Raw genomic sequence first — 126,606 nt, 5'->3', positions numbered from 1 at the left:
AATATGTATTCTTATATTCTTGGCCCATTTTTTAGGTTATTCTCACTATGCTGTTTCTTCCAAGTAGACTAACCTTTCTTTACTTTGTAAGTATTAGTAAAGTACCAATTTCAAGAACAATTTTCTTTAAAATTGCTATCCTTCTCGAATTAGCTAGATCATGAAAAATGCATCATCTATATCATTAAAACAATATTCTTTTTTCTTTTCTTCAAATCTTACAAAAAGAAAGAAGAAAACGAGAAGGTATGAGAGTCGAACAAGGTGACAGTGGAGAAGGCATGATAGTCAAATTAGAGACCTCACAGTCACTTGATTAATATCCTTATGTTACGAATATGATTTTTTTCTGTCTAGTGATTTTACTTGTAATCATAGCTAGCTACTTCATTTTTAGAGAAAATTAAGAAAAGATTAGAATGGAATTGAATATCATCTCAAGAACAATTCCATAAGGCTGATACCTTCCTTTCCAACTTAAAAATATCTAAATTTTAAAAAAGAAATACTAAATTTTCTCTATGCCTCTCTTATCTCAAGAGAATAGTTATTCTTTGCCCGTATCTTAAGTTATGCTTTTTATGCTTTTCCTTTCAGCTAGACTACTAATCTTTCACTTTTTCATTTAATAAATTTCGGTCATTTTGGACATACTACCAAAGCAAAGTGCCAAATAAAACTCACCCTGTATACCAGAAAAGAAACAAACATTCATATCATTCTTGAATAGCTATTCGTTTGAATTAATATCACTCTAGAATTCACTATATCGTACAAAACCAACCGGTGTGAAAAGAGAAAAACAACGCTCCCATCCAACCATATTTTCCAAAATTTGCAATAGTTCTCAAAATTTTCTTGATAAGAAAACCAACTCTTGAGTAATTCTTGAGCAATATGGCAGAAAGTGTTGTGGGCTTTCTGATTAACCAGCTCACAACCTTACTTTCCCAAGAGGCAACACTTTTGGGGGAGCTTCAACCAGATGTTCAGTTCATCAAAGACGAATTGGGGAGCATGAAGGCTTTCCTCAGGAAAGCTGAAGCAAAGGAAGACAATGATTCTCAACTCCAAGAATGGGTAAAGCAGGTTCGAGAAGTTGCTTATGATACAGAGGATGTTCTCGATGATTTTGCCTTTCGATTTGCTCGTGGTCAAACAGATGGATTCTGTGGCTATGTAGGAAAGATCTATAGCTCCATAAAGAATCTGAAAGTCCGCCATCATATTTCTTTGCAAATAAAAGATATCAAGGCCAGAGTTGAACAGATTTCTGCAAGGCATCAAAGGTACCAGCCCCTCAATGGTACTCAAGAAAGAGGCTCCAGCTCTTCCCACATGGCAAATGCAGATTTTCATATTCGTGATCAAGCACTCCTAATTGAAGAAGCTCAACTTGTTGGCATAAACAAGCCAAAAGAGGAGCTTACTGCCAAAATCCTTGATGACCATTCCCACTTGAAAATAGTTTCAGTGGTGGGAATGGGGGGACTCGGCAAGACCACTCTAGTGAAAAAAGTCTATGATGATTCTGCGGTGAAGAAACAATTTCAGAGCCATGCTTGGATAACTGTTTCTCAGAAATTTCAATTCAATGTCATCATCAAGAACCTAATTCAACAACTATATGATGAAATCCGACAGCCAGTCCCTTCTCAAGTGGAATCCATGGATGGTATTAGACTGAGTGAATTTGTCAAAGACTTCCTCAAAGAAAGAAGGTACATCCTTGTCCTTGATGATGTGTGGAGTCTAGATGCTTGGGAAACTATCAAATACATATTGCCTGACTACCATGTCGCTAGTCGTGTTGTATTAACAACACGAATAGCCGACGTAGCTTCTGGGTCTTGTTTAGCATCCCATGACTTTGTCCATAAGATGAAGCCTCTTTCTGATGAAGAGTCTTGGACTCTTTTTTGCAATAGAACATTTCAGAGTAATGGTTGTCCTCCAAGTCTAGAAGAAGTTTCTAGAAATATATTAAAAAAGTGTGAGGGCCTACCACTTGCTATTGTGGCAATAGGTGGTGTTTTGGCTTTGAAAGACAAGGAGAGGATGGATGAATGGGAGATGATTCTTCATGGCTTTGGTAGCGAGGTAGATGGTAGCGGTAAGCTTGATAGAATTAAAAGGATACTCTTACTTAGCTACAATGATTTGCCTCACCATCTTAAAGGCTGCTTGTTATATCTAAGCATCTATCCTGAAGATTCCCAAATTCAGGTCAATAATATACTTGAAAAATGGATAGCTCTAGGATTTGTAGAAGAGAAAGAAGGAATGGCAACCACTGACATTGCTATGAGATATCTAAAAGAACTCATCAACAGAAGCTTAATCCAAATTAAAGACACATGGGATGATGGCCAATTGAAGGCATGTGGCCTTCATGATTTCCTGCATGAAATCATTATTTCAAAATCTAAAGAGCAGAGCTTCACAACCACAGCCACTGGATATTACACAAGTTGGCCCGTCAAAGTTCGACACCTAGCAATCCATAACTTCACTAATAAGCCACAAGATTTTAGCAGTTTAAAGTGTCTTCGGTCTGTGGAAATATTCAGGTATGAAGATCCTCTCACAACTTCATTTTTATCCAAGTTTTTATGTGGCGGTCCCAAGTTCCTAAAGGTGTTAGGTTTAGAGGGAGCTGAATTGGACAACATCCCAAAGGAAGTTTTCAAACTATTTCACCTCAAGAATCTAAATCTCAGCTGCACCAAAGTAAAAATCATCCCAAAATCTATTGGGCAGCTTCAAAACCTGCAAGTTTTACTTCTGGGTGATACCAATATAATAGAGCTACCTGTGGAAATTCTAAAGCTAAGAAAACTCCGTGTCCTTATAGTAAGCAGAGCAGGTGATTATTCAAATAACTTTACAATCTGGGGCTTTAAATCTCCAAATAGAATTGGAAAGCTTATTTCCTTGGAGAATCTTGGAAGTATTGAAGCAGACAGTGATGAAATAGTAAGGGAGATTGGGAAGCTCATTCGATTGCAGAAATTAACCATCACAAAGCTAAGAAGAGAAGATGGAAAGGAGTTGCTCTCCTCCCTCTTAAGGCTGACCAACCTTCAAGAGCTGTACATCCAGTCTATTAAAGAAGAGGAGACCCTTGATCTCCAACATTCCGTCGCTCCAAGATTTGGATTCCTTACAGTTTTGCATTTGAGAGGCCATTTAGAGAGAGTACCAGAATGGGTAATATCACTTCAATCCTTGAGAGAGTTACGTTTGCATAATAGTGGGTTGAGAGAAGATGAAAATATAATAGGCTCTCTTGGACATTTGCTCAATCTGGTGTGTCTTGTGCTCCATCGTGCTTACGAAGGGGAGACATTGTGCTTCGAGATTGGAGGATTTCAAAAACTCCGGAGATTAGAGCTTCGGCAATTAAGAAGACTGAAATGGGTGAGGGTGGAAGAGGGATCAATGCCTAGTCTACAAGTGTTTACTTTTGCCGGTTGCAAACTCATGGAGGGACTGCCTTTGGGCCTCCAAAACTTGACAGGGCTTGAAGGTCTTGGGTTGTATGATATGTCTAATGAACTAATCCACAAAATACAGAATTTGGATAAACAAAGTGAAGATTATCAGACAATTTCTCATATCCCTGAAGTTTGTATTGGGCACTGGATTGATGGTCGATGGGAAAGAGAATTCCTCTAAGAGGAGTATGTGAGGGACTAGCTCTTGCTTTTATCAACATTTGACTCATAGTCCTTTGTTGTTGATTAGATTTGCAAAAAATGTAGTTGTGACCATTTTACTTTTTCCTACTTCTTTTCTTTTCTTTGTAATAAAATCATGACTCTGGATTGTTATTCGACAAAAATTAGTTCTATATATATATATATGTTTCTATGTGCATGAAGATTTGATTTTTATAGTTATCTTGATTCTTGGTTCATAATGTTTTGGTTCAGCAAAAAGATATAGAGACGAGTAGCATCTAAATATTATTTATTACAACAATTGGAAGTTCAATTTTCCCTTTTCTGTCGTTGAAAATGGAGGATAAATTAGCAACGACAATTTCATTAGGACTGGGGAACCTTATGCATTATTTCCTGGACTTCTACATAAGTTGGGGTGAATGTAAAATTTTTTAAAAATATTCCATGTAAAAGGTTTTCCTTTTTGATTTATTACTAAATGCTATTCTTTTTTTTCCTTTTCTCGTGGCTTTTGTTCTTTTGTTTCAAAACTAGTTTGTTTCCCGTGCTAATGCACGGATCATTTTGTATTGAACAATACCATTTGATATTACAACATAAATCTCAGGTGTTTAATTAAGTGAACAAAAGTATAATAACAATTTATCATTCAATATAAGAGACATCTGAATACCAATTTATCTAAAATCTTATTCAGACCCAAATCAAAATGCGAAAGTAATATTCAGACCAGAAGATGTGCTAGTCATAGATAATAATTAGAAATAAGAAATTTAAAAAAAAAAAAATTAAGTCCAAGTATAAAGAAAAAGTGCAAAATTTAGACTCTATATTGTTCTATTTACTGTCAATGTGAGGCGTTCAAAACTGTGACTGAAACTTCTTTCAATTGTATGATAGTTAATTTTTTTTTCTCTGTCCTTGATTTCCAATGTACATGTACAACACCGGGACAAAGGCAGGAAATCTACAACCCTTTCGTACTTAGCACTGGTTCGCTTTCTTCCAAACGATCACACATGAAAATCCACATTCCTCTCTTATTAATATTTACGCTCTAGGAATCGCTGGATGGTTTGGTTTTCTTTCAGCGATCACCACTTAAGTTTTGTAGCCACTGACATGACAGTACCAATGGAACGGAGATGATGGCGCCCAAAACGAACAGGTTTGGTGGGTATTTGAATTGAATTTTATATCCCGAAGGGCAGCGACTTAATTTCAACCTCCGAAGTTAATTAACCCTTGGTTTTTTTTTTTATATAGTGAAGGAACATTTTATACCGTGAGTGAAGGAACATTTTACCTTCAAGCCTTTCACCAAAACCAACATAAGCTTGTCTTGCATGGTCTCTTGACAAATCACATCAAATCCCATATGCCTCCAAATCCGGACTGTATTAATTTGCTGAGGCCGTTGCCACACATCCCACCAGCTCCACTCGCTTAATTTCTTTAATTCTCCAAATAAATTAATTCCAAAAGGCTACACTTGCAAAGGATCCTTAGCTTGACCATCATGATCGAAGCACCGCACTCCTAATTAATGGATTTGATTTTGTCTGAAATTATTAAGTACATTAGATGCAATTAAAAATATAGCAATAGGAAAAATAACCTAGGTTAATAAAATTTAACGTGCATGGAACTCGTCTAAAAAGGAGGATTTAAGAATTAATGTTTACAATAATGGATTAAAATCTATCCAAAACTAATAGGTAGGGCTCACCCTTGTAGCGACACAATAACAAACACAAGTAATTTTCTATTATATTGCACACTGGCTAATATTTACAGCCTTAAAACACAGTGCAAATCTTAAAGAAGTTAATTAAAATTATTAATTCTTATAATATTAAGTTGCTGATTTAAAAAATTTTAAAATACCTCAAAAAATTTTTAAATCTTAAAAATAATCCATATAATAATGGTTTTTTTTTTCTAATTTACTTGTTCCTATTAAGATTTATACCTAAGAGACATAGAAACTTGAACACCCAACCTATAACTCAAGGGGATTATAAATCCTTTCTTAGTGGCCAACTTACAAAGCTGGTTCGAAACCATTTATAGCAAATACAAGTTAGTTCAAAACCATTTGAAGCAAATATGCACAATTTGGAAGGCAAAAATTCAAGTCCAGGTTCCTACTAGTATTCATTATCATTTATGTTTTGCAAAATATTTCTCCTGGATTGTCGTTTATGTTTCTCTGATATGCACGAGAATCATGACAAAATTAGTCGCGCATGACTTTGAGCCCAAAAGAAAAAGAAAATTTAATAGAGCAAAGTCTTGACAAATTATTTTAATGATTGCCTTCACAGCCCGGAGTCTAGCAGAGAAAATTTTCAGGGTCTATTAAAACCAACGACAAGCATGCAACGGAGTCTCCAGTAAATTTCTCAAGTGACAAAAGCACTTGCCAAAACCAAATGGGTGATAATTAAGGTTCTAGCTAACTTCAGCAATGGTGCAGATCATTTAGGCACCATAGTCAACGTGTCATCAAGGTACGCAATCAGTGCTCTAATTGAGAAATAATCCTAGGTACATGGCATTCTAACCAAGACTAATCTATAGCCAGTTGTCACTATTTTAGAGCAAGGATTTAAATGCCCTAATTGACACAAGGATCCTTAATTACCATATAGCAATCAAGGAATATGCGAATATCAATTCGATCTCACGTCCGTTACTAGAGTCATAAATGAACAGATTGCATTGTACTTCACTGTGACTCCTTGCGCCTTAACTGAAGTACACGCTAAGAGGACTCTAAATTAACTCAAAGAAAAAAATAATATGTCTAAATAGGGCAAAATTAATCACTGGAATGTAGAACGCTTTACTTTCTTCACAGTCTAACAACAATTAGACTTTCGGCAAAAAGAAATCTTAGGCATGAAAGTGATAACAAGCCTTTACTATGGAGAAAATTCCACGTCTTAAGAGTCAAAACAGATTATGAACTGTGATGTTCTTCCCTTGACTGAAGTACACGTGAGACTCTAAATTAACTCCAAATAATATGTCTAAATAGGGTGAAAAATCACTGGAATGTAGAACGCCCATTACTTTCTTCAAGTCTAACAACAATTAGACTTTCGACTATTGATTCCTTTCTGCAATCCAGCATCTCCACATACAGATATATTCTTCTCCCTTTAGATGTACATCTGAAAACTAGGCTCAGCTAGAAGAATAAAAAATAAAGTTCTTAACAAACGTACACAAGTCTAGCAAAGTAAGGATGCTGTATACTGTTATACTGCATGTGAAGGAAACTACGCAAGCTGCTGAATCATGATATGAGATTACAGGCCATTTTAGCCCTCAACTTTTGGTCGCCAATCCTCAATAACGTCCAATGGTTGAGCCCGTGTTTTGATGGAGGACTCCAAAGTAAATATAGCCTGTGCCGTATTTTCAAATAGTTATAAGGAACAAAGTGGCGTGCATGCACATATTACGAACTGCACATGAATTCCACTCTGCACACATTACTCTATGCCGGAGAACACCAGGACAAGGGCAGGAAGTCTACATCCCTCTCCTAGTCGTCAGCAATCAAGCGGATGAAAATCCACTTTCTTACTTACTCTCCACCAATTAGTACTGGTTCGCTTTCTTTCAATCGATCACACACGAAGATCCACTTTCCTATATTATTTACTCTCTAGGAATCGCTGGTTGGTTTGGTTTTCTTTCAGTGATCACCACTTTAGTTTTGTAGCCATGGATGACTTGAGAAGAGCACCCGCTGACAACATCAATGGAACAGATGATGATGGGCGGCCAAAACGAACAGGTTTGGTGGATATTTGAATTGAATTTTATATCCCGAAGGATAGCAACTTAATTTCACCTCCGAAGTTAATTAACCCTTGTTTTTTTATGCTGAAGGAACATTTTATACCGCGAGTGCTCATATTATCACTACCGTAGTTGGTTCAGGGGTGTTGTCATTGCCGTGGGCGATCTCTCAATTAGGTTGGATTGCAGGACCTATGGCTCTGATTAGCTTTTCTCTAATCACATTGTTTGCATCAACTATTCTGGCAGATTTTTATCGATTCCCAGATCCAGTATCGGGCAGAAGAAACTATACTTACATGGATGTTGTCAAAGTAAATCTTGGTAGGTTCTTCTCATATAACCTTTCTAGTAACTAACTGGTCTTTATGAAAAAAAAAAAACCTCATATAGCCTCTTGTCATTAGGGAAAAATAATTTTCAAGTTATGATATGTTATGACACTTGACAAACATCATGAATGGTTGAAAGAATTATTAGGTAGTGTTTGGTACACACCATGGAATCGGATTCGGATTTTGAACCATTCATCCTAGGTTTAGAATGGAGTCAGTCATTCCAATACATCTGTTTGATTTAGTACTAGGAATATATATCATTACTATAGTTGATGTTTGGTTCGTTGACTCTTTCGAAATGGGATATAAGAAATTTTCACTAATTAAATGTATTAGTAAATTTAGTATAACTAATTAATAAGTTCTACTAGTAAACATGTATAATTATTAGTATAATTGATAATATCAATTATATTACATACACTAATATACACTATATAATACATATAACTAATAATATCATTATTATAAGTTTGTAACTAGTTAAATTAAATATTAATTATATAATTAAATATAATTATACAAATATTATATTATAAATATATAATTATGATTATATGATATACAAATATTAATTATACTAATATTATAATAAAATATAGAATTATAATAAAATATTATAATTATAATATATATTATATATATGTATATAATTATATATTAATTTTTTTAACGGGTGGAGGGACAAACCTCGTTTCTAAATGGGAATCAGACTTAGATTTTGTTCAAAACCTTCCAGATTACTAGGGAATTGGGGAATTCCAAATTTTTAGGTATGATTCCAAAGTCTCAATTCCATTAATAGTAATCCAAACAATAATTATAGACTTTATTCCAATTCTTCATTCTGAAACCCTTTTACCAAATGCCATCTTAGCTCCATCCTTACTGCACGATAGGAATGTTATGTGATAGGTGTCGAGACTGTACAATAATAAAACTTACTCAACAAAAATATTTGCTTATAGCAGTGAGTAAGGTCTTCTTCTCAAGGATTAGGAGAAATTTGTTTCTTTTCAAATGAAAATTAATTGGGGGGTTTGGAAAATTGAAACTGAAAATAAATAATTATCGTAAATAAAAATAATTAAACTGAAATAAATTAAATTTAAATCAATAGTAAACAAGTTCTAGCCAAGGATATAACTTCAGAAGTGGTTCATACAATTGCTCATCGATCCAATAATTATTTCATTTATTCGCTAATAAACAAGTTATAGTTGCCAAACACGCGATGACAACCAGTTTTTCTTTAACGTCTCAATATTTAAGGTACGCTCATTAACTACTTTCCTAACCAAGAAACAACCCTAGGTATGTTCGTAGAATTTAATTTCTTGATTATATCAAAAACTAGAAAAGCCTTGTTCCAATCAATAAACACACTATCAGAGTTTATTTAAATTAGATTATATGTTTCTTCAACATGAACCCAATCACGTTAGGTACCACTAATTTAAGATAAATTAAATAATTACGAATTTAACTGTCCTAACTGGCATTAGATTGTTAAGTTGAATTAAATATCGGGGCCCCTTGATATTCAAACAACAAAACAATCATGAGAAATAAAATCAGAGAATATACGAATACCAGTAAATAAAAAAAATAAATATAATTAATTCAATCTCACAATTTTAGATGAACTAAGTCCTCCGTTACTTCTTGACTAGAATGAAAAAATTAGTTTATCTCCATGGAAAAAGCCACGTGCAAAATAGTTGAACTAATTGTCGAGACCGTTCTCCAAAGAATATGAGATAAAGTGTTGAAAGAAAAGAAAAGAAAGACGTTCCTTTCGTTCCTTCGGGGAAAGGAAAAATAATAATCATGCTAATGTTCCTTCCCTCACGATAAAGAATAGATAGATGATAATATATCTTGCTTCGTTTCCTACTCCTATTAAGCTACTCTTACTAGACGAAATCAAATTCCCAACAAGTCAATCTCTTATCCAAAAGAAAAAAATCCTAATAGATAAATAAACTAATATCCTGGTAGGAATAGAAAACTCTCCTTCCAATGGAACATCTATTCTATCAGACATGCATGGTTTAGACTTTGACGCGCTCACGCTGAATAGTATAAAAGTTCAGCGAAAATTACGTCTTTAATCCCCTTTTTGCTCCGAATCCCTACAACCAACACTAATTATAAAAGATGAGTAGAATCTACCAATTAAGGCAATATTTGGTAAAATAAAAGAGAAAAACAATTATAAAATTACTAAAAAAAATGCAACCTATCAATCCCCCACTCCTAAATTATACTTGTCCTCAAGCATATCCAAACTCAGAAACACAATCAAGATAACAAGAATTTTGTAGCAAAAAGCATCCTATCCTCCTAACAATTTCAGTAAAATCTGAACGCACCAAATCCAACCATTCTCACAAGGAGGTTTAACATATGCACTCATCACTCTAAACTATATAGGGCAAAGTACAATTCTCAAATCGACACCATAGAGTGACATTACTATAGACTTGCTTATATATCACATTTCCACCACCAATATTAAATTTAATACAAGAATCCAAGAAACTTTTATAAGGTTGTAATGGGGTTAGGCTAAAGGCAGTATATAAAGGTAAATTGAGGCGTAATATGTCAAGGGAATGCCAAGAATTCATCCTATGAAAATTCCCTCAAACTCAATCTTCCAAGGCTTAGTATCCACGTTCATCAACTCGACAAGTGTAAATATTTCTCAGCAATTTGTTGCTACTACATAATCATTCATGCACAAAATCACTTCTGGGGATGCGTGTCTTTTTTTTGCCAAAATCTTTCTCATTTTTTTTCATGAAAGTTAGTGCTATCCTTAGAGTACCGTGAGCTAAATACATAATCAGTTGAAATTAATTATCATAAAACTACCTCTTTTAATACAAAATGTAAGACCCAAACATGTAAATTATTTGAGATATTTTTACTGTAGCACTTTTTGTGATATGATGTATGTGAGATAAAAAGATAATTGGGAAGATAAAAAGGTGTGTTGGAAATTGTAATGATGATATAATGAAATAAATTTTGACAAATAATCTCCTGTCCAAACACACTCATAATTATTACCGTATTATATTATCATAAACAAATATTACTTTTAAATGACCCTACATTAGCTTCCAACTCCCACCGCTAACTATATTCTCCTTGGTTTGATTTTCGCACCGCATACCATGGATTTGATACTCACAATTTTGATGTTGTTATTTATTTCATTTTAGTTTCCTACTATGAAAATTCAAAACACTTGATTTTTTTTTTGTCAAAAAAAGGACCTGGCCCCACTTCAGACCCCAACCCTTATTCAGGTTGTTGGGTTATTCTCCATTTTTGTGACAAGGCTCGAACACTAGACCTCGGCTGCCTTAGAGTGGCCAAAACACTAGATTGAAGCACCTGAAAATATTGTTATTCCAGTGTTTAATTGTTTTAAACCCGTAAGCATGACTTATAAATAATAAAATAAGACAAAAGTCTTTGGATTCCGAATGAATGTCCTGATGCATATAAAGATAGAGTAATGTTTATAGAACTAGATAGATATTTTCAAAAAGTGCTAGTGTACATTTTTGTGAACTTCTCTAACATGTTTATCGAGCAACCTATTAGAATTGGACAAGAAACTAAGGGATAATTTCAGAAACTTCAAGGAGGTTTCAAACAATTTCACCTAGCACCTATTTAATTTCTAAAACTTACACTGACCTGTCAAAAAAGCCGACCAAGAAAAGTTGAAAGAAAATTCTAATAACAGATATTATTCCCAAGATTCCCCTAGAGCTCCTACATCAAGTTATGCCACGAAATTTTCTTTAAAATATGGAAAAAAAGGAAGAAAATGGAGAAACTAGTCTGATCCTCTTAGTAGGAAAGCAAGACTGGATAAGCCTCCTATCAGTTGACAGTTTGGACAGTATGACTGTAGTCAGTGCAAAGTTCAGGTTAGGTATAAGCTAGAAACGGCTGGTGATGGAACAAAAATGAACATTTCATATGTCTATTGAAATCAGATGTAAACAACTCTTAACTTTAGATGCAAGCAAGTGAAAAAACATAGGGGCTAAGCACAGTCTTTGAAAGCACAGGAGTGGCTTCATCAAGTTAATCGGAGAACCAAATTGGGGTTTGTGGTTATAAAGCAACAGAAAGAATTTTTTTTCCCGAGAGCCAAAATAATCAATACATGTTATCTCTGTGATTTAGCATACAGCGTTTCAAATATTTAAAGATTTGTTGGAAACACTTCAAAAAAAATTTTAATCCGATGGCCTCGTTTGGCAGACAATTTTTTTATCAAGTTTTTCTGCTACAAATTTTTTAAAAACTTTAGTTACAGTAACCTCAAAAAACTTTTCAAAGTTTTTAAATTATACACTTCAAAATATTCAAAAAAAAAAAATACACTTCAAAAAAATTTTTAAAAACTTTTACAGTAAACTACAGTAAAATTTTAAACAAACACCCAAAAAACTCACTTGCCAACTCAAGCAACTCGAACATAGTGTTCCTCAATTTTGCTGTTTCTGAAATCACGTGGTTAAAGGAATTAAGAAATATAATCTGTATATAACTTAGAATAGACACTCCGCACTGCAAGAAAGATCTTGGAAACTTCAGCCATCGACCGCTGCACTTGTATCAAATAAACTTTAGGAACCTCAATATCATATAAATGATGTGATACGTGCCTGATATACTTGATTTCATGTTTTATGGCCATTAGTAACCCCACTCAATATTCATAGATTGACAATATTAGAAAAATCAATAATCTACCGAGGATAATGGTAAGAGATCCTTGGCCATGTTTTGTAGGATAGATCAGATCAATTGTTCATCATTGCCAATTATCCTACTATTTTGTCAAACAAAAATGAAATGTGGATTGCCAATTTGAGCATGAAGGTTTGCATGAGAGAGAAAAAAAAAATCACAGTAAGGAGATTGTTAAGTGGATATCACTTTGTTAAATAACTCTACCTCATCTAAATTTGTTTTTTCTTTTTTTTTTTTGGAGAAAATTTCAAAAATTATCAGTAAACTATTCAGGATTCCTATTTTCAGTTATTTAGCTTTTTATTTAGTCAAAATGGTCATTCAACTAATTAGAAAATGCATTTTGTGACCAAAAAAATGTTTTTATGGGTCGAGTGACTAAATGTGAAAGTTTGTCAGTTGAGTAACAAAAAATCTTGCCCTTTTATAAGTTAAATAGCTGTTTTGGCATAACAAAAAGTTTAGTGACGAAAATGTAGAATTCTAAATAGTTTAGTAACTATTTTTATCATTTACTTTTTTAATTACCTTTAGATCATATTAAAAGAAGTTAGGTTAGAAATTCTTCAAGGACCAATTCGACTTTGGGTTTCTTACGTTTTCATCAAGATCTTTCATGGATATGGCTTATAAAAATTATTCAGCATTCTCACCCTTTACTTTGCTGAAATCCTTATCATTCCTAAAGCTACAGCTTAAGGTTTGGCTTACAAAAGTTTGATAGTTTAACGCACAAGATTAGTCACTACCACTTTCGTACATGCACAGGCGGAAGATATAACAAACTCAGTGGAATTGCTCAGTATGGCAATCTTGTTGGATTTACTATTGGCTACATCATCACATCGGCCAACAGTATGGTGTAAGTACACCAAGAATTTTTTTGCTACAAATTATACTAGTTATACGTTTCTCCTTCAAGCATCATCCTAGCTGTATATGCAGATTAAGATACTTTGTTTTTTTCCTTAGGGCTATCAAAAGATCATATTGCTTTCACAAGCATGGTCATTCTTTTGGTTGTCATACGCCAATTAATCTCTTCATCATCATTTTCGGGGTTATACAAGTATTTTTAAGTCAAATTCCAAATATTCAAGAGTTGTCGATGCTGTCCCTACTCACAACAGTGATGTGTTGTTGCCATGCTTCCATTGGCCTCGGACTCTCAATAGCTAAAGTTGCAGGTCAGTATCTGAATTTGTCTGTGATTGTATATAATATCTACTTGGCAAGCTTGAGCAGACAGACAATTGAATCTATACAAGATTGTTAGGATTAAAATTTTTAGGTGGTATACAAATTTTAAAATGGAGAAACTTGACAAGACGGCCAATAATGTATATAAATTTTAGGTGATATGTATGAGGTTCTCTTGAATTGACAAAGGTTGAATAGACTATGGTCAAGATCTGACTTTATGCATTTTGTAAGGTTTTGGTGCATTTTCTTTTTTTAACAAGTGGAATTTGAAACCAAGATATTCTCCATTTGTGCTTGAACCAAATTCAAACATCAAGCCACTGACAAGCCTTGCTTCTAATATATCAAAATCACTGATTTTCCATATGAAACTTTTGCCTAGTAAGCTATATCCTTTAGCATTTTCCTTAGTGCATACTCTGTTATATTCAATCCGTAATCAGTGTTTGAGTCTCAAAATCAATTCTCAAGTCTAGAACAAAAAGCTCCATTATTATGGTTACTGTTTTTCTAGTTGTTAGCAATGTATATGGTCAACGAAGATAGCATCCTATTACTTTATGAAATTCTAATTTCTGAAGTAAAGCCGTGTTCTTATTACTGTAAACTATACATTTCAAAAATCGTTCATAATCATATTTGCGCAACCTCAGAAATATTATTACATTTTCTTTTGTTTTTTGATTTTGAGAGTAATTTGCAAGTTCATAAAATTGAATTAGCTTCTATCAAGTTTAAACTTAAACATACAAAGAGCGTCACATGCTATCTAGTATCTTACATAATAGAAAAAGAAATTTAGTATGTTATCTACGTTGTGTCTATTTGGCAACTATAGAGGTCATGATCGCATTGAAGGTAAATAAGATTGGAATAAAGAAAATGTGCTAGGATAAAATGTGTAATCTTACCCAAAGATGTATCACGTCTAAATGAAAAGAATTAAAACTTGTTCTCCAAAATTGACTGAAAGGTTTAGTTGGATGTTTGATTTTCAGGTTTAGGAGGTGTTTGATTTTCAGGTAATGGAGTCTGAGATGGGTTTCAACTTTATTCAAGTGCATATTCACTATTTGGATAACTTCTGTTATGATTTGAAGGAATGAAAAGTTAAAATATTTGTCCATCATACTTCACTTGAAATCTAGTTCTACGTTAATCAACTCATTAATAAATGAAACTAACCAATCATATAAATCCATACTGATAGTAGATGTATACGATCACAATTTTACTTTGATTCTTGAATGCAATAAAAAATACTCCTTAAAAGTTTGCAATGTAACATATTTTATATCAATTTCTATCATCTCAAACCATCTACTTATATAATTTTCGGCTTCCATTTCGAAGGACGACCACATGTTAAGACTAGCTTGACCGGAGTGTTCATTGATGGAGATAAGTCAAATACCAACAACTTATGGACCACATTTACAGCCCTTGGGAACTTAGCATTTGCTTATGGTTTTTCAGATGTGCTTATTGAAATTCAGGTACTGTTTTGACTGAACATTTGCATCAATAACCATATCCGTGTAGTATGTTGCAATATGCATCACAGAAAAGTAATTGATTTTTGTTTTATTAAATTTTGTACTTTGATTAATTTGCAGGACACTCTAGGGTCATCCAAACCTGAGAATAGAGTAATGAAACAAGCTTCCCTGGCTGGAATTTCTATATCCACCTTATTTTATATGTCATGTGGGTTGCTGGGATATGCAGCATTTGGTGATAAAGCACCAGGCAATATATTAGCTGGATTTGGTTTCTTTGAGCCATTTTGGCTCATCGACCTCGCTAATATTTTTGTTGTGATTCATCTCACAGGAGCTTACCAGGTAAACAATGAATGCGATTTGTTTGTTTAATTTCTTAACCATGGATATCAGTATTAGTAGGCCTTATTTCTCTAACTATCAGTAGTGGTAAAAGTTCTTGTTATATGCATACATGATGGATTATAGGTTTGAAACTAGAGGTCTCTTTTGTCACTGTTTTTATTGAAAGGTTCAAACTAAAGATGGGGCTTTATTTCATATATTTGTTTAACTCTAAAGCTATGGATAGCAGTTACAGCTAGCTTTATCTTTGATTATGGACATAGGTAAATGTCTCTGTTATATGCATAACTTGATGGACTATGGGATTCAAACTATAGCTTTTCTTTTGGGATAATTTTAGAAACCTCCCCGAGATTTGTCATAATATCACTCAACTCTCCTGAAATTTTTAAAATCTCACTTACCTCCCTTGTCAACTTAACCAGACTAAATATTCCTATCAAAGGTCATAAATTAACAACATTACCCTTGCTCTTAATAACTATTTAACCAACAAGCCAAAACAAAATAAAATTTTAAAACCAAAAAATGTAAATTAACAAAATAAATTGCAAGCTAATAATGGTCAATATTTCTTTATATTGGGGTCATGGTGGGACAGCAAAGGACGTGGATAAAATAAATCTAATCAAGATCAACCACTTAAGAGGATTTTGGTGAGTAATTAACACCTTAAAAAATTTTGTGCACAGTTACAATTAAGGAAGTCAAGATATTTTTTGGGAAAATATGTTTCAATCCATGGTATAGTTTAAGTTGTATTAAAAACTAAAATAATCTCTTCATACTTGTGAAATTTTCAAGGCATAAATTTTGCTTTTGTTCCAGTATGACTAAAATAAATAGTTTACGTCAAGAAATTTACACCTTATTTTATTTTTTATTGTTGTTATAAATTTCATAAGTAGGATAACATAAGGGTAGTATTGGAACAAAAGTTTTATCTGTCTTGTATTTCCTCCAAAGGGGTTAAAATGTTACAAGAAATGTCAATCCAAGGGAAACAAGTGAGATTTTAAAAACCTCAGCGGAGCTAAGTGATATTATGAGAAATCTCAGGGGAGGTTTCTGAAATTATCCCTTTTCTTTTTACAATTGCTGTAAGTTTATTAATAGAGCACATGGTTGTACGTAGAAAAAAAAAACTTATGTAGTGTAAAATTTCTTATATTAAGATACAAATTAGAAGTCCTACTACAATTTTAAGAAAGTGTATCCAATTTTGCTCCTAAATAATTCATTCTCATGCATTAATCTTCTACAGATATGTGGTCAACCAGTCTTTGGTTTTGTGGAAAGTTCTACGAGGCATAGATGGCCGAATAGCGGATTGGTTAACCATGAATATGCCATTAACATGCCTGGTTACGGTGTTTATAGAGTCACCCTCTTCCGGATGATATGGAGAACGACGTATGTCATAATAACCACGGTCATAGCTATGATGTTTCCATTTTTCAATGATATCGTGGGACTAATTGGAGCTCTCTCATTCTGGCCGCTGACAGTATATTTTCCTATCAAGATGCGTATTGAAAGGAAAAAAATACCCATTTTCTCATTCAAGTGGGCGTGGATGCAAACTCTTAGTATGTGCTGTCTACTAACCTCAATAGCAGCAACGATCGGATCTATTCAAGGTATTGTCAAGTCCTTGCAAACTTTCAAGATTTTCAAATCAATAGCCTGACGTGGTCGCTAAAGTGTTAATCTGCTAATCAATTATGGTGTAAAAAAAGAAGTATATATGTCACTGTTGAATTAGTTTCTTGTACTTGTATCTCTTCATAATTTTTGTATGCTTGTATCTTTAGTACGTGTTGTAAGCACTATTAATATATAAATACATGAAATAATTTAGTGATGCACAAATTTCACGTGTACTCTTCCTAGTTCAATAGTTAACGCAATAGATGGATAGATAGTCCACACTAAACGCTAGCACAACACAAAATCAGTTTTGCCTTCTGAACACAAAATCTTAATTTTGCCTATCCTCACAGCTGGTGCGGTAAAATTTTGGCATTCTTTCTTTCATTTCTAGTTCAATCGTAATTAATCTCGAAAAGTAGTACGATTCTCGTAACATTCCAGACCAGGTGGTAGTCTGTAGTTCTGCGTACTAGCACAACACAAAATCAGTTTTGCCTATTCATTGTACTTGGACCTGAGAAATGTTGACATTTTTATTTGAAAAGATAATGGATAAACAGAGACAATGAAAAAAGAAGAACAACTTTTATTGAACAAACCACTATAACAAATGATTGGTACAGCTATATAAGAGAAACAGGAACTTAGTGAGGTAAAAAGGTGCCCCGCGTGAATGGTCCAGCGGCAGCGCCTCTCACCAGTGAACCTTGAGGTCACAAGTTCGAGTCTCCGCTCCGCTGGATTCCTCCGCGCACTTAACGTGTTCGGGCCGGGTTGGGGCACCGGGCCCGGGCCGCAGGGGATTAGTCGAACCCCGTAAGGATTGACCCGGACACCCCTGTGTCGACAAAAAAAAAAAAAAAAAAAAAGTGAGGTAAAAAGGTGATTAATTCACGAAGAGTGTAAAAATTTTATGAAGTAAAAGGGCAATCCAAACATGGCTAGTTTTGGAAATTTTGAGTGATATAGTGAACAAGTAGTCTACACTTTTTTTGAATATGAATTATTTTTAAGAAAACTAACCCACAATCATTTTTATGAAATATAAAATTTGGAGGAAATACTTTTAATTTTAGTCCTAATACAACAGTATACATTTTCTGAAGGGGCAGCAGCTCGGTCCTCCAAATTTTATGAGTTTTTAGTACATGAGTTACAATTTTTTTTTTTTTTTTAAAATCCTTTCCTCTTTACCATTCAACCGAGCCTTCCCCAAGTCAAGTTACAATTAGATGATCTGTGCTGATTTACTTCCAATCTGACCGGAGTTTCCGGGCAAGAACATATAGGAGTATCTGAGCCAAGCTAAACTAAGCTAAACCACCTGTACCTAAGAATATTGTGCTGAGCCTCATTTTAATGTCAGCCAAGCTCTGTCTTGGACCTAAATTGTAGGCCAATATCAGTGTGAGTTAAGCTTGAAATGCACCAACATCAGAAAAAGTAGGTTTAATGTGAGACAAGTTGAGCTTCAGTCTAACTCATTGGCTTGATTGAGCTAAGCTCAGCCGTATACATACAAACATATGCATGTGCATATGTTCAGCACATGTGACATGCATCCAATTTAAGAATATATATATATATATATCTATTATATTAGATTGAATTGATTTTGCTGTACCAACTCTAAGAGCTGCTATGTGGCACAATGAGAGGCATATGGAGCTTTCTTTGTTTCCTTCTTTTGCTTTTGATACTTTTGGGTCAATGCTGATATATAAGATATATTTTCTCCTCCCCTCTTATTATTATGTAGACCAAATAAACCCACCTATTCAAGGATAGGTCCATAATAGCTGATTATTTATTACCTTTTTAGTCAAGAATAGATAATTAATTGAGAAATATTTGATATTAATATATTTAATTCAAAAAATAAATTTATCAATTATTACTTTGAATAAATGTATAAGCATAAAAATTTAAGTTTAAATGCAAGGTTAATATTTAGAATGCAACCTTATTTTTCTATAGATTTTTAAAATTATTTGGATTTTGAGGGAAAATAAAATACCAAAATTGATTTTTTTTTCTAATGAGAGTAGACACATCGTGACAAGGGGTTTAAATGCTAGATTAATTATTTACAAAGCATAAATAAGTGCACTACCTACTTCAATTTATAATTTTATTTAATTTCATAAACACTCTCCTTATTCTTTGGGATTAATGGCAAGAAGAGATACAAAAATTGATAAATTTTCATATTACAAAGAAATTGGGTAAAAGATGATTTAACTGATGGCATAAAAATAAAAACAAATATGCCAGTCATGAGCTTTATTCATTTAGAAAGCAATTTTTTAGGTTTTTATTTGTTTGGGATTTATTGGAAAAAATATGATAAAACATATATTTTTACAGTGTGGGAAAAATATTGAGATATATAAATCATATCTCTAATAAATATTTAAAAAGGAATGTGGAAAAAATGATATTCTTTGTAATAAAACTATAAAGCATTGTGTTAGGGAAGATGTATATAATTTATTTTACATAATTAAAATGAAACAGTCAGTCTAAGCATTAAAATGTATAAATTTAGTCAGTCTAAGAATTATTTTAGCCAAGCCATATTTAATCACAAAGCAAATTTTAAGGTTTTTATTTATTTGAGGTTTTTCACTTTTTTAAAAATAATTTTGATATCTTGCTTAACTTTGGACCATTAGATTTGCAGTGGTTGATTGCTTTCCTTTTGTAATCGTTAGATCATTAATGGTAAGACAACTTATCTATTTTGGTAAAATTCAAAACAGTTGACCGCTCTTTTATACGTATCGTTCCTGGTTTCCATTTTCTTCTTGTACAAATAATTTTTACAAATTATAGGCCACTGTTTTACTTCCTTCAATGACTTGTTACGATTAGATGTTTATCATTTACTTAAGAGTTGGGTGGTTCTTTGTATAAATTTCAACCGCTTAATTAATTGTTCTTTATACTTTCATCATACATTCGCCATTAGATTGGACTATGAATCAATGGAGTGGTTTACTTATCATTGACTAATTTTTAGATGAAAATTTTGACAACAATAAATCAAGGGGCTACATTTGACAAAGTAGATTAAAGTTCAGAAGCTTTTATTCATTTTATTTGTTCTCATAGCTTCCTTCCTAGTAATTTTCATAAAACAGATATCACAAGGTGTGCAGCTTCTCCTTCAATAACTTATCACCAATACGACATAATTAAAACCAAAAACATTCTAAAGTTTATAGAAATCAATATATTTTTCCAACAATACACATTTGTATTTACAAGTTAAACAAAAAGAGACAAATGTGAATTTACTTCTATACAATGCAATTACTAATAAATTCAACAAAACAACTTATTATTTCCTATGAAAAATATAACTACAACTACTACAAAGCTATTGTTTCATCAATTACTACCAATGAATTCATTCCAATGGGCGCTGGCTATGCATAGCACAACTCACCCCTACTAGTTTATAAATAAATTGATGTATGTGTGTGTAAATATATACATACACATATACATACACATCCAGAGTTTTTATTACATGCTTTCTCTCTCTTGTGTGGCACCCACTAATTGATTAATATTTGACCCGTGTAGTTTGTTTACTTTGTGTAAAGCAGTTAAAACTTCTTTTGTTTTTTGGCTACTTTTTTTTTTTTGGTACCATAGTGGAAATTTCAATCATCTCTAATCTTTTTATGCGAAAGTATACAATCTTTTATCATAACATTCTTTTGAAATTCAAAAAAAAAAATTAGAAATCAGTCACGCTGCTTAAAGACTTAACTTGCTTCCTAGGATACAATTACTGAACAACACACAATAAACGTATGACTTAAACTTACACACACAATAAAAGTATGACTTCACTTGCTTCCTCACCAGTTCCAGCTTCACGGGACTAGAGAGTACCTTATTCATCAACTAAAATGTATATACTTCATCAAAGGAGAAAAAAAAAAAACACACACACACACACACACACAGAGAACAGAAGATATTTGTATACAACATTTCCAGGTACTTCTTTTGTCCATTAATACTTACTTTTTTTTCATTTATTAGTAATAATATTCACAATTTTCCATGCAAGAGAGAATGAAATCATAAATTTTGGAGAAGCATGTGCAAACGAGGATACCAATTGCAGTTTGATAAGAGTTTATTTTACGTATTTTTTGTGTGTTTTATTAGTTAATTTTGGTTTGATTATTTAGTTTAATAACTAAAATAACTAAGGTTTTGGTAAAAAAACTACATTTTATGTTAAAATGGCTAAACATTGCATTTTATGGATTTTTATGGTAAAAACTTCATATTTTGTAGGTTTAATGATTCAATCATCAAATGAAGTGCATTGAGAAGATATTTGGATGATTGAAGATGGATTAAAGTGGTGAAAATAAAATATGAAGTGTAAAAAGGAAAAATGCAATTTGAATCAAGAAAAGTCAGGTTTTGACAACTCTGACACGTTTTGGTATTTTGACTATATCTGGAGCTACACAGATCGGATCAAGGTGATCTTGGTACCATTTTGAAGCTAAGAGATATATCTACATTTGGTATGAAGACATCAAAGTCCAGTTCAGCCGTTTTCATAGTCCAAAAGTTGAAATACCGAAATTCAACTCAGCTGTCCAAAGTGGAAAACAGAGCTCTGACCAGTGTTTAGTATTTCGATCATATCTCAGGCTACAAAGCTCAGATTTGGATGATTCTTGAAGCATTGGAAAGCTAACTCAAAGGGCTACAACTTTGGTGTTTTACAAAAAATCCAGTTCAGCCTTTATGATAGAGAAAATCGCAGCTGAAGTAAGGACAAAGTGAATACGCGAGTACACAAAACGTGACTTGTAACCGCGTTTTGTGTAGGCGCGTTTTCTGGCCGCAATTCTGCAATTTGCTCAGTCAATTCTCTTGTGCTCTGACTACTTTCCATCTATAAGTTGCAAGAGAATTCGGTGCACATGCTTTAGAAGACAAAAGGGCAAGAAAGTTGGCATATTTTCAAGTAAAAAACAATGGCTATTGACTATCTTAACAATTTCAGATTTGGAAAACAAATGCAGCAAATTTGGACCAATGGAAAAGGAGCTTTTGGAGCAGTTTATATAGGGAGCAACCAGGACATGCAGAGCATACGGGAGAAGCTTGGAAGTGCAGAAATGTAGTTTTTCCATTCTCTTAGTATTAGATTAGTGTAGTATAGTTTAGCTAGTTAGTTCATCCACTCTTGTATATTATCTAGATTAGGATGAAAATGGAGATGAAGAAGGCAAGGTGATGAGCTCAAGTGACATGGGTTACATTCCTTTCCAACTCTTTATCTTTTGTATTTGATTCCAAGTTTAGCTAATATACAAGTTCTGGATTTTATATTTAATATGTGTTTTTAAAGTTTATACCTTGGGTTTGGTTGAACTTCCTATGATTGTTAGTATTTATTATTTGGCTATTTGATTGCTAGTATTTGAGCAAGTTATTTAGCACTTTGGCTCTTGAAATCATGATTAATCTGGTACCATTAATTCTGATTATCTAAGGTGTTATTTCTGCAATGAAAATTGAGATTTAACATTAGTTCAAGAAGTGCTAAACATAGGGAGTACACTCACGAAAGTAGAGGTGCACCTATGTGGTTTTTAGTGATTCATTTCATGTAATTTCACTGAAGAAATGAACTTGTAGCTAATTTCATAACCATGAGAATAGGTATGGATTAGTTATAAGTATAATTGATTCACTGCGAAAGTAGGATTCAAATGCATAAGGAAATTACACCATAATTAGCCTAGATGTAGTATTCAATGATCCAAATATAATACTTGCATGAGTAGTTAGGGATACCACAACCTAAGGAGCTTTTATTTGTTAATTTCTTGTATAAGTGCAGTAGGTTAAATTTCTTATCATTAATTGATAGTCTAAATAATAGAGAAACTTTAGTAATACCGGTAATTGTTCACTCTTCCTTGTGGGATCGACCCGATATATACCCTAAACTACTAGTTGATCTGTATACTTGCAGTGAACGGGTGTAATTCGGTATTTTTTAGCTTGCACGTATGTAAAATACCCGTCACAGTTAATTAATCATACAAATTAAAGAAAAAAAATTCTCCAAAAATGATAGAAAATTGTTAGTTTTTAAGTTGATTTGTGGTCTCTCCATTGTTTTTAGCGCAATATGTCTTACAATTCGCTTTCTAAAGGTTCGCATTATTTCACCATAAGTATCTATTGTTAGCTTAAAATTGCTGGTGGACTAATATTGTTTATTTATGTTTCCAGTGTAAGTGGATTTTTGAAATGCCGCAGATAAAAGATTTGTTAATATTCAGATGATAAACTGTTCAATAAAATTATACTACGGCATTAGACTTTAAGAGCAATTGCTTATATAATTTACAGCAAGAATATATGTATCTACATTGATTTCAGAAAATAATAAAAGGTTCGTGTACCTTTTATACTGATTTCAAACACTTATATGCAAATAAAGACCAACCGAATTTCAAGTCAAGAAGATGAATATATCCATTCTGGGATGTATATACTCAAATACTGCACCAAGTTTTAGCACATTCATATATTTACCTTTTCTTGCTTACTCAATACATACAATATATAAATGAAGAGTCGTTATAAGCATTTTAGCGTTAATTTTATGATTCCTTTTTTACACTTTCGATTAACTTAACCAATAACTAAGTTTTTTTTTTTTTTTCCAATAGCTCAAACACAGCAGCTGATCATATCATACAACTTCTTCTCTTTCTCTATAACAAATTACTTCACTAGAACCTAATTCTTCAAGTTTATGCACTCAACTGAGCAGCAGATATAAATCCAAAGGATCCTTTTGCATTATTCAACAGAAAATAGAAGCTCCCCTCCCCCTCTCCCTCTCTCTTCCCCTTACCTTCCCTTTCAACTACAAATTAGTTGTGAACCTGTGCATTCTACGGGCATATACTATTTATCGTATTTAGCTCTTACTGATTTTTGGTAATTAATCTTATAGGTATGCTAAAGTAAATATGTTCAATCCTATGCACAAAAATAAAATTGTCCGCATCTTTTTACATTAAAAAATATTAGGTATTCTAGATAACTTAATGTCAAAAGAGAAATATAGTGAAAATAATCATTGAGGTATTAGTCTAAAAAGTAAAATTTGTGATAAGCTACTGAAGTAACAGGGTAAAAATGCAGTCAGCTTAAACAACAGATCTAAATCCATAGGAATCTTTTGCACCAGCAAATGTAAAATAGTAATGGTACGTTTGCTGTTCTTTTTTCCCCTTAACTATAAATGTCATGTGCGGTAGAAAGTATGACGTACTGTTCTATCTTCCACAGAGTTAATTAGAAGACAGGGTGTTACATATTTAATTTGTTCTTCTCAACTGCACTTGCATGGCTAAAAGTAGTCTGTTTCCCTTGAAATAACTTCTACAAATATATTGTTCTCTTAGTTGCACAAGCCATAATTACTACCGTAAGCTAAGTAGAAGGAACCTGTTAGTCTTAACACGTCCTGTCATTTTATGTTATTCAAAATATTGGTCTTGATATTAAACACCCATCAATTAAAGCAGTATTAGTTTATATATACACAATAATAAGATCATTACTTACTCCCGTAAATCGCCTGTCCTTCTTCAATTTGTGTCTTCTTTTTGGTTCTCTCTCTCGCTCTCTTTCTCTCTGTTTTTTTTTTTTTTTTTTATTTGGTTTAAGTTTCCCACACACACACACACACACCACCATAATGTTAAACAATTATGGTATATGTGAAGTTTTATAAATCCCAAAACTTAAGAGGGCAAACTGTGATTCACTCTAACAAGGGTATTGATTATAACTATAGGGTATTTTTGCCCGTTAATTGCTACAAAAAGAGCAATTCAGTCTTGACATGCCAAAAAAAAACATTTTGACTGGTCTTAAGAGGGGAGCAAAGCATATATGCTTTTGGTTGTGGCGGCAAAGTGGCATAAACCCCATAGTTAGGGGAGCAAAGTGTTATTAACCCTTATATTACAATGAACGGCCTGAGTGCTTTTTGGTTTTTTCAACATTATTGGATAAGAACAGGACGGACTTCTTGCAAGAGGATGCATGTTTTTTCCTTGAAGCATTAGTGAATTCTAATTTGTACTATCCCCTTCCCTTTTTGTTTAATTTGCTTACTATGGTAAAAAAAAAAGTTAAAACTTAAAATCAACGGATTCTTGCTTGAGGATGGTAGCTGCATGTGACCATTTTTTTTTTTTTGGGGCTAACTTCAGACTACAATTTACAAGGAATCCCATCCTTTATCCTTCTTAGTTTTGGTTCAGAGGAGGGGTTGCGTTTCTTATTCTCTGTAATCAATCTGTGAGCCATATTTTATGAAGATTGAAGGAGGAACAAAGGGAGACCGAACAACAAAGCATTAGTAAGGGGGGGCTTTTAACTGTCTGGAATTTTCAATCCCTAAACTATTGTTAATGAATATTTTTGAGCGATGTTTTAATTTTCTTGAAGTTTTACTTAGATAATATTTCCTGCAACAGAATACTCAAAGTCTATTCTGTTACCTTTCATCACTGCTGTCCAGCCGTCCGGCCTTTGCTTTGAGACTAGCAGGTATGTCCTCCCTGACTACTGTTCGTTCCTTTTTTTTTTTTTTTGGTTTGAAACTTAACTATTTTCATGAACACGAGATTAGTTATTTTCATGAACACGAGATTAGTTGGATCTAATTAGTTGAGCAATGGCTATATGGCACCCATGATTTATGAGAAATGCTGGTCATAAACCAGTTGTATCAAATCCATTTTCAACCTTCTTTTCCCCTAATTCAAGGAAGTATACGAATTACAAAGTGAGAGTAAATTTATCGTTATACAAATTTGGAAATGCTGAACTTTCTTGAGGAAGCCAAGAACCTTAAATTATCGCTCCGTGTCAATATGTATGTTGATTTGGGTATTGTATCTACCAATTAGAGGTAGGTTAGGGATTTGATCGGAACATTCTTTTTTTTTTTTAAAGAAAAATGAGGAAAATAAGGTTTAATTCATATATATAATTAAAAGTTTACATAGAGTAGTTTCCTTAGCAAAAATACATATCAGACCGCAAGACAGGCAAAAGAATGGAGTAGGAACTTAATTAGAGTTGGAGGCTTGGAGCCACGTTATGGCAGGATGCGTTACATATTTAATTTATTCTTCTAACCTATATTTGCATCAGTAAATGTATTCTGTTTTCATAAAACTAATTTCTCCAAATATACTGTCTTTTTAGTTGCGTAAGCCATAATATACACTAGTGTAAACTCGGTAGCTAGGAGGAACCATTTATTGTTAATTTACACTTCCTGTCATTTTATTTTATTTAGAATATTGGCCTTGATTATCACTTCATTATGTTGATACGGCCAAACTCATCCATTAATAAGTGGATTTGGATATATAATGAACTTTGAATGGGTGTAGATGGTGACTTGCATTACTCATTTATTCCTATTTTAAAATAATTATATATTTAAACTCAATTTTTGATTGATGTTAAGTGGATAAACGTGAATTTCTTATCAATCCAATAACAATAAAATATTAGTATTTCTTGTTAAACAACATGAGAAGAAAAGGTAAAATTTCAAGCGGGACATAAATGGATAATTGGGCATACTAATACCTATTTTTAAACGAGTATAAATGAATGACCCATTTTAACTAATTTATTAAATAGGTATAAATGGATGTTATACCCATTACCTATTTATGACCAACCAAACCTATCTTAACCACATATTTTGACGCCTCTACTTTTGATATTAAACACCCAATAAAACATACACCCATATGAACACCGGGACAAGGGCAGGAAATCCACAGTCCTCTCCTAGTCTTCAGCAATCAATCGCACAAAAATCCACTCCCTCTTACTGACTCTCCACCAATCAGTATTGGTTCACTTTCTTTCAAGCGATCACACACGAAAATCCACTTTCCTTTCTTATTTACTCTCTACCAATCTCTGGTTGGTTTTCTTTCAGCGATCACCACTTAAGTTTTGTAGCCATGCATGAACTGAGAACAGCACCCACTGACAGTACCAATGGAAAGGACGATGTTGAATGCCCAGAACGAATAGGTTTGGTGGATATTTGAATTGAATTTTATATCCCCAAGGATAGCAACTAATTTCACCTCCGAAGCTAATTAACCCTTGTTTTTTTTTTTTGTTTGTGATGATGAAAGAACATTTTATACCACTAGTGTTCATATTATCACTACTGTAGTTGGTTCAAGGGTTTTGTCATTGCCATGGGCAATCTCTCAAATAGGTTGGATTACAGGACCTATGGCTCTGATTAACTTTTCTCTAATCACATTATTCGCATAGACTATTCTGACAGATTTTTATCCATTCTCAGATCCTGCCGAGCAGAAGAAACTATATCTACACGGATGTAGTCAAAGTAAATCTTGGTACTTTGACTACGTCCATGTAGGTATAGTTTCTTCTGCCGATACTGAATCTAGGAATCGATAAAAATCTGCCAGAATAGTCGATGCGAACAATGTGATTAGAGAAAAGCTAATCAGAGCCATGGGTCTTGCAATCCAACCTATCTGAGAGATCACTCGCGGCAATGACAAAACCCCTAAACCAACTACAGTAGTGATAATATGAGCAGTCGCGGTATAAAATGTTCCTTCATCATCATAAGAAAAACAAGGGTTAATTAACTTCGGAGGTGAAATTAAGTTGCTACCCTTCAGGATATAAAATTCAATTCAATATCCACCAAACCTGTTCTTTTTGGGCGCCCATGGTCGTCCTTTCCATTGGCACTGTCAATGGGTGCTCTTCTCAGTTCATCCATGGCTACAAAACTCAAGTGGTGATCGCTGAAAGCGAACCAACCAGCAATTGCTAGAGAGTAAAAGTGGATTTTCGTGTGTGATGGCTTGAAAGAAAGTAAACCGGTACTAATTGGTGGAGAGTTAGTAAGAGAGAGTGTGGATTTTTTTGTGATTGATTGCTAGACTATGAGAGGACTGTAGATCTCTGCACACATTACCATTCAGGATAGAGTAATGTGTGCAGAGTGGAATTCAAGTGCAGTACGTAATATGTGCATGCTCGCGACTTTGTTCCATATAATTAGAAGAAAATTCCGCCCATCGAAAATCGTCTAGCCTAGGCAAGAGTTTGTTTGTTGTTTATATGAAGTTCACTCCCTCTTTTACAGACGCCAAATTGAAACCATCTTGGGTAGCTACGACTACTGTTAGCTAATGCAGGTAACTTGGGCAAAAGCTACGACTGTTTCACCTAGTGGTACGTGTGTGCAAAATTTAACCAAATCAATAGAGAGAGAGAGAGAGAGAACGAAAAAAAGAGAAAAATTGAAGAAGGACAAGGGAATTGTTATGTATACATAAACTAACACTCTATTGAATTCATTGGGTGTTTAATGTCAAAGCTAAAGTGTCAAAATATGTGTTTCGGACAGATTTAAACGAGTTATAAATAGGTAATGAATATAATTAGGTCAATTCACTTGTACCCATTTAATAAGTGGCTCAAATGGGTTAACCTATTTATATTCATTTAATAAATGAGTATGGATATACCCAATTATTTATTTATGACTTGTTTGAAATTCTACTTGTTCTTTATTTCTTCAGGAATTATTTGATAAGAAATAGTGATAATTCAAAATTCAGTGAGAGCTAAACACAATAAGATAGTCGTAGGATTTAACATATTTACTTTTAACATACCAATATTAGCAAAAATAAGTAAGATCTAAACACTATAAATAGTACATGCACGGGTTCACAACTAATTTATAGTTGAAAGGGAGGGTGAGGGAGAGGAGGCGCGGAGCTTCTATTGAATAATGCAAAATGTTCCTTTGGATTTCAATCTGCTGTTCAGTTGACTCCATAAACTTGAAGAATTAGGTTCCAGTGAAGTAGTTTATTTTAGAAAAAGAGAAGCAGCTGTGTTATGAGTTATTATTTTTAAAAAAAAAAACTTAGTTATTGGTTAAGTTAATCGAAAGGGTAAAAAGGGAATCATAAAATTAACACTAAGATGCTTATAACGACTCCTCATTTATATATTGCATGTATTGAATAAGCAAGATAAGGTAACTATATGAATGTGCTAAATCTTGGTGCACTATTTGAGTATATACATTCCAGAATGGATACATTCATGTTCTTGACTTGAAATTCGCTCGGTCTTTATTTGCATAAAAGTGTTTGAAATCAGTATGAAAGGGGCTAATTTGACATCATTTCATACTGAACTAGTTGATATGAAAGGTACACGAACCTTTTATTATTTTTTTTTGAAATCATCAATGTAGATACATATATTCTGGTTGTAAATTATATAAGCAATTGTTCTTAAAGTCTAATGTCGTAGTACAATTTTATTGAACAGTATATCATCTGAATATTAACAAATCTTTTACTTGTGGAATTTCAAAAATCCACTTACATTGGAAACATAAATAAACAGCAATATTAGTCCACCGATAATTTTAAGCTAACAATAGATACTTATGGTGAAATAATGTGAACCTTTAGAAGTGAATTGTAGGACATATTGCGCTAAAAACAATGGAGAGACCACAAATCAACTTAAAAACTACGATTTTCTATCATTTTCGGAGAATTTTTTTCTTTAATTTGTATGATTAATTAACTGCAATTGGTATCCTCGTTTGCACATGCTTCTCCAAAATTTATGATTTCATTCTCTCTTGCATGGAAAAATGCGAATATTATGACTAATAAATGAAAAAAAAATTTAAGTATTAAAGGACAAAAGAAGTGCATTTTTATTTGATAATTTTCCATATAGGCATTCACAGATGAAGCAACTAGATCAGTCACATGGATTCAATATTCTTTTCCCTAAAATTAACATTGAGCAACAAGAATGGTCATTAAGTTAAATCATGATTTGGGTGGAGTCTACAATATAGAAGAGCAAAGGAAAGGCTCATATAAGCCTTTGCTTGTTAACTTTGCTCATCAAAAACTAATATTTCCTCACAGTCCAAGAAAGTGGATTAATGTTCAATATTTACATCGTACAGATCAAAGAACCATAAGCGCAGGAAACGTTGCTGTGGTTTTAAAGTAATTGTTAAAACTGGATACACTCTCATGAGTCATGTCTAGAAAGTAATCTAAAATTGGTGATCTTATAATGCATTACGGAATGCAAGTAAAGATTCAAACAAACACTATAATCATAAATCCAAAGATGATATACATAAATCCAACTAAAGGACAATTTGCTGGAAAAATTGTGAATCCCAGCGTGTAATAGCAAGAAAAAACTACATTCTAAACTCAAAAACAAATAAATTACAGTAAAAAGCTAACATAATTATACAGTATATATACCCATAAAATGATGACATCGCTAAAGGTAAATCAAAATATCAAAAAATTGCTAGTGATAGTCTTTTATGCCACATTTTCATATACCACCATTTGAGAGACGTAAATACCAGTTCAGTTGGCACCTTATTAGTAGAGGTAAATGGATAGCTGAAATGGATCTGACCCAAAATGCGGAGTAGTTTCCTTTGCAATACTATCTGTCAAACCTGCCATTGAGGATCAGTAGAAATGGTAGCAACTCCAAAAAGTATCCAATGGATACTATCCATAGTTGATATAGCACAACTTGGATGTATTCTGAACACTTGGGGACCAGATACAAGTTGTAAGGGCTTACATGAGATAGAAAGCGCATATATGTATTCTGATTTGTTTGTGAGCCTGTTTAACTTCACTCTTAAATGTTTCGGAGATGAATTTTGACAGGGTATAGTTGGCTTTTTTGCATCCTTTTTTTTGCCGGATACCACTAATGTGGTTGCCGGATATATATTGATATGAATCCGGAAACTATTTAAGGATGATGATCGTGTGGAAGTTACATTGAAGATGTTGAGGATGGATCCACCTAATTCGTGGAGAAGATGGTTCGCGGGTTCAATGAAGCACGGATCAAGTTTGCTGTCCAATTTAGTTGTTTCTTAGTTGTTTGTGTTTCTTAGTTATTCCCTAGATTGATGTCTGGCAATGTTTAGTTGTATCGGGTTCGATGATCACCGCCCACGTTTGTGGCTCTGCAAGCTAAATACGAACTAGAATATGACGGGTCATATGATGGGTCTTAAATTGGACGCCAGTCTTGGTTTGACTTAGTTTTATTCACGAATTTCCTTAGTTAAATTGGTTAAATTGGTCTGTTTTTAGTTAATAGGGTTGCTAGTTTCTTAGTCATTTGGACCATTATGTAGGTTTAGTTATTCGGCCCGTTTGATTTTGTTATCCGCTATAAATCATCTATTTTTACTTTGTAACGGGAGATAGTCGTTGATGAATAAAAATTTAAAAGGTTTCTCTATATTGTTCCTTTGTGAACACTCTTATATGAAGTGAATGTGTCTCCTTTGTCTTCAAGTTTGGCTTATCAAGTACTCAAAAAAGTTTGGCTTATCAATCAATAACCACTGTATGTTGTGGCGTCTTTTTACATATGCTGAAGTTCGCATTCTTTTGAAGGTGTCGGATTGAGATAGTATCAATAGACCCTCAATCTTTGAGGGTTTGTCGGATTAAAGTTTTTTCGTCTAATTTGTTTTATAATCTGATTAAAATAGATTCTTTTGCTATCTGTGTGAATCAATTTTTCAAGAGGAGGAGATTGGAGATTCGGATTTGCATCATATATGTGTGTGTGTGTGTGTGGGCAGACACGCGCGGGCATCAATTTGTGTGTGTATATATATATTCTTAAATTTGGATGCATGTCACGTGTGCTGAACATATATGCGCGTGCATATACGTGTGCATGTATGCGGCTGAGTTTACCTCAATTCCAACTGAGTTCACATTGAAATCAGGCCAATGATTTCGATTGAATCACAAGTGGTCTCACATTATATCTATTTTTGCTGATGTTGAAACATTTCAAGCTGAATTCACATTGATATCGGCCTACAATTTAGGTCCAAGACTGAGCTTGGCTCACATTAAAATGAGGCTCAGCGTTATATTCTTAGGTACAGATGGTTGAGCTCGGCCCAAACACTCCCATAGTGCTGAACATTTTTGTTTTTTTTTTTCTGTGGTCCGAAGCCTAGAAACTCCTCTCAGATTGGACGTAAATCAGCAAACATCATCTCATTGTAACTTGAATTGGGAAGGCTGGGTGGAATGATAAGGAAGAAGGGATTTTTTTTTTTCCTTTAAATGTCACTCATGTACTAAAAACTTATAAATTTGGGGGACCGAGCTACTGCCCCTTCAAAAAATGTATACTATTTTATTAGGATTAAAATTAAGAGTATTTCCTCTAAATTTTGTATTTCACAAAAATGATTATGAATTAGTTCTTCATGAATACGTTTCTCAATCACTTTTTTTTTACCTGACTAAGTTCATGTTTCTCTTATAACTGTACCAATCATTTGCTATATTGGTTTGTTCATTAAAAGTTGTTCTTATTTTTTCATTGTCTGTGTTGATCCATTACTTTTTTCAAATAAAAATGTCAATATTTCATAGGTCCAACTACTATGAATAGGCAAAAACCGATTTTGTGTCGTACCAGTGCTCAGAACCACTTACTATTACCTGGTCTGGAATGTTACGAAAATCATACTACTTTTCGAGATTAATTACGATTGAATTAGAAAATTAAAGAATGAATGTCAAAATTTTACTGCACCAGCTATGAGGAATAGGCAAAGTTAAGATTTTGTGTTCAGAAGCACTCGCCAGGGCTATTTTTATGCGTGCAAAGTTACTAGTCTACAAAATATATATGTTTATGCTATTAACGCTCACATCATGCATTCATTAATCCCTATATCACTGACATATGATTAATCAATGCTATATATATCATCAACATCCATCAGCATAAATTTTATTAATTCATGTACTTATATATTAATATATAGTGCTTACAAACACTAAGTATACCAAAATCATGAAGAGATACAAGCACAAGAAACTAATTCAATAGTGACATTTCATAATTGATTAGTATATTAATACTCTAATTCGGATACATCATGATTTTGAACTTGATCACGTCAGTCTATTGATTTGAAAAGCTTGAAAGTTTGCAAGAACTTGACAACACCTCCAACAGATCCGACCGTTGCTGCTATTGAGGTTAGTAAACAACACATACTAAGAGTTTGCATCCACACCCACTTGAATGAGAAAATGGGTATTTTTTCCTTTTCAATACGCATCTTGATAGGAAAATATACCGTCAGGGGCCAGAATGAAAGAGCTCCAATTAGTCCCACAATATCATTGAAAAATGGAAACATCATAGCTATGACTGTGGTTATTATAACATACGTCGTTCTCCATATCATCCGGAAGAGGGTGAATCTATAAACACCATAACCAGGTACGTTAATGGCATATTCATGGTTAACCAATCCGGTATTCGGCCACCTATGCCTCGTAGAACTTTCCATAAAACCAAAGACTGGTTGACCACATATCTGTAGAAGATTAATGCATGAGAACGAATTATTTAGGAAGCAAAATTGTCATACACAGCATGTGATTTCATGCATACAAAAAAAAAAAAAAAACAGAGACTAGCTCTCTTCATAAGACTTCTAATTTCTGTCTTATAAGAAAAAACTTTACATTACTTAAGTTTTTTTTTTTTTTTTTTTTACAACCATGTGCTATATTAATAAAATTACAGCAAAACAATGGTAAAAAAAAAACTATAGTTTGAATCCCATTGTTCATCAAGTTATGCATACAGCGAAGACATTTACATATGTTCGTAATCAAAAGAAATAAAGCCAGTTATAACTGCTACCCATAGCTTTGAAGTTAAACAAATATATGAAATAAAGCCCCATCTTTAGTTTGAACCTTTCAATAAAAACAGTCAATAAAGAGACCTCTAGTTTCAAACCTATAATCCATCATGTTATGCATATAACAAGAACTTTTACCAATACTGATAGTTAGAAGAAATAAGGCCTACTAATACTGATATCCATTGTTAAGAAATTAAACAAACAAATCACATTCATTGTTTACCTGGTAAGCTCCCATGAGATGAATCACAACAAAAATATTAGCGAGGTCAATGAGCCAAAATGGCTCAAAGAAACCAAATCCAGCTAATATATTGCCTGGTGCTTTATCACCAAATGCTGCATATCCTAGCAACCCACATGACATATAAAATAGGGTGGATATAGATATTCCAGCCAAAGAAGCTTGTTTCATTACTCTATTCTCAGGTTTGGATGACCCTAGAGTGTCCTGCAAATTAATCAAAGTACAAAATTTAACAAATCAAAACTCAATTACTTTTCTGTGATGCATATTGCAACATACTACATGGATATGGTTATTGATGCAAATGCTCAGTCACAACAGTACCTGAATTTCAATAAGCACATCTGAAAAACCATAAGCAAATGCTAAGTTCCCAAGGGCTGTAAATGTAGTCCATAAATTGTTGGTATTTGACTTATCTCCATCGATGAACACTTCGGTCAAGCTAGTCTTAACATGTGGTCGTCCTTCGAAATGGAAGCCGAAAATTATATCAGTCGATGGTTTGAAATAATAGAAATTGATATAAAATATGTTACATTGCAAACTTTTAAGGACTATTTTTTATTGCATTCAAGAATCAAAGTCAAACTGTGATCGTTTACATCTCCTATCAGTATGGATTTATATGATTGGTCTACGCCAGGTTTTGATGATATGGGGTCAGTTTCATTTATTAATGAGTTGATTAACGTAGAACTAGATTTCAAGTGAAGTATGATGGACAAAAATTTTAACTTTTCATTCCTTCAAATCATAATTGTAGTTAACCAAATAGTGAATATGTACTTGAATAAAGTTGAAACCCATCTCAGATTCCATTACCTGAAAATCAAACACCTCCTAAACCTGAAAATCGAACATCCAACTAAACCTTTCAGTCAATTTTGGAGAACAAGTTTTAATCCTTTTCATTTAGACGTGATACATCTTTGGGTAAGATTATTCTTTTTATCCTAGCACATATTTCTTTATTCCAATCTTATTTACCTTCAATGCGATCATAACCTCTATAGTTACCAAATAGACACAACGTAGATAACATACTAAATTTCTTTTTCTATTATGTAAGATACTAGATAGCATGTGACGCTCTTTGTATGTTTAAGTTTAAACTTGGTAGAAGCTAATTCAATTTTACAAACTTGCAAATTACTCTCAAAATCAAAAAACAAAAAAAAAAGGAAATAATATTTCTGAGGTTTCAAAAACAAATGATTATGAACTATTTTTGAAACGAACGGTTTGCAGTAATAAGAACACGGCTTTACTTCAGACATTAGAATTTCATAAAGTAATAGGATGTTATCTTCGTTGACCATACATTACTAACAAGTAGAAAACAGCAATGATAATAATGGAGCTTTTTGTTCCAGACTTGAGAATTAATTTTGAGATTCAAACACTGATTACGGATTGAATCTAACAGAGTATGCACTAAGGAAAATGCTAAAGGATATAGCTTACTAGGCAAAAGTTTCATATGGAAAATCAGTGATTTTGATATATTAGAAGCAAGGCTTGTCAGTGGCTTGATGTTTGAATTTGGTTCAAGCACAAATGGAGAATATATTGGTTTCAAATTCCACTAGTTGAAAAAAGAAAATGCACCACATCCTTACAAAATGCATAAATTCAGATCTTGACCATAGTCTATTCAACCTTTGTCAATTCAAGAGAACCTTATACATATCACGTAAAATTTATATACATTATTGGCCGTATTTTCAAGTTTTTCCATTTTTTAAATTTGTATACCACCTAAAAATTTTAATCCTAACTATCTGTTAGCTCAAGCCTGCCAAGTAGATATTATACATAATCACAGACAAATTCAAATACTTTGGTTTAATTTAAGAAATTACTGACCTGCAACTTTAGCCACTGAGAGTCCAAGGCCAATGAAAGCATGGCAACAACACATCACTGTTGTATGTAGGGACAGCATCGACAACTCTTGAATATTTGGAATTTGTATAACCCCAAAAATGATGATGAAGGGATTGATCGTGGTATGACAACCAAAAGAATGACCATGCTTGTGAAAGCAATATGATCTTTTAATAGCCCTAAGGAAAGAAAAAGTATGTTAATCTGCATATACAACTAGGATGATGCTTGAAGGAGAAAAGTATAACTAGTGTAATTTGTAGCAAAAATACATTCTTGGTGTACTTACACCATACTGTTGGCCGATGTGATGATGTAACCAGTAGTAAATCCAACAAGATTGCCATACTGAGCAATTCCACTGAGTTTGTTATATCTTCCGCCTGTGCATGTACGAAAGCGGTAGTGACTAATCTTGTGCGTTAAAATATCAACTTTTGTAAGCCAAACCTTTAGCTGTAGCTAGAGGTGGCAAAATGGGCGGGATGGGCGGGATTTGCTTGGGTTTGAGATAGAACCGAGTTATATGGGTTTGGGCCCAACCTTACCCATATGTGTTTTGGGACTAACTTGGGCGGGATCACTTTAGGATGGGTTTAGATTGATCCCGCCCAATACCCAAATCCATTTTCTACATATTTTTTTTCCTTTAATTCATTTTTTTATTTTTTATATAATTTTAATATTTTTGATTTATTAAATTTCTTTTAGTTTTATTAAATAAACATGCAAGTGCTTTATACTCAAGATTCCCACCAAAAATTGGATTAACAAATAAAGGAAAAGATAGATATACAACCATATTCCAATATATATCAAGATGGCCAAGGTCCTTAGGATGTTGAATATTTACCCTCATCATTGTCCAAGGATGACAGGTCTAAACTGACTAAAATGCTGGAAATTCTTGTGGATAATGACTAGGAAGACTACTAGATTATATTCGCTGGTATGACCATAAAAATTGTTAAAGATAATTTTTGAATCTAAGACTCCGTTTGGATTGGCTATTTTTTCAAAAAATAAGTTTTTCAAATACAATGTTACAGTAATATACAATAACTCAAGAAACATCCCATCCATATTAGTATATCAAATATTTCAAAAAAATTTTATAGTAAAAATTTTTCATATACACTACTACAATAAAATATTTCAAAAACACTCCCAAAAAACAGCTAATCCAAATGGAGCCCTTGCTATTTGAGCCCAATGGGTACCCAAGTATTTCCCACCCTTTCCCATTCATTAATGGGTATAGTTGGGATGTGTCCCAACTTAAACCCAATACCAAATTATAATACCCATCCCGCCCAAAGTTCCTTTGGGCATGGGTAGCCCATTGGGATTTGGGACAAATTGCCAGCTCTAGCTGTAGCTTTAGGAATGACAAGGATTTCAGCAAAGTAAAGGCACTTTTTTTTTTAAACTGAAATGATTTCCATTGGATGAAGTTGTATCTTGAAAAGCAAAAGTATAACATGTATTGATTATTTTGGCTCTCGGGGAAAAAAAATTCTTACTGTTGCTTTATAACCACAACCACCAATTTGGTTCTCCGACAAACTTGATGAGGCCACTCCTGTGCTTTCAGAGACTCTGCTTAGCCCCTATGTTTTTTTCACTTGCTTGCATCTAAAGTTAAGAGTTGTTTATATCCTATTTCAATCGACATATGAAAACTTCATTTTTGTTCCATCACCTGCCGTTTGTAGCTTATATCTAACCTGAACTTTTTACTGACTACAGTCATACTGGCCCAAAAGTCAACTGATAGGAGGTTCATCCAGTCTTGCTTTTCTGCTAAGAGGATCGGACTAGTTTCTCCATTTTCTTCCAAAAATTTAAGAAAATTTCTTGGCATAACTTTATGTAGGAGCTCAAGGGAAACTTGGGAGTAATATTTGCTATTAGAATTTTCTTTCAACTTTTCTTGGTCGACTTTTTTGACAGGTCAGTGTAAGTTTTAGAAATTAAATAGGTGTTAGGTGAAACTGTTTGAAACCTCCTTGAAGTTTCTGAAATTATCCCTTATTTTCACGTCCAATTGTAATAGATCGCTCGATAAACACGTTAGAAAACTTCACAAAAATGTACACTAGCACTTTTTGAAAATATCTATCTAGTTCTATAAACATTACTCTACCTTTATATGCATTAGGACATTCATTCGGAATCCAAAGACTTTTGTCTTATTTATTATTTATAAGTCATGCTTATGGTTTTAAAACAATTAAACACTGGCATAACAATAGTTTGAGGTGCTTCAATCAAGTGTTTTGAATTTTCATAGTAGGAAACTAAAATGAAATAAATAACAACATCAAAATTGTGAGCATCAAATCCATGGTATGCGGTGCAAGTCAAACTAAGGAGAAATATTGTTCGCGGTGGGAGTCGGAAGCTAATGTAGGTTCATTCAAAAGTAATATACAGTTATGATAATATAATACGGTAATAATTATGTTTAGATTTTACATTTTGTATTAAAAAGGTAGTTTTATGATAATCAATTTCAACTGATTATGTATTTAGCTCACGGTACTCTAAGGATAACACTAATTTTCATGTCATTCCTATAGTGCAGCAAGGATGGAAATAATAATTCTTTCAACCATTCATGATTTCTGTCAAGTGTGATAACATATCATCACTTGAAATTTATTTTTTCCTAATGGCAAGAGGCTATATGAGGTTTTTTTTTTTCATAATAACAAGTTAGTTACTAGAAAGGTTATATGAGAAGAACTTACCAAGATTTACTTTGACGACATCCATGTAGGTATAGTTTCTTCTGCCCGATACCGGATCTGGGGATCGATAAAAATCTGCCAGAATAGTTGATGCGAACAATGTGATTAGAGAAAAGCTAATCAATGCCATAGGTCCTGCAATCCAACCTAATTGAGAGATCGCCCACGGCAATGACAAAACCCCTGAACCAACTACAGTAGTGATAATATGAGCACTCGCGGTATAAAATGTTCCTTCACCATAAAAAAAAAAAGGGCAAATTACATTTTAGCCCCCTGTGGTTTTCGAAAAAACCACATAACCCCCCCATCGTTCAAAAAGCTATACATAAACCCCCTGTGGTTTGGGTTGAACTGGCAAATAGACGGAAAGCATCCACCGTAACGATTCGTGGGCAAAACGCGCCTGTTCTTCTGGTAGCAGTAGGAAACATACCCATATTACCCCTGACCAATTTGACGTACCCAATAAAGCCTAGATGGGTGCTCCTCATCTCTTTCCATCTTCCGAAATACTTTGTAGCTGACTTTGCACTGAATGTTGGTGAAGGAACCCAAGATAGAGAACGAAGGAAATCTGAAGGTGAGTTCTAACATCAAGGTGCAGTCTTTTCCTTTTCCTGAAATATGACTTGAATGGATTATTAATTTTTTTTCAATAAACTATAGATGTCATGCTCAAGCAGTGCTGGTGGAAGTACTGAAGATCTAAGGTACCAATACCTATTTTGTTCATGTGGGAGAAAAGTAGCGGTAAAAATTGTTGAATCTGACAAACCTTCAAAAGGAAAGCAAAAGAAAGTATCTCAATTAATTTAAGGGATAATTTCAGAAACCTCCCCTGAGAGTTGGACGGGTAACTAGTGTGTCAGAGAGTTGCCATAATCTCCTTAAACCCGCATGCGGGTTTAAAGAGTATTCGGATATTCTCATATGCACCTATGCAAATCGAACCAACCGGATATCTTATCCGTATCCCATTTTTTTAAATAAAAATCTTATAAATTTGAAAAATAAAATCAAATTTAGATGTATTAGGGTTTTAAAAATATTATATAAGTGATAAAAATTTTATAAATTGTAAAAATAAAATCAAATTTAAATAATTAAATGTTATATTTGCATAAGAAATAATACAATAATCATAATAATGATAATACAATAATATTGGTGTAATAAAACTGCCATTAATTTAAATATTTACTTATAATGCCCAAAGAGCCTAATTACCAATTTTTTCTTCTCGCGCTCAAATATAACATTAACCCGCATGCGAGCTAACCTTGAAATAGAAAAAACACAGAATCCCGCTTGCTTGCTTGTAAGCAAACATGTACCACATTGCTCTGAAATTATCCTTCGTTCTCTATCTTGGGTTCCTTCACCAACATTCAGTGCAAAGTCAGCTACAAAGTATTTCGGAAGATGGAAAGAGATGAGGAGCACCCATCTAGGCTTTATTGGGTACGTCAAATTGGTCAGGGGTAATATGGGTATGTTTCCTACTGCTACCAGAAGAACAGGCGCGTTTTGCCCACGAATCGTTACGGTGGGTGCTTTCCGTCTATTTGCCAGTTCAACCCAAACCACAGGGGGTTTATGTATAGCTTTTTGAACGATGGGGGGTTATGTGGTTTTTGCGAAAACCACAAGGGGCTAAAATGTAATTTGCCCAAAAAAAAAAAAGGGTTAATTAACTTAGGAGGTGAAATTAAGTAGCTACCCTTTGGGGTATAAAATTCAATTCAAATATCCACCAAACCTGTTCGTTTTGGGCGCCCATCATCGTCCGTTCCATTGGTACTGTCAGCGGGGTGCTCTTCTCAGTTCATCCATGGCTACAAAACTTAAGTGGTGATCGCTGAAAGAAAACCAAACCAACCAGCGATTGCTAGAGAGTAGATATGAGAGGAAAGTGGATTTTCGTGTGTGATCGCTTGAAAGAAAGTGAACCACTACTACTTGGTGGAGAGTAAGTAAGAGAGAAAGTGGATTTTTGTGCGATTGATTGCTCAAGACTAGGAGAGGACTGTAGATTTCCTGCCCTTGTCCCGGTGTTCTCCAGCATAGAGTAATGTGTGCAGAGTGCAATTCAAGTGCAGTACATAATATGTGCATGCCCGCCAAGGAATCTGTTCCTTATAACTAGGAGAAAATTCCGCCCATCGAAAATCGTCCAGGCTAGGCTAGAGTTTGTTTGTTGTTTATATGAAGTTCTTCTCTTACAGACGTCAAATTGAAATCATCTTGGGTAGCTACGACTACTTTCACCTAGTGGTACGTGTGTGCAAATTTAACCAAATCAATAGAGAGAGAGAGAGAGGGAGAACGAAAAGAAGAGAAAAGTTGAAGAGGGATAAGGGAATTATTGTGTATTGTATGTATTCATTGGCTGTTTAATATCAAAGCTAGAGGTGTCAAAATATGTGATTCATTGTATTGTGTATTGCATTCATTGTATTTGGATGGATTATAAATAGATAATGGGTATAATTAGCTCAACCTATTTGTGCCCATTTAATAAGTGGATCGAATGAGTCAACCAATTATATCTATTTAATAAATAAGTATAGATATATCCAATTACCTATTTATGACTTGCTTGAAATTCTTCTTTCTCTCTCTTTTTTTTTTAATTTTGTTGGGATGTTGTTTGATAAGAAATAATGATAATGCAAATATTAGTTTGTTGTAGAGAAAGAGAAGAAGTTGTATGACATGATCAGCACCTGTGTTTGAGTTATTAAAATAAAAAAAACTTAGTTATTGGTTAAGTTAATCGAAAGAGTAGAAAATGAATAATAAAATTAACACTAAAATGCTTATAATCCTCATTTATATATTGTATCTATTGAACAAGCACTAGAATGATAAGTCCAAAGATGATTACCTACTAAAGTACAATTTATTGGGAAAATCATGACTTGGCTGGCGTTACAATTAATATAGGTTGCCGAAAAAAGACTCATACAAGCCTTTGATTGTTAACTTTGCTCATCACTAATATTTCCTCACAGTCCAAGAAAGTGGATTAATGTTCAATATTTACATCGTATAAATCAGAGAACCATGAGGGCAGGAAACGTTGCTGGGGCTTTAAAGTCATTGTCAAAACAGGATACACTCTCATGTCTAGAAAGTAATCTGAAATTGGTGATCTTATATTGCATTACGGAATGCAAGTAAAGATTCAAACAAACAGTATAATGATATATCCATAGATGATTTACCAAACTAAAGTATAATTTATTGGAAAAATTGTAAATTCCAGCTTGTAATAGCGAGAACTCAAAAACAAATCAATTACAGTAAAAAGCTAAGATAATTATACAGTATATATGCCCATAAAATGATGAAATTACTAAAGGTGAATCCAAGTATCAAAAAATTGCTAAACATATTCTATTATGCCACATTTGAGAGATGTAAATAGCAGTTCAGTTGGTACCTTATTCGTAGACGTAAATGGATAGCTGAAAAAATGTATCTGACCCAAATTGCTGAGTAGTTTACTTTGCAATATTATCCGTCAAACCTGTCAATGAGGATGAGTAGAAATGTCATGCAAACCCAAAGAAGTGTACATAATTGAGATACTACAACTTGTGTGTATTCTGAAAATTTGGAAGCCAAAGACAAATTGAAACTTGTAAGGGCTCACACGAGACAGAATGCACATATTTGTTCTTCTGATTTGTTTCTTAAAGTCTATTTAACTTCAGTCTTAGATGCTTCGGAGATGAACCTTGACAGGGTGTAGTTGGCTTCTTTGCATGATTATTATTTCAATATAGTTGATTGAAGAGAGGGTGCGACCGGTGTGGGGAGGGGTGCGAAGGATGTGAGGAGGGGGGAAGGGTAAAAAATGAAAACAAAAAAATATTGAACAGCTGGTTCTGTGCCAAGAAATGCAATATAAAGTTTACCTGCACATCTCAAATCAATAGTTTTTGTTGAGTTTGGGCTTTTCATCTAACTCACTATCTGTTTCCGTTTCTTTATCAATGGCATCAATGGCTTAAATTATCATCTTTATACTCTATTGTATAGGGATGGCAACGGGGCGGGGTTGGGGCGGGGGCCCCCTCCCCCGCCCCCCGCCCCGTTGCCTATTAGTTCCCCCCGTCCCCCGCCCTGCCCCGCCTTGCCCCGCTTCTCTCACGGGGGCACCCGCGGGGTTAATAAAATTTTATTATATAATTTTATTATAATTAAATTTTAATAAATAATCAAGTACTAAAATATCAACACATCACCAAATTATTATTCATTGTAATTTTACAATTGAAACTCATAAAAACAATCAAACAGAAGTTATTTGAATACAATCCAATATGATGAAATAAATATAACTAAAATAGTCAAGTTTTCACTTTTAGTACAAATGCAATCACTAATTCTTTATTGTGTTTGTGCTTTTTTTTGAGAAAAAAGTGTTATTCTATTAAGTGTAATTAGAAATTTAGTATAAATGTATTAGTAAATTTAGTATAACTAATTAATAAATTCTATTAGTAGACATGCATAATTATTCATATAATTGATAATATCAATTATATTACATAAACTAATATACATTATATAATACATCTAACTAATAATATCATTATCATAAGTTTATAACTAATTAACTTACATATTATATATATTTATATATATATTTTTTTTTTGTTTTGCGGGTGGCGGGGCGGGGGGATGGGGCGGGGGTATACTCCCCTGCCCCCCGCCCCGTTTCTAAGCGGGGGGAAATAATTCCCCCCCGCCCCGAGAGCCCCCCCCGCCCCGAGAGCCCCCCGCGGGCACCCGCTCCCATTGCCATCCCTACTATTGTACAACACACCCAAGAAAAAAAAAATTTTTTTTTTAAAAGAAAGAATCTTCACGCTCTTTTTCAATTGAAACAATACATCGAACAGGCATTAAAATTTTCATGAAATAAACATTAAATTGAAAATCTATAAATCACAGTAAGGTCGCACAAATCAATCATTCATGTGATTAAATACTGAAATTAAAAAATTACAGACTTGCGAAAGTACCTGGAAATGTTGTATGCATATGTTCCCCTCCCTTTGATGAAATGGATACTTTTTTTAGTTGATTAATGAAGTACTCTAGTCTCGTGAAGATGGAACCGATAAGGAACTAAGTTGATAAGCATGGTAAGGAACTAAGCTAATTTGATTTTTTTTTTAAATTTCAAAAGAATGTTAAGATAAACGATTATATACTTGACTTGAAAAGATTAGAGATGACTGAAATTTGACTACAGTTAAAAAAAAGTACCCAAAGAATAAGATGTTTTCTTCTGCTCTGCAAACAGTAAATAAACAAACTACAGAGCTCGAATTTTAATGAAAAATTAACCCATTAATATTAGTAATCAATTAGAGGTGCCACACAGACACGGGGGAGAGAAAGCATGTAACGAAACTCTACTATACATGTCATGTGTGTTTATCGATTAATTTTCTATATACTAACAATATATACATTGTTAACCTTTGAAATGCATATTATATATGTTCAAATTTTTTATACACTAATAATGTATATATTATTAACATTCATGCTATAGTGGGGCCAATCCGCAGGAGCCACGTGTCAATTCGGACAGGTGGCACGTCAGCTCGCGGAAGTCAGCTCGAGCCTTTACAAGGGCCAATTCGGGCAAAAGGGGCGCCAGTTCGCGCATGGCTGCCGCCTCTCAGCTGGATGGGCCTGGTGGACCGCGGCTCCCGAGTTTTTCGGAGCTAGCAGACGAAACCCTAGAAGGACTCCCTCTCCAAAAGGACTCCTACTCTCATGAGGAAACTTCTACCCAAAAGCTTATAAATACACCACCACGAGACAAAGTAAGGTACGCCATCTACAGTACTCTATACTGTTGCTATACACGTAACTACCTCTGACTTGATCGTCGGAGCTATTCCGGGGAACTAGCCCCGCCGGTCGTCTTTTCGCAGGACAGTTTGCTCGCTACCTTCCCGTCAGTTCGTTCCCTTCACTCACCTCGCTGGTACCAGTTCGCTCAACTGCAGTTCGCTCAGCTCGCAGTAGCTCAGTTCGGACGCGCTCTCGGCAGTCGCATCACATGCCATACATGCTGAACGCGTGCATGTATACGTACATGTATAGCTAAGCTTAGCCCAATTCAAGCTCAGTTCATATTCAAATCAGGCCCATGATTTAAAGCTCAACTCACGTTGATATTGGCCTACAATTTAAGCCCAAGCCATGGCGCACTTTAAAATGAGGCTCAGCACAACATTCTTGCGTACGGGAGGTTGAGCTCAGTTTAGCTCAGCCTAGATACCTCTATCTTCTTTTTCTTTCTTTTTTTTTTCTTTGGGGTGGTGCTCGGAGCCCCAGGCTGTCGTATATCAATCATAAGAATTAGGAGTGTAAAAACGCAATGAATTTTCTATCTCATTCCGTGTATCACTCTGTCCCTTTTAGTTCTCTTTTATTTCCTTCAAATCCAAAGAACGAGACAAAAGATCTGTTATAGGGTAAAAGCCTATCACACAAAAAAATAACTCGACAAGGGACATGAATAAACTCCTCTATAATAGTCAATTTGGAAGTAAATCAAAAAAGATGATCTAATTGTAACTCGACTAAGTTCCTGTTTCTCTTATAGCTACACCAATCATTTGTGATGGTGGTTTGTTCAATAAAAGCTGTTCTTATTTTTTTTTCATTGTCTATGTGTATCCATTATTTTTTTCCGAAAATATGTAGGTGAAAGAATCAAGAGTCGAGGACTTCGGGCCAATAAATTAAGTAGAAAATGAAGAAATATTCCCAAATTAGAGTAGAGAGGGGGAAAAAGGAGTAATAAGGTCTCAAATGAAATAAATGCAAAGAAATGCGTCAAAAATTGGGTATTGAAAAAAAAAAAAAAAGGCAAAGCAAAGTCAAGTCTAGAAGTTATCCGCGAACTACATAACACAAACTACCTCTCAAAGCCATAAGATATCTCATGAAACACAACATTAACAGCAATATCAGTGATATAGTTCTTACCTCATATTGACAAAAAAAATAAAATTCTTAACTGGTGTTTATTTCTCCAGTGTGGAAAAGGAGACCCAATAGTCCTTTCTTCTCTTGCCTGCAATAAGCAACTTCTTTGGCCTTTGCCTTCTTCTAGCCTACAAAATTATTCACTGATCGATCATCCTCCTCCCACCCCCCACAACCTCCCACTTTCAATCCAAGAAAATTTTAGGGTAGTTTTAACTAGGGATATATTTATTACCCAAGAGAAAGTAGCAACTATATTGCTTACTCAAAGCAAAAAAAAAAACCTTTACAAGCAATAGTTCCTTTATTTATTTATTTTTTGGTTGGGTTTTTGGCAATCCTGTTACGAGAACAATGTTTTATTAGGGTGAGAGTTTTACTCTTCTTGTTTGCAATTAAAAGGATTGATGCAAGGAATGGAGACTACAACTTTTGTACTCTTCACTTTCTCAGTGCAATATCTATTTCAGTGCATTATAAATATAGGTTAGAGAGCTTGCTATGAATGAACTTAGGAAAACCTTAATACGTCACCGACTTATAAATATTTTTCTTTCCCTAGTAAACATCTTTATACTGTGAATCATGTCCTTATTAAATTGCAAAAATTATGTGACATGCATAATTCTTTATGTGGTATGTGGCATAATTGTTTATGTCCTTACTAAATTGTAGAAATGTGGCATGCATAATTGTATGATGAAAAATAAGTTACAGAACTATGTATCAATTCTTGCTTTTCTAGAAAATCATCAAATTTTCAATTCTTGATTTTCTAGAAATACATTAAAATTTCTGCCGGCAGAATACAAAAGCTAGGGAGTTACGTAAAACTACACGATATTCTGAAGTGGTATGATCCTATATAATTCGAGATGAAAAGGAAGTCAAATTTATTTAGTTACATCAGCTAAACAACCTAAAGGATAAACTTGTGATAAAAAAAATGAAGAACCTATTCAAGTAATACTACTGTTTAAGTGAAATTGAATAGGCTGCTTGTCCCGACAAAGAAAGATGCCTGGGTGACAATGTAATAGACAACTTCTAAAATGGTCGGCTAAACATATCTTGTCCCAATTCATTCATTCTTTGTCTAGGAACTTGTAAGCTGGCCTGAGGTTCAGGGGAGCATTTCTGACATAAGGATCACCAGATAGATAACTAAGCCCCATAGCCTTTCAAGTATAAACCACCCATCATCCTTTTGGAGTTTGGACTTCAATCTTGAAATTAATTTGGCAAAACTTGTCCCAAATCCCAACCTGCAAGAAAAGCAGGCCAGCTACAATCCCCCACCATATTAGTGACCATATTAATATTCTTAATCCCATGCTTTATTCCTCCTTTGCTGGTTAAACCACTTGTTCCTCAATCAGTGGTTTTGATGATCAATTTCTAATTAAACAAATATCGAGAGATTAGAACCTCATTAGTTTTGGTTTATTCGTCTTAGTTCATTGGACTAATAAAACAATCCCTTTTGAATGTGTTTCAAGGCTCAATGACTCAATCAACTGATTGGGGACAAAGGAATATATGCATTCAACTAGATACATGTTGCTTTATGTTGCTGATTAAATTCTCTGCTTCAATTAGTGTTGTGGTCCTCTTCTTTATAAAGATTATCAAAGGAGATCATAAAAATTATAGTAAGAATCTATCTAAATTAACTTAAAAGCCTCTTGTCACATGAGCCTAATGAACGCCAACCATTAATCAAATGCAAGGCCACCAAATCGTTGTTCAGAAAGGCATAATTAATGTGAAGGTTTAGCTTATATATATTATTATTATTATTATGAGATTATTAGTAGCTAATCCAGCATTGATGGTTAATTTCACCAGAAGTCTCTAAAATTTTTTCAAAAAGTACAATTTGATCCCGGGGTTTTTCCGTTGATCAATCTAGTCTTTGGGACCTTGGGTACCTGATTGGGACCTACAACAGGATTCAATCATACTTGATTTATTTGGTTGCGAAATGCTTGTGCACTTAATCAGGATTAGTTAAGTTACATTGCTTTGAGTCCCTAAACTTTTTTTGAGTTCGTTTACACAGCTTTTAGTGCACCTAACGTGTATAATGTGCTTGTTTATGCAACAACATAAACTTTCTTCAAAACGTTTATCCAAAAGCCAATTAAAGCTCAATTCACAACTCTTAGACATTAATTAAATAGAAGAGAAGATTAAAAGTTGAAAGACAGAATTATTGCAAAACTTCTGGGACTTCATTACTTTATTAATCATAAAGCTATTCATTCGGTTGTATGTCATCTTTCATACACTAAAAAGTCTAGTCTACTTTTACTTGTTAATCATGCAAATCCCAATATAATATGAAGAGCTCAGCTTCCATGATAAATTCCTACTTTTTTCTTGTGTCCCATTGTTGGCCCGTAAGCGCATGCTTGCTGATTACCCCCACACTGCGAGAGTTTTTGTTTGATAAATGTATGTCTCTGAGTGTTTGGTTTGGTTTGAAATTGGGAAGCTTTGAAGGCACTAGACAACTCTAGCTGGCAGTTGATCCCAACAATTATCCATTTTATTATCCTACAAAACGCGAATTTCTGGTTTCAAATTAAAGGAACAAAAAGAAGGGTCCTCATGCTTCTCTTCTACATTTTATCCTCTGAGTTTTGATGCCTCCGTAGTGGTTAGCATGTTTTGGCCATTTTTCAACAATCTTGGGGGCTCTTTCCAATCAAAATGACAATATCTGCCAACATAAGCAGTTATAACTCCCAATGGGTCCTCTTGCTTCCATCTCCAAGTATATAAAAGATAGCATAATAGACCAAAAAGACTAGGAGTTTCTATGAGCCTATCCAACTGTAATATCTCGTCACTTTTGTGCATTACAACTTTTGCAAATTTGGTGGACCTCTGGATGAGAGGACATAAAGAAGCTACACTCGTTTGCTAGGGGTTTACATCAGGCACAAATAAAATTCAAGAAATTGTTTAGTGGGGGGGTGATACAACCTACCATAATGATGCACCAGTTTAATTATCCCCTAATTTCATATTGATTCAACAGCATAAAAGCACCATACTAGCCACTTTCTACAGTGTTCATGGACCACACATTGGTAACTCTTCACAAAACCAGAAATTGCTAGGAATGTGTGTTTTTCGGTTGTATATAAACATATTTCTGTAGCTAATTACTTTGTGTTTACTTCTAGCTAAGTTAGTCCCTTGTGTTTCAATCACAGCACATTTGATCCCTGATCTTTGGATTTCATCCTATGTTTTACCTTACGTTCCAATATTTTTTCAGTTGTGCATTTTCGATCTTCATTGGATCTGGTTTTGCTAGGTGGTAGTATACGTTTACTTGATGCATTTTAATAAAAGTTCAGTAATTATCTAAAAAGATTATGATATACTACATTGAATAATAAATCATTGAAACAGCTAATGGCATGCTATTATTATAAATTATTCAGACAAAAGGAAGAAAATGTGTCCAAGCTAAATATTATAAACTAAATGGGAACAATGTATAGGAAATAAAGGGACAAATGTTTCAAAGCTAAAACTTCAAGGACTAAACTGAAACTAGACCAAAGATGCATTTCTCCAATTTGCTATAAATTCATTGCTTGTCTGAATGTATGTATATATACCCGCATTTTGAGGGCTAGCCTTTTCATATTGTTAAGCAACAAAGCTGAGGACAAGATAGTGTGAATTATCTCTTAACCCAATGGATCCTTGTGAGCTTAAGCCAACAATATCTCAAGCACATCCCGAGACTATGGACTTCCTTTCTAGTGCTTGGTGCAACTTTGCTGTTCAAGCTTTCCAGCCTGAGCTACAAGACCAATCGCTCATTCTCCACGATAGCTCGATCAAGAAACTCGATAATGATACAAAACCACCTTTTCTGGTAAGTTATTTTGGTCTACCATTACTATTTCTCGTGCTTTTCTCCAGCCTAATTTCATTTGATAGAGAGAGAATTAGAGAGGCATATTTGATCAAGGCACTTTGTTTTAGCAGAAACTGGACAAGAGCATGAAGATGGATGATACCGACAATTTTGTACCCCCATGGAAATCCAATGATGTAAAAGTACGACATACTTTTACCCTTTATCCTGAAAGAAGCAAGTACTATTATTCATCATTCTTACCATGATTGGAATGCATTTTTTCACGGTCTTTTTTTTTTTAATGGGTGCATAGTCATGGATATGGATGCAACAAGCAATGCATCCAGAATTGAACTATAACAGCTATTTCAAGAAGAAATGGGTATGCACATCTCAAATTTTTTTTTAATTTTTTTGCATTCAAGAGCTTGTTGATTTTGTTAACTTTAGATCAATCAAAACGTGACATTTTCCATGCAGATGCCATGGAAAATTGGGCAACAATTTAAGAATGTGTCTATCAAGAAATGGCTCAAAGAAATTAAGCAGCGGAGCAAAGATGATAAGAGGCTGCAGAGAGCTGAAGTACATGCAGCAGTATCAGTGGCAGGTCTAGCTGCAGCTTTAGCTGCCATAGCTGCTGAAAATTCATCAAAACTTGATGATAATCCAATCAACGCCACCAAGGACACCGCCGTGGCATCGGCGGCTGCGCTGGTTGCTGCTCAGTGTGCCAAAATGGCAGAAGCAATGGGAGCAAAGAAAGAGCAACTCAGAAGTGTGATAGGCTCCGCCATGACTGGCACAAGTACCAGTGACATCCTAACACTTACCGCTGCTGCTACAACTTGTAAACACCTATCCTCTCTATTTAATAGTAGCATTTGAAAATTCTGTTCTTCCTTTTTTCTTTTAAGTTGAAACATTTTCAAGAATTCTTAAATTGTAGTACACCCACCACAACCCCTCATCCCCCCTCCAAAAACAATGTAGGTTAAATCAAATTCAACTCCCTTTGAGGTTTTTTACAAGTACAAGAAACTCCAATCTTTTGGAACTAATAACCATGATAGACAAATAGTCCCCGCGTAATCATGCTAGTGAAAAGTTTATTTGAGCATCTAGTATTACTCAACATAATAGATACTAAGAGGAAAAATTCTGTAAATCAAATATAAGGGAAAATAAATAAGAAAGACATGCATAAAAAACACCACATTGAAAGTTGGTGTTACCGTGAAAACTAAATTTGAGTTCTTTATAATTGGGATTAACCTTAGGAGAAGTCGATGTAATTTACCCAGATTCAGCTCTAGATTAATTATGTAAAGATTCCATTGATTACCAACTGATCATGTCGAAGATCCTTTGCAGACATATCAGTTCTTGTATCTAATATAGAACAATCCCACGAGATTGTATCATTTTGGGCATGTAATCAAAGGATGCATACTTCACATTTATCAGTGAAAATTTTATCTCATACCTTTTTTTTTTAATAAGTGAGAAGTGTTATGTTATTCACTATTCATCATTTATTGTTAGTATTGCTATTTTCTTGGATGTTTGTTGTAGCACTTAGAGGAGCTGCAACGCTTAAAGTCAGGGCAGGGTACAAGAACAAGCTGATTAACGGAGGTGCACCAGTGCTACCAATTGAGGATCTCAATTTTGACTTTGAAAATTGCAGATCAATTATAGCCAAAGGTGCCGAGCTTAATGTCGAGACCCCAGATGGTAAAAAAAAAAAAAAAGTCCTCTATTTCTAACAATTATTCTTTTCCTTGATTTTGAACTAAACAATATGGGATTATATGGGATTCATAAAAGAACAATAAAGAAATATTACACGGTTACATTATTTTTTTATTTTTTATTTTTTGGCCTCATTGCTTGTTGAACTGGAGTTACACTCGTTTTCTTAATTTTCAAGTTATTGTCAATTTATATTAATCTTCGAAGTGCATCTAATTGGAGCAGGAAGGAATGTCTTGAGGTCAGTCTCAGTCATCCTCAATGGTGAATCCAAGGTAGGGAAAGAAAATTTGGGTTACTCAGAAATTCTTATCTTATCAAACTATCAGAATTTTCATTCATTTAAAAATAGAGATAGTATTTGTTTCTTAGAATAAATATCTCTAGACCATCAAGTTTTGGTTAACATAAAGCATTTCTGTGAAAAGTGGATCTAGAAGGACAATATGATAAGATATAACAGAAGTGGTATAGTTAAACAAAGCCATCAAAGATTAGCAAACGTAGTCCATCCTAGTGGCCCTAATCATACATTCATGTTCTCATACTTATTCTCAAACGTTATCAATATAAAGTACAAATTGTTAGTATGAAATAAGAAAGAAAGGCAATTCTAACAGTGCATCATTTTGTTTGGTTATAAAATGGGAAAAAAGGGGGGGATTGGGATAAGTACTAAAGTGCAACTTTTTGCTTTTAGCCTTTTTTTTCGCTTTACACTTAAGCATGCACTTGTTCACTATAAATTAGAAGAATTATAGGTGGATTTGTCTATATTTTAGCTTGTCTTTCATCTTGTTTGGATAATATATAGCTACTTTACAGCTGAAACTCGACTCCTGTTGTTTTCTTGTCTTCAATATATAGGTTATTCTCAGAATAAGGAAGCTTAATCTACTGAATGCCTTTGCAAGAACGCATGAAAGTAAGTTCCTGAACATCAAAAAAACCAATCATCTTAACGACCTATATGGCATAAGTTTTTGCAGAAATTAATGTTTACATAAACATGATCAACTGTCAAGGACTCACAACTCAATATCTGCTTTTACATGGTCCTCCTAGGTGTTGTGCTAGATCTGCATGTCGAATTGTACAAGGATTCAGAAGCAGGAGAAAATGATAATACTTGCTATCTCCTCGTATTAACGACAAACAAAGGAATGATCAAGCTAGACATGATGGATGACTATAAGGGATTCAAGACATGGTCAATTACTATTAATCAGATGCTGATGCTATCCACCTCATTCACAAAATATGAGCTGCAATTTTACAAACACTGAAGTTGGCATAAGTTTTGGTTTCTTATATCAGCATATTTCTACCTGAAACATGTTATGTAATTACCTCAGACAATATTTATCGTACCTTGTCATGTTTTGTAATTACTGGCAATAGGAAACTTGGGAGTGATTTGGATCATCCAAAGTTTTTATTCTTGTCTTTGAATAATGTACTATTTGTGATCCATTGAACTGTATTCCTTACCTTCTGGTAAGTATGCCAATGTTCTTTTTCTTCTTGAATCCTGATCAACTTTGGCAAAATCCTTTTTTCCAATCATTCTCTAATCTTCTTAAGCTAATAAGAGAGGATGCTGGTAGCAGCAAGTATTAACTACTTCAGAGCATGCTTCAGAAAAAGACGCAGACCAGTGAGCCAGCCTCGCTCAGATGAAGCACCTGGTAGCATACATTAATGCATTAACCAAAAGAAAATTGAGTATAGGAAAGATAAGCCAGCACATATTTACGTCTCTGCATCTATGTATTCATGAAACAAAATGACATCCAAATTGAACTGCTGCAATGTCTCTGCTTAACAATTACTATAAGACTTCTATAGGAACATCCCTGAAGGATTATTATCTAAATAACAGCTACACGAAGTGCTAAACTCACTTCATCTTTAAACTGCCATCATGAGATTTAGCTACATGTCTTCGCCTCTTCTAATCATCTTCGCCTTTCTTAACTCCATATACCCCCAACAAAAGGATTTTCTTCTGCAGTCAGCCAACTTTGCACATCAAGAAAGTTGGTAAAAGATGTCACACCTCACATAGTAGTTGGACGGCAAAGTTTTGCTAAGCAACTTAACTAGTCCTATAATATATCTTGTCAAGAATTCAAGTTTCTATTATTAAGTTAAGAAGGAAAAACCTGCAACAAAGAAACTTACAGCCAAAAGCTCCAGCTTGTATCATTATTAGTTTAAGCATCCTAGAAGCTATACCATGTAAAGAAAACCATGATTAACCCGAAGCCCATCCCAATAACATTACATGCTACTTAGAGGGATGAAAACCCAATCCCATCGTCCTGAACTTGCAAAACTGCTACAGAATACAACTTTGGTCAGTTAAACAATTATCAATGAGCAACCGGAAACTACACAAATATGTGTAATCAAATTTTCTCGGTTATGCTTCACTCTTACTGTACCCTGTTTTACTTCTTTTATCTTTCTAGAAACAGATCAGTACTAAAAATAGGCTGGAAATACCATAACCAGTGGTCCAGACCAAATTTTCACGGGCGGTATCCGACTCTCCCAGGGTTTTCAGTTTGGAACTTGGTAAGAGGCAAAAACTCAGGGTTCAGAACATAATAAGCTGATATCTAAATCCATGAAGATCTGTAGTACATAATCAAAACAAAAGACATAAATATCATGTTTTTCCTCTGATACCCTACTTGAAGAAATGAAAATTGTTAAAAAAAAAATCTCCTAAATTCTCCAACAGCTGAACACTAGGAGTTCTTCGTCCCAAAAAGAAGAATACAAGCACAAAATAAAAGTAAATACAATGTTGGCGTCACGCAATAAGGTTGAGGTGCAACATCCTACAAATTTAGTGGGGTACAAAATCTACAAAATCAGTGGCCTCTAAAAGCATATAAAACAACGGATGCCTGAAGATCCCTATCGACCTTGAAGTGAGCGTGGAAGAACCTTTTTATCTGCAAACAAAATATTAAGGTGAGCCAAGAAAGCTAAATGCATCATAAAAGAAAAATCACAAGCTTAAACTCGTCGCACGAGGATATGAAAAGGCAAAAATCCTGACCTCATGAAATTGATGTGAAGCTAGAAACTCCTTTAATAGCTTTTCCTGTGAATCGAATAGGATGATGTGACTTGGTATGGACCAATTCTTTGCAAATTCTGAAGTGAAACCAACTGGATCCATCATGAATTTGTCAGACTCGTCAAGATATCCTTTTTCCTCACTGTTAAAAAGAATTCAGAAGTAAGATAAGGGACTTATGTTCAGAGTAAATTAAGCCTATACAAAGAAAATCAAGGAGTTTTCAGTAGTATTAGCCATGCATCACATAGTACCTTGGCGTGCAATCCAAGAAACGCATGGGAATGTCATGGTGTAGGGTTGAGTAGTATGGTGTAGCATGGCAGGGTGTCAGGAAAAGAACACTTGTGATTTCTCCATTGACAGCCTCTCTCGAAAGATAGTACATCACATCCTCAGATCCTCGCTATGATACATGATAGAAAGTAAGATAATAGCAAGAAAGTACTCGTCCTGCACAATATACTATGAATATATTCTAATTTGAAAAATAGCAACAGTCAAAAAAAGGAGTATAACCCTTTTTCTTTCCTCATATAATAAGTGCTGAACTGAGCAAGTGCTGAGTAAGTAATGAATGTACCTGATGAACCATACTCATATAAAGTGCCATTGGAAGATTGGTACCAAGAAGGAAAAGTACAGCTAGTTTTGTCTTTATAGAAGATCTTGTAGCAGCACTTTGGGAAGCTTTATTTTGGCCGTATGACACATTAGTCTTGCCCAATTTGGCCAATGCCACAGCAGAGAACATCAAAGCTATTGGAAGCACAGGGAGTACAAACCTATGATTCAAACTGGTTAAAAAATGAAAATGCTTTTTGACTGAGCAACAAAAACATAGTAACCAAAATATGAATTTGTTTACCTGAATTCTTTGTGACCTAGTATACTGTAAATCCCTACTACCCAGGCAATAAGCCCAGACAGCTTCCATTCCTTAGAGATGACAATGCCAGCTACCACAAATGGTAGGAACGTGAAAACCATGACTGTGAAACCCTGAGTGAAGTACCAGTGCCATGGATGAGTTCCATAATAGTCTCCACCGGAAGAAAGAAAATTGAACTTAAGAAAATTAAGAGGCACAAAAACCCACGAGCCGTACATCATACGATCCAACAGAAAGGTGAGTCCAAGCACCAACCCCCTGATCCCAGGTATTATTAAGTAAGCACAGATGAAACAAAAGAAGTATTCTTGAGTACTTTTGGGAAACATATATATCAGAAAATAAAATAATAGAAATGAACAAACAACATATACTGGATATTTCCAAAAGGCAGCTGCATGGATTTTCCTCATTTAGCTACAGAAATATGTAGAACTCTGAAAAGTCCAGCTAATACAGTAGGATGTCAAGCATGTCCCTCGTAGTCATCATCATGCATGCTTATATAATGTCATTTTATACGCTTTCTACTTCTAACACTAGAGTAAATGGGGCACACTTTGATATGAACCACAACTATACCATTTATTAGACTCACTTTCCCTCAAAATGTATACATCAAGTGAACATAGTCACCAGCTCACAATTAGTCAATTACGAGGCCTCAATTTGCTCCTGAATGTGGAAAATAGTGAGTTGAAATATCAACCGTATCTCTAATAGTTGAACTCCTGGTTACCATTCGGAAGAGATGAACTATGCACAGACTCCAACCAGTCACAGAGAGTATACACACACAGAGCTACACGAGCTTGTGTAGAAATTTTACAGCCAAAACCTATTATAGAAATTATCAATGCATTTGTTAACATGTGTAATGCCTTCCAAGTAATGGCACATAGGTCTTTTACAAATAAACAGAGGAAAATTTTCTTCAAGTGTCTCAGTGATGCCAAGGCAATATTTCCCAAAGAATGCCAATGAGAAGAAATATTAACATGCAAGATCGCACACAGCCTCTAAAATTCCTGACTATAACAACATATTTATGAAATAACCATATGTTGGTGGAACATTACAAAACATGTCATAATTTGCAAGGACCAAAAGAAAAATCTACTTGCAGTATTTTCTGTCAAAGATAAAGCACTTTTGCAATTTCTAAACCAACCCTCATAGTTTGGCAAGCTCTGGTAGAATTTGGTCCAGGATTTAGCTATACTCTAACCAGCTTGGTTCTACTCTCAAGCAACAATTAGTCCATCTGACTAGCGACAATAGAAGTGATCTTCCCAGGAGACTTTCTACCTAATCACTAGGTTGGCAACTTTAGGACACAATAGGTTCTACACCTAGCACGAAAAGGAAAAAAAATTCCATGTACACATTATCCTGTCTACTTAATTTAATTTGTCTATAGATTTAATAACGATTACCAAAACAAGCAGCATGGATAGTATTGGAAAAATTCCATCAAAGAAAGGTTGCAAAATACGTACCCAATAGGAATCACCTCCACAAAAATGAATTTTACTCTATGGAGTGTCGAGAACAGCTCTAGAAGGCCAACATAAATCCATATAATAGCACTTGTAGGGCGAATAGCACATGCTAATGCAGCTAGAGCCAGCCCCCAGCTTCTTGGTGCCAAGGGATCTTCGCCGGAAGAAGTGCGTATGCAGGGCCAGTAATAAAGGCTCACCAGTGTAAGAACGGTCTCCAAAGTATTAGATAGCGTGCGTGTGATGCAGAAAAATATGAACCAATTTGCCAACTGTGCAAAGAGCTGCTGTAGAATTAAGTACCACATAGCCAACATTTGAACTGATTATGATCCTTTGGGGGTGCTCTCTACAATTAGGGGTCGGTAGGTGGGCAACAGTGCATAGCAACTTAAGAAATCAATTTTTTTCTTTTTAAAATGCTCACAAAGCAGAGAACAAAAAACAAATACAGAAAGAATTCTGAAGTCCATACAGAAGGATACAGCCCATCTTGCAACATGTTCACCAAACAAAATCTTGGAGAGCTTGTACAAGTAAAGGTCACCAACGGCAGAAAATATAGACTGTAATAATCGAGGAGCCTTCATCTGTTGAATGTGGACTTCATTAGTGACAACAGAAAGGGAAGGAACACAACTATTCTCCTAATTTTTCAGTCATCAACAAATTATAAGCACATACCGTTGACATCAAGTGCCAAGATTTTTATCAGAGTCAGCTCAATTATTGATTCTGTAGCCAAATTAACATGAGCCAACACAAGTTTGGGACCATAGCAGCAAAACGGTTTCTATAAGTACAACATTTCTTTTGAGAGGGGCAAGGGATGGCTGAAGATAAGAGGATAGTTAAGGCGACTAGAGGTAGGATGTGAGATAGGAATCAATCAACCAAAAAGCCTAACAGCCAAACTGCAAGCACTCACTAACAGGTTGATCATTGCAGAAACCAAATCCACCAAGAGAGAATCAAACATTATTGGACAGGCAAGGTCATTTTGAGACTGATCTTGAACTTCGATGCCAAGAGTATCGCGACTATGGGAATACTTACAACCCAAATTCATTGCTATTCTAATTAAATTAATTACTTTCAAGAAACCATGCAAAGTGAACTTAATGTCAAAGAGCTCATGTCATAAAACTTCTAACAACTCTAAGTTTATAACAGAAACTACATGTAAACAAGATATATAGTCCTGTGTCCAAGTATTCCACTATTTTTGGCCTTGGCAAGAATAGGCATGCTTTCTACTCTTACAAAAAGTTACTTGATCCATATTGTCTCAACGCAAAAGCATGGATAGCCTCGGGTTGAGAAAACAGATACGTATAACAACAGGAAATCTACTTCATGTCCAAAGCTAATCTTAATGTTCCACCTCAGAGAGATTCCTATTGAGCATGATGATCATATATCCAGCGGCTTCACCACTAGTAAGTCACAAACTGACAGCAAAGCAAATTACGAAATAATGCAATATCTTCATATAACGTGCAATATAACTTCTTTACCAGAAATTTTATACATTCTAATGTAATCTAACTCTATATGAAGCATAACCTCCATTAACAGTCAAACTTATCCCAAGTAATTGGAACAGAGAAAGGAAGATAGTTTCAGCCTTTCAGGGACAGCAAACTTTATTCAAACTTGTCATGCTGTTTTAGGAATACTCAGAAACAGAAATATACACAAAAAGCAACTTAATATGTTGTAAGTTCCATTGTTTTCTGGAAAATCATAGGTCTAAATTCTAAACTTCACACACTGGAAATGCACATTACAATTTTGAAAATCAAGTATGTGCATGCCTAACCTTCATATCCCATAGGGATTGCACTTAAAATGCACCCCAATCATTTGCACGGCTGAAAAGCAACCTAAATTTCCAATTCAAAATCTGAAAGTTTCTACTGTGTATTCGATAACTCGTAAATGAATTTATCTAACTCTTCAGAGAAGTAGTTTGCATTCTAGAATAGTTGATCAATTATTATCAGCCCTTCTTGAGGCTGAATCCCACTAGTTCATCGGAAAAGGGATTTTCAACAAGGAAACGGCATATCTAGGAACTCCCCTCATCATGCAATTTAACCACAAAATTGAAATGGACTAGCTCACATTTCAACCAAAAGTGGGAAGAATAACGTCATTAATCGACCTAAATGGTGTACACACTTTAATCCTTCAAGGTACGTATTAGATTCCATTTTCCAATTATAAAAAAATGATTTAAAAAAAGAGCTAAAGCCCAAAAAAAAAGCTATAATAAATCATGCATTATAAATCATAGAAAAGAAAAAAAAAAGTAGTTACCATGAACCAGGGGGTGTCAAGATGCAAAAAAGCGAGAACTTTATAAAGAAGAGCAAATATTGAAGGATGCAGATAACTTCTGATACCCCTATTCCACTCCCATGTCAAATGCCCATATCTGGAGTCATTCAAATCAATGAGAAAACCTTCACACAATGATATGAAACAAAATAAAAAGTAACATAAGTAAGAAAAACAAAAACGAATACAATTTCGATAGTCAAAAGCTAAAACTTGAAGCATTACCCAAAAGTGAGCTTATGAGCAACTTCAAGAGCTTGCCAATGTTCATCCGGGTTGAAATATGTCTGTATCAATAAAGCATTGACTACTCTTGTAACCAGACATGCTAAAAATACCTTATTGAGTGAAAATCTCGATTTTGGGATGTGGGTTTTCTTCTTCTCATTGCCATCTTGAGAAAGACTCAGATTTTGGGTACTGTTGTTTGTTCGTGAATTAGTAGTAATAGGCGTGTTCTTTCTTAGTTTCATCACTAATAATTTGTTGAATTTGGACTTCTAAAATATGTTGATATTACCAAATGGTGGACATGCGACGGTTTTAGCAGGAGAATTCGAAAAGGGAGAATTGAATGTGAGATTTTGAGGGGTTTGTTGTTTCAGTTAGTACCATAGGCAGGGTGGATGAAGAGTTGGAATATGCTAAACTTTGGGGTCTGGAGTTAATTCAATATTCCACAATGGCAAATTGATAAAATAGACCGTCAGATTTTCGTAAAATCTCATATGGGTCCTAATATATAAACCAAAGCCTATTGTGCTCAAAATTTTACCTTTCATGAATTTGCATGATTGCGTTGTTTCGTCAAATCACTCTGGAGAGAGTTTAGAAAAATTTTCCAACACCTTATCGGAAATAATATATGTGGCAAAAAAGTGATTGAAGGGCCAAGGGGGCATGGTGCCCTAAGTTTGAAAAATTTTAATTTATAGTGTGAAAATATATGAACAAGATAAAGTTGGCCTCCCTAATTTTTGACAATTTTAGTTTATATTATGAGAGTTTATATATATATGAATTAGCAACCTTTGAATTAATTTTTTCTTCAAAACAAGTTATTTATTTTTATTGTGCTAATTATTTAACTTTCAAAAAATTGAACATATAATTTGATGATCCATAGTAAATTGACCCAATATGATATATTATTTTTTCAATTATGAAGATAATCAAAACGAAACTCCAAAATAAGATAGAAGATAATTTTTTGATTGATTGCCTAAATGTGTACATAAAAAAGAAAATTGCTAGAGAATTTAGCACTAATTCAATCATAGATAAACTTAATTTTATAAAAGAGCATAAAGCTCAATTTACTTTTAAGAAAAGAGATTGGAATTTCAAGGTATGTTAACATAACTTTTATCCTTCTTTAAAATGAAAATAGTTATATTTTGTTTTTGCACAAGTAACATATTGGAGTATCTTCTCATAATGTGCAATTGATTTGTGATGTTATAAGATATTTAATCAGAGGTTATTTCTTGTCTTAATTTTCGTTATGACTATTCTGCATATTTAGGAAATAGACATTCCTTTATAATAAAAGTTAATATTTGATATTTTAAGATGTCATATATTTAAATTGATGGAAATTATTTTGAATATAACATATTAAGATAATTTGGTTAGAAAAAATTTTGACCCCCTAAGAAAAAAAATCCTGACTCCGTCACTAGAAAGACATGTATGGACTTTTACATTATCAGATTAAAAGGCACACGAGTTGAACAGGCTAGTTTGTTCAAAAAATCCTTTAGAAATGAGGTCATTTAATAAGAGCTTTTCTGTTCTGTTTTGTCGCCAATGTTCATGTCATCAGGAAACGGCAGCTTTTGAAGTGGGAGTCGACTAGACGAAAATGACTAGGAATTACTTGTGTTGGGTTACATGTTGCATTCTGGCGCATTGCAGAAAGAAGTATTTTCATGAGCATTCACAGTTATGGTCCCAACTACCATTGAGAAGTTGGCTTTGCACGCTGGATATTCAATACTAGCCAAGTGATATGCAGTCCAAAATGCATCATCTCATAGTCCCGAAATGCAATCACAATCTCGTCTTTTTCTTCAGTAAAGAACTGGATCAGTTTGCTATTGTGGGGTTTTCTTGCCTTCCAAATGCATAGACAAGGTTCCAGTAATGTCAACGGCATACTTTCACAGACTGATGCCTAACGATTGAATAACCTGCAGGCATTTCCAGCTAGGAATGTAATGTGAGAAGGCAAGTTGAGAATCATTGCAGGAACTATTATCTTCTTTTCTTTTTGACCATTCAACAAGCGACAGAAAGAATTGACATCTTGAGTTACATTCAAATTGAGCATAGTACATGTACAAATTAAACCAATCACATTCCGTTGCCCTCCTGTTGTACCCCGAAATAAGGGGGAAAGAATCGCTACGTAGCAAATTATGGGTCACAGAGCTCCGCTAGTATACGACTATTATGGTACACGGAGTTGGAGAAGAAGAGGGAAAGGTATAGGAACAATGATAGCATTACAACTCAAACGTGATTGGAAGACCTATCCACAGAAGAAGCCTTCTAGGTCGATCAAGAAATCTTGCTTGCCATGCAGGTTCCTCATTCTCCCGAACAAAACCACTTTTGAGGTATAGATTCTTTGCTGGCTCATTATCAACGGCAACATGGACATACAAATCACTTATACCTGAAAAGTATGACAGTTTATTTGAAGTCAAATGAAGTACATCAGCTTAAATCTATAAAACGTAACATCACGAAATTAGACAGGAAGTGGTTTCTTAAGAACCTAATGTGGACAAAATACAAACATCCATGCACGTATATTCAAACACAGAACAGCTTTACCAACAGCAATACTTACACTTGTTACTTTATTGTTTTAATAGAAATAACCATGCACATGCAGATTCACACAGAGCACAGCTTTACAAACAGCAATACTTACATTTGGGCACTACTTTATCATGTTAATACGAGAAGTACCAGAAAAGAGAAAGATGCACTCATTCAGATGTAAACAATATTTTTCGCAGTCAAATCCTCACTTGTAATCAAGAGTGCTTTCTGATAATCAATTACTTCCTTGCATTTGAATAGAAGTTTATGTACATATTGGAATAGGTTGTATCTACTGGTTTAAATTACAACTGTAAGTCAATCTCACATATGTATGTATGTATGTATGTATGTATTCAGCTCTTTAATGATAAGGTGACCATGGAAAGAAACCAATCATTATATGCAAAACTGAGGACAAGGGAATATAAATCAATAGGAGACAAACAGAGGTTACCCCAATTTCTAGCAACTATCTTTGCTTTTGCAATGACATCATAACCCAAGCCATTTCTTTGTAGTTCCTTGGCAACACATACATTGGTCAGGTATGCCCTAGCAAAATCAGCTCCAATTCCCTGTCAAGATATAGAGTCAAATTCTTAACTGCTTTGCCTTTACATTTCAGCCATATCTCCAAAGAGACTTAGCTGGTGGACTTTACCATTGCCCAAACACGAAACTAGTGTAATAATTACCTTTGGCTTCATTCCTGTTATTTCATCTGGAAGCCTGATACACTGGTTAAGGTCTAAGGTACCAACAACCACTCGTTCCTCTTGACCTTTTGAAAACTGCGAAACCACAACAGCATAAAACATCTAAATGCGCTGCAAAATTATGCAAACAAAGGGAGACAAAAATAGGTCATAACCTTGTGATGAAGCAATGAACTAAACATCATCAGCATGTTCTCAAAAAGATTCAAGTTAATTCCAAAATGAGCAGCAAACATCATGAATCTGAAGGTTCCTCACTAATCCATTCATTCATCCCAAAACAGAAAACAGCAACAACATAATTTTATAAACAGGTAAAAGTACTTGTGCCCTTTAATACAGAACAGATCGTTGACATTTCTCTTATTAAAATACTTCCCCTCCATCTACCACGTTAAGTTATAGCGTAAAGATGGCAAAATATACAAAATTAAAGAAGATCTTAACCACAAATTTAGCTATAAACACGGAATCCAGAATGTGACAAAACATGATTCCGCCTTCAATGATAACTAATTTAAGATTTGACGTTATGAAATCTGTTTAGCAAAGATAGTTGCTTGAAAACTCAAATTACAAACAAATTTCTCACAAAACCAGTTGAAGGATGTATAAAAAATTCATAGGCACACTAGCCCATTGGACTGTTGGTAAGCCAAGTCCAGCTCACATTCTGACACCTTTACCCCATTCTGAATGCTTACACAACCATATGACATTATGTATACCAACTTTTTGAGCAGATTTTGCACAGCCTTCTGAACTTATGATCATCAGATAATATACAGGAAAGCCTTGTTGCCTTTTTTCTTTCCTTTTCTTCCTTCTCTTAAAATGTATGAGCTAAAATTTAAAACTAGATGGGGTATCCTGTGGCCAATAATGTCTCAGCATTTGAATGTGCAGATTGAGTGAGACACTGTCAATCTTTCAGTGCAATAGAAGGGAACAGAAAAATGAAATAACAAATTGAAGAATAAACACTTGGTCAACCATATATTGCCTTCCCCAATGTTCTTCTACTTGGGAACAGACTGAACAGTCTAGTGTTAGCAAGGACTGTGACCACAAATTAGAATTATCATCGTCAATCAAAAGCATCAACTCATACTCAAAATATCTTGTGCACAGCCAGCAAACCAGTCATACCAATCTTCACACAACCAGTAGATTGTGACACAGCAATGGTGACAGACCATTTGAACCAGAACTTGAAACTATCTACTGAACTCTAACAGACAAAGCAGACCATACAAGATAAGCCTGCAGTCTAAAACTAACAGAGTAGGATGCCGACTCATTTTGCAAGTAATATCTACTGAACCCTGATCTTCCAAGATTCAAACCACGAAATCAACAATAACGAAAGCTCATAAGTTTACAAGTTAATCACAACTGAGGGATAAAGCCCCACTAATGAAACAAAGAAGAGAATGGGAGAAAGAAAAAAAGGTACAAGCAAAAAAATGGCAATTACAAAACATTCCAAATCCATTAAATGTTTATACACATGGATAAAACTGGCACTGCTAATATACCATTTAGAGATGACAGTATTTAAATTGAGTATTAGGAACAAGACAGAACAAGAATTACCTTGCAAGACTTGCATAAATCATCTGAGATGGTTGCTACTTGTGACCATGGTAATGTAGCATTAATACAAGAGACCTTTTTAAAGCCCAACCGTGTCCCTGCTATGCGTTCCTTAAGCGCCTTGTATTCATGTTCGGCCAAGTACCTTTTATGATCCTAATAATACTTGACAAGTAGAACATACTATCAGCATTACATTGATCATTTTACACATACATAGTACTGTCTAAATGTCATCAAAATCATTTCACATCAGTTGTAGATTATGTATTTTAATAGAAGCATTACATACATGGCAAAGCACTCGAATCAAACAGTTCAGCTATGGCTTCTTTTCATCTGAATCAAATCCAACTTACTCTATCAGCATGAGGTTCATATACAGCCAATAAATCATCTTGATTACCAATACGCTTCCCCTGTTGCCAAGTTTCTATTTTTAAAAAATCCCATAAGTTTCTTATCACTCTTAACAAGAAATTAAGCAAGAACAACTAAATCACACACAAAAAACTAAGATAAACAAAGAACAAGAATCTAGAGTTAAAAAAAAAAGAAACTTTTTTTTTTTATCAAGGCAACATGAAGGGATTTGAGTTTGGAATCCTCAGACTCACTTGAATGCCAAAGTCCTGGTCTTGGAAGTCATAGAAAGTTCGGACGCGGAGACAGGCTGCAGCCCAGAGCTCAGTGTCCGAAGTGGCTTCAGAGACATCTAGGAATGACTTGTCAATTCTTATTTTTTGTGGTGCTGATTCCTTTGTGGTTGGTTGTGGTGTTTGCTGGTGGTTATAAAGTTTCGAAGAGATGGACAGTGACAAAAATGGTGGAGGTAGTTGGCGGTGACAATGGGTGCCGATCAGGGCGGTGGTGGTGGTGACGACAGGGTGGACTTTTGAGTTGAGCGGACAAGGTGATCTTAGGATAGCCATTTCCAGTTTTTCTCCGTCTTTCATCCAACTGCCGGGTTTTCTTAAAATACCATTCTTTTGGTTGGAGGCAAAAGCAAAGGATCCACGATGGAAAAAGAAAATTTGCAAATTTAGTACCAAACTCAAAAAATTGGTGCTTTTCAGCCTCATTTGATGTCTTTTCTTGATTCTTAGTACATCCAACAAAGGAACCTAGATGTTTCAAATGTGATATATTTCAATCTAGAATTTTTTTTTCATGAAATTTTCGATCTAGTTAATTACCAAAGAAAAATAAAAAAAAATTAATTAAGTTGTCAAATTTTACAGAGAAATTATTTTAAAAAAGTAGAAAGAAAAACATATATTACTAAATTGTGCTATGATAGTTTTTATAGAATATCTTGTTTGGATTAAAATTTATTTTAATCATTTGTTTAATATATTAGTGTAGAATTTTTTCTAACGCAATGTACTTGAGATCGTTAGAAATATGATAATTAAGTGCAATTTTTTTTTCAAAGAATGCACTTGCAAATAATTTTTTCAAACGAAAGTATAAAAATAAGAAGTACGTAAGAGACAAAAAATATAGAAAAAGAAAAGAGAAAAGGTATCCAAACAAAGAATGAAGCCTAAAACATAGCTTAACCTCCATTTCCAACTATATAAATATAATTAAACCTCAATAAAATTTTTAAGTTGAATGTTGTACAAATTCTCGAGTCCAAACTAGGGGTGATCAAATTTGATTCATACCGAATTCAAATTCAATTTGGTAATTTGAAATCGGGTATTTGGTAATTTGGTACAAATTCGGTACATACCGAATTCACCGAATTCTAATATGGCATAAAATAGGTAATGAGATTATGAATTTGGTAATAACCGATTTCGCATTCAAATTCGGTAATTGAAATAGGGTACCGCATTCGAATACCAAATTGGTATATAAAATTATATAATATATAGATAAATGCTATTTATTATTAGTATATACTACTAATATATTATTATATTATATAGGTAAATGCTATTAATAATAATTAGTATATGGTATTATCATCATATCATGTACTTATAATAATAATAATATATAATAATGTACAATATATTATTTTAGTATTTGTTAATTGTTATATGACTATAATAATACAAATATATAGTAATACATAACAATCTAAGATAACTATAATACTTATTATTTTATACATGAGTAACATGAGTAGAATTAGATAATTAATACATATATGTATAATACTAAATATTAAACAATAAACATAATTAGTAATTAGAATTTAGATATTGATAATTTGATACATCATTCATGTTTGAATTATTGAATATTTGAATGCGTAATCTGTAATTTGCAAATATTAGTGTGCTCTAAATTTACATTACATATTTAACATAAAAATTCATATTATCTATTCACTAATTTTAAGATTTTAAGTATAGATAAGACAACTAAGCAGTGTAAGTGAATGCATATGAATTGCAAATCAATGTATTAGTGTATTGACTTTCACAATAACATATGTAAGTAAATAAGTTTTATTTTGATTTGAAATAAATTATAAGTTTATAACTAATATAACTTATCACTAATCATTGTAATTTGTAAGTTTGTAACTAATATTACTTATTATTAATCATTGTAAATTATAAATTCATAAATTATCACTAATCATTGTACAGTCTAAGGTTTATTCTAATTTAAATTAATCACTTTTTATGTATTCCTTAAATCATAAACTAAGGATTCTAGGTATAAGTGATCAAATAAGTTAAAATTCATATTATCTATTTACTAATCTTAAAACTTTAAGTATAAACTAGACAACTAAGCAGTGTAAGTGAATGCATGTGAATTGCAAATCAATGTATTAGTGTATCGACTTTCACAATAACATATGTAAGTAAATAAGTTTTATTTTGATTTGAAATAAATTATAAGTTTGTAACTAATATAACTTATCACTAATCATTGTAATTTGTAAGTTTGTAACTAATATTACTTATTATTAACCATTGTAAATTATAAATTCATTGTAATTCATTGTAACTACTAACTAATATTACTTATTATTAATTATTATAAATTATAAATTCATAAATTATCACTAATCATTGTACAGTCTAAGGTTTATTCTAGTTTAAATTAATCACTTTTTATGTGTTCCTTATAAAAAAAGTAATAAATAAAAGATATTAGGGATACAATTGATATTATATATGCATCAGGGGAGGAAAATGAAATTATCCATTTTCACAAACAGGCGCCTTAGGGTAAAGCCCTTCGCTATCACTGAACCCACCCTGGTCGTCACTTTTGTCTAAGCTTCCACCACCGTTACTCCCACCACCTCCCTCCCGACAGCTCCACCGCAAGAAAACGTAATCGGTCTCTCTGAAATCATCAATAGGACTCCACTTGAGGTAAAGCTTAAATTTTTTCCGTTTTCTTTAATATGCTTGTATATATATGTCACCGGTGCTTCGAAATATTAATTCTTTTTGCAAGCTTTAAGTCGATATACTTGTTATTGAGCTCTGCAATCGGAAAATCATTATGTTGAATTATAATTTTGTCTACTACTAGGTTATCTTGTTGAATTTTCACTGGATTTTGAAAATATACTGCTTGATTTCGTCGGCCTTATGAACAATATACTGGAAATCTTGACCTTGACACAATTGAGATGCATGTCATCCTTATATGGTAGAGATTTTACTTCACTTTTGTGTGGTTCATATGGAGCAGACTCCGAAGGTGTTCTATCAAATTTTTTGGCTTTTGCAGGAATGACTCCTTAAAATATTCGGGGAACTCACCAGCATGTTTACCACCAAATTCCTCTGAAGCTAGCTAGTCGTTTCTCTTCCATCTTTCCCGCCTGCAATTCGACTTATTCTCAGACAAGGTTAATCACTTTCTTTGTCTTAGCTTTTACGTTGTAAAGTTAATTTTCTGCAATTCGACTTCGAGCCTCGCTTTATTGAAGTCTTTTTTTTTTTTTAAATTCCTCACTTTATTGTTCTCTCTCTCTCTCTGGAATCATTTGAACTAATGGATGCTCCGGTTGAGTTAAGAAATTGCATTATGACTGAATTCGGTTGGATTACCTGCTCAGGAAACGATTTTCCAGTTGCATGGGTTTTAGTTTTAGTGGGGGTTCTGGAGCAGAATTATGTATTCTGCTAGCATAGTTTATATATTCTGGAGCAGGATTACCCCCGGTTGCTGCTTATTTCCCTCGGTTTTGCTTAATCAGTTTATATATTCTGCTAGCATAGTTTTTTTTTCCTGTGAATTCTTTTAATCATTTTTTTTTCAGTTTGTTTTCTAGTCAGTTTTGTGTAAATTGCTTAAAAAGAATCACAGTCATTTCCAGTTGCATTTGTTCAAAATCTGTTTGCAAACTCGAGAACTAACATATGTACATGAACATATATTTGCAAACTTAATCTACTTATTTGAAGGCCATTTAGTTCTTTTCCTGCTGTATATGTAATTTTTTGGGTTATTTATTGGTCCTGTAGGTTCTTCTGGGTTTGATTGGACTTGTCGGTAGTATAACCTGATGAAAAAGCCGGGGCCTGTTGCCATTTACTGTGAATGGGTCTCTCGTAAACTTCAGGGAAATAAAAGTGCATTTTCATTATTGCAACCTAATTCATATGGATTTCTCTATTGGTTTCTGTAGTTAAGTGCATTTTCATTATTTTCATTATAAAGTCAAGGCAAATGGGAATTGGTTTCCAGAAAAATTGTACTAGTATCTATTTCCAAGAGAGCATTGTCGATCAATGTTAAGTGCTGTAGTTAAGTGCTGTTTTTTTCCAGTTAAGTGCTATTTTTTTGGGGCTGTTTTTGCACTTTTTTTTCTTGGCTGATATTTGGCTGCTTGGGATGATTTAATATGGAAAATTTGATAGAATGTTTTGAATTGAATGTTTGGGTTGATATTTTGCACTTATTGAATTTTTGAGAGTAAGAGATGGCTGTCTAATCATGACTTGTCCAGGTTCAATATGTTTCTGTTTCTGATCAGAGGAAGAGAAGAAGTTCGTGGCTTCAATGATTGTGCTTAGTTTGTACTTTGTAGTTCAATATGTTTCTGTAGTAAGAAGTTCTTGGCCTGCTTTTGGTTTATTTACTTATTTCTGATGTTGAACTATGTGACCGAGAATGTTGAACTTGTATGAAGTGCTGGGCATTTAAATTCTAGATTTTTATGTGGCATGGATTTCTAAATTTATAATTGTATTTAGTGAAAAATTTGTAGGTCTTTTTCGATTATGATCACGTGAAAAATTATGGTCAATTGTAGCCATGAATTGTAGGCTATTATTATGCTCATAATTTGGTTAGGAATAAGTTGATAAAATGATGTTTTTGTTAGATAAATTTCCAAAAATTCGAGCTAGTGAGCTGCTTACGAGTCAAAAATTCGAGCTCACGATTCGAGTTGCTCGCGAGCCAAAAATCGAGCTTCAACTCGCTAGCCTTATTGAGTCGAGCTCGATCCTAGCTTTTTTTAGTCGAGCCGAGCTCGAGCTCAATTTCTCTAGGCTCGTCGAGCTTGAGCTCGAACTCGAGCCCACCTATTTTTAAGTCAAGCTTGGCTCGATAAGTCCAAAACTCGACTCGACTCGGCTCGTTTGCAGCCCTACCTCGAACAGCCGTAAAACCCCTTTGATTCGTTAAGTATTTTCCTCGACCAAACCTCCCAGACAAAAAGTCGCAAAGAGCAAATACCCTCCCCCTTTGTTCTTCTTTCTTCTTTGGTCTTCCTGATGGTGGCGACCCATATCTATCTGTCCGTAGATAGCAATATTTCCAGGTATCTTTATATATTTCTGTTAGTACTTAGTAGTGTATATTAAATTTCCCATACTAGTTGCCTGCTTCAGGTTTCATGATTTTTTGAATTCATATTCCACTTTCCTTTTTTCCCGTCTCTCTTTTGTGGTAAATGAAGAATATTTTCATGTTGGTGGGTTGTTTAATGGTGTATACTTTCACTCAGCTTAATAGATGGGAAAATTCTTTAGCTGAATAATCATAATTAGTTGTGCTATTTAATTGCATCTGAATAGTTGTTAAACTAGGACAAAGTTTTAAGCTTTTTCGGTTCATCGGTTTTTCTTTTTTCTTTTTTTTTTTTTCGATTCTGGCTCAAGGACTGGTAGTTTTGTTTCTTAGTTGGATTTTTTTTACTTTGAATGGCAATGTACATAATCTCTTTTGGGCATTGTGTGTTATGCTGTTGTATGTATGTCAATGGATTTAATTCAAGGGAACTAAGACTATTAGCTTAGATTTTGTGCTGGGTAACGTAAATAATGGACATTTTTGTTGTAGAAGTTTAACCTTGAAACACTTTAGATGAATGACTGGCTGCTAAGTAGTTTTAACTCTTCCTCGAGTCAGTCCAGTGAGTGCTGGAGGAAGTGGAATTAGATCCCACGATACACTAAAAGAAACAATGGAGGAATATTAGTTTTTCTTCTAACTCAAACTGCTGCATGTCAAACACTATAAGAGATTTGCTTGCCATTTTTACTCTTGTTTCTGTGAGTCTTGATTCCACCGCAATGCCTCAGCTCGAGTTCTATTGGTTACTAATTAAATGGACATACAGGACATTTTCATAAGGAAATGCAGAAGTCAAGTGTTAGGATTTTACCTAACTTTTTTGGTGCATAAGAAAATATACTGCAAATCTTAAGTCAGAAAAATCACAATTTGGGATGGATTTCAATTTTCTTGTTTGTTATCAATGTTCTCATGTTGATTCATTATTTTTCTTGTTGTTGATAGATGAGAGTAAAGAAGCAGAAACGCCATCGAAAAGCTGTCAGATTCTATACAGCTTGCTTTGGTTTCAGGGAGCCTTTTAAAGTTCTGTGTGATGGAACTTTTGTGCACCACCTGCTTCTCAATAAGATCACTCCTGCTGATATTGCGTTGGCTAATGCTTTAGGTGGCCCAGTAAAGATTTTTACTACCAGGTCTAATGGCTTCCTTTTGCTGCAGAAAATGTTTAGACAAAATCTTTCAGATGATTTGCATTGTTAGTTTTTTAATTTTCTGGTAATACTTTCAAAACTGTGTTCCAGGCCATGGCTTCTTATGTATTTTTTTCCCCCTGTTAAGGTAAGCGGCTAAAAGAAATTGTAAGCTGAAGAAATTCACAAATTGTTTTGTTGTGAGTTTTGGTTGTAACTAAATTACATCAGAATAGATTATAGTTAGCGAGGGACCCGAAAGGAGATATCTTTAAAACCAAAAAAGGGCCGAGTTTTCATGTGAAATGTAGATGAGATAAAGAGACATGGAGAAGAAGAAAAGGAGAGAGTGAAAACTTCCTTTTGAAGTTTGTAACAACGTATTCTTTGGAGAGTCTAACTTTTGGTAATATGTAGATACCATAGACACTTATAGGATTTGTGCAAAAAACAGTTCTGGTATTAAAGCTGAGGCTTTGTGCTGAAATCTGATTATCAGACAAAATAGAAGTTTGCAGAGTAAAGAAGTACTCTTGATAGTGATGGTACAGAAACTTGAACTTGTGGTGATAAAAATGCATCCTGCTGAAGGCAATCATTAGCTTATGGTTTCATTGTACTACTGTGTGAAAATGCATTTAAAGCATCCTTAACACTTGTGCTGTTGCATCTGTGACTTGGGCCATAATAACAACTGCCAAGGGGGTTGCCATAGCATTTTTTTTTTTCAGATAACATTTTCATACACTGTTGGTGTAAAGATTTATTTACACAAGCAGGTTTAGATCATGCCACATAATGTGAATTCAAATTTGAAATTCAAATAATGTACATGTGGCATACATTCAAGGCTGCTAGTGTAAAAAAAAAAAAATCACTACAGTGTCCGTGCATAGAAAGTTAATCCTTTTTTTTAATGAAAATTCAAGTTAAAGATGTCTTGGCACAAAAGTGAAGTTCCATTACCATTTTTGGTATGCATTCTGGTGGCATGAGAAGTGGTAAAATGGCGGGATGATGCAATGGTGGTACAGATTATAGGCATTTGGTTGGTACTCTTGTAGGGCAGTCAATTTGTACAAAATTAAAGGTGGTATAGGATATATATTTTCTTCCTCAAGTGGCCTTAAGGGATTGTATTGTAGATATGGATCTAGGTGGTGATGAAGTCCATCACTGTGGTGGTAGTGGTCGGATGCCTACAACAAAACAAGTTGTGTCTGTGCAAATAGTGACTTTTATCCTAAGTTTGATTTATTCTTTTCCCTTTCAATGGAAGTTAAATGCAATAATTCTTTCTCAGAGCACTTTGTGAACTAAATATTGGATTATCCTAATCTTGCTACACTTGAATGAAAGGATTTCAATACTAGGTTGTTCTTTTCACATGTGGTTCTGTATGATGTGCTAGATGTTTGATGAGCATAACTTTTTTGTTAACTACTCATTTAAGGTTTCACTCCTGGTTTCAGATGTGTTCTTGGCGAGTTGAGAAGCCTTGGTGACTCCTATGCTGAATCTCTTAATGCAGCTCGTAACCTTTTAACCGCAAGGTTTGCTTTTCCTTGCGTACCTCTTACTTCTCTGAGGAGTTTTGGAAGTTTTTTAAATACAGAGTTCTACTGACTTGATTTTCTAATTGGCTCCTGTACAACCAAACATCTGTAAAAAAAGTGTTTGTACAAAAATGGGTGGTGATCATGTAGCATCATCTTTCTCTTTTTAGTTTGTTTCTGTAAGGAAACATTGATGAACTTTTTATTCAGGTGTGACCATGAGAAACGGAAGAGTGCTGTCAGTTGCATAACTGATGTTATTGGAGAAAACAATTCTGAGCATTTCTTTGTGGCTACTCAGGATGCTGAATTGCGGAAGAAATTTCAAAAGGTTTGTTCAATGTTTTCTTCTCCACAACACCATAGCATCTAGTCTCTCTCACTTTATGCTAACTCTGTTGGTTGAACATTAGACAGCTATCTGATTTTTTTTGCATTTTAAAGTCCAAGTATGTGCCTCATGTAGTTGCATATGGTTTTGGTTTGCTTAACTTTCATAGGCAAGGTATAAGGTGTTAATATGATGGGAATGGCAGGCTCCGACTTAGTTTGATAGTTGCCATGAATATAATTAGTTATATTCCCGTGAGTAATTGATGAGTTGTCTGACTCTATCATCAATAATCCCAGTTGATTGGTATTCCACTTTGCTTAGGTGTTGCATATTCTTTATCAACCTTGTTTGTGACTTCCCAATAAGTGGATGATTTTGGGTCCTAATGTCTGAAAGGGGCTTAACCTTTCTAACTTTTTAGGTGTTACTCAATATAATGGAGAGTGGAGAAGTATCAAACTGTTGATCACTCTTTTTAGAATCTAAAATAGACATATTCTCTTTAGAACTTGCATAAGGTAGCAGGCATTTTACCTCTTCAACAAAATTTTATCTATTTCTACCTTTTCATTTTCCTTAATGTCTACTTGATGCAGGTACCAGGTGTTCCTCTTATTTATGGCCTTCGGAATGCCTTATTTCTTGAACAGCCGTCAGCTTTTCAACACCAGTTTGTTAGATCTGCTGAGGAAGATCGTTCACATATGACTGACTTGGAATACAAGTTGTTGAATGTAAAGAAAAAGAATGTAGCCTTTGAGGAAGCAAAGGATTCTTCTGATGCCAATGAAGACAAGAATGATGGTACACTCACGGTTCAGGCCATCCAAACAAATTTTAGAAAAAAGAGAGATTTAAAGGACACAGTTCAATTCAAGAGAAAGAGAGCTAAGGTAAGAATCCATCATCTGGCTTCCCCTTCATGTTGTGATTGCTGCAAGTACTTTTGATTGGCATGTGCTTCTCTAATTTTTCAATTTTTTGAATCTCTGTTGAGTATATCTTTTCTGAGCTCCCTTCCCTTGTACATTGCAGGGTCCAAACCCACTGTCCTGTAAGAAGAAAAAACCATGTGATAATACAAATAATGCTGCTTCAGTAAAGGTTGGTTTCATTTCTGAATTCTTGACCTGTATTCTCTGCTTGTAATTCTTGGATTGCGTTCAGTATTATTGTGTTTTGCATTTTTCTGGTTGTACATCTATGCAGTTAATTGTGGTTAATAAATGCTCTTCTGGATGTTTCAATGATCCCTTGCTGTTTTTCTTTCTCATGAGATGGAGTTGAGTGCAGGAAAATGGGAATGGAGATACAACTGTGAGAAGCAGGAATAGAAAAAGGAAGAGGTCACGTAAGAGTAAAAATGTTTCAAAAGCCAACGTCTAGTACTTTTGCTTCTCTTCGTTTTTGTTTGCCGGGTTGATCGGTGCTTTTAGTTACAAGTTACATTTGCCGAGTAAGGAAACACCCAACTAGAGAGTATGCAGTCTATAAAGGTCAAACTTCAGCTTCCTCACCAGATAAAGTATAATGCAGATTACCATGTCACAGACCCTTCGCTTGCATTTTTCTCCTTTTGGTGGTTGTGGACAGGCGGCCTTTAGGCTTAGAAGAGGGTGGTAGGAGATGATGAGAATTATAGGAAATTTTGGGTTAGTAAACATTCTACTGGTTGATGCCTTCAACTTTGGCATGATGTACCCCTCTTTTGATATTGTTGTAGGTTTCAGTTTGACTTCTTTTCTCCCCTCCTAGTGTAAATTAATTTTGCTTCTAAATCTCCATATACCAATTGTTGTATTCTCATTGTTCGGAAATTCTATTGATGGTGTTTGTTTATTTACCCTACAATGAATGTTGAAGGGGCGCAAGTTGTTTAACAACCCTCCAAGCATTTCTTTTCCCTTTCCTGTCGTTATTACCTATGCCTCCTTGGCCTGGTATGCATAGCCTCATAAAGCTTCAGACATCCTGGTTAAATAAGCAGTGGAGCGACTTGTTGGAGGAAGAATCTTGACTCGAACAGAAAACAGTGGTCCATCAATAGCGGTTGCATGGAAGCACGACTCTCATTAATTGGGTCTGCAATATTCCGTCTTGATTTGCCTGTGCTGTGTAGATGATTAGCCAGTTTGCCTTTGAAGTTTTCTAATATTGAACTTGAGCTATAAAGCAGATGTTATTAAAACTGTGTGAGCTGCCCTCGCAAGAGTTTTGAAACCTCAGAGTCCTGCAAAAGAACCTCACACCAAAGGAAAGCCATTAATATTATAGCTCAGCAACCATTTCTGGTAGGTGTTTTGGTCACATTTTCATTCCTTGAGTTAGTACCATGATGTGTTAAATTTTGAACCACTAACTCTACGTAGTAAATAGGATCCATCAAGTGTTTGCCAATATCATTTTGCCTGCTGCATATGGCTTTTGATCAAGATGGCATGTATGGGCTAGAGGTCATGTTCAACCTAAACTCATCATTCTTTAACTGCCCTTGGAAGAATTTTTGAAGTTATAAACACTTGAAATGATGGGTGAGATTTCGACAACAGCACAACTTTCGAAAACAGCTTTCAAAAATTTGCAGACCAAAGAGAACCGTTTTGTCTAAGTAGAAGGAAGGTCTTTATTCACAGCCACATGCACCTACCAGTCCTGTGGATATTCATATTTGCTTATTGTACCGTGTCCGAGCACACACACAGCTATTAAAACAGCAGTTTCAGTTTCACCGTTGGGGAGCACTGCTTTGGCTTTGCTTGATGGGGATGGCCACATGCAGATACAGACAGGACTAACACCAAGTGAATTCATCCCTCCTCTGTCTTACGTAGGCGGCTATAAATAAAGGGCAGAATATATTATACGAAAGATGAAAGACAGAACAGCACTGACGGATGGATTGATGGATGGATTGACTATGTATTGTCACATCCTCATCTTCAATGTGGTGATGATTACACGAATTGAATGCCCCACCACCCAGAATAACGAAAAACGCCCAAAAATATATATACAACAGATTTTCTTCAATTTCTTGAAATGTTGAAGAAATGAGTTTGTCAGCAACAATTATAGAAAAAAAAATAAAAAATGAAACACAGTCACACACACAAAAGATGTGGATGACCAATTTTGCAAAATTTGATGAAATTATTGTTGTGTAGAAACATCCATTTAAACAATGAGGTTCAAATAGACTCATATTTGTATTACTTTGCGTTTATGTACTGAATTTGCATTAAACAATGATATATAATACACTACTATTCTATAACTTTTGGACCAACTCCTTTGTGTACGTTACTGTTACTGTTGTGGTCTGAGAGGAGCAGTGTCCTTGGCACAGTGGAATAATTGCCTATCCCAAGTCCCAATTCCCAATTTCCAAAACTTCTCTGCAGTTGATAGCTTGAGCTGAGGCAAGAAAATCAATGCAACAGAAACCCTAATGTGAAATAACTTTTTCCCTAGTCTGAATGAGAGAGACAACACATGGATTTTCAGAAGGAAGAAACTGATTTACAAATTACAATGTCTGATAATCCCACTATGTAGCCCAGCTTTAATTGTAAAGTTGCTCATTAAAGTTTTCCTCACCCTCCAAAATCATCACAATATCTTCCCTGGCAGTGTGTAGTCTGTCCAGCATCAAGAGTGTTCACCAGAGGGTCAGCTGCAGAAACCAGAGAAGAGTCCGTCCTTAGTTGGACTCACCTTCTGATTTCATGGCCTTACCTTGTATGGATATGTACATGTCTTGACAAATTATTTCATTATTATGAATATCATTGCCTAAAATCAAGATTTAACTCTCATAATCTCTTTGTTATAAGCTTGCTTGATTAACATATATGTACCCTTTTGGTTGGTATGTTTACAGTACATGATTTTTCCAATCACGCTTTTCAAACTAATTTCTTATGACATGTATACTTCAGAATTACGTAGAGTTAGAATTTTCTAACATATTTATTCTGAAAGTTCCCATCAGAAAGACGAAGATAAGTTGCTGTAGTGTATCGTAGGAAAGAATTTTGATTACCAGCTGGGCTCGTAACCTCTCGTGCCACTATAACCAAACGCATTACTACTAGGCTACAAACAAGAGGCCTTGATCAACGAATCCTTGTACTGGCAGTTTTATCTTGCATCTTGTTCACTAGCGGCTAGCATAATTTATGTGACAATAATGGCTGCAGAATTGAGCTTTCTAAGCCCTGAAGCGGGCGAAGCGAAAGAGACAAAAAAGAAAAGATGGAACTAGGAGGTCTCTTCTCAGGGAATTATTTGTCACCATTGACTTGGCAACTTTACCCAAAGAAAGGTCACTCGGCTATTAGTTGAACACAGATCGTGATACTTAACTACCCATGTATGCACATAAAAGATTATCAAGTTACAATTTTTGCACGAAATGTGGGGGTAAAAGCTTCATAAACTACTGCATTTAATATTTTGTCATACTCCAATTACTCAGATTAGTAATCATCTTACTTGGCAGAAAAGGGAACTGGAAAGCAATAAGTAACATATCCGAACACGGTCAATGGCACATGTATTAACAAAAGATGTGAAAAGGAGCCTTGAATGAGAAAATGAGGGAACCTGGGGAGATGGATAGAGAAAAAGAGAGATTGGGGACTTAGGAGACATGAAAAATATATAATGTCGACTGTTTTTCTCTCTTTTTTTCCTCTGCTGTGTGCTTTTATTCTTTGGTTTACTAACTAGTACTACAGCATGCATTTAATTAACGTAAGTGAGAAGGTAAGAGATGTACAAATATGACAGATGCTCTTTAGAGCACGCAGTGATTAGTGTGATCAGTCACATTACTTCCACTGCTATCTCTGCTTTGTACCTTGCCCCTCTTCTCTTCTCACATCACTCGTCTCACTGATCATGCCAAAGAGTATGCTAGGAGAGAGGATAGGCTGAAATATTAATGCACTTTTTTTGTAAGTGTTCTCTTACTCTTCTCTTTCTTCACAAGCTGGATCACTTCCATAGTACTCATTCGGGAATGTCAGTACTATTTCTGTTCCATTTTCTCTATATAACCTCCATCCATCTGTTCAGTTGGCATCTTCTCTTTCCGTCTTCTATCTTTTCACCCTTCCCTTCATAATAGACATGCACATTCTTAACTCTTCTAGTTCGTTTATGTCTGTCCCCGTCTTTTCAACCTCTTCCTGCTCACAGGCTGCCTTCGGGAACCCAGAAGCAAATTCCGTCGGTAGCTCGTGCATGAAGGTTTGGAGCCTGAAAGTCTTTCATCACCGGTGGAGAACAAAAAGCATAGTATAAGATTTGAGCGGTGCTATCTTATCTGAGCTTAACTTTAAGTATATTTAAATTTAAATTTGCATGGTCATTTTTCTTGACCTTGCAAGACTTTGTTCGTATTAATTATTTTTTTTATTATTTTTTTATTAATTTATTATATTAAATTATGTAACTTATCCCGTTCAAATCTCCCATCTTTTTTTCCTTTTGTTATTCCTCCTGAGCTTGGTTACAAAAAAAAGTCTTGCTAAGATCATGCAGACTTCAATTGTTTGTATTAAGAGGGTTCTATCTAGTTATTCCTTTGGTATGACGGGGAGAGCCTCTCATTCACCCTTCTTCTATTTTTGTGGCTGTTTCTTGTTTTTACAAAATATGGATCTCTTTTTTCTTGCATGCATGTAATGTCTTTCATGCAAGTGCAGTGGAACTAGTTAACTACATTATCTGTTCAGTCTCTGATGAACTCAATCGAGGTTCGACAACTGCAATTTTATGAGAATTTGCTATCAGATTTTGACTAATCCAACCCGAAGTTTGATCTGTTATTTTAGTACTACAAATCATCTCAGACGTATACAAAATACTGCATATCCACCATTATTCCCTCAATAATTAAATTACACTTCGCAGCCAATGAGAGATTGAGATTTTAACTTGCTTTTGGTTTTACTGAAACAACCATGACAGTTATTCAATCTATGAGGCATGAGGCTTGAGCAAGCAATTCTATTTATTTTTTGGGAATTCCGACTTTGGTAGGAGAAAAATTAATCAGGATCTTCATAGAGAACGCAAAAGCTTGAAGCCAGGTCATATGTTCTACTAATCATAAACTACGCAGGATGTTATAGTTCTATATACCCTATCAACTTCTGAAATGGTCAGTTTGGAGGAAGATCTGCTGAGTTCTGACCAGAAAATCGAAGAGAAGGAAAATTAAAAGTGAACAAAACAAGAGAACAAAAGTCTTGTCACATTCAGCTTTAGCATGCAACAGACGTTTTAGGGCCAAATTCTTTTAATTTTATGAAATCACTTTCCCTTGAGTGAGGGAGGGAGTGGATGGGCTAAACTCGGTTAATCCGATTTTAATGCTTTCTTTCTTTCTGATTATGATTAAAAATCTTGTCAAAGTATCACATTATTACGTTCGATATTGTTGATTGAGGAGAGATTTGTGCAAAAACTTTTAACAACCCCCCCATTGGATTTTTGCCAAAAAGTTAAGGAAGGGAATAAAACAACGTGGCCAAAGAAACAACCAATCTCATCAACCTCATCCCAATGATGTCACCCTTCAACCCTTTACACAGTTTTCCAATGATGAAGTTCAAATACTCTTGTTTAATGCTGAGGTTCGTGCATGTTGCACGCTAGCAGCAATACGTCTGGACAAAAATTTTAAGGTATATCTAAGTTCAAACATAACAATTCAAGACACTTGCAACAATTTACGTTACTGATCATGGTCAAGCTTGTTGCATTTTCCTTCGCAAGTCAAGATTCATTTCCTCCATGGCAAAAGAACATTTCCAGTTAGTCTTCTTTATCTTAAACTGTTCACTAAGAAGTGGATAATTGAAGTTATTTTGGCAAGAGTAACGGCAGAGAGTGTGCCCGTTTGACTAATTAAGGTGAGAGTGACTGGGGGCATTCACACTGACTAGTCGCTTTCTTTGTATCCTGATATGCTACCTGCACTAGAATTAATCATCCTCTTGCAAGTTGCAATGATGTTGGCGACGTCTACGGTGGAAAGTCACTTGTCTGCCCATGGTAGGTAGAAGCAATGCAAATGCAAGGAGGCCAACTGTTTATTAATGCAAGGATACGCTACCTGCCCACTGATGTTTCACCACATATACACATTCAGCTGCACATAGGCATTGATCCTTTGTCTTTTCCAGTACAATTGTCGTTGGGACAAACTAAAGCCTGAAGCCAGTTCTTTTGCAGTTTAACTCTTTCTGTGTTTTCTTGTGTTGACTTTCTAATTCTGTGGCTATTCAACCCAAATAGTTGTAAAGACAATTTGAATTACTGACAAGGCCAAGGCAAAGCAACTCAGGCTTCAGTTTTGAATAGAAAGCATGTAGTGTGGCCTTATCCAGCTATTAGCTCTGAAAATTGAACTGCAATTACACAATTGTTTGAGCTGAATTTTGCAGCCATCAAGTGGGATATGCAGTTGCCACTAGGCCTCTGACCTGGTGGTCACCACCAGTCTTGTTTCCTTCAATCCTTGCCTCCCACCAATTTACCATTAGATGTGATGGCTTTAATTGACTTTCTTTGATGGAATCTCTACTCATATCGAGCCCCCCTCCCCCTTTTGTCTAGATTAGGCTAGATTAAATTATAGAAATTCTACCATTGTGACCAAAAAAAAAAAAAAGTGGGAGGCGCAGTTGCCAGAGTCTAAGAACTTATTTCAGTTTAGTCATACCTGGGAAACTGATGGACAAAGTAAACTAGCTATTGCTCTGACTGGGAAAAAGTAATAATATTATTAATAACGGGGAAAAAAGCAACCCATAATTTACTATTCGAAAGCAAGAATCGGCCTAGGTGATTAAAAGGCCCCATTTGCATAGATTTGATTCTCATAGTTGCATTGTCATGACCCTCTTCCCCTAAAACAAGCCAAACAGAAGTTCATCATGCACATTGTTAATCATCTAGTCGGCCATGTTATCGTCTTGTACATAATCAGTGAGAACCGTGATAATGGATTTAATCATATCATCCTTGAGCCAACTTCTGAGACGTGGGTAGGGCTACTGGAGTGCATAGTTCATCCAGCTCACATTGAATCCAGAGAAGCAATACTTCCACACTTGGAGAAGCTCCTGCACATTCGCTGCAAACAGACTACTTTGAATCCCTGTACAAGCAGTGATTGCTTCGATCTCAGCCTTATTTCCTGTCTGCAAGCAAGGGTGGTGGTATTTTGTAGACCAGCTTCAGATAGACTGCAGTTGTCTGTATTGAGGTGATTAACATGACTGACCTCATTCTCTACGTGATAAGAGCATGTCATGACAACCAAAATCCTTGCATAATGAGAAGAGTCTTTTCCATGTCAAAAACCTAAAATTTCTTGTTCTGAACGTTTCACCTTTCTCCTTCACGCAACAAGTATCAAATATCTCTTTCTTTCTCATTTCTGGATGAACCGTTACAGGAGATATTCCGTATACAGTATATACAAAACCAGAAAACAAAAGATTGAAAACTATATCCCGGACGAAAAGATGGGTGGCGAGATACCAACGCTTTCGCCAAGTGAAAAAAAACAATGAAATTCAGCCTGCAATGGTGCAATAAATCGAAAAAATCTGAGCCTGACTTTGTAGAATAAAAATTCCATCTTCAGAAGGAGCTGTCAGTCGCTATACATTGATTCAAAGAACAGAACCAGCTCCTTCCATCAGTTTGAGAAGTTGAACGCTTCAAGTTCAATCTTGAACACCTAACCAAGTGTTCCCTCACATTACGGTCAACAGACCTAGGAACCAAAGAAGGACTTGTGTCTGGAGTCCCCATGCAGAGGCCAGGGCTGAGTCTCATTGACGGAAACCTTTGGCAGCTAAGCGAGCGAAAAGAAGAACCAAGAGGGGTTATTCGGACACAGTAGGAGTCAGGCTTACAAAATGGGGTTTCCAGTGAAGCTATTTCCGGACCATCAGCCGAACAAGTGCAAAATGGAAGGGATAAACTAGTTCTTGGAATTTCTTTCCCAATTGGCTTTAAGTCCTTGAGTTTAACAAATGAAACTATGCCATGCCGGCAGAGGGGGCAAGCAATTGAGCCTGGGGGTCCATGAGCCACTGCTGAGGTGCGATTTGTGGAACATAGATACAAGGCACAGCGAGTGCAGAACTCATGGAAACAACCTGCATGAGAGAAGACCTTTCATGTTCTGACAGGTTGAAGAATAATTTCACGAGGCTATGCTGCAGCTTAAATGTTAGCCTATAAAAAGCTGAAGAAAGTGAAATTTTAACAGTGCTTTGAAGATCCAAATTAAACCATAATAACTTTGCTTTTGTGGTTAAAACATGAATAAGAAAGTGAAAGAAAAATAAAGTAAAGGTTAGTGCTGAGAAATGCAACGACAAGCCCATCCTCATAGCACAGAAAGAAAAAGAAAGCTTAAATACATCCATTGCCAAACTAAACTCATGCTTTTTCTTTTAAAACTGACTCAAATAATTTTCCGTCACGAGAATGAGCAATTATACATCTCTCCTTGAAAACATGAAAGCTAGACCTAGTCGACATGAAAGTAAAGCATGTTAAAAATCTCTAGCATGATGCTGACTAAACAACTATATTTCACAGCAATTAGTAATCTAAGGTGCTCCTTTCTGTCTCAGCACAGAATACACTAATAAGCAATAACACCGATCTTATAAATCACCGGCGTCCTGAGATTTTATTTTGGACAAAATGTACTTGGGCTCAAAAACATTAAGCCAAATAATTGCGATAACTACACATCATAATAGATTAGTCACATGTGAAAGTTACTAAGATGGGAATCAGTCGAGTGATCTGATCCTGATGTGTTTAATTGTGCTGAAAGTTTTTTTTTCAATAAAGTGCTAGTCCCCCTATTCTGTCTGCCACTCAGTGCTTTTCTAACTAGTCTACCATAGCTTCTAGCGTCTTGAAGATAAGATAGCCTTTGCCACTCAGGAAAAAAAAATTACAACAATAATAAAAGGGCAGTAGAATTGCAAATGACTTAAATCTTTTCCACGTATTTATAACAGCCAAAGGTGGGTTACATCATGATTTACAGTCCTAGGTGCTTGCATTGTTCATATCCATGTGATATACTTTCTTGGATTGCAACAACCTCAGTTTGAGTTTATATCTTATTGATAAAATTCCTGTCTCCAGATGCAATACAGTTTTATTTAGCCACTAATTGTCATCATTACACAAATAGGAACTCATTTTGGTCAACAAGTAATTTGATTATTATCTTCAAACTTGGGTATTATTCAACTTGGGTAATTTGGTTATTATCTTCACCAGCAACATTGCACAATATATTGATTTAACAAAGAAGATACATCTTCTTGTTTTGGTTATACTGCTTTCAAGGTAATCATCCCAGCTTATGTGATTGCGTAAAAGAAAAATAAAACCTCAGCACCCGTCCCGTCCCATCCAAAATCCAGGAAGGAAAAAAATTACATGGGAAAGCGAAAAGAGAGATGAGCAAAAGCCAGTTGCTGTTATGTACACATAGAGCATACCCAACTGTCTGTCTTCATATCTAGAAGCATATGAACTCTTTCATGTCAGTAGCATCCAAGTTCTGAAACTACATACCTTCTGCAGCCACTGTGCACCTTCTCTCTAAGCAAACAACACATGGGTCTACACATGTATTATGCGAATCACAGCTTTTCCACCCACATTCTCTGCAAACCAGCCAAAACAAAATGTAAATATTTTAAACTAAAATGCAACTTCTTATCCCATTATGGCACCTCGTGTATATAACACAAATGGTCTAAAGCATGAATATATGAAAGCATAACAAGAAGTGAAGAAAACTTCTAGCTGTTGGTTAGCTTTACAGCCTTATCCAAGTCTGGCACAACTAATTCTGATGCCTCAGAAGCTCTCTCTTGATAACATGCAATTAATCAAAACCACAAGAATTTCTTGGAACTCAATGTCCAACTCATAACTGTAAAAAAGAGGAACCTAACAACCAGAAAGACGAATAACAGTACCACTTGAGGAGACTAGGGAAGCATTCAAGTGGGTGGAGAGAGAGAGAGAGAGAGAGAGAGAGAGAGCAAAAGAGAGTGAATTAGCTAGAGTTGTACCAACTAGTTTATTTGTTTTGGATGCATCAGTTGTTATACTACTAACCAAAAGAGGCAACTAAAGGCAAAATTTTGTTAACAATTTTGTACGAGCAATGGTAAACAAAGAACTTCTTGCTACAAGTATTGGCAAATTTTCAAACTTCATAATCTTGACTAAAATCCGCCATCAATATCACCCTGAAAGCCACAAACAACAAAATCTAATGAGAAGAACTTTATTAGCAGTCTCCTAAGTCATTCTAGAAACAGAACAGAAATTTAAATCAAAGAATAGGTAATACATCAAGGATCGAAAGCATAAGAGCAAATGTTGCAACATATTTTTTTATGACCAATGATCCATTTGATGCATCAAAATATGTGCCTTGAGAAGGTATATTTGAATGCGTGGAGGCCTGTGCATGTGACATGGTATACTACTGAGCATGGATTGGAATCATAAACCTTAATGAAAGCTCATATACGTAAATCAAGAAAGCACTACCCTTGGCAACAATAGTACAGAGTATGGTGTTGCGCTCAATTAAGTTTGATAATTAAACTATCCTACTAATAGTTCACCTCACCTAGCTATATTGACAATGCTCATAAGAGGAAGACAGATATATGGTGAAGGTTGAAGCCGTGGCTGCCCTTCTGGTCGTCTGCTAAGGATCTCCTCAAGCCATTCTCTATGCCATGAACGAGCAACCATCAAGGGACTCCATCTATGAATAGAAACATACAAGCACCAAAGAAGGGGGTATCATTCACTGGCATTAATCAATGAAAATCTAAGAAGGAATACTTAATCGTGTTAAAGACAATATTCCTGATAATTCCCAAAAGCAGCATCCGGATAATTGTATCACCACCATACATACTTATAGATAATCACCCAAATCGAGCACTAGAGGTCCATTTCAAGTATGTTATGAGCTCTTATCAGAGAGCACATTGGAGACATGAATGTTCAAGTCAATGCTATCACTATTTTATTCTTACCAAGATTATTGCATACACTAACATCTGCTAATCAGATAACTTTTCAGGAAGCAAATTAGTAGCGCAGGCAAGTCACCGGCAACAAAAACTTGGAAAAATGGTAGGAATAGTAAAAGATAAATTTGATATTGGTGCATACACTGAATTCATTTAGCAAGATTTGGTTCAGAGCACATTTCTGAAGGAATGCGACAAGCAACCACTATTAAGAGGCTCATTCTTTACTATGGCAAGTCAGAAATACAGTAGCCACCTATAGACGATTTCCATGGAACAGTAGGTTCCTACTGCTCCGAGAACATTAACTTGCAGTGTGATCCTAAATAATTAATGACTTTATTCTGAAACATGGCCCGTTAAGAAATTTTTTTTTTTCCGAGTAATTTCTCCTTTGCAGTCATAAGGAGTTTGACATATTCAGCTGCCTGACCAGGATAACTAGCAAATGATATAAGCAGATTCTTGAAGAAGATTCAATCATTTATTGTTCTAATAAAACCACAAGTCCAATTAAGTAATTGAAACTTTTGTGCCACGTTAAATTTCGCTCGACTAAGTTTTCCCAAAGGACAATCAGGTAACAGACTGGTAAAAGCAGCAGACATAATTAATGAGCCAAATCATACATACCCATTTGCATTTTCTGTTGTGAGACTGGCCCCCCTTGCAATCAAAAGCTGAAACCAAACAAACAAGAATGATCCAATTAACTTACTGACTATAAAAGAAGCTCCCAGGCATCATCAGAAAATTACCTGACAACATTGTGCATTGCCTCCACATGCAGCATAATGAAGTGGCGTGCTTCCTGCACCTGCAGATTTAAATTCAACCTAAAGTATCCCAGATTTGATAGTTTCGTCATGATAATTGAAATGACAAAATCACAGCTATGTCAAAACCTACCAAAGCATGACAAGCGAAGACTTCTATATGTGTCTATTCTAAATAAAGCACGGAGATCATGGGCCAGAATCCATGAGAAACTTGAAAAGAGAAAGAAAACCAAAACTTTGTCACACCTATTAAATCAATTGTAGTTCCATCCTCCACAGTAATATCACTTACAGAAGCCCCCAAGTCCAAAAGCAGTTGAACAGTTTCAGAATGCCCATTTAATGCAGCCATATGAAGAGCAGTGATGCCTCCATCAGCTGGTCTATTGATAACTTGACAAAGTGCACTGGTGCAATAACAGGCATGGCAATTATCAGCATAAAGAAAGAAAGAACTGGACTGCATACTTCACAAACAATTACTTGATATGGCCATTACTCTTCATCAAATCCTGATACTGAGTCTTCGTTCTTCACTCGTTTTCTGAGGATACTGCAGAAATTAGGAACACTAGGAATATAATCAGCAAGGAGAAGCCGGATGGATTGAGAATGTCCATTCAAAGCAGCCAGGTGAAGAGCCGTACCCCCATTCAAATAATCGGCTTTGTGAATCTACAAACCAGTACAAATATAAGTTTGATAATCTTTTTTCTTTCCTGTACAGAAAGTTCAAACTATGGATTATGACAAATAAATGTATACAAAAAGATTCAAGGAAAACGTTGCCATACATTAGCTTTAAAAATAATCAAAGTCTGAACAACCTCCCAATGACCATACTGACAAGCTTGCATCAAAGCAGTCTGTTCAACAGATAGATAAACATCAATTTTTGGTGTCATCTTTCAGTTTAGGGAGATTGAAAATGTGAACACTACCTTACGGCCTAATATCAGAAAGTATTGATCTTGTAGTTACTGTCTAAATTGTACAACCATAGAAAATATCACGAATGCAGAAAAATATGTTTTTAGAACTAGGGTCCTACCTGGCCACGGTAGTTCCTTAGATTAATATCAACTCCAGATTCAATCAGGAGAGATACAATCTAAAAGACAAAGAAAAATCAATTAATTATCATCGCATAGGATTGAAGCACCTGCTCAGTAACATCAAGAAATTCAGGGGAAAGTCAAATTGAATTTTGGATATATATTTACAAGAAAAAACTAAAACTGCTATACCTCATGGTGGCCTTGAGCTGCAGAATAATGGAGGGGGGAATTACGAACACCAAAGGTTGAGTACCTCGCCAGGCGGGGATTATAATCCAGTAAAGCCTTAGCTTCCTGAAGATCACCATCTCTTGCTGCAGAAACCAGTCTCTCTCCAGATGCAGAGCATCCAAAAGAGTTTCCCACAAGGCTGAAAAATCTCATAATCCTCAAACTTGACCTTAATTCCTCAAAGTGATCTCATAACAATCAAACGATCCCCCAACACGGATTTAAATTTTGCTTGTGACAGCTCAAAGTCCCAAACGATCATAACAATCATGTATGACTACTTGAGGATGCAACAACCTTAATCTTCTCTTTGCAAATCAGATTCCTCGTTTTCTACCAAATTAATGACAACCCAACAACCAAATTTTACTCTCAGAAACATCCATAAAACATCTGTTACTAACCCCTCATCAAGAAGACCATATATCTCTTCTATAGAAACATAAATGCCCTTTCAATACCACCAACTCTTGTGGCTTTCCAACTTGATCATTATATAAGCATCTACGTATAATTTTGTTTGTGTGTGGTACACAATTGATGGAGACAGACTTTCTATACAAATGAAAAGAACTTTTCAACACCAACAAACCCAAAAAGTAAAACAAAACTGACCATATTAATATTATAAACAAAATAAAATATGTGATCAAGAAAGTTCTGATTTTTACCAAATGATTACAAGCTTCTTCACAATTTTCCCCTGAAGATGACAAAAGTTGGACAACCCTCTTGAGAATTCTTCTATACAAGTCTGATTTCCCAACCACCACCTCAAAATTTTCCCCACAAATTTACAGAACTAGAAAAGCCCACCTCCAAAATTTCCTGAAAAGCAGGAATGTCCAAAACCCAGGTCCAAATTCTTCAGGGAAATTGTTATAATGAAGGATAAACGGGTAGAGCACAGATCACAGTGTGTTTAGAGAAAGCTCAAAAAGAAAAAAATTTCCCATTTTTGGAAACTCTATGTAAAAATGGAGCTTCCACTAAAAAGATCGTCCGTCTCAGGAATAAATACAAGTAGTTAGACACAATGAAAATGATCCAGCAAAAAAGGCTCTTTTCTTTTCCTTTTTTTTGCTGAACAAAATTATATCCAAATGAGGTGGATATAAAGCTGAAAATTCGGTGTTTTATAAGTTTGTGCTGTGAAAAGGAGGATAAAACGTGGAAGGAAAAGAATATACAGTTATTAATAAAAAGCCAAAAGGGATTACAAAATTATTTGAGCAGATTAAAAGAGGAACAATGTGGGGGTTGGGGGCAGCGGGGTTCTCGCCAAATTGGATCAAAATTAAACCAAGAATCATAAGCCTGCAGGAAAAGCGTCGATTTCATGATTGGCTGTTATTGTTGTTGTTGTTATTAATAGGAGTCAAGTTTGCTTGTTGGCTTTCCTTCTTTAATTTCTTCCATTTCAACATCTACTTTGTGTATCTGTATTTATCTCTTGCTCCTCCTCTCTGTTTCTTTATTTGCTGGCCTCCTTCATTTCCTTTTCCTTTTAAATTTCTTTCCTTTTCATTCCTGGGGACCTGAGTTTTTCCATTGGCTTGAGTTGATTTGGTTTGATGCACTTGAATATTTATTCGAGCGGAAGCCTTTTTTTTTTTTTTTTTGGGGTACGAAAGATAAGGAAGCCATTAATTTGGTAGTGGTCCATGTACAAATTTGGGTTGGAAATTGGGATATGTGACCAGACCAGTTAGTGGAAAACTGGATAATGGACAGAAGTCTTTTGGTTAATTGTCAAATATACAACTCTGGATTTCCATTGTTATACCAGATGGTACCATAATACTTAGTAATACGATTGAAGGAAAGCGAAGAAAAGGAAAGTAGAGGATTCTAGTAAAAAAGAAAAGAAAGGAAAATAGAAAAAATTGGAATCCATCCATCTTGCTTGGATTACGGAAAAAAAGGGAAGGAAACTATCATGCATTAATTATGTTTTTATCCATAAATCTATCATGCATTAATAGATTTTTTAGAAAATTTTAAAATTTTTATTAATCTTGATGTCCTTTCCCTCCGTTTCAGTCCACTTTTGAAGGAAAGAAGGATTCTATAGTTTTTTAAATATTATAAAAATTTTTAAAAAGTACTCTAAAAAATAGTATAAATTTTTTTAATATTTAAAAATATTCCAAAATATTTTAAAAATTCTACTACTCATAAATATTTTAAAATATTTTCTAAAAATATCCCAAAATACACTTTAAAAACTCTACTATAGTAAAATTTTTTAAAAACACCCCCCAAAAATAGCTAATTCAAACAGAGCCATATTTTGTCTACTCCTTTAAATTAATTTTTCCAGTTGGTTTCTCCTGTTAGAGAAACCCTAACACAAGATCTAATGCTTGGATTTGAACCTAGAGAAGACATGACCAATGTGTGGCCAAATTTGACCTCAAGATTTTGAGGTACTCCATTCTAATTCCCAAGCATTCTCCAAACTTCTTAAATCTGATCTCTTCTTGTTAAAAAAAATTCAAAAAAATGTAGCCAAATTTGATTTGAAACTTTTTTTTTATTTAACCTCACAATCTACTCCGCTCCTATATTATAGGAGAGGGGGAGTCCAACTGAACTTGTATTGAGTTGGACGAATTTGATCTGATCATTTTGTGGTAAAATGTACTAATAGTTTTGGTATCCCAAGTGATTGGGGACCAAAATTACAATTCTCCCTCCTGTCAAAAGTAAATCATGTCACTTACTAAGTGGGATAGGTTGCTTTGAGGACATGACGGTATTAGTACTAAAATGCCACTCGACCTATAATTAGTCATAAACTTTTTCGCAATTATAATACGAAAGAGTTTACAAAAGCCAAGAATGTACAATTTTTTATTTCCATGTTTTGCGTAGATATGTGGCTTTTGCACAAATGTTTTATCCATCGAAAATTCTATTCCGATCAGTAGATAATCCAATAATTCTGCCTCTAACTCTTCACGGAGGATACGATTTATTTATTTGTTGAAATGTTAGGATACAACTCTCCTAGTGCAAAGAGAAAAAAAAAAGAATTTTTATTATTCTTATTGGTTTTTTTCAAATGAATAGGCATGAATTCACGGCCTTTTTCACTTGAATTAGAATATACTTCTTTTTGTATGTAAAAAAAGCAACCAAAACTGAGGTTATGGACCACTGCAGTACAAACTTCGAATTGTTTAAAGAGAACGAAAAGGAAACAGAAACCTTAAAATGGTGGGAAACGTAATATGATAGCTTGCTTGATATTTAGGTAAGAATTGATAAATGGGATTAAATTTAGAGCAACATAATGAATACTATCACTTAAGCTCACGTGACATCTATTCAACCGTGATAATGTATACATTGACAGTGTATATAAAATTTACTCTTTTTGTAATGTGTACACGGGACAATCATTAGTATACTTAAATTACACATAATGTGAATGCAAGTTCACAATTATTGCACCTTTACATTTGAAAACTTTTTCAATTTATAAAAAAAATTAACACCGGAAACCTTTCTTAGCAAGTGCAGGGGACACTCATTAGCCAAACGTTTTAGCAATAAAACATAATCATAGTCAGTTAAAACTATGCTAGATCAGAAGTGTCTTTATACAATGAAAATACTAATATACGCTTGCGAAAATGTACATGAAAATACTAATAACGTTTTTTCCTTATTTTGTCAACCAGCAACTATTTCTTGTCCACAGAGATGGTTAATTTATAGATCATGTTGAAGTTTGAAATGAAATTCCAGTTTAAGCTTAATTTGGAGAGTAAATTGTCCATAATCTTACTGAACATCACCTATGCAGTTGTCCTGTCAAATTTCGATGAAGGCTGTAAATTACTTAAATCAGTGTCTTGATTTAACTGACCTAATAATTGGTAATATTATTGAAGTTTTTCTTAGTTTTTTGCTTTCAAGGTATAATAGTTGATTTGCAAAATCACATTCCTTTTTTTTTCTTTTCGTTCTTGTGTGCTTCTTTATTCTTTGTTGAGTAAAATCTCCCTTATTGTATATTATCAAAGAGGAACCAACAATGCTGATTCATATTTCCAAAAAAAAAAAGAAAAATTGTTCTCTCTTTTGTCATTGACAACCGTCAAACTGGCCTTCTTAATTTAAAGAAATGTGATTAACCCTAATCATGTGCATCTTCAATTTTCTTTCCCTTTTATTTTTCAGTGAAAGGAGTAACAATTAGTATTATTATAGGTTATTTAGTTAAACTATGCGATTGTCCAGGCTAACAGTCTAAGGAATCTTTGGCGATTAATTATTTGTACGTATTATTATTATTAATCAATGTGCTTTTCTCATCTAATACTTTTCTTCCATTTGTATACACCAAAGTACTCACGCTAGCTAGTAGTGGGATTTCACAAGATCGGACAAGCTTCTTTAATCATATTGAATAAACTAAAGTTGAAAGATTTTGTGGTTGCAAAGTGAGAATCTTTTCGCCAATTGTAAATCATAAATGAAAAATGATTAGTTGATAGGGTTGGCAAAGGCAAGTCTTGAGAAGATGCCGACCATACAGACCTCTTGTATTGGGAACTATTATGTGTTTTTAGTTTGTGCGTACGAGACAAGGAGAATTGCTTGAAGGTGTGTGTTAATTGCTCTTGATATTAGTATTTAACTTTAGGAGGAAATGAAATTGAACATGTACATGGTTTAGCCAAGCAGGCTAAGGTCTTTGTATGAGGTCTTGTCTGATTTGCTGTGCTCTTGCTTAATGCCTTAATCTAATAATCTTAATGACAGACTTTGCAGTTTATGACTCTAATTTTCTGCAGTTCTTTTCTACAAAAGCAAACAATAATAATAAAAAAAATGGAAAAATATCACTTTATTTCATCCCACGCATGTCTTTCTATCTGCCAAAATTAGAATGCTTTTCGATATGGATATAACTGAGTAAGTAAGAAGATCTTGTTAGGAAGTAAGTTGGTTTATTTGATAACTACGTAGTAGTCGGGTTGAAGCATCAGGATATTTTCTTGAGATGATCGATTTGCTCTGACAACTAAAATCATAATTAGCATTTTGAACTTCATTAGTTTCCTAATGAAAAGGACTCTTTCCGAGTTACCAAAGTAAATTAAACAAGTCATGCCTATAAACGTGTGCACTCGTTAATATATTTAAATCATATCAAAGTTATCATATAAATACACATACGTATATTTATTGTATCCTCTGAATTGCGACATTCTATTCTTTTTTAAGTATTCCATTTAATGCATGCTCAATAGACACATGTTAATCAAACCGTAGATGAGTTGAATCATTGGATGGGCAAATAGCAGATATCTTTCAAAAAATCTCTTGTCAGTATTCATCAAACAATGCAGCAAGTAGAAACATAATAATTTCTTAACAAACAAAATATTGATACGCAAATAAAAAAAAAAAATATTGGTAGGCAAATAACATGGGCTGATGAGACACTGAATGAAACCATCAATGGTTAATCACCAAGTGAAAAGCATCAAATAACAAAAACCCTTATTAGCATTATGAAAAAAGAAGGCCTTGGATGGTGGTATCCTGCTTTAGAGATCCGAAAATTGTAGGCACATTGTCCATTCTGAGGAACTGCTCCAAGTAAGGAAGTATTACTTCTCCATTTTCAACTTCGTACTCCGGCAGGCCTTCCATCCATGCTCTCAAAAGTTGACTCAAGAACATGGCTGCAGGTCTTGTTACCCACATCCAAGCCCCTGCATGAATCAAGCCAACTAGATGATGATCTTAAATTTTGCTCCATCAAGTCTAGGCCACACTAGGAAATTAGCCTCAAAACCTTAGTAATTTTGGACAAAAAGCGCAAGGTACAAGTATAGTAGAAAGAAAAGCAGGGGAAGTGTATGTACCATCGAAAAGCCTTGAAAGTTGGAATGACATTGACGAGGTCAGCATAGACCTTGATAAGTTGATCAATTGTTTCTTGAAAGACACCGTCTTCGAATTTAAGTAAAAGCCAAGTGCTTTAAATCTCCTTTTAGGCTTCACTCGCTTTTGTTAGTATGATAATTTCCTACTGGTCCGTTCTATTAGATATAGAGTATGTGGGAAGATGGTTGGTTAGTGCCCTTGGATTTGGCTGTTTGCCCTGCTTCGTCATGGATCGAGCATGGGATGATTTGTTGCTAATTGGGCCAATTTCTCCACATAAACTTGAGATGATGCTACAAATTTCAGAATATTTAATTTTTAGTATAAACCAAATTAAAATCCACCTACTCCGGAAGGAGGATAAGTTAACTTATTTGGCTGTGGATGTTTGCAATAATCCTTGTATTGTTGTCAAGTGGTTGTGGAATCCTTTTCTAATCAAGCATGGAATAGTTATTGCGAGTTTCATTTGGACCTTAATCGGTCGATTTCTTTTTTGAAATAACAAGGATCAACAGTAATTATCCACTTATTTGCTCGACTTGCTTCCTAAATTTTGTAGGGTAGAAGTTTAAAAATTTTAGCACATGATCTCCATTATATAAAAGGGTAATTCATGTGATTTTTTTTTTTTATAATAAATCCAATTCTTCCTACTCCCGAGCCTCCCCACCCTGTCTTAAGTTTCTCTGGTAACCCACTCTAGATAAGTTCGAAACGAGCTTGGACCTTTTTCACAAAGTAAGAAAAAAAAATTCTGCAGTGGAACTCATTGGGCTGATGATGTTTGTGCAACATCACCTTGAGCCCAGACCAGCATAAACCAACCCAACCCAGACTGTTTAAGATGTTAAAAAGTACTGGATTTACTTCTGCTTCAATCGGAAAGGAAAAGTTGAATGTAAGCAGAGATTTTTGGTCTGACCCCAGTCCCAATCCATGGCGTGCAGAATTTTTTATTTTTATTTTTTAAGTTATGCAGAATGGGAGGAAGTGTATTATGCTTACAAGATTGCCGGACTACATGAAATATAATTTCTTGAAATAGAAAAGCATTGTGCTACTCGAATTGATCAATTCTAGTTATGAAAATAAAATTAAAAAAATCAAAATATGGGAATCCTTGGTGTGTATCATTTTGTAATCATCGTGTCCGTTATTGTAAGTAGTATTTGTCTTCCATTTGTATAGACCAGAGTTAACTTGCTTACTAGTAGTTCCATTTGATTAAGAGAATGAAGATTGGAGAAGCTTCTTTAATCATATGGAATAAACGAATGTTAAAAAAGATTTGTTTACAAACAAATGATGATCGCTTGATTATGTTGGCAAACGCAAGGGTTAAGAAGATAACAACTTTTGTTAGCATTTTTTTTTCAAGGACAAGTAGATGTGTGTTTTGATAACCCAAAAAAATATTACTACCTCGTTATGCTGAACCATCTTCATATTTTCTTGAAATGGAATCAATATGCTTACGAGATGATGGAAACTAATGATGTATGTATGCAGCTTTCTTCATTAATTTCCTCTTGACAAGGACTCTTCGTGATTTCTCATTTTCTTTGTAGATGAATTGAATCACCGGACGGAAGAGGAGGCGATGTAATTAACATCTCTAACATCATCTCCTGTAAGTTTTACCAAAGATTTGGAGGTGAATTCAATTCTAATTTACCCTCCAAGTTTGTTTGGTTACCTAAATTCCAATACAACTATTTGGGACTCATTTGCCCATTCTACAATATCGGCTATATAGGTGGTTCATCAGCTATTAAAATCAGAGTGCAACTGAGTCCTTGAGTATAGTTGTTAGGATACAAATTAAGGAGGATAAATGATCCTGAAACCATGTACTAGCTTGGATGCGGTAGTATTTACAACGCCTAGCGAATTGGTCTTCTGTTCATTTAAAATTGGCAAAAGGTCCAACTCTTGCGATGTTTGGTCTATTGAAATTTTCCTCACTTTATATTATCATGTCCCTATGTCCTCTCCCTTTTGGTCATTACAACTATGACTCTTTGACGTATCATACTGTGTAAATCAATAAGAAAAATTCACCAGAAAATGAAAAATTAATAATAAAGTAGAATTGGCTACATCATTGACTATGGACTTAACACTAAATGCAGCTGGCCAGCATGGGCATGGCGTTTAAATCCTAAACAAAATATCTACTCCGGTTTATATTTGAGAAGTACGTAAAAAAAAAAAAAAATCTTTCAAGATTTATAATCTAGGCCTGAAAACTGATTCTCAAAAAAAAAAAAAAAGGATCTTTTTCGGTAGTGCTTCTAGTATGAAGCTGGATTAGCCCGTTCTATTAGGTACTAATTCAAGGTTTGATTCCTATTGATGTTAAAAATGGAGAAAGGGAAAAGTGTTCCACCTAGTGAAGAACTACTAAAATCAAGATTTTTTTATGTCTTTCTTCCTATATTGGGTTATATTGGATTAGGCAAATTAACCAATTGAAGAACTTGTTTAATTATGTGTTTGAGTAAAGGGACACTCATAATTATTTCCGAAAATAACCAAGTTTTTTTAAATCACTAAGTTCAGAAGAGGTTTCTCCATGGTAAGTAAAGTTATCCTCGTTATCATTTCCAACTATTTTCATCTGCTCCCAAATGGACCTAAAAGGCTTGTTCAACAATGATCATACAAATGTGAAGTCATTCTCTCACACAACACCATCCATGGATTCCATTTTCCAGAGTTGTTAGCTTGACAAAATCAAACCCCTCCAAAACCTTGGACATTTGGTTCAATTATTGTAGAAGGTTAGGCACGGAAGACTAAATATCCAGAGGTAGTTAGCATACTTCATTCTTGTCAAAAATATAGGGATCCGGTGAAGACCATTTCATGATTGTTGAAAGTCTCAGGATCTGCTCAAAACTAATTGATTGGTACCCTTAAGATCCAAACCATGTGGAAATGTTCGTAAAGTTAAAACATAAAAATTATTTTGGGAGTCGTAGTTTGTATTGGACTTACCGAGATCTGCAAATGTTGACAAACAAGTATATTTATTTTCCAACTTAGTTGTGGTAAGGTGGGGACGTTGAACAATAAATTTGCATGCCACATGCACATGGAGTTTTCTGTGGTTCAATTTGCAAAAGGTGTACATCCACTTCATATCTGTTACTAATAAAATTTTATTTTAGCTTTTTGGTAGGATTAATTCATGGGCCATCCAAACTTTTTCTTAAGACCCTTTTGACGATATAATCACATGGGATACAGGGTTGTTAAAGAACAAGTGAGTTGGATTAGTTGTGGCTAATCTTTTCTCAGAGCCTATTCATGACTCTGATCAAGTGTCATAATCTCATAGTATATGAGAGGTTTATAGACGGATATAGTGAACAAACATATTGACTTGATCAAGATTTCTGAACCAAAAAAAAAAAAAAAGATATTTATGATTGTTAGCCATATAAATGCAGATATAAAGTTGTTCATACACACGTCATTTCATCAGTTCATACAAATGTAAAAGTAAATCTTAATTATGTGCATTTGTCGTCTAAATTGATGGTTTTTAATTGTCAGGGTAGTAAATGTGCTCTTCCTTTAATCGGATCACATTAAATTGAAGAAATGTAGGTTTCAATTGTTGCTGCAACATAATATATATGTATATATGTCTACACTCTTTGGTTTGGTTTGTCTGATAAGTAGTTAAAATAGAAAATTCTTTCTCTAGAATTGAGTGCTCCACTTGATTATATGTGATTCTAGCAAGGGGCTATTTTGTGCCAAGACAACAAAGTTTTTGATGTGCTCTTCGGATTCTTTGTTGTTTTCGTCTATACTTGTTGACTTTATCCCATATTCTCGACAATATTAAAGAGACTTCATAAATATTCCACAACCCCCCCCCCCCCCAAAAAAATAGAAAAAGAAAAAGATGTAGAAGAAAATAGGGATTGTCAAACAAAAATTTGACTTTAAACATTTTAGGTACAAACATGGTAAATTCAAGAACTTAATTTAAAAAAAAACGACAAAGGCCGGGCCAAAATGAAAAACAAAGAAAACTTGAACCAGCATGTGTTAAGTGCCAACAAATGAACGGGTAACCAAAATACAAAAGACTCACAATTAAGACAAAATCTATATTGTCCTCTTATCAACTCAAACAATGACATCCATCATTTTCTCATGGTTGGAAACAGAAAATTTACCAGAAAGAAAAGAAAAGGTTTCGTGGAAAGAGGGGCAATTCAGATTAGATAGAAAGCCATAACGGGCACCACACAGGAGGTCAATGTGCCGATAAAATCAATACATTTGTGACTGTAGATAGAGAGGCCTACGCAGTGACAAATTTGCTTACATGAAATGAGGTGTGATTCTGACCAGAAAACAACCGAAAAAAGTATAAGAAAAAAAGTGGGAAGTCCCTCTGTCGACATTAGGAATTGCCCAAAGATACATAGGGTTAGATTTGAAGTGAGGTGGCCCCCTGTCCTGGTATGGTACTATGGTCAACTCGTCAGCAGATCTCCTCCTCAGTTGTTCTAGTACAAATCAGATTATCGCTGCGAAATTTTGTTTGTTCTGTCTGGATGAGGTTCATATGTACAGATTATTACAACTATTTGTTTTGTTATAGTAGAAATTAGAATATTCTTCTAACAATAGTCTGATTGATTCACTAATTTGAGTTTAGATTGGTATTGGCTATAAACTTCGAGTATACTTTTTTTTTTTCAAAAAAAAAAAAAAAGTACATTCTTGGACACCCTGTCAGTCAACCTAGAGATCAACACCTACAAGATGGACAATCTAATTGTGTGGTCTAATTAATTAAAATTCATATACTACTAACAACTACTAATATTTAACTACTGTTAGATTTCAAATTAACTACTGTTGGAAGAAGAAGCTATGAGTATACACTAGTTGTTGTTGGGATTGCTTATCCGTAGGCTGTAGTATTAAACCAGGCATGGAGACTTCTAATTCATTTTGAGCAATGTGCCATGCACGATTGCATTTTTTGTCTGTTAGCAGAAAACCCCGTAGTATCAAAGTCTTTCTTAATGACTTTTTCCTTGCTGTTTAGGATTTGTAGTCATCCAATTAATGGAAGAAATTTAGGTGGCTGAGTGGCTCACGTCACATAAGGACAATTCAAGTAATTCATCTCGACACGTCTAAAAGCCAAGAAATCTGAAGGTGTTGTTTATCAAAACTTAGGTTAGAGGAAAATTTTGAATATGAAAAGGGCTTGTGCTCCCCTGAATATTTATCTTCTTGATTTGGTTTCCATAATATTTTTCTGGGGTCTTCCTGTCCCATCATTAGTTTGTTTATAGAAATAGTGATAGATGTAGACTGGGTCTTAATATCTATACCGAAAGCAACCTAATTCCTCTTCTACTCACAATAAACTCACCAACCACTATTGGAAGAAATGACAAAAATAAGTAAAGAAATAAAACCTAAATAAAGAAAAAGTGAAAAAAAGACCATTGCTAAGTAGGAATCTATAGCCCGAATGCAGCACAAAATGGGATTGTCCGGTTTTATGGTGCCACTTGGAGAAATGGCCTTTAATAAGATAAAAATGCTTGAACTTTATTTTGCTTATTAAAAGATAGGCTTTATCCAAAATTTGGCAGAGTTTGTGTATATTAATTCTTCTAGAAGTTTACTAATCCAAGTCAAAGTTATTGTGTCCCTTTTTATGGTACTAAGGAAAATCAAAAAGTATGGTAACGAAAGTAGTTAGAAGCTGAGCAAAAATTTATAAGCTTCCTCCCAATAATTTGGTTTGGTTGATGTACAAACTGCAGAAGCATTGAGATTATATTTCATTATTAACAGTTGCCAAGAAACAAAGTTATGTACCTTGACTTGTAATTAAGCTTCCACGCATGACATTCTGAGTATTAAGGTCGTGACTACTAAAGTACCATCGGCCACCTAATTCTTGGGACCATATTGGTCCAGTGTCCTTCATATACTGTCCAGTCAAGGATACCATTTATGTTGTTTCTAAATTCACGAAGCATATGGAAAATTTTTTTTTTTTTTTGGGGTGGGGGGATGCAACAATTGCTGTGTAGTTCTTGCTTGCCTTCGTGAACAGGAATTCATGGATACTGTTGTTGTAATTGACGCAAATTTCTGTACATGCTCATTAATGGCCCCAATAATTTTCAACATCAATGGAATTGGTCTAATCTTGAAGTGCAAAATACTACATGGACAGAATTGGGGTAATCAACTCCGCATTCCCCGTCCAAGGGATGATGACAAATATTCAGTTTTCTGTACCATCAAGGAGTTAGGAGGGTGAGCTTCGTGCCACTCTCTGGTGTGAGCCCCTATGACTTGGTATATGGAGACTAGACTTTTTAGTTCATACTTAGAAACAAAAGAAAATTAACTTCGTAGAGCTTATTACCTATTTGAACTTCTCAAGCCAAAAAGCCCTTTTTGAGGGCACAAGTCAGACTAAACTGTTTCAAGAATGCAAGATTTTTTTTAGAAATTTGTGTTATCGATAAATGTTCAACTTTATCTATGTACTTAGTACTAATGACAACTAGAAAAAGTTAGAAGTACCAAACTTTCGAGTCTGATCAAGGAATTATTGTCTAATCAATTACTAACAGTTTTCTTTTGTCTAAACTACATTTGCCTTGTCCTTCAAAAGCTCTGCATCTTATCAGGGATTACAAAATAAATCATCAAAATCTGCAATATAGTATTGCTGTTTTACACTTTATTTTACTGAAATCAGGATTTTGCAGTATTTGTGATTGATATGTTTTACTTACTTGTTTTTACATTTGCCTAATATCCTTTATATGCGTTTCAAATTTAAATCATCTCGCATTTCATGGTTGCTAGTAGTATAACTTTATTTATATTATTGTGGAATGCTGGTTCACTAAAGCCAAAAGATTGGCGGATCATTGTGGAGACATCAAGCGGACGATTCTTCTTCTATTTGGGTTTTTGGTTCCATGGCTGACTGCTCTTTAGGCAGCACAAAAAGTTGGGCACAAAGCTAAGGCTAGTAGAAAAGTGAAGATTAGTGTCACTTCCAAGACAATGGCTCCAGTAAAGGCATTGACTTTGTGATTTCGTTAATTATTTCCTTGCACTACTTCTTAATTACATGTACACTATGCCTAATTGCTATGGTTCCCCTTTTTACTCTGCCTAGCAGGCTAGCCATGGTTTTGACTTTGAGCTTCCAACGTTTGTCCTAATTAAGCTCTAATTCTCGGACTTGCACGTAAAGAAAAGATTTAGAATTGGAATAGAAGCATTGAGGCCAGAATGTGATCAGAAACGGGATGGAAGATGACAAGAAAAGTAGATTAAACTATTACTAACACGAAATGGAGAAGGACTGTTTGAGTTCACAACATTGGTGTAATTGTTTATTTACAGAGAGTCCTTGATTTTCTCAATTAGGTGACTTAAATGTGCATTGGAGTTGATGTAGTCTTGCAACTTTCAAGTCAACCAAATAGGCTTAGCATTTGATGAAATCGCAGAAGGGACACCTGTTTTCTCTCTAATCTTTAACTGAATTTTTTACCACTCACTAGTATATGACCGAGAAAATGACTGTTTTTTTTTTCTAGTCGTATTGGATCCAATTGTATTAATGCTTGCTCTGCTGTGTGATTTATTGCACAATTTAAAAGCTTACCTTCTCTGCATGACATTTACTACGACTACTTCCTCAACCAATTCTCTCTCACTACTCCCCATCTCTAAATTTGACTTTGCAGATCCTTTTCCAGTTAAATTTACTGGGAAGTTCCTGAAAGTCTATTTCAGGAGGCCTTCTTATATCACACTACACTTCTTCAAACACGTCTTTGCTTGTAAGGTTTGAACACTTAGCCGAGTTTCTTCATTTAGCTTAAGTTTGGAATCACTTTTCTGTCAGATGGAATTATAGTGTATCACATGATTCAAGTTTTAAAGTTCCAATCTTGATGCTTTTTCACCCAAATTTCTCTGTGAAAATGAATAGAATTCTCCTGGATATGAAGGGAAAGAGGTTCAGTCCTCCACCAGAGCAGCTATATTATGTTCTTGAGCCACCTCCATCACCATCGCCACCGCCACCACCATCTTCTCTTTCTAGTGTCCATAACGGTGGTTTCAATTTGAACAACAAGGTAAGCCCAAGCATACTGCTGATCATAATAATTCTTGCCATTATCTTCTTTGTTTCTGGCTTGCTTCATCTCCTAGTTAGATATCTCCTGAGACCTCCAACGAGGGATCCTGATGAAATGGACAATGTAACTGCCCTTCAAGGCCAGTTGCAGCAACTTTTCCACCTTCACGATGCTGGTGTTGATCAGTCCTTTATTGATACTCTCCCTATATTCAACTACAAAGCCATTATAGGTGTGAAAAGTCCCTTTGATTGTGCTGTTTGTTTATCTGAATTTGAAGCTGAAGATAAGCTCCGATTGCTACCAAAATGTAGCCACGCTTTCCACATGGAGTGCATAGACACTTGGTTGTTGTCTCACTCCACTTGCCCTCTTTGTAGAGCTAGTCTGATTCCCGATTTCTCATCCAACCGCCATTGTTCTCCTATAGTCCTGGTTCTTGAATCTGGAAGTGAGAGTTCCAGAGAGATTGTACCAGATTTAGGCACTACTAATTCAGTTGCCAGAGTGAGTTCACACTTGAGTTCCCGTTGTGAGGATGAATTCAGGCTGCCTAATTCAGGGACTCTGCAGAAATCTTGTGAAATTCAAGCTAGAGAGGATGATAATCAGCAGGTTCTAGTGGGTTCAGGGGAAAAGGTTGTTCCCGTGAAGCTTGGGAAGTTTAGGAATGTAGACGGAGGTGGAGAAGGTAGTAGCACTAATAATGCTGATGCAAGAAGGTGCTTTTCCATGGGATCTTTTGCTTACGTAATGGATGAGAACTCATCCTTGCAAGTTCCAATTATGACTCCAGCAAAGAAACAATCTAGCAAGAAACCGGCTTTGCCGTTGACGCCAGGTCACAGGCCTGCAATGTCTGAATGTGGTTGTGATTCAAGAAGAGAATTCATTGGTTTTGAAGCATTTAGGAATGCTGAAATGCAAGATACTGGTAATGCTAATTCTGCTAGTTTGTGCAATAATGGAATTCCTAACAAGGCTGTGGGGAGTAGCAGAGGAGAGAGCTTTTCATTTTCGAAAATTTGGCTAAGGGGGAAAAAGGACAAGGGGAATTCAGCCCCAGAACAATCATCAAGAAGGGCATTTTCATTCAGATTCCCAGGGCAGGGCAATGTGATTAATGAAGAGGGTTTGAAGCCTAATAAGAATGGTGGTAGGAGGACTATTTCAGAGATTGATATTGGTAGGTGGGAAAATGGTGGGAGTGACGTCGTTGGTGATATTGAAACTCAGAGCTGCAATAGTTTGGATTCTATGTCTGTAAATCCACCTTCTTTTGCAAGAAGAACTCTTCTATGGCTAATGGGGAGGCAAAACAAGGTGGTTCATACACCATTTTCTGGCAATCTTTAGGTAGTGCAATTTTTTTGGTTTTTCCATTTGGAATGTTTCCTAGATTTAGTCTCTCTTTGAAGGGAGAGCATGACAAAACGAGAAAATAGAGAACGAGAAGCCTAAAGAAAGGGAAAAGTGAAAGAATTTTTCCATTGTACATGGCTGCCATTTGCATTTTACCAGAAAATATTTGAAGCAGTTGATTGATCAGTATTCTTTCGCAGAATTGATCGATTCTGAACTTTTGGCCCTCTTTTAGCGTCATAACTTTTACAATTATTTGCCGATTGCCCAGATTTTCCACTTGATATTGCTATCACATTTTTTTTTATGTTAGTGTTGATTTCTAGCAATAATTGCCAATTCTCATTTCCTGGCTTTTTTGTGTTTGCTGATGATTCCTTGTTACAGCCCATTGTTACATTTTTTTTCATCATTATCTTTTGCAGTGAAAATTTACACATTTATTAGTAGCTTGAAAAGCTGAAACCGCCACCGCCATAGTAATTTTCATTGTCCTCTCGCCCTTAATTCGGTGTATGCATGCCAGGTCCTTTATTTCTTTCTTTCTTTAAAAGATGAAAGGAATTTTTGTAGAACGTTACGTTTCATTACTTAAATTCCTACTGTCACCCTAAAGAATAGAAGCACGTAAATCAGACAATTTGAATGCCACGACTCGTGGTATATTTCTTGCATTTTCCGCGATAGCATAAGAAAGTAGATATCAAAATAAATATATCATCGCATATTCCACAATAGAATAAGAAAGTAGTAACAAAACAACACTTTCATTACATATTCTAAAATAAAATATTCATCGCATTTGCAGAAAAATTTACGGAAAACCTGAAAACCACCTCCCTCCATCAACTAAATAATGATAATTACATTTTTAGTGGTTTATCCCGAAATGAAAAATTTATCGATTAGTAACTATCATCCATGCTTACGCTTTCAAGTCTGGTCATGTTTAACCTAGGATATAGGGACTATGAAGTATGAACTTAAAGCTTGGTCAATTGTCAAGATTAATGAGCTTAAAGTAGCCAGATCAGATATTCTAGTCGGTATTGTTAGATTCAAGTTAGAAGAACTAACTCGATTATTGCTTTCCCATTCCAGATCAACTCGGTTATTATTTTATGTGAGTGTAGGGACTATTTCTTTCAACCAATGTGTTCTTGTGGATATAATTTTAATCTAATGATGTCCATACAGCTAAACTCGTGCTAAGGTCTGTGAGTGGGCTGGAAGTATTAACGGACAGATGGGTTCATATGCATATAAGACGTTTAAATAATTTGGGTGTACCAAACCAAACTATGTTTATAATCCTCCAAAAAGATGTTTATGTGCCTGTATAATGCCTGTCAAATGGGATTCAACTAGTCAAACTACATTCATAAAAAATTCACTTTTTTTTTTTTTTTGGTAGATATCATATGTATTCCTACTGAAAAATTTTATACCCAACGTAATAGTGTCGAGTCTGAAATTGTAGTTCAATTGGTCAAAACACCACCCTATCAAGACGGAAGCTGCGAGCTCAAGCTCCGCCAGTCCCGACGGATCCAATATGAAATGGGTCGGGGCATAAGTTCATTCTGAAATCAAAAAGGGGTGGAGGGAGGGAGGAGGGTTAAGTTCTATTTCTTTAATTTTGGTAGGACTCAGTACCATCTTTTTCATGCTCGATTCCATTGATATTAGGTATTCAAGTTCGAATTCAAATTTGTCAAGTATCTTGTTTTAGAGCTCGACCTCGATTCAGTACTGCTCTAGCTCGACTTCAAGTTGAATTAAGTCTTCTTATTAAATAAAAAAGTAACATGTTTAGTACTCAACACAATCCTTTGGTCTTCTAAACGGGTGTGGAACAAGTTTGGGGTTAAATTATACATATACCCCGACAAAAAGATGAGATTTTTAATATCTCCTAATCACAAATTCCGTTTCTAACCGAATATGGTCCATCCGGATACATTTTTTGAAACCACCAATTTATTCACGAGAGTAAATCAATCCAATCACTATTTTGATATAGATGTACTGAAAAGTACAAAACATATCGTTGATGTAGGATAGAAAGCTTCATTTTCTACCAATTTATCCCCAAAAAAATGTTGAATTATCTTCTCATATACCTCACCAAAGAGCAAAGGCACTAGATAAACTTCAAAGTCTTAATGAGTAGTTGGATGATGCAATCAATGAACCAAAGAGAATTCAAATTCAAATTCACGTAGTAAATTCTCCCATGTTTTTTCTCTCTTTTTTTTTTTCTTTATTATGAAAGAAACTTGTCTCATTTTCGTCATTACACTAGAGGCATGATGTAGCAACTGGTCAAATACATATGTCAAGAAATTGTTTGCATTGATTGAGTGGCATTTTGATGTGCAGATGGGGCTATAGAGTTTGGACAATAAAAGATCAAATGGACTTGGAACATATTAATGGCTGATGTTATTACTCTCACGGGAACGGTTGCGGGCCGTTGTCTGTTTTTATGTGCAACCTAACGCCACCTCATGATAGTGTCCTATGATTATAGATAGATTCATGGGCATTGAGATTTCTGGAAATGGATCGATATGGTATATATACTTTTACTGTATATATTTTCTTAAAGAATTAAGTTTAAATTTTCTTATGTGAAATAACAAATCATGGTATTTTTGGAGAAGAACAACTTGGGGTAATATTGACATATGAAAAAGTCTGTATTCTAAAAACTCTTATACTGTTAAATATTTCAAAATATTTTCTAAAATATATTATAAAAACTCTGCTACAGTAAAATTTTTCAAAAGTATCGCCAAAAACAACTAATCCAAACGGAGCCAAAATTTTCGAAAAAGAAAAAAAATATAAAATATATTGTAACGGGATTAGGGATACAAGTGATGGGCATAACTAGGCGCGCATATAACAGATGTCTAAATTTAAATTCAATTAATTGTAGGCTATATATCATATTCCACACTCTTGTAAGTTCAATTAGGCAGTACAGGTCACTATGAAATCAATTTGTACCTTTTGGTTTAGCTTTGCAATTATCAAATTATGACAATTCAGCTTCTTTATTTTTTGGGATAAAAAAAGAGCAATCCCATTAACCTTCAAACATATCAGTCATTAATGTGAAAATCTTGAAATTCTTGATTCAACTCTAAAGCATTTCCCTTTTCCCCTCCTTTCTTGCAAAGTGTAAAGTCTGCCTTGAACGCACCCAAAAACAAATATAATACAAAAAGACGTTGAAAATAGTTTTACGCTTCATTGGGATGGTTAAAATATGCTTCGCTGCCTCCTACTAAAATGTTGCCACACATAGGATGTGCAAACGAGTTAATCCCATGCGCACTGTTATGATGTCAAACAATACACTAAATAACGAGAGCATTCCTGGTCACTTGTATTTTGTTTTCTTCCACATAAATAATGTTATCATTACTGGTACAGTGTCAAATTGTGAGGCATTTAATTTGTGCCATTTAATGACACATGACTTGACTGGGATTGGGTGAGGATAGGCCTGTCAACGGGTCGGGTCTAGACCCGGATCCGGACCGGATCTGTGAAATTATTGCGGGTATGAGTAGGGATTTAATTCCGTTTTCCGGATCCGGATTCGGATCCGTTTTGTCAAACAAAAAAACGGGTCGGATACGGAATATAGTATTCCGGCCCGTATTAGACCCGGATCCGGATATAAATGAATTAATAATTTAAAAAATATATATTTATCAATATAATTTGATTAGGATGATGTATTTGAATAAAGTCAATTTGATTTCTTTTCTTATTTGGATTTTTCTTTGCATTAGTTAGAAATTAGTTTACAAATATATTTTTTTCTCATTTTTATTAGAAATTATAAATTTTGCTAAATTTGTTCGGGTAGCCGGATCCGGATCCGGGACCCGCCGGATCCGGATCTGGAACATAGACTAAAAGACCCGTCGGGTAAACGGGTCGGATCCGGGTCCGGTATAGTGATTCGGGTCCGAGCCCGGAATAATGAATTCCGGCCCGGACCCGGCCCGTTGACAGCCCTAGGTGAGGAGTCATAGGAGTAACTAGGGATTCAAAGAAACTTAAAAGAGTGATGGGTCTAAGAGGTGGTCTTCATGGGTGCGCTCGTGTCAAGGTTGATCAAGTAACTCCCGAGCTTGTTCGATCAAAACTCGAGTTTAAACTCATATTAATTAAATTTGAGTTCGAGTTCGAACAGTTCGAATTACTTGACGAATCGACTTTGGATTTAACATGTAAAGTTCAAAAGCTCGTCAAACTTAATTGAATTTCATATACACATATATGGTTTTTTAATTTTTTATCTATTTATATAAATTATCTATTTTGTCCCTTATTAAAAATTATATAAAATATAAATTTATATTTTTTAAACTTAATTAGGTTCGATTGGGATCGAATTAAGCTCGATTGGCTTAAACTCGAGCTCGAATTCGAGCTTGACTTTCAAGAGTTTGATGAGCTCGAGCTTTGAGTCCAGGTTTTTTAATTCAAGTTGAGTTCGAGTAATATATTATTTGAATTTGATTCAACTCGATTGCACCTCTAATTTTGGCGTCTTTCTCCAATACTCCAAATAAATATTAGTATTTTTTAAAAAATAAATTTTATATACACTCACAGTATATACACTATCACTATTAGATGCATGACATATATATAAAATTTAAATTCAAATTAATTATCATGCATTCAATCCTTACAGTGTATTAATTATTAGTGTATAAAACATCAATTCTTTCCCACAGCTTTAAGTCTTTACTTCCATTACGTAATTGGGAGGGCCCCCTTACAGCTTTGTGGACAATTTCTTACAAATCAGTCTCCTCGTTGTTCGACAGATCCTGAAGTAACACGAAATTCTACAAAGCCAACACCGTTGGCCATTTTCAAGAAAAGAAAACACAAATATATTGCCAAGAGTCCAATGCCCAAAAATCTGTCAAGCCTCATATTCCTGTTTGTTAAGACCACCAGGACCCATATTAAGCCCACCATCAAGAACCCAAATGTCACATACACTGAAGGATCCTGGGTAAGTACAAGAGAAGATGGAAACACGTTCCAGGATGAGAGCGTAAGCGACAGACCCAATCCCACGATAATGTTAAAAATTGGCCCTGCATAGCAGCCTGAAATTGCCGTCTGAGCTCCAGCTGGACCGCCTCTTTTGGCCATTGTTACATTTGACACCAAGTCCCCTAGGGAATTGCCCCATGCAAGAACAGTCAATCCCATGATAGAGTGGCTTATTCCTAGTATAATTCCCAGTGAAACTAGTAGTGAAATCAATTCTTGTGCCAAAATATAAGTCCAAATGATGCTCAATAAAAATGCTTCTGCTAGCCAGAGGAATTGATACTTTCTTGGTGGATTAGACTCATCGCTGGTACAAAATAGCAGCAGGGCAGAGGCAATTCCTAGTGATGCAGCAATTATATAAACCGGAAGCCATGATTTTTGATAATGGAAGTTCCATATTACTGCCAATAGGACAGGGGCTAATGCAGTTGACATAAGTGCAATTGCCTTGGACCATCTCTCCTCAGAAATTATTGGAATTGTTAATTTCCTAGGCAAGTCAAGAGGCAATTCTAGTATGAACAAAGTTTTCCAGAAGCAGCACCTTACTGTATCTTTGTGTTTAAGAATTTGCAAATTATCCTCGTCATAGTTATTCAAGATTGGAGAATCATCATCTGCAAATCCCAGCAAAGGCGTCTGAAGTTCTGTTGATAGTTCTTGGCCGTTTTTCACAAAGCTCCTGGTCAATGGCAACCGCCAACTTTCAGTTTTCGCGGCAGATTCTGCTTCTTTTTCCCCCTTTGCAAGAATTTCTGATGCAAAAATGGAACCAGCATATATAAAATACAGAGCCAGGAAAGAAAGAGCACCCCACAAGTTGATCTTGCCCATGATTATAATCAGCAGAAGGCAACAGAGGCAGAAAAGCAAGAAAGAAACATTCCTTGTAAAGCTTGAAGAACTAATTTTTCTGCCTTGATGGCTGATTGAAATGCTTATGATTCCAACCACCACACTGGATACAAAAAATGCACCGCCCAAAATGCTATTCAGGCCAATATCCTCAGTATTTCCATCTCCCATGAAAGAAATTATGCTAGAAAAAACGTCCGGTGCGCCATTTCCAAGAGAGAGAAGAGTTACACCAGCAATTGTCGGGGAAAGCCTCAAACATCTTGATAAGCCCTCCAGTGAGGTACAAAAGTAACTGCTAGCAGTATCACCAAGAAGGTAGAAAAGCAATACCAGCCAAATAGCAAGCAAAGTATAGCCAAGACGGGGGCTAAACGTGCAATGGAACAGTTCCAGATAGGAAATGTAGCCTTGTGGTTGGCATCCCTGGTGGGATTTTACATATAAGCACCGCTCGAACCTGCTATTGTACTTATGAAGACCTTTACAACCACTGTCTTCATTCAACAAGATGTGGTAGTTCTTGATTAAAGGGCTTTTTGCCCTGACGAAGTTGTTTAGGAAATTTGAGTTCGAAGATTTGAGATTGATACTAATGCATAAAATAAGAACAAGGAAGCTTATGTTGAGAAAAACAATGAGACACTTGGCTTTGTGCATGAAGAGGAATAATCCCATAGTTTAGCAACCATAGGGAGAGAAAAACTAGAAAGAAATAGAGAGTTCTGGGTGGGGAAGAAAATTAATTAGCTTTGGTGTTGAAAGAATCAAGCATCTTAACAACTTCCTCGTATAGCGGAAAGATTGAAAAATTAATATCATAAGGGATTTCTTGAGGAATAAAGAAGGACTTAAAGAATCACTATATAACTATCGATGCACAGGTTTATGAGTCGAGGATATTCTTATTAATAATTCGTGTCCATGCCAAAGACACTTTAGTCCTAGGCAGCTAAGGTTACCGTTTTTCAGATGGTGCTTGCCCCAGTTGGTACAATGGACAAGTAACATGCGATATTGCTCTAGCTAGCCAATACTCATTTTCCCCAGTTATGCCCAAAGTTAAGTTGGCCGACGGGTGGAGATGGGGAGATGTGCTCCAATCATACAAAATGTCAAAAATAATAATGCGGATGGTTCCAAACTTTTGGATGAAGAGAGCAAATTGTTGATTTCCTAATACTATAAACTGAAAATGGGCTTGAATGGATAGACTTCCTTCCACGTACGTCATACTTCAAAAATGTTATACATATCGAGGGAAGTTTTCCACGTCATTATTAAAAAGCTTATATTATTAATTAAGGGAAATATTTTGCTCGAATTCATGGTGATTATATTAGAAGATTCTTTGTAAATTGATTTACTAATAAAAATTAATTCTCTCTTCCCTCTCACTCCAAAAAAAACTCTCTAGCTAAAATTTTCTCCAACTCTCTCATGGAAGAGAGATTAGATTTCTTTGGTCTTTCCCCATGGGAGTAGCTTTCTCTTATTAGGAATTTCTAGTGAGAGATTTTTCTCTTTCAGGATTACCTAGCAAGAGTTTTTTTCTTTGCTAAACTTTCTAGTGAGAGTAAGGATTCTTAATGAGAGTTTTAGGTATTTTTTTTATTTTTCTTTTATAAGATTTGAATTTCTTTTTTCAAATTTTTTATTTTGATTATCAGGTCTGAAATTTCTTGGGTTTATTCTATAGATCTCACTATAATATTTGGACTATTCTATGGATCTTAATATAATATTTGGATAGAGATCTGGCAATTAAAAACATGTACAGATGTTCTGAGGTTGCAGTTATTTTATCTCATTTAAATTTTTTTTTGTTAAGATATTTTTTTTTGGAGCTTTACAGTATAACTTATATCTGTTCTTTAGATCTATACTATCCTACTATCCATTTTTTAGATGTGTTCTTTGGTATCCGTGTATATGTTTGATGATATAACTTTTGTCATTAATACATATTTTAATCAAATTACAATGTAAATATTAATAAGGATTTTCTTTGACCACGAGATATACATTAAAAGAGTTTTGTCTTGTTATAAGATCTGGCATTAGTCTATGTCTTGTTTTTGTCTATTTGCAAGAGTTGAATTATCAAAAATTTAAAATTCACCATAGATAAAATGCAATTTCAAGTAGCAAAATTTATGATTAATTTTTGAAGAACATATTAAATAAAAACTACTTACTTTTTTTTGAGATCATATATACTTTATACGAATGAAGTAACTTGACTTGTTTTTCGCTTTCTAATAAAATGAAGGCAAATATTTAAGTTCTTATATAAAAAAAAAAGGAGGACTATGTATACATGCAGTTTTTTTTTTCCTAGAAGGCTGTCTGTTAGAATATTTCTATGACTTATATGATCACATATAATATTATCAAAATATTTATATGACTTATAATATTATCACATATAATATTTATATGACTTATATGATCACATATAATATTATCAAAATAACATTTTGTTAATTAAATATATTCATTGTGTTTTATCTGATGATTATAATGATTATTGAGTTATATCTTATCATTTAATTAATGTAATAGATTAAGTATGATTTACGCGACGAGGGTCTATCTTTAACGAGAGTGAGGTGAGGGAAGGAAGGCTGGACTGCATATTCAAGGGTTGTGGATACTGAAGGAAGGAAGGCTAGACTTCATATTTCAGATTGATTGTGGATAGTGAAGATCTTGTTTTTATGTAACATAAAGAGAGTTAGGCGAAGGAAGGTTTTATGTAATATAAAATGAGTTAGGTGAGGGAAAGCTAGGCTGCATAATTCAAGATTGTGCATAATGAAGATCCTGCTTTTATGTAACATGTGGTAGACATGTGGTATCAAAATTTAGGTGGAAAACATGTGGTAATTTGTAAAACAATTATGTAAAGCAATTATGTCATAGTCTACGGAGTTTGAGATAAATTTACTAGAAATCAAGAATTCATTAACATACATGAAGATATGTATAAATCCGCTATTCAGAATTGAGAGTACGTTGAATTTGGTTGCGACTTGTTTCGGTTGTGATTTATATGTGATTAGTTATCGTCACTTTGGTCTTACCTGTATGACGACTCCGTTTATGTGACGTGGCTTCACCAAAGTTGATATCCAAGCCAGAAATAGAATCAGAAGATGTAAATGTGATGACCGATTATATTGATCACACTGATGTATGCAATAGGATACAAATAAATTCGCAGAATCATTGGATCTTTGAACTCACTTCTATTCTATTCCGTGTGCATTGCGTATTTATCTTATTGGATGATTTGCTCGTGGATTACTCCTTGTCCAACTTGTAATCAAAATTGGATAGAATAGAACTAGAGTATTTAGTTATAGACTGGATTTCTTGTTGCACTCGGCTTCGATCCGGACTCAGGAGTTGATTTTGGCATTTATTTAACAAGTTTTATAAGACCTTGTAGATAGGTCTGTCAACGGGCGGGGTCCGGGCCGGAATTCATTATTCTGGACCCGGACCCGGCATACCAAATCGGATCCGGATTCGACCCGTTTATCCGACGGGTCTTCTACTCTATGTTCCGGATTCGGATCCGACGGGTCTCGGATCCGGGTCCGGGTCTACCCGAAAAAAATTATGAAAATTTATAATTTCTAATAAAAATGAGAAAAAAATATATTTGTACACTAATTTCCAACTAATACAAAAAAAATAAAATAAGAAAATAAATCAAATTGACTTTACTCAAATACATCACCCTAATCAAATTATATTGATAAATATATATTTTAAATTATTAATCCATTTATATCCGGATCCGAGTCTAATACGGGTCGGAATACTATATTCCGTATCCGATCCATTTTTTTGTTTGACAAAACAGATCCAAATCCGGGTCCAGGTAACGAAATTAAATCCCTACCCATACCCGCAATAATTTCACGAATCGGATCTAAATCCGGACCGTTGACAGGCCTACTTGTAGATGATTTTGCTGCCCATATGGATTTGACTTCACCGTCGCTTTTACGTTAGACAGACGTGGCTTTTGTTTCCCCATTGCTGGTTTGTACTTAAGACACGTGGCTTTTTGCAATCGTTGGTTGAACAATCACATGAAAGCAGGTTTAGCACGGAATGTTGTTTTGGGCTTATCATGTTGTCACCAATTTATTTTAGAGCAAATTAGTTGGATGGCCATCAAACTTTCACGATCATTGAATTATTAAAAGTCTGGTTCTGTCCACTGAACTAGTTAAAGTTTAGATTTCAAGTCATTCCACTAGATTTAATCATTAAACATGACAGATCTGAGCGCTCACACGATTCACGAGACAAAGAAAGGAGGCAAAGTTAACGATTAGTCTGACGGAATGGTTTGAAATATAAATTTTAGATCAGAGTTTTAATAATTTAGTGGTCAAAATTCAACGATTCCAAAAGTTCAGTGGCTATCCTGATAATTTGTTCTTTATTTTAATATTTATTCTTATGGTAAGCCTTTTATGTTTGGAGTTCAAACGCCTAAAATCTACATTTAGGACATGTTTAAAAATATTGTGCTATGAATATATATGTAAATGAGCCTAGTAATGATGATAGTTACATGCGTATTAATAAGTAACGATCTGACCTGAAGAAAAACTTCAATTGCCATACCTTGATCTCATCATTTATCAAAACAAAACAGAAAAGAAATTTTGAGAAAAAGGATTCATGATGGCAATAAATTAACAGCAAAGAATAAATGTCGATTCAACTACTTACAGGGAGTTGAATAATTTCAGAGCAACACACACACATATACACTCTCACAATCTCTCATTTATTTATGTTCACTCCTTTCGTACTTTTCGATCCATTCCTCCCCCTTCGCCCATGTACCTGGATCTGCAGTACTCTATTGTTTTAATTCGATTAAAAATTGTAAGCTAGTACGATAAATAATGCTTATAAATAAATGTCGACAAGAAATAACACATATAACAATGTCATGTAGCCTGCGGAAACAATAAATTTTAGTGACTGTCAGAGAAATTTTCTGACAAAAGTTTTTGGAATTCGTTGGTAGAAAAGAGCTTGGATGTACCTCAAATACTTAAAATAAGATAGCCTGCACGAACAAATTAAGGACTCCATTATTCTGAGCATCTGGTTTTGAACTAAAAACACCGAAATTTAAAAGCATAACAGTCGATCGTCATTTTCCATTATCAACACAACAGCTCCGAGGAAGTTACCGAGCTTGTCGGATGCAAATAATTGGATGTCTTTCCTCTTGCGTTCCATCGTTGTAATATTTTGATGTAACCTGTTTTATATTTACGAGTTGTATATTTTATTTTAAATGTATCACTTAAGAAAAAAATAATAGTAACTACATTTTTCCCCCCTGTAGTGAGAACAGTACAGACAACAGAGCGGCAGCGAACACCGTACGAAGCACAAAACCCATTAATGAGGGGTCAGTCACTCGACAAAAGTCCAATTATATATTCCTATATCATTGGCACAACAACCATGAATGATGAGTTCACTGAATAAATCTGATCATATTTTCCCATAACATGAGCTATGGGCAGGTATGAGTGACTTGCTTATTTGGGAACGTGGAAATTTGCTTGGTGGTGATTAATTGAATGCTAAATTGCTAATACTGGGAGCAACATATCATCTCCAGACTTTAAAGAAGCAAAAAAAAAAAAAAGACAGAAGAATTAATCATCCATTCCCCCAAGATGAGGAACCGCAGCTACTTGGAACATGATCATCCCTTGCGCCTTTGTATCCTTTAAAGAAGTTCCAGTGGACTTCAGACCCTGAGATTAGCAAGACGAAAGATTGAAACCCGTAAATAATTGCAGGCCAATAATAACGCAGTGTTAGGAATTTCGTGACAAAATAGTAATGCACATACTGGTCGTATTCAATCAAGATTTTGCCAGCATTAGTGTCCGCGATTATGGCAAAGGCATCTTGGCTGAGATCAAAGGTGCCTCGACAGTTACGACAGAAATCAACTATCTCAACTTCAACACTCTGACCAGTGCAAGGGCGTGGGGTGCCGAGGTTCGTACCATCAGTGCAAGTTATTCTGTATCTTGTCCTACAGGCAGCACCATCCTGCCATATATCAGCGCTGGCTGCGGCAATCAGCCCTGTAGGGGTATTGGTTCCAAAACATGCTGAGGCTGCAAATTAAACAAAATCCTATCAAGAACTCAGTGTTTGTAGCACAAATGCATCACACAAGTGGAACTCTGAAATTGGAAAAATATTAGTGGAAGATGTGTCTAATGTTGATCTAATATTCCTAGCTACGCTTCTGCTTGTGAAATAAAGGAAATTTGATCTAACTATTATTATGTGAAAGACGGAACTTACGGTCATATTGTGCGTAGAAAGTAGCGGTGCCATCATCCGCATGTGCAGTAAAAAAGAGGGTCACCAAAATGCCTACAAGCACCATATTATTGTGCAATGCTGCCATTTGTCTCCTCTTCCAAGCACGTAATTCTGTTGCTTGAATTGGTAATTTGGTGATGAAACTCAATTGGTTTTCCACACATTTATAGGGAGCAGTCTCGTGTATACTTCCAACCCCGGCCGACCAAAACATTGTGTGCAATGAAGCTGAAAACTAGTGGAAGATATATTCCAAAATTAAGTTCTTATGAAGAGGGTATAATTATATTTATTAATGCAAGATCCCGTATAATAAATAAATAAATAATGTAGCCTCAACTACTAGTAAACAATGCTCAGTCCCCGACTGATTCTATTTTGTGTTTAATATTTGATTTAGTTACTTAATTATGAAAACTAAATATAACATAAATATGTATTCTTTGTTTCCAAAGACACTTTTGTTAAGAAGCAAATCTCATAGAAATCCGGACTTCCAAATTTTGTTTTTCATCTATATATGTAACACAGAAGAATTTTGCAAATTAATGATAACAAAATATTGATAATAGTTCTTAATTAAGTGTCCTCAGTTCATTTTTTTTTTCAATTTTTCCCAATCAACATTGAGATTGTTGCATGGCATATAATTTATTTTTATTTTTTCCATGTATACATGTTAGTTAGATAGTGGCTAAAGTTAATGGTTCAGAATTTAAAGATCTTGGGTTCAATTCTCCATTTTCCCCTCCTGCTTCTTACACCTCACCCCTTCTCTACTTATAAAAAGATTATTTGTAATACAAAGCTAGCCGGACAGTAAAATGTACATATTAGAGCTGCTTTCTTTTAGTTAGAAGAATGGAAAGATTCCTGAACAATATAACCACAGTGAATCATGAGAACTAAATGGCGCCTTGAGTTCGAGTTACATATTGTGGTAAGCACAAATCTTCCAAATTAACGTTCTTGAAACAGCTTATGTATAACAAAGAAATTAATGGTGCATGGCAATCATCTATGTTTGAACGAAGTTGTAATCATCTTAATCATGACTGCCGTACATAGGCAATCTGAGTTTGCAATGAAAAGACACTTGTAACTTCGTGATGGTTGAAATCGTCGAAAATTGTATTAGCAAACATCAATCATTACAAGCGAAGCAGGCTGAACCAATATAATTAGGTCAAGACAAGAGCATGCACCCATATTAATTACTGACAAAAAGCATAAAAGGTATCATCAATTATGTGATTAAAAAAATAGCTTCGTTGGAGGAAGATCGTGCATCCGGCCCGAACGGAGTAATAAGCTGATTAATTAGTTTCAAGTTTCAAGTTGCACATTGTTCTTCTTGTTCCAATGAAACAAAAACAGAGAGACTGTATATAGTGACAGTTCTCTGTGTACATTGCAAAATAACAAATTTTAGTTTATAGATTATGCGTTAGAGATCAAGTAGCTTGTTTTGAACCTCAGAATTCTCGAATTTACTTCCTCTCTGTATGAACTTTGGCTTTAGTTCCTTTTTTGGGTACATCAAAGAAGTAGCCAATAAAGTTCTTGTTATCCACCAGTAAATGATTTTTTTTTTAAAGGAAATGTATTCTTTGTATTAACTCATGATGGGATTGTTTCATCATACTCCTATAAAGTGAAGTTAATCGATCCAAGAAATTTTAAGAATTGGCCAAAGGGCTAATGATAGCACAATCACTAGCATGCCTAAGCTAAGTCAGGAAGTTTGGTTGTCAAGACCAAACACTAAATTTACATGCATATCTATAGAGATATCTAATGGTCATAGCCTAGGCATTTTTAAGATATAAATTCAAACTACTTTAGTAGATCTACTTGTTGCCTAGTACATTCATAAGTGAAAAAAATAAATTGGGTCGATTGCTCGACCTGCAGTAGATTTGAAAAAACACGTACTCAATATATATATATATATAAGCCAATAACTTCATAATGGGATGGTCCGTACAAGTTGTAGATTACCTGATATTGGGATGGTCATTACTTGGATTGAAATTTTGACCCAAAAAAAAATTACTGGGATTGAAATTAAATTTTTTTTTTTTTTTTTTTTGTAATTTCCAGTTCAAAGTTTACATAAGTTAAGAGTCATGGAAAACTCTAAACCGTTGATTGAAGAGTGACACATGACTCCTTACAGCTTAACCCTAGTACTACCCACACCATTGCAAAGAAATTAATGGGCACTTTTTACCTGGCGAATAAGTAATTAAAATTGAGAAAAATGAATATATTGATTTTGGGAGGGGATAACTCCACACCCTATCAATTAATTTAGATCAAAACTCTAAAAGTTAGCATTAAATTTTTAGTGGTTAATAGTATTACTTGCAACATCTTGCAATTCTAAATTTACACTCCAAAATTACTCCAACACTTGGTCTTGTGGCGATTAAATCTTGGAGAAAGTGATATTGTTTAAACAAGGATCAATCAATATAATGAAAATTCTGGGGATATAGTGGCAAAAGCCAGGCGCTGGTATGCACCTTTAATTGCGTAAACTGCAACTTTCTTGCTCAATTATTTTGATAAGTAATGAGAATTAAGATCATGGTGATTCAAACGCCATAGTGAAGACGCTTTTCAAGACGGCGAGGTTTTTCTTGAACTTGCAACAGAAATGGTCGAGGAGGAGAAATTTGCTAGCAAGTGCATTAATCAAATTTTGACGGTATCTCATCAATTAAGTACTGCAGGCTGTTGGGGGAGGGTTGGGTTGGATGGTACTGATGTAAGTTGACTTCTGCTGCAGGCTGTCTATTTTGACTTTTGGGACCAAACTTTAATTGAAGAACATGGTCAAATTAATCGGCAAAACATTCTGCACTCGATTTTTGATGGTTGCGGTGTACTGGTAACTTCCTTTTGCAAATCCACATATGTTATCATATTAGCAATTTGGCAGTAATGGTGTGAAGTTAGAATGAAAAGAAAATATCAACTTTGCCACTTCCACCGATATTGCATATCTTGGGTGTATCCATGCACATATAACAGGAAAAAGAAAATCAACATGACTGAAATTTTACTGCTAATTTTTCTTTCTTCTCTTTTCTTCTCCATTTAAGGATTCCAACAAAAGGAAAACTTATGCGTTATGTTATATTCTATTTAGTCCTTAATCTTTAATTTCACCGTTTAATGTCCTTTCATAGATGTTTTGAGTCAATTGAGTCCTTATTTGTAAATAGTTCACTTCGTTATTACACCCAAAAGATCCTAAATATACTTTGACCCAAACTTCTGTTCTGCTATTGAATATATTCCTTTTCAAAAAAAAATTTATACGACTAAATAATGTAGAACAACGCAATGAGCAACGTATAGGTCATCAAATTTTTATCACTATAATGTATTAGTTTTGAGCACTTTCATAAAGTTTAATTTCTCGAGTATTAATTATTTGAAAAAAATGAAAGGTTCAATCCAATAGTGGTTTTTGATTGTATTGTGGTAGCAAATTAATTAGTGGAATAAACTGAGGACTTAACAGAAATTTTCAAAAGCTTTAGCATTTACTGAATCTTTTGGAACACTTTAGGAGTTTCAAAAGTAAATTTCACAAAATGAAAGAAACTAAGGGGGGTCAAGTAAACTATCGGACTTGGGGCGAAAAGCTCCTTTTCTTCCCTCTCATTGAGCTTCAGTCTATGGTCCAGAAAAAATGCAAATGTTTCATCATACAAAATGAATGAAACAAGCAAGTGTAACTAGAAGACGACGCATAAAATTAGTCATAAATTTTACTCCAAAGGAAAAGAAGAAGAAGAAGAATCAGAATCAGAAAATGGTAACTCAAGAAAAAGAAAAAGTTAAAATCCAAATGAAACAAGCTAATGCACCATTAAAGTTTCAGAGGCTTTCACCAGATGTAATCTTATTTACTCATAAGTTCATGCTACAAAGTAGTAGCTCATACATAGATTTTGTAGCGTACATATTCCCATGGGAAATCTACTTATTTCTGGACATCCTTTTCGGCCTTCTGAAAGCTTTTAAAATTCAACTTCAAACCCTGAAAAATACGAAGAAAGTTGGAAATCAATTAGTACTTCAAGTCTAAGCAATTCCGTTAGATGAAGAAGAAATTTTTGGTCAAGACATAATAGGCTTACTGGTCATATTCAATGTTAACTTTTCCAGCATTTGGATCAGCAATGATAGCAAACGCTTCTTGGGAGAGATCAATTGTTCCTCTACACCCGGGGGGACAATAATCAACTATTTTAACCACAACAATCAACCCCTGCATTTAACCACAACACTGCCCCTGCATGGTTGAAGGACACCTAGGTTTGTACGTCCAGTGCATGTCACTCTGTAGTTTCTCCCACAGGCAGCCCTATTGTCCCAGATTGCATCACTTGCAGCTGCAATCATCACCCCATTGTTTTGGAAGCCATAACAAGAAGAGGCTGGTTTACAAGGCAACAAAAGTACAACATTTGTGAGAAGAGAAGGTCGTAATACTTTTGTCTGGCTAATATCACATGTTGCACTTTAAATTATACTAGTGATAGTACTAAAGAGACACCCTACGAAAATGCTGAGAGATTAAAGAAAACGATAAAATAACTAGGAATCATGCAAGACGTATACAAATATATCTTAACTAGTTATCTCTCGAATTAAATGACAGATTTGCAAAATCTTGTGCAGTGCATGATAGTACTGAAGAGAAACTTACGAACATAAGGTGGTGTATAGAAAGTTGCAGTCCCCGTAGCTGCATAGGAAACAGAAACAAGGCTTGCCGCCATGGCAATCATCATCAGAACTCGCATTGTGGCTCCCATTTTATTTTATTTTTTGGCTCTCTCCTAAAGGATTTAAACTCTTCAAGGTTTCACTTTGAGTTTGAACTTTCTTGAAGAGCTTGCTCGATGAGAAAACTGAGCAATGCCTCTGCCTTTTATAGGCGAAATGTTGAAGACATGGGGGTGTTGCCCATGTTTATGAGGACCTCAACCGAATAAATTCATTATTTAGGCCCCGTCAGGTTTTACTTTTCTTGATTCAAATCGTATTACTTGGTATAAACAATGAATTTTTGCTTTGATGGTCGGCGATAATTTATCTCCTGTAGCAGTAGGCATAGGGTCAATTTGTTGGCAAACAAAACTAAATCAATTAAGTTTAGAAATTATTGCTGTGAAAAATGGTTAGAACTTACAATCACAAGTTGGATTTTTTTTTTTTTTATTATAGTCAAAGTGTAAGAGTTTTTTTTATTTTAATATAAGTGAAAGAATTTGAATCCGAATCTCTCATTTACAACCTCGTCCTCAAATCACCCAACTATCCATCTCCTAAACTGTAATAGTATGCTTACCTGCATAGTTGTCCGTTATAGTAGTTACTCTGGCTTCCGAGAACTTTCTTTTGCAGTTTACACAGAGAAGGTTTCATTTTTTTTCTTAATAATTATACTGAGATTATACCTCTTTCAATATACTTTGGAGTTAAAAATGTTCTCTCTAATATTATTTATCATTCAAGAATTAGTGTCAAAGCTCAGAATTTGAGCTCCCCGACGATTATAATTACTTTCGCCCTAACTTTGACCGTGTCCCATTATTGTTCCTTCTTGTCTTCCATTCTGGATAGCGGAGAGAGATATTGTGAATTAGTGTCTTTCTTCTGTCCAAGCATTTTCTGAGACGAAAAAATGACCAGACAATTTTTTCTGTGCCGTGACACTAGGGGTATTGTACAGTTTAAATAGACCGCAATCGATGAGGTTTAAGCGTCTCATGCACGGTATTGCTCTTTCCATTTTCTATGTGGCTATATTTAGAAAAATGTGTAGTAGACTGTTCTAAATAAGAAAGGTCAAACACTGGACAAATAATTTTTGAGAGGTTGATAAATGAATGGATGCCAAATAGCCATTTGCAAGTTTAGATTCTTTTTAAGTGAAGAAAAAAAGAGCCATAAGTGGTCAATGCAGTCCAAGAAATAACTAGTGATCATATACAAGCACCTAAATAAAAATTTTTTTTTTTTAAAAAAACCTTAATAAGAATGTTGCCATGTTTGTAGACATATAAACTTTCCTTTAGTTTTGTCTTTGCGATTCCCTGGGACGAAGAGGAGGAGATAACTGAAGGAAACATTGAGCTGAAATTTCGACTCAAATGTATTAGATTAGATTAGATCCAATTTATAGCTGTAAAAAGATAGATTAGCTGTTCTTTTTGTGGCAACATGCTTATGAATCTTGAATATTCTTTTTTCGGCCAATTTTTAGTTTCAACAAAATCGGTTTGGCAGTCATCCAGGAATATCACTTTTGACTCGTAACTCTTGGATAGAGTAGAGTGGTACTGCAGATTCGATGCTGTTTGTTGACAATCTGGCCTTATGTCTTGGCAGCCAGGCACATCCCATGCTATCAAGTGTAAAGAAAGTCCATGCTTCAAGTTAAGGAAATTAGGCCTGACTTTAAAAGTCAATATTTAAGCAAAAAAACCAGGGAAACCCCACCAAACAAAAAAAAGAGAGTTCAGATTACTTGCTAGGCTTTTTCACCTATCTATTACATCTCGATGTAAAAAATTGTATGAAAACTTAGCAAGTAATCTGAACTTTTTTACATCTCGATTACAAAGTCATACAATTTATTTATGATGAATTACAAGATGTTAATTAATTAATGAACTTGTTCCTGGTCCCAAATCTAACACGTCTTCCCTTAATCTGTTCTTGACTTTTAACCTTATTAGACGTGAACTTCTGCTAAACTTCTTCTATTCTCAACAAATGCGATTCTACGAACTTAGCCTCCTAGCTAGGATAAGCAAAATTATTATTGTAGTCCTCTTCCACTCGAATCTACAAGTTTGAATCACGAATATTGTGTAGTAGATGTGTGATTTTGTGCACCATCGTCACAGGATTATGTCTGCCCTCGTAACAAATTGAAAAGACAGTTTCTAGTTCTTTACATTGAAAATACCAACAGTTTCTTGTTTTTGGGTCAATGACGAAACAAACAACAAAACTTTACTACTACAACTTATTAAGTCTCTAACTAATTTAGAGCCATTACAGAGATAGGATTGAGTGGTTGGGGATGAAGGAGGTTAGTGGAATCCCTTGGCGTTACATGCAAAAATATGTATATCATGCATGTGTACGTAACATTTTGCTTGTGCTGTATAGGGGTGAGCGCGGGTCGGATACCCGCCCCATTCACCATTTAGTTGACCCGACCCGCACACCATTTTCTGACCCTTACCCGCCCCACATATTAGCGGGTACCCGATTATGATCGGGTTAGCGGATACCCGCCCCGTCCCATTTATAATTTAATTTAAAAAAAAATAATTTATACCAATTTAATTTTATATTTTACACATTCATCTAAAATTTAATAAATTTTTTTTCTACAAAAAGGTTTCCCACCAAGAAACAAACATGTGAAGAAAATATAAGATAAAGGAAAAAAAATTAAAAGAATTCAAAATCAATAAAAGTTTGAAATAAGTAGCACAATTTTTAATATATATGTTCCACATTAATTAATCTTTTTTCTACAAAATATAAGATCATGGCCTCTACAAATGAATTTTGTAAATAAATTATAGTCTCTCATATTTGTAATGTAATTTGTTCAATAAAATTACTTATTTAGTTCTAACTTATTATTTTATAGTGTGTGTATAAAAATAAAAATAAAAATAAAAAATATATATGCGAGGCGGATCGGGTACCCGTAGGTTTTTAATTATGTGACCCTAACCCGCCTCGCATCTTAGCGGGTACCCGACTCTCTTTTGACTCGATCAAATAATAAAAATCGGATATTCTAATTTTCGGATCGGATCGGATCGGATATGACGGGTTTTCGGGTTAACGGATAATTTTGCCCACCCCTAGTGCTGTATATGTCTGTTATTAAGAATTATCAGCTGTATTATTTTATACTTAGCAATACTATGCGCTTCATGTGAGGCCTATAACTAGTGAAATTATAAGACAAAGTGGCATACATAGCAGCCACTAAATGGCATCCAAATAACTGGTTTGGATAAACATTAGTCTCTCTCTTTTATTTTGTTTGACATTCATGTTACATCATAAAAAGATGTTTTGATTTTGAATGTAAAATGGAGCAATGTTAATCTCAATCATAGGATGGTAATTCGATAATAGAAGTATGAGACAGACATACACACTTAAAATGCTTGGTATAGAGGAGCTATCGTGCTAACTAATAGCATTGTTGGACTAACCAAAATTTCATTTCTAGCTAGACTCCTTTATTTTTTGTCTCTTCAAAAATAATTCATTTAGATATTTCAAATATGGGCATTGATATTCTGGAGTTTTCTTGGAAAATAGTTTATTTTAACGGGACTAAAATAGTTAGTTCTTACTAATTCTTATAATTCTGAATCATCATAAAACATCAATTATGCATTATTCATGGTACCTACTAGTATTATTAATCCTGTTGTATGATCGATCAAAAAAAGGTCTTTTCGTAGTCCTTTCATCCCTCAATTAATGCATGCATCCAGCTGAAGGACACGAGGATGGCCTGTGAGTTTTGAGCCCATGTCGTCCTACCTGTTTGTATGTTTTTTTGACAATTTTGAATCCATAAACTTTAGGCAAAGAACGACCCAAGTCTCAATCGAGCCGAAATCTTATTTCAGCCCATCAATATGTCTCTTCGTTTGAAGTGTGTCGTTTGTACTTTATGTGCTAGTTCCGTGAGATGCTTCAGAAATTTCGCTATCCATTTGAGTTACAAATGGCTCTTTTTCTAACATAGACTGAATTGCCTAAAAAAAAAAGACATAGACTGAATTTTCTTTTTAAATGAAATTAATAATTGTATTAGATATTGTGAATACAAAATTCACTACAATTGGCTGGCTAGCTCAGCTCCAATTACCGATAGGACAAAAACAAAAAGAAAAATGAAAAAAAGAAGAACCAATGGAAAAACTGTGACAGCCCCACTTCCCCCTAAGGCGAACCAAAGGGTTCGGCGGACCGCCTACCCAGCTCTCGCCAGAACTCACTCAAACTCTTCAAAAGAAATAAGAAATGACCTCGAGGATAAAAAAAATAATTCCCAAACTTGAAACACATACTTACATTCATTTCTATCTCAAAATAATATACAATTCCCAAATAAAACGAACGTTCTCAGTTCTTAATACATCCAACCATATTCAAGCACTAGGGCGAGAACTATTACAAAAATTCAAAAGAACTAGACTAGATTAGTCTATATAGATCTCTCGTCCTTGCTCGCATCCCCTATTAAGGAAAACAAAATTAACGGAATGAGCTAAAAGCTCAGTGAGATTCCAAACACATAATCAAACAATAAGTCCAGTGCATTAATAATAGATATCCAATAATTCAAGAAATATTTACAATGTAAAGCAATAATAACACATTCATTAAAAGGATACGTGCTCACATGGAGCATTCATTCATTCATTCTCCTTTCATTTCCTTATTCCTCCAATTATTTGAAATGCATTTTTGTAAGTAAAACCCCTTCATTTACATTACCACTCGTTCATTCATTTCATTTCACCCCCTTCCGGACGTTGGCCGAACTCCACCTGACAACAAGGTAATACTCGAGTATACCAATCATTCACCCAGGGTTACCAAATCGCCCGATCGAGTCCGCTTCTGGCTCGAGTCGATCGGTAACGAAGGGCAGGAACCAGTTCAGCCATCAGGCTTACATTCATGCATATATAATCATTCAATCATTGTAAATTTCACATTCATTTAGGTCGAGTACGATAAAGTACACACTCGCCTAGAAAACTCGTTTTAGCAATCATAGAACGCATTTAACATGTTATCAATCATTCATAACAAGCCATATAATCAAGAACATAACAAATAAGAAACACTCACCTATTTAAACAAAAGAACGTCCAAAGTATTCTTCCGGGTGATACCCTCAATCACCAAGGAACCCTAATATAACCAAGAGAAACTATCACAGTTCAACCATCAAAAGTTTAAGTAATTCAAAGAAAATCCGAATACTTACTAGTACAATATATAAATGTGACTTTTAAAGTAAAAAGTGTACATTTAGATTTTACGGCCGAGAAAAGGAAAATAAATGAACCCTAAATTCATACCTAAAGCCTCGCTTGATAAAATTAGGTTTTACGGCCAAGAAACCCTAGAAAATTCTTCTTTGTTTCGGAAAGAAATGAGTAACCATTTGAAGTTCAAAACTTGACATTTGTAGCTAAGTAACATGCTTAAAACGGTTGTCTCATTCACCATGCAAAAATGTAGAAGTTCAAATGAAAGGTAGCTCAAATAACACTATTAAAGTGGACCTAAGTATGTCCAAGCAAAGTAAGTCCAACGCATCACCAAATCACATTTCAAATCTCACTTTTACGCACTCAAACTACAAGAAAACAAACGGACATCATTCTCCCTTATTTTCTTTACTTTCCATCCTACAATCAAACAACAACTCACATTCCAAAACAATCATAATTTCACATACAAATCATAGGCGATAAAATACACCTTTCGGCATAACAACCACAACTGAAGCTACACTTATCGGATTGAAATGAATCTTATGGCGTTTCGAAACCAAGACATATACCTACATTTCTTATGAAGACCTCCAAAGCCAAATCATGCATTTTCAGGGTCAAAAATGAAAATCTCCACGAAAACAGAAAGCTGTCCGCGGAACAGGGCTCATGGGCAGTCAAGGGTATTTCGGTCATTTCACAAGCTACAGTATTCTGATTGAGCTAAAATTTTACAGGTAGCTAGCTAACTCAATTACCAAAAACTTTCATGTTTGGAGCTAAACCCAATTCGGCCTCCATCATGGCCGAATGACACTGGTCAGAACATGGCAGAATTGAAATCCTAAAACTGAAATTGAATATAACTCTAGCTCAACCCATGAAATCTTCCACAAAACAACATCTATAACAACTATAAGCCACTAATTAACAATTA

The 126,606-nt window shown here is 34.8% G+C and overlaps 11 protein-coding genes, 1 long non-coding RNA gene, 1 other non-coding gene and 1 pseudogene across 16 annotated transcripts; 7 read left to right on the top strand and 7 right to left on the bottom strand.

Moving 5' to 3' along the window:
- The first annotated feature begins 897 nt into the window (after positions 1 to 897).
- On the top strand, positions 898 to 3,678 carry LOC113773623 (disease resistance protein RPM1-like). The gene has a single exon (XM_027318255.1). It carries the CDS (start codon positions 898 to 900, stop codon positions 3,676 to 3,678), a length of 2,781 nt encoding a protein of 926 aa, XP_027174056.1.
- Positions 3,679 to 7,424: 3,746 nt separating this feature from the next.
- On the top strand, positions 7,425 to 17,368 carry LOC113773622 (amino acid permease 6-like). Its single transcript, XM_027318254.1, has 8 exons — positions 7,425 to 7,497; positions 7,593 to 7,826; positions 13,397 to 13,490; positions 13,601 to 13,815; positions 13,920 to 13,922; positions 15,185 to 15,327; positions 15,448 to 15,675; positions 16,943 to 17,368. The coding sequence occupies exons 1-8, from the start codon at positions 7,425 to 7,427 to the stop codon at positions 17,366 to 17,368; spliced, it is 1,416 nt and encodes a 471-aa protein (XP_027174055.1).
- Positions 17,369 to 33,472: 16,104 nt separating this feature from the next.
- LOC113773621 (amino acid permease 6-like) lies at positions 33,473 to 47,467 on the bottom strand. Its single transcript, XM_027318253.1, has 9 exons — positions 47,419 to 47,467; positions 40,887 to 40,943; positions 39,125 to 39,358; positions 36,661 to 36,754; positions 36,351 to 36,550; positions 36,240 to 36,242; positions 34,806 to 34,948; positions 34,458 to 34,685; positions 33,473 to 33,898 (listed from the first exon to the last, which is right to left on the bottom strand). Exons 1-9 carry the CDS (start codon positions 47,465 to 47,467, stop codon positions 33,473 to 33,475), a joined length of 1,434 nt encoding a protein of 477 aa, XP_027174054.1.
- A 2,404-nt stretch (positions 47,468 to 49,871) lies between these two features.
- On the top strand, positions 49,872 to 53,080 carry LOC113773620 (VAN3-binding protein). Its single transcript, XM_027318252.1, has 8 exons — positions 49,872 to 50,054; positions 50,165 to 50,239; positions 50,353 to 50,421; positions 50,520 to 50,889; positions 51,615 to 51,776; positions 52,020 to 52,069; positions 52,662 to 52,719; positions 52,860 to 53,080. The coding sequence occupies exons 1-8, from the start codon at positions 49,872 to 49,874 to the stop codon at positions 53,078 to 53,080; spliced, it is 1,188 nt and encodes a 395-aa protein (XP_027174053.1).
- A 1,364-nt stretch (positions 53,081 to 54,444) lies between these two features.
- LOC113775394 (GPI mannosyltransferase 3) lies at positions 54,445 to 60,204 on the bottom strand. Of its 3 annotated transcripts, none has more exons than XM_027320245.1 (9): positions 59,851 to 60,204; positions 59,605 to 59,722; positions 57,768 to 57,872; positions 57,280 to 57,566; positions 55,757 to 56,038; positions 55,472 to 55,673; positions 55,143 to 55,294; positions 54,868 to 55,030; positions 54,445 to 54,760 (listed from the first exon to the last, which is right to left on the bottom strand). In XM_027320245.1, the coding sequence occupies exons 1-9, from the start codon at positions 60,096 to 60,098 to the stop codon at positions 54,677 to 54,679; spliced, it is 1,641 nt and encodes a 546-aa protein (XP_027176046.1). In that variant the 5' UTR covers positions 60,099 to 60,204; the 3' UTR covers positions 54,445 to 54,676. The 3 variants fall into 3 exon arrangements, with proteins under 3 accessions (XP_027176046.1, XP_027176047.1, XP_027176048.1); XM_027320246.1 differs by having other exon boundaries at positions 59,605 to 59,750; positions 59,851 to 59,979; XM_027320247.1 differs by lacking the exons at positions 59,605 to 59,722; positions 59,851 to 60,204 and adding an exon at positions 57,967 to 57,999.
- Positions 60,205 to 61,918: 1,714 nt separating this feature from the next.
- LOC113775337 lies at positions 61,919 to 65,853 on the bottom strand. Its single transcript, XM_027320167.1, has 5 exons — positions 65,390 to 65,853; positions 64,773 to 64,928; positions 63,156 to 63,251; positions 62,915 to 63,035; positions 61,919 to 62,305 (listed from the first exon to the last, which is right to left on the bottom strand). Exons 1-5 carry the CDS (start codon positions 65,726 to 65,728, stop codon positions 62,133 to 62,135), a joined length of 885 nt encoding a protein of 294 aa, XP_027175968.1. The 5' UTR covers positions 65,729 to 65,853; the 3' UTR covers positions 61,919 to 62,132.
- A 2,109-nt stretch (positions 65,854 to 67,962) lies between these two features.
- On the top strand, positions 67,963 to 75,471 carry LOC113776304 (rRNA-processing protein utp23). Its single transcript, XM_027321433.1, has 8 exons — positions 67,963 to 68,122; positions 68,487 to 68,607; positions 71,511 to 71,701; positions 73,171 to 73,251; positions 73,465 to 73,585; positions 74,185 to 74,481; positions 74,624 to 74,692; positions 74,882 to 75,471. Exons 3-8 carry the CDS (start codon positions 71,511 to 71,513, stop codon positions 74,972 to 74,974), a joined length of 852 nt encoding a protein of 283 aa, XP_027177234.1. The 5' UTR covers positions 67,963 to 68,122; positions 68,487 to 68,607; the 3' UTR covers positions 74,975 to 75,471.
- On the top strand, positions 69,270 to 69,402 carry LOC113776593. Its single transcript, XR_003469082.1, has one exon. It is a non-coding gene; the product is annotated as a small nucleolar RNA snoR74 (small nucleolar RNA).
- Positions 75,472 to 78,361: 2,890 nt separating the features above from the next.
- Positions 78,362 to 79,328, top strand: LOC113776083. The gene is made up of 2 exons (XR_003468967.1): positions 78,362 to 78,546; positions 78,791 to 79,328. It is a non-coding gene; the product is annotated as an uncharacterized LOC113776083 (long non-coding RNA).
- Positions 79,329 to 81,400: 2,072 nt separating this feature from the next.
- LOC113775997 (probable E3 ubiquitin-protein ligase XBOS32) lies at positions 81,401 to 89,065 on the bottom strand. 2 transcript variants are annotated; one of them, XM_027321065.1, is made up of 11 exons: positions 88,453 to 89,065; positions 87,740 to 88,336; positions 87,544 to 87,603; positions 87,287 to 87,358; positions 86,992 to 87,167; positions 86,739 to 86,899; positions 86,472 to 86,530; positions 86,347 to 86,393; positions 85,299 to 85,439; positions 84,224 to 84,315; positions 81,401 to 82,773 (listed from the first exon to the last, which is right to left on the bottom strand). In XM_027321065.1, exons 2-11 carry the CDS (start codon positions 87,932 to 87,934, stop codon positions 82,250 to 82,252), a joined length of 1,527 nt encoding a protein of 508 aa, XP_027176866.1. In that variant the 5' UTR covers positions 87,935 to 88,336; positions 88,453 to 89,065; the 3' UTR covers positions 81,401 to 82,249. The 2 variants fall into 2 exon arrangements, with proteins under 2 accessions (XP_027176866.1, XP_027176868.1); XM_027321067.1 differs by lacking the exon at positions 88,453 to 89,065 and having other exon boundaries at positions 87,544 to 87,654; positions 87,740 to 87,831.
- Positions 89,066 to 101,439: 12,374 nt separating this feature from the next.
- Positions 101,440 to 103,413, top strand: LOC113775557 (RING-H2 finger protein ATL13-like). Its single transcript, XM_027320488.1, has one exon. It carries the CDS (start codon positions 101,677 to 101,679, stop codon positions 103,219 to 103,221), a length of 1,545 nt encoding a protein of 514 aa, XP_027176289.1. The 5' UTR covers positions 101,440 to 101,676; the 3' UTR covers positions 103,222 to 103,413.
- Positions 103,414 to 107,996: 4,583 nt separating this feature from the next.
- Positions 107,997 to 109,861, bottom strand: LOC113776220 (cation/calcium exchanger 1-like). Its single transcript, XM_027321333.1, has one exon. The coding sequence runs from the start codon at positions 109,858 to 109,860 to the stop codon at positions 108,064 to 108,066; it is 1,797 nt and encodes a 598-aa protein (XP_027177134.1). The 5' UTR covers position 109,861; the 3' UTR covers positions 107,997 to 108,063.
- Positions 109,862 to 114,890: 5,029 nt separating this feature from the next.
- LOC113773619 (EG45-like domain containing protein) lies at positions 114,891 to 115,663 on the bottom strand. The gene is made up of 3 exons (XM_027318250.1): positions 115,558 to 115,663; positions 115,087 to 115,364; positions 114,891 to 114,992 (listed from the first exon to the last, which is right to left on the bottom strand). The coding sequence occupies exons 1-3, from the start codon at positions 115,661 to 115,663 to the stop codon at positions 114,891 to 114,893; spliced, it is 486 nt and encodes a 161-aa protein (XP_027174051.1).
- Positions 115,664 to 119,731: 4,068 nt separating this feature from the next.
- LOC113774703 lies at positions 119,732 to 120,527 on the bottom strand (annotated as a pseudogene).
- Positions 120,528 to 126,606: the final 6,079 nt, after the last annotated feature.

This window comes from Coffea eugenioides, chromosome 6 (genome assembly GCF_003713205.1).
Source record: "Coffea eugenioides isolate CCC68of chromosome 6, Ceug_1.0, whole genome shotgun sequence".
NCBI lineage: Eukaryota > Viridiplantae > Streptophyta > Magnoliopsida > Gentianales > Rubiaceae > Coffea > Coffea eugenioides.
Note: the sequence above shows the minus strand (reverse complement) of the source record. Positions and strands in the feature narration are given on the sequence as shown.

What these genes read in the sequence shown, in the direction of transcription:
- LOC113775997 (XM_027321065.1), bottom strand. Translation starts at nt 87,934, where the DNA reads ATGAGATTTTTCAGCCTTGTGGGAAACTCTTTTGGATGCTCTGCATCT. An exon ending in AACTACAATTGATTTAATAG is followed by an intron (nt 86,531 to 86,738) that starts GTGTGACAAAGT and finishes TTAAATCTGCAG; the next exon opens with GTGCAGGAAGCACGCCACTT. An exon ending in GCAATGCACAATGTTGTCAG is followed by an intron (nt 86,394 to 86,471) that starts GTAATTTTCTGA and finishes GTTTGGTTTCAG; the next exon opens with CTTTTGATTGCAAGGGGGGC.
- LOC113773620 (XM_027318252.1), top strand. Translation starts at nt 49,872, where the DNA reads ATGGATCCTTGTGAGCTTAAGCCAACAATATCTCAAGCACATCCCGAG. An exon ending in ATACAAAACCACCTTTTCTG is followed by an intron (nt 50,055 to 50,164) that starts GTAAGTTATTTT and finishes ACTTTGTTTTAG; the next exon opens with CAGAAACTGGACAAGAGCAT. An exon ending in GGAAATCCAATGATGTAAAA is followed by an intron (nt 50,240 to 50,352) that starts GTACGACATACT and finishes ATGGGTGCATAG; the next exon opens with TCATGGATATGGATGCAACA.
- LOC113776304 (XM_027321433.1), top strand. Translation starts at nt 71,511, where the DNA reads ATGAGAGTAAAGAAGCAGAAACGCCATCGAAAAGCTGTCAGATTCTAT. An exon ending in TCAAGAGAAAGAGAGCTAAG is followed by an intron (nt 74,482 to 74,623) that starts GTAAGAATCCAT and finishes TGTACATTGCAG; the next exon opens with GGTCCAAACCCACTGTCCTG. An exon ending in ATAATGCTGCTTCAGTAAAG is followed by an intron (nt 74,693 to 74,881) that starts GTTGGTTTCATT and finishes AGTTGAGTGCAG; the next exon opens with GAAAATGGGAATGGAGATAC.
- LOC113773623 (XM_027318255.1), top strand. Translation starts at nt 898, where the DNA reads ATGGCAGAAAGTGTTGTGGGCTTTCTGATTAACCAGCTCACAACCTTA.
- LOC113773619 (XM_027318250.1), bottom strand. Translation starts at nt 115,663, where the DNA reads ATGGCAGCATTGCACAATAATATGGTGCTTGTAGGCATTTTGGTGACC. An exon ending in TTTCTACGCACAATATGACC is followed by an intron (nt 115,365 to 115,557) that starts GTAAGTTCCGTC and finishes TTTAATTTGCAG; the next exon opens with CCTCAGCATGTTTTGGAACC. An exon ending in TGATTGAATACGACCAGTAT is followed by an intron (nt 114,993 to 115,086) that starts GTGCATTACTAT and finishes TGCTAATCTCAG; the next exon opens with GGTCTGAAGTCCACTGGAAC.
- LOC113775337 (XM_027320167.1), bottom strand. Translation starts at nt 65,728, where the DNA reads ATGAAAGACGGAGAAAAACTGGAAATGGCTATCCTAAGATCACCTTGT. An exon ending in ACCAGGACTTTGGCATTCAA is followed by an intron (nt 64,929 to 65,389) that starts GTGAGTCTGAGG and finishes AAGTATTATTAG; the next exon opens with GATCATAAAAGGTACTTGGC. An exon ending in GATAGTTGCTAGAAATTGGG is followed by an intron (nt 62,306 to 62,914) that starts GTAACCTCTGTT and finishes CATACTTTTCAG; the next exon opens with GTATAAGTGATTTGTATGTC.
- LOC113775394 (XM_027320245.1), bottom strand. Translation starts at nt 60,098, where the DNA reads ATGAAACTAAGAAAGAACACGCCTATTACTACTAATTCACGAACAAAC. An exon ending in TTGACACCCCCTGGTTCATG is followed by an intron (nt 57,873 to 59,604) that starts GTAACTACTTTT and finishes CACATTCAACAG; the next exon opens with ATGAAGGCTCCTCGATTATT. An exon ending in AACATGTTGCAAGATGGGCT is followed by an intron (nt 57,567 to 57,767) that starts GTATCCTTCTGT and finishes ATTCTACAGCAG; the next exon opens with CTCTTTGCACAGTTGGCAAA.
- LOC113775557 (XM_027320488.1), top strand. Translation starts at nt 101,677, where the DNA reads ATGCTTTTTCACCCAAATTTCTCTGTGAAAATGAATAGAATTCTCCTG.
- LOC113773621 (XM_027318253.1), bottom strand. Translation starts at nt 47,467, where the DNA reads ATGGTCACTAATATGGTGGGGGATTGTAGCTGGCCTGCTTTTCTTGCA. An exon ending in TGTCGTCAAAGTAAATCTTG is followed by an intron (nt 36,755 to 39,124) that starts GTAAGTTCTTCT and finishes GTACATGCACAG; the next exon opens with GCGGAAGATATAACAAACTC. An exon ending in ATCTCATGGGAGCTTACCAG is followed by an intron (nt 33,899 to 34,457) that starts GTAAACAATGAA and finishes AATCTTCTACAG; the next exon opens with ATATGTGGTCAACCAGTCTT.
- LOC113773622 (XM_027318254.1), top strand. Translation starts at nt 7,425, where the DNA reads ATGGATGACTTGAGAAGAGCACCCGCTGACAACATCAATGGAACAGAT. An exon ending in TGGGCGGCCAAAACGAACAG is followed by an intron (nt 7,498 to 7,592) that starts GTTTGGTGGATA and finishes TTTATGCTGAAG; the next exon opens with GAACATTTTATACCGCGAGT. An exon ending in ATGTGCTTATTGAAATTCAG is followed by an intron (nt 15,328 to 15,447) that starts GTACTGTTTTGA and finishes ATTAATTTGCAG; the next exon opens with GACACTCTAGGGTCATCCAA.
- LOC113776220 (XM_027321333.1), bottom strand. Translation starts at nt 109,860, where the DNA reads ATGGGATTATTCCTCTTCATGCACAAAGCCAAGTGTCTCATTGTTTTT.